General features: G+C 36.9%; 1 protein-coding gene and 1 long non-coding RNA gene across 2 annotated transcripts; both read right to left on the bottom strand.

Moving 5' to 3' along the window:
- Window positions 1-37,001: 37,001 nt before the first annotated feature.
- Window positions 37,002-135,847, bottom strand: LOC123686619 (NADH-ubiquinone oxidoreductase chain 5-like; the record flags this gene model as incomplete). Its single annotated transcript, XM_045626854.1, has 3 exons — window positions 135,730-135,847; window positions 37,347-37,660; window positions 37,002-37,061 (listed from the first exon to the last, which is right to left on the bottom strand). Coding segments are annotated over exons 1-3 (492 nt in total), but the record flags the coding sequence as incomplete, so codon positions are not given.
- A 4,402-nt stretch (window positions 135,848-140,249) lies between these two features.
- On the bottom strand, window positions 140,250-141,117 carry LOC123686169. The gene is made up of 2 exons (XR_006748414.1): window positions 140,750-141,117; window positions 140,250-140,683 (listed from the first exon to the last, which is right to left on the bottom strand). It is a non-coding gene; the product is annotated as an uncharacterized LOC123686169 (long non-coding RNA).
- Between the last annotated feature and the right edge of the window lie 3,062 nt (window positions 141,118-144,179).

Here is a 144,179-nt window from a genome sequence, read left to right as displayed (position 1 = left end):
TTTCTTGAGAAAATTCGTTTCTTCAGAATATATTCATCATACTGCGATAAAATTCTGCACAAACCTAGGGGTCAGTTGAACTTCAGTTTGATCTGATTCAAATTTTTGGAGATATTGGAAAAAAAATATTTCAAATGTCCTGTTTTTCCACGGTATTATTGTTATTTACGAAATATCTCGAAAAATTCATACCCGATCATGATGAAACTTGTTAATTGCATGCAGCATACCAACGCGCAAATGTTCCCGAAATTTTGTTGGTATCGATTCGTTAGTAAATTCATTAAAAAATATCTATAGAAAATTATCCCAAGTTTTGATGCAAAAAATCTAATTCAGATTCCAATAAAATTTTGCACGGATCTCGAAGTCAACATTCTTCCACAGCGTGCAGATTTCAGTTTCGACGAATTGAGAACTTTATTTTTTTGATTCGGTTGAAAAAAACTATAGCTGCGTACAGACCTGCAAGCTGAGCAGATCACGAGCCGCTCAAGTTACACACTTTCGAGAATTCCAGTGTGTCCGATTCAAAAATTTGGTTAATGGTCACATTATAACACGGAAGTATAAAAGATTGTGGGCATATTGTCAATGATATGACAACAAAGAAGCAATTCATATTCTGAATTATCTGAAGGAAAGAAAGATCTGTTATTATTATTATATGAAAAATTTGAAAATAGATGTAAAATAATTGTATGAATATAGAATTACTCGACGTTAGGTGTAATTTAATCCGTTTCACATTTTTTCCCCATTCTACATATAAAAGGAAAAATCTGACAACGCTGTATGAATTTGGTCCAGCTATTCCCGCTAAGACATAAATACGATGTCCAGCAATGAACGGATAGATATCTGAAAGTGTAGGTCCAGCAATGAACGCATCGACATAAATATATATATATATATATATATATATATATATATATATATATATATAAAATTCAATTTAAATTATTATATATTATATATAATTTTATTAAAGAATTAGTATTTTTATTAGATTAAGAAAAATTTTATTTTATGATAGATTAATAGTACTGAAAAGGAAAATTATATAAATTTATAAAAGAAACAATATTGTGTACCTTGTGTATCAGGGTTTATTAAAAATTTAATATTTATATATTTATCTCGAATTTAAAATTATAAAAGTTTAATGAGTCTTCTTGATGAAGGATATTTAATATAAATCAAATAATTTGACAACTTTGTGTCTAATCCTTCACAATAATATATCTGTATGATATATTCAGTTTATTTTTGTCTTGGAATATATTCCAATTCTAAAAATGACAAATTTAATAATCAACCAAAAGAAAAATTCAAAATTTGTCATTTTTAGAATTGGAATATATTCCAAGACAAAAATAAACTGAATATATCATACAGATATATTATTGTGAAGGATTAGACACAAAGTTGTCAAATTATTTGATTTATATCGAATTTAAAAGACCTATATAGTTATAAATATTATTGTTTAATAAATATTTATAATAATTATATAGTAGTGAAACGTTATTCGTTTTTAAATATATCTAGTTTTTCAAGAAAAGAATTTAATTCATTATAAAAATTCTAAAAATTTAATTTTGAATTTTTCGAATTTTTATTTTAATAGTTTTAGGGATAAGCTTAAAATTAAATTATTATGATTAAATATTATAAATTAATAATTTATAGAATTAGAAATTTTCACTATTTGAAGTTTGTTAAAATTTGTTATTTAATTAAAAATATTTATATATTAATTATATTTTTTTATTAAAGTAAATTTAATAATAAAATTATATTGAAATAATGATAAAATTAGTATTAATTATTTTGTAAAAATATAAGTAATTACGAAAGGTATAATTAAGTAATTAGGCAAAAATATCTTTCACCTGTTCAATAAAAACATCTCTTTTTGATTATAATTTAAATATATATATATATATATATATATATATATATATATATATATATATATATATATATATATATATATATATATATATATATATATATATATATATATATATATATATATATATACTTCGAAAATGTGATTACATACTATAAAAAATTTCAATGATTACAAATTCGATCGACTTGAAAATATGCGTGTGAATAGCCATCTTCTCGCGAAGTTTAGTTCAGGTTGCTCATCTAGAACCACAGAAAATGCGAAAGGAATATCGAGAAATAAAATCCTGATATATGTCAATGAGGTATGATGATGCTATTGGCTATTCGTGGATTTTGGCACGTATGTATAAAAAAAAAGCAGTTCCAAACCCCGTGCAAAATTAAGATCTGATAACATAACCAGAAATATAAAATTCCTAAGAATATTGAAAAATAAACGATTTATATTTCGTTGATTAGGAGTGAATCGTGAAGAAAACTTGCGCGAGGATAAAAAATCACCATTTTAAGCTTCCTTCAGAATTTTCCATGGATATCAAATCCAGAACCATAGAAAATTTGAAAAAAATAGGAAACTATAGAAAAACAAAATCTCGATGCTTCAGTTTGGTGTGGATAGCTTCACCATCAGAATAATAAAAATGAAGTTAAATATAAAAAATCGTGATATGTTAGTGACGAAAGATCGGACCAAGTTTTTTCGTGTGCATAATAATAGCAATTCTAAGCTTCGTCCAAAATTTTGAGCTGACAACAACCAGAGATGCAATCGGTTCATGGATAAAGAATAAAAAAGCTCCTGACCGTCAGTGCTTTTCCCAATTTTTTCTCGACATTGGTTCATGGACATCACATGCTATGTAATTTCAACTCAATTCTTATTCTAAATTCCATCAATTTCGGTTTCATTTTTTCATTTGAAATGCAGGATTTCAATTAAACCTCCTTTGAAATGTCATTCCTTCTTTAATTATACTTTCAAAAATTCAGATACCTTCTTCGTATTGATTTCTTGAACTAAACAATCTCTTCTTTATGATTTTTCATATTTGAGTTATAACATGTTTTAATAATATATTGCTTAGTTTCTTCATTACAAATTCAGTTTAGGAAATGATCAGGAGATAAATGAGGGAAATATTCTCAAAAAAAAATGTATGAAGAATATAATTTACAAATCATTTTAGATTGAAAGAAATTAAAAAAAAAAGGAATAAGAACTTGATTTTCAAAAAAAGGGTATAACCATACACAAATACAGGCAAACATTTATCATTTGTTTCGATATGCGTTGAAAACAAACTGAGAAACAAACGCTTTTATTTGTTTCCAAGTTTTATTGTTCATGAATAGATGAACAGATTTTAACTCCTTGATTTTCCCTTCTGTGGCCGTTTTTTTCCTCTAGATATTTCTCTGAAAATATCTCACAGTTAAACATGCGTACAACAGTAGTGAGTAGATTATTATTTGTATTACAATAGATTTTCAAACTGTCGTTCTTCAGCAGCAATGCAAGCTGATGGTCCCAGTTTAGCAGACTTTATACTTTGCTCCATCTAATTTGAGAACATTCTATTGCATTCTTTTGTTGTTTTGTCCATCTTATTTTCGGATGTTTCACTTTTGGTGTTTCTGAGATAAAATAAGAAGTTTCCATATCATTTCCCAATAAAATGCAATTTATAAAATGGCTTTCAATTAAACGAATGAAAACTACAATTATTTGTTGATTAATTACCCTTCTCCTCAGAATCGCTTGAATTATTCGACTCTCTTTTTCTCTTGACCTTTTGCGTGTCTAGTAGCCGTTCTTCCTCTAAAATTAAATCAATGAGGTCATTAAATCAATAAGGTCAATCTATTGCAATTTTTCAAACGGAATCACAAAAAAAATTTGTCTTTTACCTAGAATGAGTTCCCTATCAAATTTCCTTGATATCGAATGACATTTCAGTTATTTTCAGTTGATTTAACATATTATGAGATCTTTGATGCTACTTGATATAGAGGAAATATTCTGGAAACAACAAGTGCAATTCGATGGAATCAAACGGAATGAAAAAAAATTTTGTTTTCCACCTAGAATAAGTTTTCTATAAAATTTTTTGGACAACGAATGATTTTGTTTTTTTTTTTGGTCAATTTCTCGTATGAAATCTTTGATGTCCTTTGAACGCTATTTGAAATAAAGGGAATATTCTGGAAACGACAGGTGCAGTAACAAGTGCATGAATAAAAATATACTTTTTCGTTTAGAATAAATTCCCCATCAAATTTCCCCTATTAACGAATGACTTTTTTTCAATTTTCGGTAAATTTCACATATGAAATCTTTGATGTCCCTCGACCACTACGTGTTTCAAAAGAAATATTCTAGAAACAAGTTGTGCAGTGCAATTTGATGGAAATAATTATAAACGGAATCATAAAACGGAGCATTAACTTATATAGGGTGAGTACTCCTTTGAAATCGAATATAAACGAGTGAAATCTGAATTTATCCGAACGCTTCGTGATTTAAAGTGGAATATTGTAAGAAGCAGACGTGCAGAAGCAAATGCAATTTCATTAAAGTATTCCACAATTTAAATTTAACTTAATCTACCTGCAGTTAGATGCGAAATAATCAGAAAAACGCTTCGCTTGGCTTTTCTTCAGAGACATAGGTAGATTTCATCATACGTCAACTTCAATTCCATATTCAATTTGAAGGTAGCTTCAAAAGCCAGTTAAAAATCAAATTGTTCGGAATTGAAATGTAGTTTATGAAAAAAAAATCAGCTTTCTGTATTGGTTCAAAACAGGCCTGCCGCTAACTCTTTTGGCGCCGAGAGCATTAAGTATCGTATAGTCCAAATACAAGTTTGTTATGTCAATTGTTTAAAAGATTGTTATAGACAAATGCGTTGTTTGCAACTTAATTAAAATGATTCTGAAACATATTAAGATTAAGAAGCATATTTGTTGATAAACAAAAGTTTTATTCGACTTATTTTTATTTTCGAATAACTACCTAACCCTTTCATAGTTTATCCTGCTCTTTCATATGAAAAATATTAATTACATTCAAACTTGAATTGTTCATTCAATAAATAATTCGTTATGAACAATTGGTTTTCTTCCTTATGTTTGTTTTACTTAATGAAGCAGAAACAACCAGAGGCCGTATTTTAAAAAAATAATTAAATTATGTAATGGAGAATTATTGCAACGATATTTTGATGAGTATCCTTTATTTCAATATGTACGCGCGTTGAGTTCTATTTTAAGGATTTCAAATACAGACTTTCCTTATTTTATTAAGATACGAGCGACCAATGTTTATTGACTAAATCCTACATGATGTTAGGTCAGTCAAAAGGAATAGAGTTCATGGTGAACATTTGCCTCCATTATTCAACAGGAACTAATGAACGAATAGTTGTAACTGTATAAGTAAACGAAATAATAATGTGAATTTTTCGAGAAATTTTAATTATTTTTTGATTTCGAACATATGACAGAACCATTACATTGGAGGAAAAAAATTTGAATTGAAAAAAATTTTACAAGAATTTCAAATTCTCAAAAAAAGTTCGACTCAGCAACATAGTTGACTTGAACGTTTTATGTCGAATGGTGTTCACAATTCAGATTATTTTGGAACTATATATTTTATAACAATGTCCTGGAAGCAGAGGTTATATGAGAAAATATTTTGATTGAATCTTCATTATACAGTTGGTGTAAAAAAGGCATGAAAACCTAGTGAACCCGTTTTTTGTAATGATAATATAATAGAGAAGAAATTTCATTTGAATAACTTTCGTTTTCCGAGAAATGATCTGCGGAGACTCAGACATGTGCACAATATTCCAGTACAAATAATGACTAAAAACAAGGAAGAGAGTGGATAGTAGATAGTTTTGATTTCATCAGATGTCAATTATCATTTCTGAATTTTCAAATTTTCATTATGTTCAACTCAAATATCAATCATTATCGCAGTTTATTATTACAACTACAAACCTTATTGTGAAAAATAATGGACACTCTTTAGATGATTTGAATGCACGTGAGTGGCTCGTTAGAAATAGGTATCACCTATATAAACGGGTGAGCTATTATCTGAATTGTAGTTTTGATTATTTTAATAATTTTGGTTTGAATCTAGTTTTAGAATTGAATTTAGGTGAAAATATTTTAAGTTTTCAAAAGGTCATTAAAGATCGAATAGTTTCATTTATTTATAAATTAGAACTAAAAATGTCTTCAAAAACTAGAAGTGGCTCTTCACTAGGCCATATTTGAAACATAATCAAAAACATATCTTTCAGTAACAAAAACATTTATTTTATGGTAATAAAAGAGATAAGAACCTAAAACAGTATCAGTTAGTACTTGAATGAATATATTCAAAATTCCAAAGAAAAATACTGTCAACTTCGTTATGAATTTTTTCCTCAACATTTTAGTCACCGAATCTATTGAATCGTTCTGAATGGTTTTCTATAATTCACACCAAACAGATGGAACGAAAATATATACTTCTCAAAATCTTCGTATAACGTCACGGCGAATTGAGCAAGCTCCTAAAAATTCTCCGAATTAACACTTTCATTGTTTCCCCTAAAAGTTCTTGTGTCGATAGTAGAATGAACATGTTCATTAAATACTTTATCATTTTACGCTTTTCCCTTTACCCATTATTAACACTGTTGATGAATTCGAGTTGAGCACGGTACAATGTATTTACATTATTCTGAACAATTTCGATTTCATAGCCGGATGAATATGTTCTTTGGAAATTTCTGGTTTACCCGTAGCGCGAGAAACTACAAGTTATCTTATCCAGTCGAAACGAAAGGCCTTTTTTGATAGGAATGTAGCAGGCAGTATCAACAGAAAAGTTTGATTAGAATTTTGCTACCGGTTAACCAACTGAATTTTTCGTGAATAGTTTTTGAAAAAGTACGATTCTGACTCATGCGCTGAACCAGTTTTGACATTGAGGGTCCTAGAAAATGGTAACTCTGTCACAAAATTTTTGTCGTCGTATGAAAATTATGGAATTGTATTCTCCATTATGAAAACCTTACAAAGTCACCGTTACTTGACACTTTCCACCATATGTTCATAATTCGATAACCGAAGAAATTCAGAATTCACTTAGATTAACGAAATGAAGCAAAGAAATAAAAGAATATGTGCACCCCTGACTTTCTCGCATTTTATCGCTTAATTCTAATGAGCGATTCGATTCTAGATTGTCCCACCCTCTTGATCGGCTGACCGATGAATCCAAGAATTCCAAATAACCCGCATCGACTTCACTCAACCCAGTGTACAATTTTTGCATATTCTCTCAAGAATGATATTTTCAGAGCTGAGTTTTCATATTAACATATTTTCTCGATAACACAGAAATATTTCTTATGAGATAGATTTCATGGCAGTGATTTCTTATTGCTTTCTTATTCATGTGATGAATGAAAATGTTGTATGAAAATAAGTGTTACCTACCATTAAAAATGATGGTTCGATAATCACCCAATATCTTTGAACGGTACGAATGCATTATTCAGTGAACCTGATATTTTATAATTAACCATTAATTTCATACATTATTGTACATAGGTCCCAGAAGATTTCACTGAAACATCAGAGATTCGATAATATTATTCCTATTATTCAATAATTAAATAATGTCACAACAATACAAAACTGTGAAAACATAATCATTCCCGCGCAAACAAAATGCTTAGGGGGTCTCAAATTGCTTCGGTTGACTGTGTATGTATCAAGAAAAGAACGAATGTCAGGTATTCCTTCTTTCTACACAGTCGCTAACACCGTGAGCCGTAGGTCGTGTATAGTATCATGACTGAAGTTTCCTATCGGCTGGCCGACCAAGTGTTGATAGTGTTAAGTTAAAAAACCGATATGAATGCGTTAAAAGTTATCTTGGTCTGGGCAAATTGGGTTATACCTGCCAACGCTTGAAGTGTCCCCCTGCATATCGGCCTTTCTTCGAGATGTTACGTCACCACTTGAGGCCGATGTGTTAGAATGGAGACACGTCAATATTATTCATAACTCTAACTATTGCTTCTTTTCCTAAAACGTTCATATACAGAGTGTCCATCAATTTTTCAGAATAGGCCGTCAAACGTTTTGTTAATTCTCTGCATGATATTTTCCGGAAAATACGAAAATATTCAAGCGCCATAACTTTCGAGCCACAGAATAATTATTATGGTTTGATATTCTGTTACGTAACCTTCAAGTCCTAATAAATATCCATGACATAATTCAAACGTAGTGTTAATAAACCTTTTTGGTATATACGGAACATATTTCTAAGATAATAATAAAAAAATGTTTTTATCAATTAATCGTGAAGAATAGGAACATGTTTCATTTCGAGTAGAACAAATTCACATGAAACTTGGATTGTTTGAATACACAGGGTGTCCCTAAACAATGGTTCCAAATTGAAATAGAATATTCCCATTGAAAAATAAATAAGACTTTTTTAATGTTTTTTCCTCAAAAACCATTCGTTGCAGAGAATATAATAAATTATAAGTAATTTCATTTGGTTAATTGTGAAATTTCCATAATTTTTCAATCATCTTCTGAACGGTTAGTTTTTCCGGATCCGAACAAATATATATATTTTACCAAAAATTGAATAAAGAAAGCGAAATTGTTCTGATTTTACCAGTGGATTGAAAAATAGAGAAGAAAAGGAACCATGATGTCCTTCTTGTGAGCCACTGGTGGCATCTGAAAATGTGATTATTTGTTCAAAATGAAGCACCTTTTGAACACAAACGTACTTTCAAATTCAATTGAAAAATTTTGAGAATTGTGAAAGTAATGTGTAAAATTAACGTCGTTGACGACCTCCCTGGGTTTCTATGAATGAGTAGGGTCAAAAGATCTGCATGGTCGCAGTTCCCGGAAGGCTCACCGAAGCAAAACGACCCCAGTTCAAATAATAATAATAATGTGTAAAATTACTTTCAATTTTTTATATTCTCTGCAATGATCGATTTCTGGAAAAAAAATTAGGAGTCTCATTTATTTCAAGGAATTTTTTTTTTCTGAATTTGGCACCATAGTTTCCGGACACCCTGTATGTACTGGGTGTCCTAAATTCGATGCTCACTGAAAATATCTCGAGACTCATAAGACTTAAAAAAATCTTCAAGGACCTCCGTCCCTGATTTCTATTTTCGAAATAATCAGATGATATCAGAAAGCTGATCATAGATATCTTGCTTCGTTCTGAAGTTAATGTTACAAATATTTCGCAATATTTTGGTTTCTGTTGGAGATATTAAAAACATTCTAAAATATTTTTTTCAGTAATTTTTATGGTTTATATGATACTGGTAACAAATCATATGATGCTGATAACATATCATTATATATATAATTAATTTTAGAGACACAGAGCAAAGTTGATGTTTCTCAATGGGACACCTTATATTTTTCAACGCAGTTTTTTGTCCGCAGATTTGTCTTGAAGAATCCAGTTATTTTTCAAAAAATGTCATCCGTTTCAAAGATATTGAGTTTTTTGTTTTCACTGTTTTGATAGAACACCCTTCATATGAATAACTTTCACTTATTTCGAGATTTAATTCATTTTGTGTTATTTCAGTGATATTATGGTTTTTTATGCATGAAACATCATAGAAATTAATAACCGTTTCAGAGATATAGAGGATAGTAGGTCTTTTTCAAATGAATACCCTACATAAGACTTGACTAAAACCATACAATGAACAAAATATGAATTAGATCTCGAAATAAATTAAACATATTGAAATATATTCAATCGAAAAAATTAAGTTATCCATTTCAAACATGGGACTCCGTTCTGATGGGACACCTTATTCAAGGTGAGTCCATAGTGCTCGATCGGTCGATAACTCCTGTTAATTTTGGGCTAGGAAAATTATTCAAACTTTGACGGAATCGACAGCACTCATCGCATAAGCTTAAATTATTTTTGACTCTCTAGGCCGGTCTGAAAGTGGTGAAACGCGATACTTCCTTATTTTTCAAATGGGAATGCCAATTTTTATATAATACCCCATTTGCAATCATTCATCCATGGTACTTTTTGACAAAGGTCATTTTCTTCGAAAAATTTCATGGTTTTGATGGTTTCAATTGAATATCATCTTGGGAAGCGTTCGACTTAATTGAAGGATTTATTTTTTATTGAATTCCCAAAAAATATTTAAGTCTTCTGCAAATTTATGGACGCCCCATACATTTGTCATTCATTTGGAGATTTAATTCATTTCGTGTTCATCGTAGAATTGTAATCCAGTCAATAGGGTGTCCAATTTTAAAAATACCAACAAACCTTGATTTATTTAACAATATTTCATTTCTAATTGAATGAGAACACCCTATATATTACATAATAACAATTATATGATGGATACAAAATAAATTGAAACTCGAAATAAATGAAAAATTTTTACAGGGTGAGTCAAAAGTGCTCGATCCGTCGACAACTCAAATCGAAGAAATCATCAAAATATTTAAAACATTCATTCAGAGAAAATGAAATGGAGACTATGTGAACAAACAGAAATATAGGTTATGAAATTTTTGCCTGTCGAATAGCCCAGTGAGTAGTATTCGAATTTTATCTGGACAATTTGTGCCTAAAATGAATTAATTTCAAAATGCTTCGCATTTCGTGTTCTGTACTGATATTCGGACAAAATGAAATGGAGACCACATCAACAAACAGAAATATAGTCAGAATTCTCTTAGGGAGTTTGGAATGACTGCATATTTTCAGCTGAAAAAGTGTCATCAATACTTATCGCTCATATGATCTGCTCAGATGTCTGCAAACTTTTTTAATAATTGCAGTTCAAATTGAAAAAAGATTTAAGACATCTGAGCAGTTCACATAAGCGATAAATAATTTCGATGACACTTTTTCAGCTGAAAATATGAAGTCATTGCGAACTCCCTAAGATAATTGTGTTTGTTTCTGTTAGTTCAAGTGGTCTATTTTGCTGATTTCTTTGATTTGGCTTATCTTCAATTGATATTATTATTTGGTGTGATATAGAGTTAAGTAATCTTATACCTTGAAATTGTATGCGGAAAAAGCATACTGCCAGTCCCAGTACAAAACATGAAATGCGAAGCATTTTGAAATTATTTCATTTTAGGCACAAATTTTCCAGATAAAATTTGAATACTACTCACAAGGCTAAAATTTCATGAACTATATTTCTGTTTGTTCACATGGTCTCCATTTCATTTTGCCTGAATATGTTTTAAATATTTCGATGATTTCTTTGATTTGTTCCAAAATTTACCGGAATTATCGACCGATCGAGCATTTTTGACTCACCCTGTAAATATTTTTCATTTATTTCGAGATTCAATTTACTTTCTACCCATCGTGTTATTGTTATTATGTAATATATAGGGTTTTCCCATTTAATTTAAAATGAAATATTGTTAAATAAATGAAGGAGTGTTGGTATTTTTAAAATAGGACACCCTATATGACTGGATTACAATTTTACGATGAACACGAAATGAATTACATCTCCAAATGAATGACATATATAGGGTGTCCCATGAAAAAATTCAGACGAAAATTTCAATTTCTTCCAAACAGTTGACTTTTTTGGAAAAACGATAACGGAATAATTTTCGACAAATCTGGGGCTAAAGAACTGCGTTTTTGAATGGAAATTTTTAGGAAACACCAACTTTTTCTATGTACTCTACTATGTACAAAACGATAATTAATTTCTATGATTTGTTATGAGTATCATATAATAAATAATAAAAATACGTTTCAGAATTTTTTGAACATCTGGAACAGAAACCAAGATATACCGAAATATTCAAAACAATTATTTTTCAGAAACGCCCTGTAACTCGAGAATCGAGATATCTATGATTCTTGAATATTTTTCTCTGTCTTATAGTTTTCGAGATGCTTTCAGTGAGGATCAAATTTAGGACACCTCGTAGATATATGATAGAACTTAAAGTTATTAGTTCCTTAATAATTTTTTCATATAACTATATTTATAGGTAAGGACAATCCCGTTGCGAATGATATAATTACAAGACATTCTCTTCATACAACGAGAATTTCCGAAGTGTATAGAGTTCCAAGACATTTTGATACAAAGCACAGAGTTCCAAGACATTCTTGTCATATATGTATTAAGCCTACTTTCATCTATCACCATCAAATTTCCTTGATGACGAATGAATTTTATTTGTCCTCCAACCACTACGTGATTTAAAGGAAATATTCTAGAAATAACATATGAGATGGAAAAAACGAAATAATAGAAAAACTATACCTTTGTATAAGGTGGGTACTCAGTTAAACATGCCCGCCGCTAACTATTTTAGCGCCGCGTTCAATAAGTACGAATTAGTAGTCCTAGTACAAATTTTTTATTCGTTGTTTAAAAAATTGTTAAAGACAAATGTGGTCACAACATTATTTGATTGTTTTTGAAAAATAATCTTGATACATAAACTTGGTGATAATCGGATAACAGAATTTTAAGATTTGATTCTTTTGAAATTGGAATTCAAGCAATTCGATGAAGATGTTCTAATAAAAACTAATGTTTTCGATACAATTATTGGGCTCAAATTTGTAGTAACTTGTTAGAAATATTTTCATCTTCAACACCCTGTATATCGGAAGTGAAAAGATTTAGCACCTATATTTGCATTAAATTCATTTTAATTGTCATTCGTCTTCTAGAGAAAAATCAATTCTTCAAAAAAGAAGAGAAGGTTTTTGGGGAACACCAAGTGAGAAGGAATGTTCTTCCCTTACAATTTACTTATTGAAAATTACAACAAAGCAATGGAAATTGAATTCAACAATCCCAAATTTTTCCCAAAAAAACATACACGAATATTGGTTATATATGAGAAATTATATTGAAGCTTTTTAACAATATCTACAATCTGCCTTGTGTTATTCGAAATCGTTTAGTACCTGTCCAAGTTATGATATTTTACGTTCTACCTACATTTATTTTCAGTAGGTACTTCCGTTCGTTGTTGAAAACATAATCCGCTTCAGTAGGCTAATGTAACATTTCAATTTTCATGGAAAATATTTCTTGAGAAAATGTAACACAACTTTTCCTTAAAAAAAAAATCACCGATTTCATTTTTGGTCTCAAACAAATTGGCATGCCATCCGTAATGATGATATCCATTCTTACAATTATAAATTAACAATAACAAAATCCAAGACAAACATCTATTGACTCACACCTACAGGTTTTCAAAGAGTCGTAAACTTTCGGCGAATCGAGTGTGTTTTATTTCATAAAATCAATTCAACATTTAATCTCCTCAATTTGAGCTCTACCAATAATTTTTTTTTTGCGCAAAGTCTACCACAATTTTATGCAGATGTATGAACACTCAATATTTTTCTTTTTTATGGAAAAGAATGGTACGTCTTGAAGGATTTCATTTATATTATTAATTCTGAAAAAAAGTGATATTTCTTCTTATAAAGATGAAGCACTTCAATACATATCTTTCAAAAAGTGTTAGTTTTCGGTTTCTAGATATGAACTTCTCTTTATTAATTTCGGTGAATTTCACTTTTATGATGTATGTGAACATGTACATTCAGAAGTTAGAAATTCCCAATGAAAACCTTCTGGTAGAAACTCATTTCAAATACACTTATCGGAAAAACAGCTCAAACTGCGCTAGTAAGACTATCAAGCGTCGTCGAGAATTCGAATCCCAAGGAGCGAAATATACCTGTGTCTCTTCAAACCCTTCTCGGAAACATTCACGTACGTGAATCAACCCGACATGCATAATAGGTATGTATTTAATTCTTCAAAGTGATAAAAAATTTCGACTTTCCGAGATCCACACAGTGTTGCATTTTACGGATCTCTCAAAGTTCGTATGACACCTCTACCACGATATACATTTTCGATGACAGCGCCAATTCTCTCGAACTTCATTTATACAATTTGCATGTAATTAGTGACCGCTATGAGCTCCATCTCAAACTTCGCCAGAATGATATATACTACCTTAGGATACCGAAAATGAACGAAATACGTTACGAGATCCGGCCATCGGATCTCATGATCTCGTAGCGTTGATAACTTGGTTGTATACGGATCTCGTATTCCTACACCAGACATATATATATATATATATATATATATATATATATATATATATATATATATATATATATATATAAATATATATAATATATATATAATATATATAAATATATATAATATATATATAATATATATAATATATATATATATATATATATATATATATAAAAGTGTTATAATTTCACTCTTCTTTATTTCATTTAGTCGACGTTTCGATCCCGATGGGGACCTTCTTCAGGACTCTACAATAGCAATAGAAAACAGTCAAAAACATGGCAATCACAAAACATGTAAAAATAGTACATACCGAAATACAGAGTTGTAAAGATCTTATTTGAACACAAATCAATAGCTCTCAAGAAAGCAATGAACAAGAACATCAACAAATTTAGCGAAAAAAGATCTGATATTTCGTTAGCACAAGAGTAGAAATCAATTATCATATGTAAATAAGGTAAACAGAATAATCAACAAAATGAGAGGTTGTCAAAAATGTTGTCAACCAGACTTGCCACAGAATACACGCACATGACAAATGAAACATAGAATAGCATTAAATCACACTTGGTCGCAGTAATTCACTCTCACCGAACTCAGAACAAATGCGATTATTGAAAGACTCCATGAACCGAATCCAATCCCCTCTCACAGAAATAGTCCGGAACATAGATTTCACTATTACGTTATCCCGACTGTAGAACTTGTGGAAATATTCATTCCATTTGATCCATCCAATTCACTGCCACCAAACTGGTCATAATGAATCAAATAAGTATAGATGGAGCTAATATTGTTTACATCCCTTCTGTAATTCATAGAACAAGTGTGGCGTTTAATATGGTACATCTCTAAGAAACATCTTTTCTTTCCACTAACTGCACATTCAAGAATTTTGGTGGAATCATAATCCATTGGGTGATCTTTGTCCCGGGTATGGTCTGCTAGGGCACAAATCTTATTTGGATTCTTGATGTCGCTCTTGTGTTGAGCAATCCTTCTCTTCAAAAGCTGAGATGTCTGACCAATATACACCTCACTACATATTGAACATGGAATACAATACACCACACCACTCATATTATCAACAGTCATCCTATCTTTCACTCGACTGTATAGTCTGTCAATTTTAAAATAAGATTTCGGAATCAATTTAATTTGTGTGGTCTTTAGGAGGTTAATTAATGCATTAGTCATACCATTTATTAGGGGAATAGAAGAGTAAAGAATTCTATCTACGTTCTCAGTGTCCACAGTGGTGGATGCGCCCCTCTCTCCATTCGTTGGCTGTCTCGAAGGAGTGGTATTGTATATCAATCTGGACAACAACCTCTTTGGGTATCCATTCTCTAGCATCAATTGTAACAATAACCTCAGATTCTGCTGCCTTAGACTTGGATGGGCAACTTTTCCGATGCGATTCTTCAATCCTAAAATCATGTTTACCTTTTGTCCATGTGGATGATTGGAAAAATAGTGTAAGTATCTCCCTGAACTTGTTGGCTTTCGGTACCAATCCAGAATCAGCCTATTTTCCGGTGTTCGAATCACCCTTGTATCCAGGAATGGGACACCACTCGCTGTTTCTTCCTCCAACGTAAACTGTATACTTTCATGTTCACTGTTAAACCTGTTTAGAACGAAAGCAACCTGGTCTTTAGGTACAGCACATATTAGATCATCAACATATTTCTTGATGAAAGGAATGTGAAAAGGAATGCTAACAAGAATGCAGTCCAGAAGGAAATCCATTACTACTTCAGCAATGGACGGACTGAAGTTGGAACCCATAGGGGAACCGAGCACCTGTTTGAAGAACCTACCATTAAAAAGAAAATAGTTAGAAGAAAACAGGAACTTAATGGCATATATGAATTCTTCTTTTGGTAGACTAGTGTGGTTTTTGATAGTATCCCACTTGTTCTCAACAGCTGAGACTGCCAACTCTACAGGAATGTTGGTGAAAAGAGATACAACGTCCAGGCTGATCAGGACATAATCAACAGGTAACTGGAAACCATTCACACATTGGGCAAAAGCAAAGGAATCTTCAATAAAATATCTACTTCTGGTGGAAGAAAGATATTTAGACAGGATGTCTGAAACAAAAACTGACAGTTTGGAAGTGGGGGTGTTGACAGATGATATTATTGGTCTCAAGGCAAGAATGGGTTTGTGGATTTTTGGTAAACCGTAGAATCTAGCGGGAACTGAATTATAAATGTACAGTAATTTACCTTGTACTTGTGTTATGTGGCCCCCACTGACCCATCGCTTAATCAATGCATTACATTTACCTTGTATTGTAATGGTTGGATCTCTGTTAGGAAGAAGTTGGTAATATTGTTCATTGAGCAAAATTGTGTTGGAGAGCTCTATGTACCGATCCTTATCCATCAATACCGTAACATTGCCTTTATCAGCCCGTAACACAAGCAATTCTTGATGTTGATTTAGGTACCTCTTACAGTGGTAAAATTCTCTCTGGAAAACATTATTAGTCCTTTTTCCAGGTTTGATGTAGTTGGTTATAATATTAGCAGCTTGGGAACGTTTGATGTTCTTCCCCTCATCTGACAGTCTATCATTAAGGTCTATAATGCTCTCTACATCTGCCAACAGTCCCGACATGGAAACCTCCTTCAAAGGAATATCAATGCCGAATCTGGGGCCCAGTGCTAGGAATTTCAATATTCTATCTGGTATAATCACAGAACTAACATTCCTAACCCACCCTTCTTGTGGTTCTACTCTCTTTAGAAGTTCATCCGATAGAGCTCTCACCTTCATCAGATTTCTCTCCTTGATAGCAGCAAATTCTCTTCTGTACCTTCTGGACTGGTAAGATTCAAAACGAATTAGCATCTCTGGTGGAAGCAACCCCTCCAAGATCTGCCACAACCTGGAAGACTCACACTCCATTCTTCCTATCCTGGTCACAGTCACAGTGATCTCAAATTGAAGAACGAGACGCCTTGATTTCTCCAACATAGCTTGAACCTGTCTGGACGAACCTGAATCACTTGCTGAGCTGAACAAATAATTCATATTGCTGGAAATATGTTTGGGAAGTAAACCCTGTCTTTTGCATTCCAAAAGGAACACTCTTCGGTTTCTATAAGATGCCAGTTTCATATTGTACGAAGACCATGACTTCAACGCCTCATATGCTACTCTTCCATAGTTGTTTCTTACTTCTGCATAAAACCCCATGCTTAAATATCAACAATTTTAATTCCCAATATACAACAATAGTTATAAGTATGATAAGGGGTGTGGGAAAATTGATAAGTGTTATAATTTCACTCTTCTTTATTTCATTTAGTCGACGTTTCGATCCCGATGGGGACCTTCTTCAGGACTCTACAATAGCAATAGAAAACAGTCAAAAACATGGCAATCACAAAACATGTAAAAATAGTACATACCGAAATACAGAGTTGTAAAGATCTTATTTGAACACAAATCAATAGCTCTCAAGAAAGCAATGAACAAGAACATCAACAAATTTAGCGAAAAAAGATCTGATATTTCGTTAGCACAAGAGTAGAAATCAATTATCATATGTAAATAAGGTAAACAGAATAATCAACAAAATGAGAGGTTGTCAAAAATGTTGTCAACCAGACTTGCCACAGAATACACGCACATGACAAATGAAACATAGAATAGCATTAAATCACACTTGGTCGCAGTAATTCACTCTCACCGAACTCAGAACAAATGCGATTATTGAAAGACTCCATGAACCGAATCCAATCCCCTCTCACAGAAATAGTCCGGAACATAGATTTCACTATTACGTTATCCCGACTGTAGAACTTGTGGAAATATTCATTCCATTTGATCCATCCAATTCACTGCCACCAAACTGGTCATAATGAATCAAATAAGTATAGATGGAGCTAATATTGTTTACATCCCTTCTGTAATTCATAGAACAAGTGTGGCGTTTAATATGGTACATCTCTAAGAAACATCTTTTCTTTCCACTAACTGCACATTCAAGAATTTTGGTGGAATCATAATCCATTGGGTGATCTTTGTCCCGGGTATGGTCTGCTAGGGCACAAATCTTATTTGGATTCTTGATGTCGCTCTTGTGTTGAGCAATCCTTCTCTTCAAAAGCTGAGATGTCTGACCAATATACACCTCACTACATATTGAACATGGAATACAATACACCACACCACTCATATTATCAACAGTCATCCTATCTTTCACTCGACTGTATAGTCTGTCAATTTTAAAATAAGATTTCGGAATCAATTTAATTTGTGTGGTCTTTAGGAGGTTAATTAATGCATTAGTCATACCATTTATTAGGGGAATAGAAGAGTAAAGAATTCTATCTACGTTCTCAGTGTCCACAGTGGTGGATGCGCCCCTCTCTCCATTCGTTGGCTGTCTCGAAGGAGTGGTATTGTATATCAATCTGGACAACATCCTCTTTGGGTATCCATTCTCTAGCATCAATTGTAACAATAACCTCAGATTCTGCTGCCTTAGACTTGGATGGGCAACTTTTCCGATGCGATTCTTCAATCCTAAAATCATGTTTACCTTTTGTCCATGTGGATGATTGGAAAAATAGTGTAAGTATCTCCCTGAACTTGTTGGCTTTCGGTACCAATCCAGAATCAGCCTATTTTCCGGTGTTCGAATCACCCTTGTATCCAGGAATGGGACACCACTCGCTGTTTCTTCCTCCAACGTAAACTGTATACTTTCATGTTCACTGTTAAACCTGTTTAGAACGAAAGCAACCTGGTCTTTAGGTACAGCACATATTAGATCATCAACATATTTCTTGATGAAAGGAATGTGAAAAGGAATGCTAACAAGAATGCAGTCCAGAAGAAAATCCATTACTACTTCAGCAATGGACGGACTGAAGTTGGAACCCATAGGGGAACCGAGCACCTGTTTGAAGAACCTATCATTAAAAAGAAAATAGTTAGAAGAAAACAGGAACTTAATGGCATATATGAATTCTTCTTTTGGTAGACTAGTGTGGTTTTTGATAGTATCCCACTTGTTCTCAACAGCTGAGACTGCCAACTCTACAGGAATGTTGGTGAAAAGAGATACAACGTCCAGGCTGATCAGGACATAATCAACAGGTAACTGGAAACCATTCACACATTGGGCAAAAGCAAAGGAATCTTCAATAAAATATCTACTTCTGGTGGAAGAAAGATATTTAGACAGGATGTCTGAAACAAAAACTGACAGTTTGGAAGTGGGGGTGTTGACAGATGATATTATTGGTCTCAAGGCAAGAATGGGTTTGTGGATTTTTGGTAAACCGTAGAATCTAGCGGGAACTGAATTATAAATGTACAGTAATTTACCTTGTACTTGTGTTATGTGGCCCCCACTGACCCATCGCTTAATCAATGCATTACATTTACCTTGTATTGTAATGGTTGGATCTCTGTTAGGAAGAAGTTGGTAATATTGTTCATTGAGCAAAATTGTGTTGGAGAGCTCTATGTACCGATCCTTATCCATCAATACCGTAACATTGCCTTTATCAGCCCGTAACACAAGCAATTCTTGATGTTGACTTAGGTACCTCTTACAGTGGTAAAATTCTCTCTGGAAAACATTATTAGTCCTTTTTCCAGGTTTGATGTAGTTGGTTATAATATTAGCAGCTTGGGAACGTTTGATGTTCTTCCCCTCATCTGACAGTCTATCATTAAGGTCTATAATGCTCTCTACATCTGCCAACAGTCCCGACATGGAAACCTCCTTTAAAGGAATATCAATGCCGAATCTGGGGCCCAGTGCTAGGAATTTCAATATTCTATCTGGTATAATCACAGAACTAACATTCCTAACCCACCCTTCTTGTGGTTCTACTCTCTTTAGAAGTTCATCCGATAGAGCTCTCACCTTCATCAGATTTCTCTCCTTGATAGCAGCAAATTCTCTTCTGTACCTTCTGGACTGGTAAGATTCAAAACGAATTAGCATCTCTGGTGGAAGCAACCCCTCCAAGATCTGCCACAACCTGGAAGACTCACACTCCATTCTTCCTATCCTGGTCACAGTCACAGTGATCTCAAATTGAAGAACGAGACGCCTTGATTTCTCCAACATAGCTTGAACCTGTCTGGACGAACCTGAATCACTTGCTGAGCTGAACAAATAATTCATATTGCTGGAAATATGTTTGGGAAGTAAACCCTGTCTTTTGCATTCCAAAAGGAACACTCTTCGGTTTCTATAAGATGCCAGTTTCATATTGTACGAAGACCATGACTTCAACGCATAAAACCCCATGCTTAAATATCAACAATTTTAATTCCCAATATACAACAATAGTAACAATTTTAATTCCCAATATACAACAACAGTTGTTGTCCAGATTGATATACAATACCACTCCTTCGAGACAGCCAACGAATGGAGAGAGGGGCGCATCCACCACTGTGGACACTGAGAACGTAGATAGAATTCTTTACTCTTCTATTCCCCTAATAAATGGTATGACTAATGCATTAATTAACCTCCTAAAGACCACACAAATTAAATTGATTCCGAAATCCTATTTTAAAATTGACAGACTATACAGTCGAGTGAAAGATAGGATGACTGTTGATAATATGAGTGGTGTGGTGTATTGTATTCCATGTTCGATATGTAGTGAGGTGTATATTGGTCAGACATCTCAGCTTTTGAAGAGAAGGATTGCTCAACACAAGAGCGACATCAAGAATCCAAATAAGATTTGTGCCCTAGCAGACCATACCCGGGACAAAGATCACCCAATGGATTATGATTCCACCAAAATTCTTGAATGTGCAGTTAGTGGAAAGAAAAGATGTTTCTTAGAGATGTACCATATTAAACGCCACACTTGTTCTATGAATTACAGAAGGGATGTAAACAATATTAGCTCCATCTATACTTATTTGATTCATTATGACCAGTTTGGTGGCAGTGAATTGGATGGATCAAATGGAATGAATATTTCCACAAGTTCTACAGTCGGGATAACGTAATAGTGAAATCTATGTTCCGGACTATTTCTGTGAGAGGGGATTGGATTCGGTTCATGGAGTCTTTCAATAATCGCATTTGTTCTGAGTTCGGTGAGAGTGAATTACTGCGACCAAGTGTGATTTAATGCTATTCTATGTTTCATTTGTCATGTGCGTGTATTCTGTGGCAAGTCTGGTTGACAACATTTTTGACAACCTCTCATTTTGTTGATTATTCTGTTTACCTTATTTACATATGATAATTGATTTCTACTCTTGTGCTAACGAAATATCAGATCTTTTTTCGCTAAATTTGTTGATGTTCTTGTTCATTGCTTTCTTGAGAGCTATTGATTTGTGTTCAAATAAGATCTTTACAACTCTGTATTTCGGTATGTACTATTTTTACATGTTTTGTGATTGCCATGTTTTTGACTGTTTTCTATTGCTATTGTAGAGTCCTGAAGAAGGTCCCCATCGGGATCGAAACGTCGACTAAATGAAATAAAGAAGAGTGAAATTATAACACTTATCAATTTTCCCACACCCCTTATCATACTTATAACTATTGTTGTATATTGGGAATTAAAATTGTTGATATATATATATATATATATATATATATATATATATATATATATATATATATATATATATATATATATATATATATATATATATATATATATATATATATATATATATATATATATGTATGTTACGCAGGGAGGTTTCGACCTACGGGGAGTGACGACCCCGCGTACCCGAGTCACCAGCCCATCGAGGTTAGCACCCTCGAGTGGGTTTGTGTAGTTGCGCTGGTCCAGTTCTTCGTAGTAGAATTCAGGGCGGGAAGGAGTCTCAGGCCGGCTCCTCTCGGAACCGTCCAGAGGTTCGGCCTGTAGGGGAAAGGTGTGGGGCGAGCGGCGCACCCCCCCGAGATGGCACCGTAAGGCCAAGTCCCGGTACTCCGCAGAGAGTAAGCTCGAGTCGCTTGGGTGTGCAGACAAATGTTCACTCCGCTACTGGTAGCCCACACCGGGACAGGCGAACACGCTGGACGACAAAGGAAAATTGTATGGTTATGCGTGCACACTATATAGCATTGGACTTAGCTGCGGAACCTGGTAGAACCTACAGACAACATCTTGTAGATGTATGGGAAAATATTTGCCCGAGCAGACCAGCATATGCTCAATTACTGTCCAACAGAGTAAGATGGATACTGCAAAACCAGAAATTGTCCCGAGCTGAACTGGAGAACATCAAAGCCAGTTGCTACCCACTCATCCTAACCGAGCAACTCAGCTCTGAATTACAAGAGCGGACCCCACGGAGGTCATCGGCTAGGATACGGAGAAGTGGATTGCAAACACAAGTCGAGGACAACAACGAGTTGGAACAGCGATTTCTGGGGAACGTGTTGAAGTTCTCGGGAGTTGCGCCGGAGAAGAGACCGAAGATTCCCCGCATGCAACATTCCAGGGAATTCCTTGCCACAGTCAAGATGATCAATTCGATTCTTTCGAAATATATGGAGAAAGTCGACAAGTTGGAGGAGATCGTTGATCTTGTATAGGCGGGAGCAGCCACTACGTGTGAGGAACATGGCCGAGGAACGGAACATCACCACGGTCCAAAGTCATCTGAAGTACCTCCTTGGAAGAAACGCCTGGAAAAAAAGATCGTTATTATCAGAAAAAAAATAGGAGTTATACATGCTTACATGGCTTCTGATAATCCGACAGCGAAGGTGGCTAAAGCTGTCAGGAAAATATCATCCGAGTTCCAGGTAAAACGTAGGGATCCTTCTTTCAGGGATAGGTTGTCTGTAGTGCTGGACAATCTGAAACAAAAAATCAGAGCCTTAGGTCATCGCATCCGGCGTTATAATGAAAGATGTAAACGGTACAAGAATAATAGGATCTTCTACCAGAACCAAAAACAGTTCTTCCGGGACCTTGAGGAGACCGAACACGAGGGAGGCTGCCGGGTGGATCCCGGTGTAGCTCACAAATTTTGGAGCGAGATATGGTCCAGCGGTGGAGCCCATGACGAGCAGGCATACTGGATCGATGAGGCCCAGTCTCAGATCCCGGATGTTCGGATGGCCGAGATGCAGATATCTGAGGCGGACATAGGTGAAGCTTTGAAGGGTTCAAACAACTGGTCTGCACCTGGACCAGACAAACTGCACAACTACTGGTGGAAACATCTGACCAGTTCACACAGGACTCTCGCCAGACTTCTTCAGAGGTCCTTGGAGGATCCAACAACAGTCCCTGATTTCTTCACAGTGGGAGTAACTCATCTTTTACCTAAAGACGGAAATCCCCAGGACCCCAAAAACTATCGGCCTATTACCTGCCTATCAACAGTCTATAAGATCCTCACGGCAGTGCTCACCAGGAACATAAGCCAACATTTGAGAAACAACAACCTCATAGCCCGTGAGCAGAATGGCGGGAGAATACGTACCAAAGGGTGTAAAGAACTGTTGGTTATTGATTATATACTTACCAAACAAGCCCGGCGGAAATTGAGGAATATCTCTGTGGCCTGGGTTGATTACCAAAAGGCCTTCGACTCGGTCCCTCATTCATGGCTGATAAAAGTATTAGAGATGCACGGAGTTAATGATAAGGTCACAAAGCTATTGGCATACCTTATGAAATCCTGGAGGACGTCACTGTTGCTGGGGACGGGGGACCGTATGGTAGAATCGGACAGAATCAGGATCGGGCGGGGGATTTTTCAGGGAGATACTTTGAGTCCGATCTGGTTCTGCATGGCGCTGAACCCTATCAGCATGATACTGAACAACACAGCCTATGGATACGTCATCGATAAACAAAGGAGAACTCGGATTAACCATCAGTTATATATGGACGATCTGAAGCTTTACGCTGCTAACGCCGACCAGCTAAAGAGACTCCTAGAGATCGTGTCAGTTTTCAGCGGCTCCATAGGCATGAAGATGGGCATAGATAAATGCGCTATTCTTGAGGTGAAGAGAGGAAAGATTCAGGAGAGCTGCAAGGGAACAACTTTGATGAACCAAATAACGGTTCCCCCCCTAAACACAGATGACACCTACAAGTACCTGGGAATAAGACAGGCATTGGAAATCAAGACCTCGGAGATGAAGGAATTATTCAAACAAAGACTATACAAAAGAGTCAACCTTCTCCTAAAATCCAAACTCAACTCCAGGTCCCTATTTACGGCCATTAACATCTGGGCAATCCCGAGCATAACGTACTCCTTCGGCGTCCTGACTTGGTCTCTGACTGAGCTGCGAGAAATAGACAGAGCAATGAGATCTATGCTCACAAAATACGGAATGCACCATCCCCATGCGTCAAAAATCCGGCTTTACCTCCCACGACATCAGGGAGGCAGAGGCCTCATGAACCTAGAAAATGTTCACGAAGGCAATCTGATCTCACTGAGGAATTACTTCCTCAAAGAAAACTCACCTCTGTTCCTGTCCATTCGTGAGGCTGATGATAAGATCACTGCACTGAACCTGTCCGCGCCGGAACACCATGACACCAGACGGTCGCGGGAAGACATGATAGGAGAATGGAATGCGAAGGCCCTCCACGGAAGATATCCCAGTCACCTGAAAAATAATAATCATGTCAATGAGGTAGAATCACTCACCTACTTACGTGCGGGATACCTTTTTCCCGAGACAGAAGGGCGACTCATCGCCATTCAGGATCAGGTTGTGGCAACAAGAGCGTACATGAAAAACATTGCTCGGATTGACATTCCTACAGATCGATGTCGCAGGTGTGCCCAAGCACTAGAATCCATCCAGCATATTACTTCGGCATGCCCAGTTCTCGCCCCAAGGGATTATCTTGAAAGGCACAACTCTATGGCAAGAATATACCATCAAAAGATTGCACTGAGACTTGGCCTGTTGCAGAATGAAACTCCATCGTACTGGTATCAGCCGAAGTCGCTGCTACAAAGCGAGGAATATAAATTATACTGGGATACCACCTTCGTAACGGACAGAGGTGTTGCCCACAACCGGCCGGATGTCGCTATCTTCGATTTGAAGAGGAAGACCTGTATGCTGCTGGATTTCACCATCCCGGCAGATGACAACATTTCCAGAGCCTACTCTGAAAAGGTCAGTAAGTACTCTGATCTGGCGTTTCAGCTCCGGGAGCTATACGAGCTCCGGACAATAAGTGTACTCCCGATGATTATATCGGTGAACGGTTTGGTTGAGAAGCACCTACCTGAAAACACCAAAAAACTGTGCTTGGACAACGACACAATTTCTTCCTCTCAGAAGCAGGTTATCCTGGGCACTGTCAGAACCGTCAGAAAGTTTCTGCAGGGTCCGTAGCTGCAACACTTGCCTTGGCTGACAGCCCGGCAAGGGTTTCATCCCGTTTTTGAAAACGGTGGTAAAAAAAAAAAAAAAAAAAAAAAAAAAAAAAATATATGTATATATATTAATTAAATAAATTTTAAAATTCAATTTAAATTATTAATTATCTTCTTAATGTAAATAAGATGCTTATTCAAGCTCTAAACTGACATTCTAGAATCACTTTCCAGTAAATCTACTATGTTACGACTTATTCCATATTAGATGAAAGCGACGGGCAATATGTGCATATTTTAGTACTAAATCATTAAAAATGAAAATATTCAATTACAATCAAATCCAATTTCATAAAACTTTTAAAATATATAAATCCATAAATATAATTTAATGTAACCCATTTCTACTTTAATATAAACTTCACCTTGATCTGATTTAAATTTATAAAAAATATCTAAATATTAATTTCTACAAAAATATTTAACAACGACGATATAAAAGTTTCTAATTAAAGTTATTTTAATCGTGGATTATCGTTTATAGAACAGGTTCCTCTGAAAAGTAAAAATACCGCCAAATCATTTAGCTTTAAAGAACTTAACTATTAATCACTTAACTTTATAATTTACTTAATTAATAATAGGGTATCTAATCCTAGTTTATTATAATAATTTCTTAACCTCATAAAAACATAATTAAAAATATTAATAAATTAAAATTTCACCTTAAAACTTAAAATTTCTTTTTTAATTTTTAATTCTATTAATTAAAGCTAATAAATATATATTATATTTTTTGTATAACCGCTGCTGCTGGCACAAAAATTGCAAATACTAAATCTTATCACTAATTCTTAATTTTTTTAATAATTAAAAATATACACTACTAATTTATTAAATTTAAAACAATATTCATATAAATCTTGAATGAATATATATATCTAATACCATAATCAAATATCTAATTAACTAAAACCCAAAAAAGACTACATTTAGTTGAAATTTATTTTAAACAAAAAAAAATTAACTTAATTTAGAAATGATAATAATTAAATCAAATTTAAAAAATTAAATAATTAAAACTATAATTTTAAAATCTTTATGTTAACAAATCTTTGTAACTTCCTCCCGTCAAAAACGTCCCCTTAGATAATAACCAAACCTTAAACTTTTTAACTCTAAATTAAAAAATTTTCCAACAAGGATTTACAAGTTATACCCTCGAATTTAGTGCTACCCTACTCACTAAATCCAATACTAAACAATTTAAATTGTAACAATTCTTATTGCTGACTGTTATAGCTTTATTCAAATTTAATTTTAATAAAATAAATTTTATAATAAACTGAAGCCTACCAAATATCAAAAATATTTTAAATTATCGGATTTAAAAAATTCTTGATAAATACAATAATTTAAAAAAAATAAATTATAATTTTAAAAACTTTATGTTAACAAATCTTTGTAACTTCCTCCCGTCAAAAATGTCTCCTTAGATAATAACCAAACCTCAAACTTTTTAACTCTAAATTAAAAAATTTTCCCCCAAGGATTTACAAGTTATACCCTTAAATTTAGTGCTACCCTACTCACTAAATCCAATACTAAACAATTTAAATTGTAACAATTCTTATTACTGACTGTTATAGCTTTATCCAAATTTAATTTTAATAAAATTAATTTTGTAATAAACTGAAGCCTACCAAATATCAAAAATATTTTAAATTATCGGATTTAAAAAATTCTTGATAAATACAATAATTTTAAAAAAATAAATTATAATTTTGAAAACTTTATGTTAACAAATCTTTGTAACTTCCTCCCGTCAAAAACGTCCCCTTAGATAATAACCAAACCTTAAACTTTTTAACTCTAAATTAAAAAATTTTCCCCCAAGGATTTACAAGTTATACCCTGAAATTTAGTGCTACCCTACTCACTAAATCCAATACTAAACAATTTAAATTGTAACAATTCTTATTACTGACTGTTATAGCTTTATCCAAATTTAATTTTAATAAAATTAATTTTGTAATAAACTGAAGCCTACCAAATATCAAAAATATTTTAAATTATCGGATTTAAAAAATTCTTGATAAATACAATAATTTTAAAAAAATAAATTATAATTTTGAAAACTTTATGTTAACAAATCTTTGTAACTTCCTCCCGTCAAAAACGTCCCCTTAGATAATAACCAAACCTTAAACTTTTTAACTCTAAATTAAAAAATTTTCCCCCAAGGATTTACAAGTTATACCCTGAAATTTAGTGCTACCCTACTCACTAAATCCAATACTAAACAATTTGAATTGTAACAATTCTTATTGCTGACTGTTATAGCTTTATTCAAATTTAATTTTAATAAAATTAATTTTGTAATAAACTGAAGCCTACCAAATATCAAAAATATTTTAAATTATCGGATTTAAAAAATTCTTGATAAATACAATAATTTTAAAAATAATAAATTATAATTTTATTATTAAATAAAATAATCAAATATTAAATTTTTTAAAATTCGAAATGAATTTAATTTTAAATTTATTAATTTTGTTCCCCCCAAAACTAAACATTTACAATTTTTATCAAAATATTTAAATGAATCTATTCTAAAAATTTTCAAAATTATATAAAAATCAAATTTATGAAAAATGAAAAAAAAAATTCCTTTCCTAATCATCAAAATTTTCAAAAATCCATAAATTTTGAAAAATTTTTAACAATTTTTCACAAAATTTTTACACGGAATAACTTTATTATACTAACAAATAATTTTTTCGAAAGAAATTGTTAGATAATTTCCATATCACAATCTTTTAAAATTATTTAAATTAAAATTTCTAACAAAAAAATATAGATTTTTTTTTTATGAGCGATTTCCTCTTAAGCATTTATATAAAATTTTCAAAAATTACTCGAATTTTATGAAAATCCTAAATTTTTATACATAATTTTTTTAACTATGTACTAATTAAACTTAAAATAATTATAATTTTAATCAAAATATTGACATAATAACTTTATTATACTAACAAATCATTTTTTTACCCTTCAAGATCACTTTTTATCCAATAAATTAAAAATTATTCGAGACAACTAAAAAATAGACAAATTTAACCAAATATTAAAAAATTACATTTTTTTGTTAGATATTTTAATTTAATTTTTTTATGAAATCTTTATTAATTTTATTTTTCTAAATCTATTTTTCACGTAATTTTTAATAGATTTAGTTAAAATAAGAATAACTTCATTTTCATGATAAATACCATAATACTTCAGAAATAATATTTCTTAATGATAATTTAATTCATTAATACTTAGGTTTTTTTTTTTTTTTTCATTAATTTTGAATTTTTCATTAAAAATTAACTTTATTAATAACTAATAATTTTTAATATATTATTAATAATTATAGATTAATTATAATTTAATTCTTATATAAGTAAAATATTAATATTTTAATGTTAAATTAATTATTAATAATTTATACTCTTTATATATATATTATAAATATTATTATTATATAAAATATTTATTAATATAGAAATTCTCGAAATTCACCGTCGTTTTTATATACTGATTTACTTTATATATTCTTTCTCTTTTTTTCGGGAGTACTATTATATATCCCTCAAGATACCAATATTAAATCGGTTTTTATATATTTAAAGATGTTTATTTTAACTATTTAATTAAAATTAGCACCTAGAATATTACTAACCCTATTAAAAGACAAAATTTAAATTAATACTGCTAATAAAGTATCGATTTTAGGCCATTTTTTTTGCCCAAATTTTGACCCAAAAAATGCAAAGAATTGCAAAATTTTGCATTTTTTTCGTTTTTTTTTTAAATTTTTCAAAAAATTTGGTCTTTAAAATTGACATTATTGTCTAAAAAACAATTATAACACTTGGAAATAAAAACCAATGTATGAGGAAATTCCTATTAGGGCGCCTGAAGAAAGGATCATTTTGATGAGATGAAACATGTGCAACCCACCCCTAGTTCCAACCCCGAAATTTTTGAAAAAAATGCCAAATTTCGTGAAATTTGATGAAATTTGGAAAAAATCTTCGGATTTCAAAATTTTACAGAGATCGATTATTTTTTATGTGAAAAAAGGATTTATCATAAAATTTCTTTTTCCAAACTATTTTGTTAGAAAAATCAACTTTTAGAAAAAATTCTTCTTCTAGTCTAACAGAAAATTTATTTTATAGAAAATTTAAACCTTTTCTGTGAAAATGAAATTGAAAGAATAATTTTTAATTACAAAATTTTTTGATTTTTAAATATAAATCCATTTATTCAAATTTTCATAAATTGAATTCTATTGATCCCCCCCAATAGAATTCTAATACAAATTTATAAATAAGGTAATATTTAAAAATTTTTAAAATTTAAAAGTCAATTTCTTAGTTAATCAAAATCAAAAACTAATAATTTTGAAAACTTAAACGTTGATTGTTGGACTTAGCCTCAGGATTGGTTTAGAATGTTGAAATTGATCCTGAAGTAGAACGACCAAAATCAATTCAAATTTATCGCGTTTGGTGTTGATTGTTGGACTTAGCCTCAGGATTGGTTTAGAATGTTGAAATTGATCCTGAAGTAGGACCACCAAAATCAATTCAAATTGATCGGGTTTGGTATTGATTGTTGGACTTAGCCTCAAGATTGGTTTAGAATGTTGAAATTGATCCTGAAGTAGGACGACCAAAATCAATTCAAATTTATCGGGTTTGGTGTTGATTGTTGGACTTAGCCTCAGGATTGGTTTAGAATGTTGAAATTGATCCTGAAGTAGGACGACCAAAATCAATTCAAATTTATCGGGTTTGGTGTTGATTGTTGGACTTAGCCTCAGGATTGGTTTAGAATGTTGAAATTGATCCTGAAGTAGGACGACCAAAATCAATTCAAATTTATCGGGTTTGGTGTTGATTGTTGGACTTAGCCTCAGGATTGGTTTAGAATGTTGAAATTGATCCTGAAGTAGGACCACCAAAATCAATTCAAATTGATCGGGTTTGGTATTGATTGTTGGACTTAGCCTCAAGATTGGTTTAGAATGTTGAAATTGATCCTGAAGTAGGACGACCAAAATCAATTCAAATTTATCGGGTTTGGTGTTGATTGTTGGACTTAGCCTCAGGATTGGTTTAGAATGTTGAAATTGATCCTGAAGTAGGACCACCAAAATCAATTCAAATTTATCGGATTAGGTATTGATTATTGGACTAAGCCTCAAGATTGGTTTAGAATGTTGAAATTGATCCTGAAAGTAGGACGACCAAAATCAATTCAAATTTATCGGGTTTGGTATTGATTGTTGGACTTAGCCTCAGGATTGGTTTAGAATGTTGAAATTGATCCTGAAGTAGGACGACCAAAATCAATTCAAATTTATCGGGTTTGGTGTTGATTGTTGGACTTAGCCTCAGGATTGGTTTAGAATATTGAAATTGATCCTGAAGTAGGACGACCAAAATCAATTCAAATTTATTGAATATATTTATATAAATAATCCTATTTTATAGGATTTTTTACTTTGTGAATTAATTTTTGTACACTTAAATTAATGAAAATTTAATAGTTCTTATTAAAATTTAAAATATTAAATTTAAAATTTAACTTAATAAGTTAAATTTTTAATTGTTAATTTTTTTTTGTAATTATATTCAATAAAATTAAATTATTTCATAAAGTTTCAAAAACTCTTGTACATCTTATACTAGAATATAAAGATAAGCTAAAGAAGCTGATGGGTTCATACCCCATTTATGAAGGTATACCCCTTTTCATTATAATTAAAACTATAAAATTAATATTGTTAATTTTAATTATAAGAGGAACTCTTATTTCTATTTCTGCTTATTCATGAATTAATATCTGGATTGGTTTAGAATTAAACCTCTTAGCTTTTATTCCTATTATAAATTTAGATAATTTTAAGTTTTCTTCTGAATCCTCCTTGAAATATTTTTTAGTCCAAGTTCCTGCATCAATTCTAGTTTTATTTTCTTTTTTAAATTCATCTATTTTAATCAATTCTATCGAGCAATTAATACCTACTTCTATATTTTTGTTTAACAGAGCTATCCTTATAAAAATAGGAGCAGCCCCTTTCCACTTTTGATATCCAGAAGTCCTAGAAGGACTAAGATGAACTAATGCATTATTATTAATAACTTGACAAAAAATTGCTCCAATAATTTTAATTATATATAATTTTAAATTAAACCTATTCTTTATTTTGATTATTTTGATGTGTATAACCTTAGGGAGTGTAAAAACATGAAACCAAACCAGATTAAAAAAAATTCTTGCCTTATCTTCCATCAACCATATTGGTTGAATATTAAGAATAATGATATTAAATCAATCCTTATGAATATTATACTTTTTAATTTATACTTTTATTTCTTTAAATATAATCCTAATTTTTAATAAATATAAAATCTTTAACATTAAAGATCTTATAAATAATATGAATTACAATAAAACTTTAAAATTCTATTTTTTTTTAAATTTCTTTTCTCTAGGAGGAATCCCCCCTTTTTTAGGATTTTTTCCTAAGTGACTAATTCTAAAAACTTTAATTGAAAATCACTTTTATTTTCTATCTTTTATGATAATTTTTATTACTTTGATTTGTATATATATTTATATACGCTTAATACTTCAATCTTTAATAATAAAATTAAATGAAAATAAAAAATTTAATTATATTAACTCTTACTATGTAATTTTTTCAAATTGAGTGAAAATTTACGGATTAATCATTTTTACTGTAATTTTTAGAATTTATTAAGGATTTAAGTTAAATAAACTAGTAACCTTCAAAGTTAAAAATAGAATTATTCTAAGCCTTAGAATAATATTCACCTATAAATTTGCAATTTATAATCATAATTGAATATAAGGCTTAATAAAGGAGAAAACTCATAATTAAATTTACAATTTAACGCTTTAATTCAGCCACTTTATCGAATAAATGATTATTTTCTACTAATCATAAAGATATTGGAACATTATACTTTTTATTTGGAATATGGGCAGGAATAGTAGGATCATCGTTAAGTATTTTAATTCGGTTAGAATTAGGGACTAGAGGAAGATTAATTGGAAACGACCAAATTTATAACATAATTGTTACAGCTCATGCTTTCATTATAATTTTCTTTATAGTAATACCTATTATAATTGGAGGTTTTGGAAATTGATTAGTTCCTTTAATAATTGGAGCCCCTGATATAGCATTTCCACGATTAAATAATATAAGATTTTGACTTTTACCCCCTGCTTTAACTCTTTTAATTTTAAGAACAGTCGTAGAAATAGGAGCAGGAACAGGATGAACTGTTTACCCTCCTCTTTCTTCTAATTTAACACATAATGGGCCTTCAGTAGATTTAGTGATTTTTAGTTTACATTTAGCAGGAATTTTCTCAATTTTAGGTGCAGTAAATTTCATTTCAACTATTATAAATATACGTCCATTTGGTATAATACTTGATAAAACTCCTTTATTTGTATGATCTGTTCTTATTACAGCAATTCTTTTATTATTATCACTACCAGTTCTTGCAGGAGCAATTACTATACTATTAACTGACCGAAACTTAAATTCTTCTTTTTTTGATCCAACCGTTGGGGAGACCCAATTTTATACCAACATTTATTTTGATTTTTTGGTCATCCTGAAGTTTATATTTTAATTCTCCCAGGGTTTGGTATAATTTCCCATATTATTACACAAGAAAGAGGAAAAAAAATTGCCTTTGGTTCTTTAGGAATAATTTATGCTATATTAGCTATTGGACTTCTAGGATTTGTAGTATGAGCTCATCACATATTTACAGTGGGAATAGATGTTGATACTCGAGCTTATTTTACTTCAGCTACAATAATTATTGCAGTACCCACTGGAATTAAAATTTTTTCTTGATTAGCAACTTTACATGGAATACAATTTTACTATACACCTTCAATTTTATGAACCCCGGGATTTTTATTTTTATTTACAATTGGTGGATTAACAGGAGTAATTTTCGCTAACTCTTCCATAGATATTATTTTACATGACACCTATTATGTTGTAGCTCATTTTCATTACGTTTTATCTATAGGAGCTGTATTTGCCATTATAGCAGGATTTATCCATTGATTCCCTTTAATTACAGGATTCAATCTTAACAATAAATTATTACAAATCCAATTTTTAATTATATTTATTGGGGTAAACTTAACATTTTTTCCTCAACACTTCTTAGGACTAAGAGGGATACCTCGACGATACTCAGATTATCCTGATGCTTATTACAAATGAAATAAAATTTCTTCTATTGGATCTATAATTTCCTCTCTCAGAATAATCTTTATAATCTTAATTATTTGAGAAAGATTTTATTCAATACGTTTAAGAAAGTTCAATTCTAATGTACCCTCTTTAATTGAATGACTTCAACTTTCTCCTCCTAATGAACATTCTTATTCAGAAGTACCAATCTTAGCTCAAAAATTCTAATATGGCACATTAGTGCATTGGATTTAAACCCCAATTATAAAGATTTACCTTTTTTTAGAAATAGCGACTTGAAAATCATATATATTTTTAGACAGAGCTTCGTATTTACTTGAACAATTAAGATTTTTTCATGATCACGCCCTTTTGATCTTAATAATAATCACTTGTATTGTAACATATACCATAATGAGACTAACATTAAATAATTATAACCATCGTTTTATATTAGAAGGACACAATATTGAAACAATTTGAACTATTATACCAGCATTAACTTTAATTTTTATTGCTCTTCCTTCTTTAAAATTTATTTACTTAATTGATGAAATCCGTAACCCTTTAGTTACTATTAAAACTATTGGTCATCAATGATATTGAACCTATGAATATACAGATTTTAAAAATCTTGAATTTGATTCATATTTAATTAATAATAATCAACTTTTTAATTTTCGATTACTAGAAGTTGATAATCGAACTATTTCACCATATCTTTCTCATATTCGAATTCTAACTTCATCTTCTGACGTAATTCATTCTTGAACAGTTCCTTCAACAGGAGTAAAAGTTGATGCCTCCCCAGGGCGATTAAATCAACTTAGATTTAATTTAAATCGAACTGGAATTTTTTTTGGCCAATGTTCAGAAATTTGTGGAGCAAACCATAGATTTATACCTATTTCTATTGAAAGAATTTCTCCCCAAAATTTCATTAAATGGGTAGAAAATTTTTCATTAGATGACTGAAAGATAAGTATTGGTCTCTTAAACCACTTTATAGTAATTAACGACTACTTCTAATGAAAAATTTAGTTAACCTATAACATTAGTTTGTCAAACTAAAATCATTCTTAGAATAATTTTTAATTCCTCAAACTATACCTATAGATTGGTTTTCCTTGTATATTTTTATAACACTTTTATTTATTATTTTAAACATTAAAATATTTTATTCTCATAGAAAATCTCCTTTAAAAAATTTTAAATTATTAAATAAAAAATTTTCTTGAAAATGATAATAAATCTTTTTTCTTCTTTTGATCCTTCATCTTATTTTATATTACCTTTAAATTGACTAAGAATAATTATTAGTTTTTTATTTATTCCTTCTATATTCTGACTAATCCCTAATCGATTTAACTTTTTAATTCAAAATATATTAATTACTCTACATAAAGAATTCAAAATCATTACAAAAAAAAATAATACTTTAATATTTATTGTATTGTTTTACTTCATTATAATTAATAACTTAATAAGGTTATTTCCTTACATTTTTACAGCCTCAAGTCATATAATTTTTACTCTATCCCTAGCTTTACCTTTATGGTTAAGATTTATATTAAATAGTTGAATTAGCCACACTTATCACTCATTTGCTCATCTAATGCCCCAAGGAACTCCTACTATTTTAATACCTTTTATAGTATGTATTGAAACAATTAGAAATATTATTCGTCCTGGAACTCTCGCTATTCGTTTATCAGCTAATATAATTGCAGGACACCTTTTATTAACTCTTTTAGGAAACACTGGTCCTATAGTAAATTTGCTTATTTCATTAATTATTATAATTCAATTTATACTAATTTTATTGGAATCAGCAGTAGCTTTAATTCAATCTTATGTTTTTGCTATCCTTAGAACTCTTTATTCTAGAGAAAATAATTATGATAAAAAATCACCCATTTCATTTAGTAGATTATAGTCCTTGACCAATTTTAGGAGCTTTTAGAGCTATAACTGCAGTAATAGGAATAATTAAATGATTCCATCTTTTTAACTCAAATTTATTTATTTTAAGAAATTTAATTCTTTTACTAATTATATTTCAATGATGACGAGATGTAATTCGAGAAAGAACCTTTCAAGGAAACCACACTCTTTTAGTATCTTTTGGTTTACGATGAGGAATAATTTTATTTATTACCTCAGAGATTTTTTTCTTTGTTAGTTTTTTTTGAAGATTTTATCATATAAGATTATCTCCTTCTATCGAATTAGGAATAACTTGACCTCCAAAAGGAATTAATACCTTTAATCCTAATGAAATCTCATTATTAAACACTATTATTCTATTAAGATCAGGCCTAAGTGTAACTTGAGCCCACCATAGATTAATAGAAAATAATTTTAATCAAACATTTCAAAGATTAATTATTACTGTTTTACTAGGAATATATTTTTCTTTACTACAAGGAATTGAATATTTAGAAGCCCCATTTTCTATAGCCGATTCAGTTTATGGAAGAACATTCTTTATAGCTACAGGATTCCATGGTTTACATGTAATTATTGGTTCTATTTTTCTTTTAGTATGTTTAACTCGATTAAACTTTAATCATTTTAGAAACAATCACCATTTTGGATTCGAAGCAGCAGCATGATATTGACATTTTGTAGACGTAGTATGACTATTCCTATATATATCTATTTATTGATGAGGTAGATATCTATATAGTATAAATATTACATTTGATTTCCAATCAAAAAATCTTTTAAAAGTATAGATAATATTCTTAATTTCATCTTTAATTTTAATAATTTTTAGAATTATAATAATTTTAATAATTATTGCAAATTATATTTCAATAAAAACATTTAAAGATCGAGAAAAAAGTTCTCCCTTTGAATGCGGATTTGACCCTAAAAATTCTCCTATAAAAATTTAAGCTTCTAACTTAATATATAGCAATTTGTTAATATTTCTATTTATATAGTTTATCTAAAACATTATATTTTCATTATAAAAAAAGATTAATTCTTATAAATACTCAAAAAATATTTTAATTTACCTCAATATCTTCAATATTGCGCTCTATTAAGCTATTTAAGTAGAATATATAAATCAATAACAAAATAATCCAAATTAAAAATATTATTATATAAATCTTTAAACTATTTTTAAAAATATACTGAAATAAAACAGAAATTTTTTAAAAAAATTTAAATGAACCCTGGCTTCCTGAGAACTCTGATCAACCTTGATCTAAAAATTTATAATTTAGTATTCCAAAATTAATAAAAAAATAATTTATTCCAAAAGTTGAAATATAAGGCAAATTCCATATTAATACTAAAAAAATTAAAATTTTTATTAAATTAGAAAAAATTGAATTATAATTTAATTTTAATAAAGAAATCTCAAAACCTATAATTACCCCAATTATTACTATAATTAAAATTAAAATTTTCATAAAAAAAGGTAATACAACTAAATTAATATCCTTAAATATAAATCATATAAGAACCGTTCCTGAAAATAATACAATAATAAATATAAATCCTATTCTATAAACTATTTCATCTCTTAATTCTTCAGTTCTATTTATTCTAAACCCACAATAATCTGTAAATATTAAATAATTCAATAAACGCACTGTATAAGAAACTGTTAATGTTAAAGAAATTAATATAATTAAATAAATTAAAATATTTAATCTTGACATAGAATAAACCTCTATAATTAAATCTTTTGAGTAAAATCCGAAAAAAAAAAGAATCCCACATAATGATAAATTTCTTACATTAAAATATATTACAGTTATAGGAGTTTTATAAACTAAACCCCCTATAAAACGAATATCTTGACATTCTCCCATTAAATGAATAAAATTACCTGCACATATAAATAATAAAGCTTTAAATAAAGCGTCTCCAGACCTCTCAGAATTACCTGTGTTATTGTGAAAGTGTTTCAAGTGTTCGTTTCATGCCCTCGGGCGATTCGCCACATTCCGTAGTCGAAACAGGGCGTAAAACCCCTCCGGCGTTGGCCGCATTCCGAATTGAATGCGCCGAGTCGCATTTGACAATGAACTGCCCTAAACCCATAACAACCTTGGCAAAGTGCATTAATTGCCATGGAAGTCACCCGGCCACAGGGACGAAAGCTTGACACACGTGTCAAAAGAAACCACTTTAGTATAAGGGACTGTTTTTATTCCCTTTTTTTTTTGTTTAATGAACAATTATCTAAGTAGGCCATTTCACATTGTTGATTTTCTTGGACTCGGATGTCACGCAGGTAGCTATGATCTCCCACGTGGTAAGGTCAATTGCTGCTGTAACCACAAATGGACGGCTGACTTCTGTTGTTGATTTCATTTGTTTGTTATTTCCTTCAATGTTTCTCATTCTAACTCTTTTATCGTATTGCACAGGGACGAAAGCTTGAAACACGTGTCTATGGAAACCACAATGGTATGAGGGACTGTTCTTATTCCCATTTTTCTGTTTGATGAACAATTATCCAACTAAGCCATTCCACATTGTTGATTTTCTTGGACTCGGATGTCACGCAGCTAGCTATAATCTCTCACGTGGTAAGATCAATTGCTGCTGTAAACACAAATGGACTGCTGACTTCTGTGTTGATTTCATTTGTTTGTTATTTCCTTCAATGTTTCTCATTCTCACACTTTTCATCGTATTGCACAGGAACGAGAGCTTGACACACGTGTCTAAGGAAACCACATTGGTATAAGGGACTGTTCTTATTCCCTTCTTTCTGTTTGATGAACAATTATCCAACTAAGCCATTCCACATTGTTGATTTTCTTGGACTCGGATGTCACGCAGCTAGCTATAATCTCTCACGTGGTAAGATCAATTGCTGCTGTAAACACAAATGGACTGCTGACTTCTGTGTTGATTTCATTTGTTTGTTATTTCTTTCAATGTTTCTCATTCTAACACTTTTCATCGTATTCCACAGGGACGAAAGCTTGACACACGTGTCAAAGAATACCACATTAGTATGAGGGACTGTTCTTATTCCTTTTTTTTTTGTTTAATGATCAATTATCCAAGTAAGCCATTTCACATTGTTGATTTTCTTGGACTCGGATGTCACGCAGGTAGCTATGATCTCCCACGTGGTAAGGTCAATTGCTGCTGTAACCACAAATGGACGGCTGACTTCTGTTGTTGATTTCATTTGTTTGTTATTTCCTTCAATGTTTCTCATTCTAACTCTTTTATCGTATTGCACAGGGACGAAAGCTTGACACACGTGTCTATGGAAACCACATTGGTATGAGGGACTGTTCTTATTCCCATTTTTCTGTTTGATGAACAATTATCCAAGTGAGACAATCCACATTGTTGTTTTTCTTGAACTCGGATGTCACGCAGGTAGCTATCATCTCCCACGTATTAACGTCAATTGCTGCTGTAACCACAAATGCACGACTGACTTCTGTTGTTGATTACATTTGTTTGTTATTTCTTTCAATGTTTCTCATTCTTACTCTTTTCATCGTATTGCACAGGGACGAAAGCTTGACACACGTGTCTATGGAAACCACATTGGTATGAGGGACTGTTCTTATTCCCATTTTTCTGTTTGATGAACAATTATCCAAGTAAGCCATTTCACATTGTTGTTTTTCTTGGACTCGGATGTCACGCAGGTAGCTTTAATCTCCCATGTGGTAAGGTCAATTGCTGCTGCAACCACAAATGGACGGCTGACTTCTGTTGTTGATTTCCTTCAATGTTTCTCATTCTTACTCTTTCCATCGTATTGCACAGGGACGAAAGCTTGACACACGTGTCTAAGGAAACCACATTGCTATGAGGGACTGTTCTTATTCCCATTTTTCTGTTTGATGAACAATTATCCAAGTGAGACAATCCACATTGTTGTTTTTCTTGAACTCGGATGTCACGCAGGTAGCTATCATCTCCCACGTGTTAAGGCCAATTGCTGCTGTAACCACAAATGCACGACTGACTTCTGTTGTTGATTACATTTGTTTGTTAATTTCTTCAATGTTTCTCATTCTAACACTTTTCATCGTATTGCTGAGGGATGAAAGCTTAACACACGTGTCTAAGGAAACCACTCTGGAATAAGGGACTGTTCTAATTCCCTTCTTTTTGTCACGCAGGAAGCTATAATCTCCCACGTGGTAAGGTCAATTGCTGATGTAACCTCAAATGAACGGCTGACTTCTGTTGTTGATTTCATTTGTTTGATTTTCCATCAATGTTTCTTATTCTAACATTTTTTATCGTATTGCAGATGGACGGAAGGTTGACACACGTGTCTCAGGAAACCACTTCGGTATAAGGGACTGTTCTTTTCCCTTTTTTTGTGTTTAATGAACAATTAGCCAAATAAGCCATTCTACATTGTTGTTTTTCTTGGACACGGAAGTCACGCAGGAAGCTATGATCTCCCACGTGGTAAGGTCGATTGCTGCGGTAACCACAAATGGTCGGTTGACTACTGTTGTTGATTTCATTTGTTTGTAATTTCCTTCAATGTTTCTGATTCCAACACTTTTTATCATATTGCAGAGGGACGAAATCCCAACACACGTGTCTGAAGAATCTTCTTCGCTTTGGGAGCCTGTCCTTATTCTCTTTTTCTTTGTTCAATGAACAATTATTCAAGTAAGCCATTCCACATTGTTGATTTTCTTGGACTCGGATGTCACGCAGGTAGCAATAACTTCCCACGTGTTAAGGTCAATTGCTGCTGTAACCACGAATGGACGGCTGACTTCTGTTGTTGATTTCATTCGTTTGTTATTTCGTTCGATGTTTCTTATTCTAACACTTTTAAACGTATTGCAGAGGGACGAAAGCTTGACACAAGTGTCTAAGAAAACCACTTTTGTATGAAGGACTGTTCTTATGCCCTTTTTCATTGTTTAATGAACAATTATTCAAGTAAGCCATTCTACATTGTTGAATTTCTTGGACTCGGATATCACGCAGGTAGCTATAATCTCCCACATGGTAAGGTCAATTGGTGCTGTAACCACAAATGGACGGCTGACTTCTGTTGTTGATTTATTGTTTGTTATTTCCTCCAATGTTTCTCATTCTAACTCTTTCCATCGTATTGCACAGGGACGAAAGCTTGACACACGTGTCTTAGGAAACCACATTGGTATGAGGGACTGTTCTTATTCCCTTTTTTCTGTTTGATGAACAATTATCCAAGTAAGCCATTTCACATTGTTGTTTTTCTTGGACTCGGATGTCACGCAGGTAGCTATAATCTCCCATGTGGTAAGGTCAATTGCTGCTGCAACCACAAATGGACGGCTGACTTCTGTTGTTGATTTCCTTCAATGTTTCTCATTCTTACTCTTTCCATCGTATTGCACAGGGACGAAAGCTTGACACACGTGTCTAAGGAAACCACATTGCTATGAGGGACTGTTCTTATTTCCTTTGTTCTGTTTGATGAACAATTATCCAAATAAGCCATATCACATTGTTGTTTTTCTTGGACTCGGATGTCACGCAGGTAGCCATAATCTCCCACGAGGTAAGGTCAATTGCTGCTGTAACAACAAATGCACGACTGACTTCTGTTGTTGATTTCATTTGTTTGTTATTTCTTTCAATGTTTCTCATTCTAACACTTTTCATCGTATTACACAGGGACGAAAGCTTGACACACGTGTCAAAGGAAACCACTATGGTATAAGGGACTGTTCTTATTCCTTTTTTTCTGTTTGATGAACAATTATCCAGGTAAGCCATTTCACATTGTTATTTTTCTTAGACTCGGATGTCACGCAGGTAGCTATAATCTCCCACGTGGTAAGGTCAATTGGTATAAGGGACTGTTCTTATTCCCTTCTTTCTGTATAATGAACAATTATCCAAGTAGGCCATTCCACATTGTTGATTTTCTTGAATTCGGATGTCACGCAGGTAGCTATAATCTACCACGTGGTAAGGTCAATTGCTGCTGTAACCACAAATGGACGGCTCACTTCTGTTGTTGACTTCATTTGTTTGTTATTTCCTTCAATGTTTCTCATTCTAACTCTTTTCACCGTATTGCACAGGGACGAAAGCTTGACTTACGTGTCTAAGGACACCACATTGGTATGAGGGACTGTTCCTATTCTCTTTTTTCTTTTTGATGAACAATTATCCAAGTAAGCCATTCCACATTGTTGATTTTCTTGGACTCGGATGTCACGCAGGTAGCTATAATCTCCCAAGTGGTAAGGTCAATTGCTGCTGTAACCACAAATGGACGGCTGACTTCTGTTGTTGATTTCATTCGTTTGTTATTTCCTTCAATGTTTCTCATTCTAACTCTTTCCATCGTATTGCACAGGGACGAAAGCTTGACACACTTGTCTAAGGAAACCACATTAGTATGAGGGACTGTTCTTACTCCCTTCTTTTTGTTTAATGAACAATTATCCAAGTAGGCCATTCCACATTGTTGATTTTCTTGAACTCGGATGTCACGCAGGTAGCTATAATCTCCCACGTGGTAAGGTCAATTGCTGCTGTAACCACAAATGGACGGCTGACTTCTGTTGTTGATTTCATTTGTTTGTTATTTCCTTCAATGTTTCTCATTCTAACTCTTTTCACCGTATTGCACAGGGACGAAAGCTTGACACACGTGTCTAAGGAATCCACATTGGTATAAGGGACTGTTCTTTTTCCCTTCTTTCTGTATAATGAACAATTATCCAAGTAGGCCATTCCAAATTGTTGATTTTCTTGAACTCGGATGTCACGCAGGTAGCTATAATCTCCCACGTGGTAAGGTCAATTGCTGCTGTAACCACAAATGGACGGCTGACTTCTGTTGTTGATTTCATTTGTTTGTTATTTCCTTCAATGTTTCTCATTCTAACTCTTTCCATCGTATTGCACAGGGACGAAAGCTTGACACACGTGTCTAAGGAAACCACATTAGTATGAGGGACTGTTCTTACTCCCTTCTTTTTGTTTAATGAACAATTATCCAAGTAGGCCATTCCACATTGTTGATTTTCTTGAACTCGGATGTCACGCAGGTAGCTATAATCTCCCACGTGGTAAGGTCAATTGCTGCTGTAACCACAAATGGACGGCTGACTTCTGTTGTTGATTTCATTTGTTTGTTATTTCCTTCAATGTTTCTCATTCTAACACTTTTCATCGTATTCCACAGGGACGAAAGCTTGACACACGTGTCGAAAGAAACCACTTTGGTATAAGGGACTGTTCTTATTCCCTTTTTTTTTGTTTAATGAACAATTATCCAAGTAGGCCATTCCACATTGTTGATTCTCTTGAACTCGGATGTCACGCGGGTAGCTATAATCTCCCACGTGGTAAGGTCAATTGCTGCTGTAACCACAAATGGACGGCTGACTTCTGTTGTTGATTTCATTTGTTTGTTATTTCCTTCAATGTTTCCAATTCTAACTCTTTCAATCGTATTGCATAGGGACGAAAGCTTGAAACACGTTTCAGAGGAAACCACATGAGTATGAGGGACTGTTCTTATTCCCTTTTTTCTGTTTGATGTATAATTATCCAAGTGAGCCATTTCACATTGTTGTTTTTCTTGGACTCGGATGTCACGAAGGTAGCTATAATCTACCACGCGGTGAGGTCAATTGCTGCTGTAACCACAAATGGACGGCTGACTTCTGTGTTGATTTCATTTTTTTGTTATTTCTTTCAATGTTTCTCATTCTAACACTTTTCATCGTATTCCACAGGGACGAGAGCTTGACACACGTGTCAAAAGAAACCACTTTGGTATAAGGGACTGTTCTTATTCCCCTTTTTTTTTTTGTTTAATGAACAATTATCCAAGTAGGCCATTTCACATTGTTGATTTTCTTGGACTCGGATGTCACGCAGGTAGCTATGATCTCCCACGTGGTAAGGTCAATTGCTGCTGTAACCACAAATGGACGGCTGACTTCCGTTGTTGATTTCATTTGTTTGTTATTTCCTTCAATGTTTCTCATTCTAACTCTTTTATCGTATTGCACAAGGACGAAAGATTGACACACGTGTCTATGGAAACCACATTGGTATGAGGGACTGTTCTTATTCCCATTTTTCTGTTTGATGAACAATTATCCAAGTGAGACAATCCACATTGTTGTTTCTCTTGAACTCGGATGTCACGCAGGTAGCTATCATCTCCCACGTATTAAGGTCAATTGCTGCTGTAACCCCAAATGCACGACTGACTTCTGTTGTTGATTACATTTGTTTGTTATTTCCTTCAATGTTTCTCATTCTTACACTTTTCATCGTATTGCACAGGGACGAGAGCTTGACACACGTGTCTAAGGAAACCACATTGGTATAAGGGACTGTTATTATTCCCTTCTTTTTGTTTAATGAACAATTATCCAAGTAAGCCATTCCACATTGTTGATTTTTTTGGACTCGGATGACACGCAGGTAGCTATAATCTCTCACGTGGTGAGGTCAATTGCTGCTGTAACCACAAATGGACGGCTGACTTCTGTTGTCGATTTCATTTGTTTGTTATTTCCTTCTAAGTTTCCCATTCTAACTCTTTCAATCGTATTGCACAGGGACGAAAGCTTGACACACGTTTCAAAGGAAACCACATAAGTATGAGGGACTGTTCTTATTCCCTTTTTTCTGTTTGATGTACAATTATCCAAGTAAGCCATTTCACATTGTTGTTTTTCTTGGACTCGGATGTCACGCAGGTAGCTATAATCTACCAAGCGGTGAGGTCAATTGCTGCTGTAACCACAAATGGACGGCTGACTTCTGGGTTGATTTCATTTGTTTGTTATTTCTTTCAATGTTTCTCATTCTAACACTTCTCATCGTAAAAGCTTGACACACGTGTCAAAAGAAACCACTTTGGTATGAGGGACTGTTCTTATTTCCTTTTTTTTTTGTTTAATGAACAATTATCCAAGTAGGCCATTTCACATTGTTGATTTTCTTGGACTCGGATGTCACGCAGGTAGCTATGATCTCCCACGTGGTAAGGACAATTGCTGCTGTAACCACAAATGGACGGCTGAATTCTGTTGTTGATTTCATTTGTTTGTTATTTCCTTCAATGTTTCTCATTCTAACTCTTTTATCGTATTGCACAGGGACGAAAGCTTGACACAGGTGTCTATGGAAACCACATTGGTATGAGGGACTGTTCTTATTCCCATTTTTCTGTTTGATGAACAATTATCCAAGTGAGACAATCCACATTGTTGTTTTTCTTGAACTCGGATGTCACGCAGGTAGCTATCATCTCCCACGTGTTAAGGCCAATTGCTGCTGTAACCACAAATGCACGACTGACTTCTGTTGTTGATAACATTTGTTTGTTATTTCTTTCAATGTTTCTCATTCTTACTCTTTTCATCGTATTGCACAGGGACGAAAGCTTGGCACACGTGTCTAAAGAAACCACATTGGTATAAGGGACTGTTCTTATTCCCTTCTATCTGTTTAATGAACAATTATCCAACTAAGCCATTCCACATTGTTGATTTTATTGGACTCGGATGACACGCAGGTAGCTATAATCTCCCACGTGGTAAGGTCAATTGCTGCTGCAACCACAATTGGACGGCTGACTTCTGTTGTTGATTTCATTTATTTGTTATTTTCTTCAATGTTTCTCATTCTAACACTTTTCATCGTATTGCTGAGGGACGAAAGCTTAACACACGTGTCTAAGGAAACCACTCTGGTATAAGGGACTCTTCTTATTCCCTTCTTTTTGTTTAATGAACAATTATCCAAGTAAGCCATTCCACATTGTTGATTTTCTTGGACTCGGATGTCACGCAGGTAGCTATAATCTCCCACGTGGTAAGGTCAATTGCTGCTGTCACCACAAATGCACGACTGACTTCTTTTGTTGATTTCATTTGTTTGTTATTTCCTTCTATGTTTCACATTCTATTACTTTTCATCGTATTGCACAGGGACGAAAGTTTGACACACGTGTCTAAGGAAACCACATTGGTATAAGGGACTGTTCTCATTCCCTTCTTTTTGTTTGATGAACAATTATCCAAATAAGCCATTCCACATTGTTGATTTTCTTGGACTCGGATGTCACGCAGGTAGCTATAATCTCCGACGTGGTAAGGTCAATTGCTGCTGTAACCACAAATGCACGAGTGACTTCTGTTGTTGATTTCATTTGTTTGTTATTTCCTTCAATGTTTCTCATTCTAACACTTTTCATCGTATTGCTGAGGGGCGAAAGCTCGAGACACGTGTCGAAGGAAACCACTTTGGTATAAGGGACTGTTCTTATTCCCTTTTTTTTTCGTTTAATGAACAATTATTGAAGTGAGCCATTCCTCATTGTTGATTTTCTCGGACTCGGATGTCACGCAGCTAGCTATAATCTCTCACGTGGTAAGATCAATTGCTGCTGTAAACACTAATGGACGGCTGACTTCTGTGTTGATTTCATTTGTTTGTTATTTCTTTCAATGTTTCTCATTCTAACACTTTTCATCGTATTCCACAGGGACGAAAGCTTGACACACGTGTCAAAGGATACCACATCAGTATGAGGGACTGTTCTTATTCTTTTTTTTGTTTAATGATCAATTATCCAAGTAAGTCATTTCACATTGTTGTTTTTCTTGGACACGGATGTCACGCAGGAAGCTATAATCTCCCACGTGGTAAGGTCAATTGCTGCTGTAACCTCAAATGAACGGCTGACTTCTGTTGTTGATTTCATTTGTTTGTAATTTCCATCAATTTTTCTTATTCTAACATTTTTTATCGTATTGCAGATGGACGAAAGGTTGACACACGTGTCTCAGGAAACCACTTTGGTATGAGGGACTGTTCTTTTCCCTTTTTTTGTGTTTAATGAACAATTATCCAAATAAGCCATTTTACATTGTTGTTTTTCTTGGACACGGATGTCACGCAGGAAGCTATAATCTCCCACGTGGTAAGGTCAATTGCTGATGTAACCTCAAATGAACGGCTGACTTCTGTTGTTGATTTCATTTGTTTGTAATTTCCTTCAATGTTTCTGATTCCAACACTTTTTATCATATTGCATAGGGGCGAAATCCTGACACACGTGTCTGAAGAAACTTCTTGTCTTGCCTGTCCTTATTCTCTTTCTCTTTGTTCAATGAACAATTATTCAAGTAAGCCATTCCACATTGTTGAATTTCTTGGACTCGGATATCACGCAGGTAGCTATAATCTCCCACATGGTAAGGTCAATTGGTGCTGTAACCACAAATGCACGACTGACTTCTGTTGTTGATTTCATTCATTTGTTATTTCCTTCAATGTTTCTCATACTAACACTTTTCATCGTATTGCACAGGGACGAAAGCTTGACACACGTGTCTAAGGAAACCACATTGGTATAAGGGACTGTTCTTATTCCCTTCTTTCTTTATAATGAACAATTATCCAAGTAGGCCATTCCACATTGTTGATTTTCTTGAACTCGGATGTCACGCAGGTAGCTATAATCTACCACGTGGTAAGGTCAATTGCTGCTGTAACCACAAATGGACGGCTCACTTCTGTTGTTGATTTCATTTGTTTGTTATTTCCTTCAATGTTTCTCATTCTAACTCTTTCCATCGTATTGCACAGGGACGAAAGCTTGACACACTTGACTAAGGAAACCACATTAGTATGAGGGACTGTTCCTATTCCCTTTTTTCTTTTTGATGAACAATTATCCAAGTAAGCCATTCCACATTGCTGATTTTCTTGGACTCGGATGACATGCAGGTAGCTATAATCTCCCACGTGGTAAGGTCAATTGCTGCTGTAACCACAAATGCACGACTGACTTCTGTTGTTGATTTCATTCGTTTGTTATTTCCTTCAATGTTTCTCATTTTAACACTTTTCATCGTATTGCACAGGGACGAAAGCTTGACACACGTGTCTAAGGAATCCACATTGGTATAAGGGACTGTTCTTATTCCCTTCTTTTTGTTTAATGAACAATTATCCAAGTAGGCCATTCCACATTGTTGTTTTCCTTGGACTCGGATGTCACGCAGGTAGCTATAATCTCCCTCGTGGTAAGGTCAATTGCTGCTGTTACCACAAATGCACGATTGACTTCTGTTGTTGATTTCATTTGTTTGTTATTTCTTTCAATGTTTCTCATTCTAACACTTTTCATCGTATTCCACAGGAACGAAAGCTTGACTTACGTGTCTAAGGAAACCACATTGTTATGAGGGACTGTTCCTATTCCCTTTTTTCTTTTTGATGAACAATTATCCAAGTAAGCCATTCCACATTGCTGATTTTCTTGGACTCGGATGACATGCAGGTAGCTATAATCTACCACGTGGTAAGGTCAATTGCTGCTGTAACCACAAATGGACGGCTGACTTCTGTTGTTGATTTCATTTGTTTGTTATTTCCTTCAATGTTTCTCATTCTGACACTTTTCATCGTATTGCACAGGGACGAAAGCTTGACACACGTGTCTAATGGAACAACATTGGTATAAGGGACTGTTCTTATTCCCTTTTTTTTTTGATGAACAATTATCCAAGTAAGCCATTCCACATTGCTGATTTTCTTGGACTCGGATGACATGCAGGTAGCTATAATCTACCACGTGGTAAGGTCAATTGCTGCTGTAACCACAAATGGACGGCTGACTTCTGTTGTTGATTTCATTTGTTTGTTATTTCCTTTAATGTTTCTCATTCTGACACTTTTCATCGTATTGCACAGGGACGAACGATTGACACACTTGACTAAGGAAACCACATTAGTATGAGGGACTGTTCTCATTCTCTTTTTTCTGTTTGATGGACAATTATCCAAGAAAACCATTTCACATTGTTGTTTTTCTTGGACTCGGATGTCACGCAGGTAGCTATAATCTCCCTCGTGGTAAGGTCAATTGCTGCTGTTACCACAAATGCACGACTGACTTCTGTTGTTGATTTCATTTGTTTGTTATTTCCTTCAATGTTTCTCATTCTGACACTTTTCATCGAATTGCACAGGGACGAAAGCTTGACACACGTGTCTAATGGAACAACATTGGTATAAGGGACTGTTCTTATTCCCTTTTTTTTTTTGATGAACAATTATCCAAGTAAGCCATTCCACATTGTTGATTTTCTTGGACTCGGATGACACGCAGGTAGCTATAATCTCCCACGTGGTAAGGTCAATTGCTGCTGTAACCACAAATGCACGACTGACTTCTGTTGTTGATTTCATTCGTTTGTTATTTCCTTCAATGTTTCTCATTTTAACACTTTTCATCGTATTGCACAGGGACGAAAGCTTGACACACGTGTCTAAGGAATCCACATTGGTATAAGGGACTGTTCTTATTCCCTTCTTTTTGTTTAATCAACAATTATCCAAGTAGGCCATTCCACATTGTTGATTTTCTTGGACTCGGATGTCACGCAGGTTGCTATAATCTCCCATGTGGTAAGGTCAATTGCTGCCGCAACCTCAAATGGACGGCTGATTTCTGTTGTTGATTTCATTTGTTTGTTATTTCCTTCAATGTTTTTCATTCTTACTCTTTCCATCGTATTGCACAGGGACGAAAGCTTGACACACGTGTCAAAGGAAACCACTATGGTATGAGGGACTCTTCTTATTCCTTTTTTTTTTTGATGAACAATTATCCAAGTAAGCCATTCCACATTGTTGATTTTCTTGGACTCGGATGACACGCAGGTAGCTATAATCTCCCACGTGGTAAGGTCAATTGCTGCTGTAACCACAAATGCACGACTGACTTCTGTTGTTGATTTCATTCGTTTGTTATTTCCTTCAATGTTTCTCATTTTAACACTTTTCATCGTATTGCACAGGGACGAAAGCTTGACACACGTGTCTAAGGAATCCACATTGGTATAAGGGACTGTTCTTATTCCCTTCTTTCTGTATAATGAATAATTATCCAAGTAGGCCATTCCACATTGTTGATTTTCTTGGACTCGGATGTCACGCAGGTAGCTATAATCTCCCACGTGGTGAGGTATATTGCTGCTGTAACCACAAATGCACGACTGACTTCTGTTGTTGATTTCATTCGTTTGTTATTTCCTTCAATGTTTCTCATTCTAACACTTTTCATCGTATTGCACAGGGACGAAAGCTTGACACACGAGTATAAGGAAACCACATTAGTATGAGGGACTGTTCTTATTCTTTTTTTTTTTGTTTAATGATCAATTATCCAAGTAAGCCATTTCACATTGTTGTTTTTCTTGGACACGGATGTCACGCAGGAAGCTATAATCTCCCACGTGGTAAGGTCAATTGCTGATGTAACCTCAAATGAACGGCTGACTTCTGTTGTTGATTTCATTTGTTTGTAATTTCCATCAATATTTCTTATTCTAACATTTTTTATCGTATTGCAGATGGACGAAAGGTTGACACACGTGTCTCAGGAAACCACTTTGGTATGAGGGACTGTTCTTTTCCCTTTTTTTGTGTTTAATGAACAATTATCCAAATAAGCCATTTTACATTGTTGTTTTTCTTGGACACGGATGTCACGCAGGAAGCTATAATCTCCCACGTGGTAAGGTCAATTGCTGATGTAACCTCAAATGAACGGCTGACTTCTGTTGTTGATTTCATTTGTTTGTAATTTCCTTCAATGTTTCTGATTCCAACACTTTTTATCATATTGCATAGGGGCGAAATCCTGACACACGTGTCTGAAGAAACTTCTTGTCTTGCCTGTCCTTATTCTCTTTCTCTTTGTTCAATGAACAATTATTCAAGTAAGCCATTCGACATTGTTGAATTTCTTGGACTCGGATATCACGCAGGTAGCTATAATCTCCCACATGGTGAGGTCAATTGGTGCTGTAACCACAAATGGACGGCTGACTTCTGTTGTTTATTTATTGTTTGTTATTTCCTTCAATGTTTCTCATTCTAACTCTTTCCATCGTATTGCACAGGGACGAAAGCTTGACACACGTGTCTTAGGAAACCACATTGGTATGAGGGACTGTTCTTATTCCCTTTTTTCTGTTTGATGAACAATTATCCAAATAAGCCATTCCACATTGTTGTTTTTCTTGGACTCTGATGTCACGCAGGTAGCTATAATCTCCCACGAGGTAAGGTCAATTGCTGCTGTAACCACAAATCCACGACTGACTTCTGTTGTTGATTTCATTTGTTTGTTATTTCTTTCAATGTTTCTCATTCTAACACTTTTCATCGTATTACACAGGGACGAAAGCTTGACACAGGTGTCAAAGGAAACCACTATGGTATAAGGGACTGTTCTTATTTCCTTTTTTCTGTTTGATGAACAATTATCCAGGTAAGCCATTTCACATTGTTATTTTTCTTGGACTCGGATGTCACGCAGGTAGCTATAATCTCCCACGTGGTAAGGTCAATTGCTGCTGTAACCACAAATGCACGACTGACTTCTGTTGTTGATTTCATTCGTTTGTTATTTCCTTCAATGTTTCTCATTCTAACACTCTTCATCGTATTGCACGAGGACGAAAGCTTGACACAGGTGTCTAAGGAAACCACATTGGTATAAGTGACTGTTCTTATTCCCTTTTTCTTGTTTAATCAACAATTATCCAAGTAGGCCATTCCACATTGTTGATTTTCTTGGACACGGATGTCACGCAGGTAGCTATAATCTCCCACGTGGTAAGGTCAAGTGCTGCTGTAACCACAATAGACGGCTGAATTCTGTTGTTGATTTCATTTGTTTGTTATTTCCCAAATGGACGGCTGACTTCTGTTGTTGATTTCATTTGTTTGTTATTTCCTTCAATGTTCCTCATTCTAACTCTTTTCATCGTATTGTACAGGGACGAAAGCTTGACTTACGTGTCTTAGGAAACCACATTAGTATGAGGGACTGTTCTTACTCCCTTCTTTTTGTTTAATGAACAATTATCCAAGTAGGCCATTCCACATTGTTGATTTTCTTGAACTCGGATGTCACGCAGGTAGCTATAATCTCCCACGTGGTAAGGTCAATTGCTGCTGTAACCACAAATGCACGACTGACTTCTGTTGTTGATTTCATTCGTTTGTTATTTCCTTCAATGTTTCTCATTTTAACACTTTTCATCGTATTGCACAGGGACGAAAGCTTGACACACGTGTCTAAGGAATCCACATTGGTATAAGGGACTGTTCTTATTCCCTTCTTTTTGTTTAATCAACAATTATCCAAGTAGGCCATTCCACATTGTTGATTTTCTTGGACTCGGATGTCACGCAGGTTGCTATAATCTCCCATGTGGTAAGGTCAATTGCTGCCGCAACCTCAAATGGACGGCTGATTTCTGTTGTTGATTTCATTTGTTTGTTATTTCCTTCAATGTTTTTCATTCTTACTCTTTCCATCGTATTGCACAGGGACGAAAGCTTGACACACGTGTCAAAGGAAACCACTATGGTATGAGGGACTCTTCTTATTCCCTTTTTTTTTTGATGAACAATTATCCAAGTAAGCCATTCCACATTGTTGATTTTCTTGGACTCGGATGACACGCAGGTAGCTATAATCTCCCACGTGGTAAGGTCAATTGCTGCTGTAACCACAAATGCACGACTGACTTCTGTTGTTGATTTCATTCGTTTGTTATTTCCTTCAATGTTTCTCATTTTAACACTTTTCATCGTATTGCACAGGGACGAAAGCTTGACACACGTGTCTAAGGAATCCACATTGGTATAAGGGACTGTTCTTATTCCCTTCTTTCTGTATAATGAATAATTATCCAAGTAGGCCATTCCACATTGTTGATTTTCTTGGACTCGGATGTCACGCAGGTAGCTATAATCTCCCACGTGGTGAGGTATATTGCTGCTGTAACCACAAATGCACGACTGACTTCTGTTGTTGATTTCATTCGTTTGTTATTTCCTTCAATGTTTCTCATTCTAACACTTTTCATCGTATTGCACAGGGACGAAAGCTTGACACACGAGTATAAGGAAACCACATTAGTATGAGGGACTGTTCTTATTCTTTTTTTTTTTTGTTTAATGATCAATTATCCAAGTAAGCCATTTCACATTGTTGTTTTTCTTGGACACGGATGTCACGCAGGAAGCTATAATCTCCCACGTGGTAAGGTCAATTGCTGATGTAACCTCAAATGAACGGCTGACTTCTGTTGTTGATTTCATTTGTTTGTAATTTCCATCAATATTTCTTATTCTAACATTTTTTATCGTATTGCAGATGGACGAAAGGTTGACACACGTGTCTCAGGAAACCACTTTGGTATGAGGGACTGTTCTTTTCCCTTTTTTTGTGTTTAATGAACAATTATCCAAATAAGCCATTTTACATTGTTGTTTTTCTTGGACACGGATGTCACGCAGGAAGCTATAATCTCCCACGTGGTAAGGTCAATTGCTGATGTAACCTCAAATGAACGGCTGACTTCTGTTGTTGATTTCATTTGTTTGTAATTTCCTTCAATGTTTCTGATTCCAACACTTTTTATCATATTGCATAGGGGCGAAATCCTGACACACGTGTCTGAAGAAACTTCTTGTCTTGCCTGTCCTTATTCTCTTTCTCTTTGTTCAATGAACAATTATTCAAGTAAGCCATTCGACATTGTTGAATTTCTTGGACTCGGATATCACGCAGGTAGCTATAATCTCCCACATGGTGAGGTCAATTGGTGCTGTAACCACAAATGGACGGCTGACTTCTGTTGTTTATTTATTGTTTGTTATTTCCTTCAATGTTTCTCATTCTAACTCTTTCCATCGTATTGCACAGGGACGAAAGCTTGACACACGTGTCTTAGGAAACCACATTGGTATGAGGGACTGTTCTTATTCCCTTTTTTCTGTTTGATGAACAATTATCCAAATAAGCCATTCCACATTGTTGTTTTTCTTGGACTCTGATGTCACGCAGGTAGCTATAATCTCCCACGAGGTAAGGTCAATTGCTGCTGTAACCACAAATCCACGACTGACTTCTGTTGTTGATTTCATTTGTTTGTTATTTCTTTCAATGTTTCTCATTCTAACACTTTTCATCGTATTACACAGGGACGAAAGCTTGACACAGGTGTCAAAGGAAACCACTATGGTATAAGGGACTGTTCTTATTTCCTTTTTTCTGTTTGATGAACAATTATCCAGGTAAGCCATTTCACATTGTTATTTTTCTTGGACTCGGATGTCACGCAGGTAGCTATAATCTCCCACGTGGTAAGGTCAATTGCTGCTGTAACCACAAATGCACGACTGACTTCTGTTGTTGATTTCATTCGTTTGTTATTTCCTTCAATGTTTCTCATTCTAACACTTTTCATCGTATTGCACGAGGACGAAAGCTTGACACACGTGTCTAAGGAAACCACATTGGTATAAGTGACTGTTCTTATTCCCTTTTTCTTGTTTAATCAACAATTATCCAAGTAGGCCATTCCACATTGTTGATTTTCTTGGACACGGATGTCACGCAGGTAGCTATAATCTCCCACGTGGTAAGGTCAAGTGCTGCTGTAACCACAATAGACGGCTGAATTCTGTTGTTGATTTCATTTGTTTGTTATTTCCCAAATGGACGGCTGACTTCTGTTGTTGATTTCATTTGTTTGTTATTTCCTTCAATGTTCCTCATTCTAACTCTTTTCATCGTATTGTACAGGGACGAAAGCTTGACTTACGTGTCTTAGGAAACCACATTAGTATGAGGGACTGTTCTTACTCCCTTCTTTTTGTTTAATGAACAATTATCCAAGTAGGCCATTCCACATTGTTGATTTTCTTGAACTCGGATGTCACGCAGGTAGCTATAATCTCCCACGTGGTAAGGTCAATTGCTGCTGTAACCACAAATGGACGGCTGACTTCTGTTGTTGATTTCATTTGTTTGTTATTTCCTTCAATGTTTCTCATTCTAACTCTTTTCATCTTATTCCACAGGGACGAAAGCTTGACACACGTGTCGAAAGAAACCACTTTGGTATAAGGGACTGTTCTTATTCCCTTTTTTTTTCGTTTAATGAACAATTATTGAAGTGAGCCATTCCTCATTGTTGATTTTCTCGGACTCGGATGTCACGCAGCTAGCTATAATCTCTCACGTGGTAAGATCAATTGCTGCTGTAAACACAAATGGACGGCTGACTTCTGTGTTGATTTCATTTGTTTGTTATTTCTTTCAATGTTTCTCATTCTAACACTTTTCATCGTATTCCACAGGGACGAAAGCTTGACACACGTGTCAAAGGATACCACATCAGTATGAGGGACTGTTCTTATTCCTTTTTTTTTTGTTTAATGATCAATTATCCAAGTAAGCTATTTCACATTGTTGTTTTTCTTGGACACGGATGTCACGCAGGAAGCTATAATCTCCCACGTGGTAAGGTCAATTGCTGATGTAACCTCAAATGAACGGCTGACTTCTGTTGTTGATTTCATTTGTTTGTAATTTCCATCAATGTTTCTTATTCTAACATTTTTTATCGTATTGCAGATGGACGAAAGGTTGACACACGTGTCTCAGGAAACCACTTTGGTATGAGGGACTGTTCTTTTCCCTTTTTTTGTGTTTAATGAACAATTATCCAAATAAGCCATTTTACATTGTTGTTTTTCTTGGACACGGATGTCACGCAGGAAGCTATAATCTCCCACGTGGTAAGGTCAATTGCTGATGTAACCTCAAATGAACGGCTGACTTCTGTTGTTGATTTCATTTGTTTGTAATTTCCATCAATGTTTCTTATTCTAACCTTTTTTATCGTATTGCAGATGGACGAAAGGTTGACACACGTGTCTCAGGAAACCACTTTGGTATGAGGGACTGTTCTTTTCCCTTTTTTTGTGTTTAATGAACAATTAACCAAATAAGCCATTTTACATTGTTGTTTTTCTTGGACACGGATGTCACGCAGGAAGCTATAATCTCCCACGTGGTAAGGTCAATTGCTGCGGTAACCACAAATGGTCGGTTGACTACTGTTGTTGATTTCATTTGTTTGTAATTTCCTTCAATGTTTCTGATTCCAACACTTTTTATCATATTGCATAGGGGCGAAATCCCGACACACGTGTCTGAAGAAACTTCTTCGCTTTGGGAGCCTGTCCTTATTCTCTTTTTCTTTGTTCAATGAACAATTATTCAAGTAAGCCATTCCACATTGTTGAGTTTCTTGGACTCGGATGTCGCGCAGGTAGCTATAACTTCCCACGTGTTAAGGTCAATTGCTGCTGTAACCACGAATAGACGGCTGACTTCTGTTGTTGATTTCATTCGTTTGTTATTTCGTTCAATGTTTCTTATTCTAACACTTTTAAACGTATTGCAGAGGGACGAAAGCTTGACACAAGTGTCTAAGAAAACCACTTTTGTATGAGGGACTGTTCTTATTCCCTTTTTTTTCGTTTAATGAACAATTATTCAAGTAATCCATTCTACATTGTTGAATTTCTTGGACTCGGATATCACGCAGGTAGCTATAATCTCCCACATGGTAAGGTCAATTGGTGCTGTAACCACAAATGGACGGCTGACTTCTGTTGTTTATTTATTGTTTGTTATTTCCTTCAATGTTTCTCATTCTAACTCTTTCCATCGTATTGCACAGGGACGAAAGCTTGACACACGTGTCTTAGGAAACCACATTGGTATGAGGGACTGTTGTTATTCCCTTTTTTCTGTTTGATCAACAATTATCCAAATAAGCCATTTCACATTGTTGTTTTTCTTGGACTCTGATGTCACGCAGGTAGCTATAATCTCCCACGAGGTAAGGTCAATTGCTGCTGTAACCACAAATGCACGGTTGACTTCTGTTGTTGATTTCATTCGTTTGTTATTTCCTTCAATGTTTCTCATTCTAACACTTTTCATCGTATTGCACGAGGACGAAAGCTTGACACACGTGTCTAAGGAAACCACATTGGTATAAGTGACTGTTCTTATTCCCTTTTTCTTGTTTAATCAACAATTATCCAAGTAGGCCATTCCACATTGTTGATTTTCTTGGACACGGATGTCACGCAGGTAGCTATAATCTCCCACGTGGTAAGGTCAATTGCTGCTGTAACCACAAATGGACGGCTGAATTCTGTTGTTGATTTCATTTGTTTGTTATTTCCCAAATGGACGGCTAACTTCTGTTGTTGATTTCATTTGTTTGTTATTTCCTTCAATGTTCCTCATTCTAACTCTTTTCATCGTATTGTACAGGGACGAAAGCTTGACTTACGTGTCTAAGGAAACCACATTGTTATGAGGGACTGTTCCTATTCCCTTTTTTCTTTTTGATGAACAATTATCCAAGTAAGCCATTCCACATTGTTGATTTTCTTGGACTCGGATGTCACGCAGGTTGCTATAATCTCCCACGTGGTAAGGTCAATTGCTGCTGTAACCACAAATGCACGACTGACTTCTGTTGTTGATTTCGTTCGTTTGTTATTTCCTTCAATGTTTCTCATACTAACACTTTTCATCGTATTGCACAGGGACGAAAGCTTGACACACGTGTCTAAGGAAACCAAATTGGTATAAGGGACTGTTCTTATTCCCTTCTTTCTGTATAATGAACAATTATCCAAGTAGGCCATTCCACATTGTTGATTTTCTTGAACTCGGATGTCACGCAGGTAGCTATAATCTACCACGTGGTAAGGTCAATTGCTGCTGTAAGCACAAATGAACGGCTGACTTCTGTTGTTGATTTCATGTGTTTGTTATTTCCTTCAATGTTTCTCATTCTAACTCTTTCCATCGTATTGCACAGGGACGAAAGCTTGACACACTTGTCTAAGGAAACCACATTAGTATGAGGGACTGTTCTTATTCTCTTTTTTCTGTTTGATGAACAATTATCCAAGAAAATAATTTCACATTGTTGTTTTTCTTGGACTCGGATGTCACGCAGGTAGCTATTATCTCCCTCGTGGTAAGGTCAATTGCTGCTGTTACCACAAATGCACTGTTGTTGATTTCATTTGTTTGTTATTTCCTTCAATGTTTCTCATTCTAACACTTTTCATCGTATTCCACAGGGACGAAAGCTTGACTTACGTGTCTAAGGAAACCACATTGGTATGAGGGACTCTTCTTATTCCCTTTTTTTTTTGATGAACAATTATCAAAGTAAGCCATTCCACATTTCTGATTTTCTTGGACTCGGATGACACGCAGGTAGCTATAATCTCCCACGTGGTAAGGTCAATTGCTGCTGTAACCACAAGTGGACGGCTGACTTCTGTTGTTGATTTCATTTGTTTGTTATTTCCTTCAATGTTTCTCATTCTAACTCTTTTCATAGTATTGCACAGGGACGAAAGCTTGCCTTACGTGTCTAAGGAAACCACATTGTTATGAGGGACTGTTCCTATTCCCTTTTTTCTTTTTGATGAACAATTATCCAAGTAAGCCATTCCACATTGTTGATTTTCTTGGACTCGGATATCACACAGGTAGCTATAATCTCCCACGTGGTAAGGTCAATTGCTGCTGTAACCACAAATGCACGACTGACTTCTGTTGTTGATTTCATTCGTTTGTTATTTCCTTCAATGTTTCTCATACTAACACTTTTCATCGTATTGCACAGGGACGAAAGCTTGACACACGTGTCTAAGGAAACCACATTGGTATAAGGGACTGTTCTTATTCCCTTCTTTCTTTATAATGAACAATTATCCAAGTAGGCCATTCCACATTGTTGATTTTCTTGAACTCGGATGTCACGCAGGTAGCTATAATCTACCACGTGGTAAGGTCAATTGCTGCTGTAACCACAAATGGACGGCTGACTTCTGTTGTTGATTTCATTTGTTTGTTATTTCCTTCAATGTTTCTCATTCTAACTCTTTCCATCGTATTGCACAGGGACGAAAGCTTGACACACTTGACTAAGGAAACCACATTAGTATGAGGGACTGTTCCTATTCCCTTTTTTATTTTTGATGAACAATTATCCAAGTAAGCCATTCCACATTGCTGATTTTCTTGGACTCGGATGACATGCAGGTAGCTATAATCTCAGACGTGGTAAGGTCAATTGCTGCTGTAACCACAAATGCACGACTGACTTCTGTTGTTGATTTCATTCGTTTGTTATTTCCTTCAATGTTTCTCATTTTAACACTTTTCATCGTATTGCACAGGGACGAAAGCTTGACACACGTGTCTAAGGAATCCACATTGGTATAAGGGACTGTTCTTATTCCCTTCTTTTTGTTTAATGAACAATTATCCAAGTAGGCCATTCCACATTGTTGTTTTCCTTGGACTCGGATGACATGCAGGTAGCTATAATCTACCACGTGGTAAGGTCAATTGCTGCTGTAACCACAAATGGACGGCTGACTTCTGTTGTTGATTTCATTTGTTTGTTATTTCCTTCAATGTTTCTCATTCTGACACTTTTCATCGTATTGCACAGGGACGAAAGCTTGACACACGTGTCTAATGGAACAACATTGGTATAAGGGACTGTTCTTATTCCTTTTTTTTTTTTGATGAACAATTATCCAAGTAAGCCATTCCACATTGCTGATTTTCTTGGACTCGGATGACATGCAGGTAGCTATAATCTCCCACGTGGTAAGGTCAATTGCTGCTGTAACCACAAATGCACGACTGACTTCTGTTGTTGATTTCATTCGTTTGTTATTTCCTTCAATGTTTCTCATTCTAACACTTTTCATCGTATTGCACAGGGACGAAAGCTTGACACACGAGTCTAAGGAAACCACATTAGTATGAGGGACTGTTCTTATTTGAGAGACATTGAAGGAAATAACAAACGAATGAAATCAACAACAGAAGTCAGTCGTGCATTTGTGGTTACAGCAGCAATTGACCTTACCACGTGGGAGATTATAGCTACCTGCGTGACATCCGAGTCCAAGAAAATCAACAATGTGGAATGGCCTACTTGGATAATTATTCATTATACAGAAAGAAGGGAATAAGAACAGTCCCTCATACCAATGTAGATTCCTTAGACACGTGTGTCAAGCTTTCGTCCCTGTGCAATACGATGAAAAGTGTAAGAATGAGAAACATTGAAGGGAATAACAAACGAATGAAATCAACAACAGAAGTCAGTCGTGCATTTGTGGTTACAGCAGCAATTGACCTTACCACGTGGGAGATTATAGCTACCTGCGTGACATCCGAGTCCAAGAAAATCAACAATGTGGAATGGCTTACTTGGATAATTGTTCATCAAAGAAAAAAAAGGGAATAAGAACAGTCCCTCATACCAATGTGGTTTCCTTAGACACGTAAGTCAAGCTTTCGTTCCTGTGGAATACGATGAAAAGTGTTAGAATGAGAAACATTGAAAGAAATAACAAACAAATGAAATCAACACAGAAGTCAGCCGTCCATTTGTGGTTACAGCAGTAATTGATCTTACCACGAGGGAGATTATAGCTACCTGCGTGACATCCGAGTCCAAGGAAATCAACAATGTGGAATGGCCTACTTGGATAATTGTTCATTAAAAAAAAAAGGGAATAAGAACAGTCCCTTATACCAATGTGGTTCCCTTAGACACGTGTGTCAAGCTTTCGTCCCTGTGCAATACAATGGAAAGAGTTAGAATGAGAAACATTGAAGGAAATAACAAACAAATGAAATCAACAACAGAAGTCAGTCGGGCATTTGTGGTAACAGCAGCAATTGACCTTACCACGTGGGGGATTATAGCTACCTGCGTGACATCCGAGTCCAAGAAAAACAACAATGTGGAATGGCCTACTTGGATAATTGTTCATTAAACAAAAAGAAGGGAATAAGAACAGTCCCTCATACTAATGTGGTTTCCTTAGACTCGTGTGTCAAGCTTTCGTCCCTGTGCAATACGATGGAAAGAGTTAGAATGAGAAACATTGAAGGAAATAACAAACAAATGAAATCAACAACAGAAGTCAGCCGTCCATTTGTGGTTACATCAGCAATTGACCTTACCACGTGAAAGATTATAGCTACCTGCGTGACATCCGAGTTCAAGAAAATCAAAAATGTGGAATGGCCTACTTGGATAATTGTTCATTATACAGAAAGAAGGGAATAAGAACAGTCCCTTATACCAATTTGGATTCCTTAGACACGTGTGTCAAGCTTTCGTCCCTGTGCAATACGATGAAAAGTGTTAGAATGAGAAACATTGAAGGAAATAACAAACGAATGAAATCAACAACAGAAGTCAGTCGTGCATTTGTGGTTACAGCAGCAATATACCTCACCACGTGGGAGATTATAGCTACCTGCGTGACATCCGAGTCCAAGAAAATCAACAATGTGGAATGGCCTACTTGGATAATTATTCATTATACAGAAAGAAGGGACTAAGAACAGTCCCTTTTAGTCCCTTATACCAATGTGGATTCCTTAGACACGTGTGTCAAGCTCTCGTCCCTGTGCAATACGATGAAAAGAGTTAGAATGAGAAACATTGAAGGAAATAACAAACAAATGAAATCAACAACAGAAGTCAGCCATCCATTTGTGGTTACAGCAGTAATTGACCTTACCACGTGGGAGATTATAGCTACCTGCGTGTCATCCGAGTCCAAGAAAATCAACAATGTGGAATGGCTTACTTGGATAATTGTTCATCAAAGAAAAAAAGGGAATAAGAACAGTCCCTCATACCAATGTGGTTTCCTCAGACACGTAAGTCAAGCTTTCGTTCCTGTGGAATACGATGAAAAGTGTTAGAATGAGAAACATTGAAAGAAATAACAAACAAATGAAATCAACACAGAAGTCAGCCGTCCATTTGTGGTTACAGCAGTAATTGATCTTAGCACGTGGGAGATTATAGCTACCTGCGTGACATCCGAGTCCAAAGAAATCAACAATGTGGAATGGCCTACTTGGAAAATTGTTCATTAAACAAAAAAAAGGGAATAAGAACAGTCCCTTATACCAATGTGGTTCCCTTAGACACGTGTGTCAAGCTTTCGTCCCTGTGCAATACGATGGAAAGAGTTAGAATGAGAAATATTGAAGGAAACAACAAACAAATGAAATCAACAACAGAAGTGAGTCGTGCATTTGTGGTAACAGCAGCAATTGACCTTACCACGTGGGGGATTATAGCTACCTGCGTGACATCCGAGTCCAAGAAAAACAACAATGTGCGATGGCCTACTTGGATAATTGTTCATTGAACAAAAAGAAGGGAATAAAAACAGTCCCTCATACTAATGTGGTTTCCTTAGATTCGTGTGTCAAGCTTTCGTCCCTGTGCAATACGATGGAAAGAGTTAGAATGAGAAACATTGAAGGAAATAACAAACAAATGAAATCAACAACAGAAGTCAGCCGTCCATTTGTGGTTACATCAGCAATTGACCTTACCACGTGGGAGATTATAGCTACCTGCGTGACATCCGAGTTCAAGAAAATCAACAATGTGGAATGGCCTACTTGGATAATTGTTCATTATACAGAAAGAAGGGAATAAGAACAGTCCCTTATACCAATGTGGATTCCTTAGACACGTGTGTCAAGCTTTCGTCCCTGTGCAATACAATGAAAAGTGTTAGAATGAGAAACATTGAAGAAAATAACAAACGAATGAAATCAACAACAGAAGTCAGTCGTGCATTTGTGGTTACAGCAGCAATTGACCTTACCACGTGGGAGATTATAGCTACCTGCGTGACATCCTAGTCCAAGAAAATCAACAATGTGGAATGGCCTACTTGGATAATTATTCATTATACAGAAAGAAGGGAATGAGAACAGTCCCTTTTACCAATGTGGATTCCCTAGACACGTGTGTCAAGCTTTCGTCCCTGTGCAATACGATGAAAAGTGTTAGAATGAGAAACATTAAACGAAATGACAAACGAATGAAATCAACAACAGAAGTCAGTCGTGCATTTGTGGTTACAGCAGCAATTGACCTTACCACGTAGGAGATTATAGCTACCTGCGTGACATCCGAGTCCAAGAAAATCAACAATGTGGAATGGCTTACTTTGATAATTGTTCATCAAAAAGAAAAAAGGGAATAGGAACAGTCCCTCATACCAATGTGGTTTCCTCAAACACGTAAGTCAAGCTTTCGTCCCCGTGTAATACGGTGAAAAGAGTTAGAATGAGAAACATTGAAGGAAATAACAAACAAATGAAATCAACAACAGAAGTGAGCCGTCCTTTTGTGGTAACAGCAGCAATTGACCTTACCGCCTGGGAGATTATAGCTACCTGCGTGACATCCGAGTTCAAGAAAATCAACAATGTGGAATGGCCTACTTGGATAATTGATCTTCAAACAGAAGAAAAGGAATAAGAACAGTCCCTTATACCAATGTGGTTTCCTTAGACACGTAAGTCAAGCTTTCATCCCTGTGGAATACGATGAAAAGTGGTAGAATGAGAAACATTGAAAGAAATAACAAAAAAATGGAATCAACAACAGAAGTCAATCGTGCATTTGTGGTAACAGCAGCAATTGACCTTACCACGAGGGAGATTATAGCTACCTGCGTGACATCCGAGTCCAAGGAAAACAACAATGTGGAATGGCCTACTTGGATAATTGTACATTAAACAAAAAGAAGGGAATAAGAACAGTCCCTTATACCAATGTTGTTCCATTAGACACGTGTGTCAAGCTTTCGTCCCTGTGCAATACGATGAAAAGTGTCAGAATGAGAAACATTGAAGGAAATAACAAACAAATGAAATCAACAACAGAAGTCAGTCGTGCATTTGTGGTAACAGCAGCAATTGACCTTACCACGTAGGAGATTATAGCTACCTGCGTCACATCCGAGTCCAAGAAAAATAACAATGTGAAATGGCTCACCTGGATAATTGATCATCAAACAGAAAAAAAGGAATAAGAACAGTCCCTTATAACATAGTGGTTTCCTTTGACACGTGTGTCAAGCTTTCGTCCCTGTGCAATACGATGGAAAGAGTAAGAATGAAAAACATTGAAGGAAATAACAAACAAATGAAATCAACAACAGAAATCAGCCGTCCATTTGTGGTTGCAGCAGCAATTGACCTTTCCTTAGTCAAGTGTGTCAAGCTTTCGTCCCTGTGCAATACGATGGAAAGAGTTAGAATGAGAAACATTGAAGGAAATAACAAACAAATGGAATCAACAACAGAAGTCAGCCGTCCATTTGTGGTTACAGCAGCAATTGACCTTACCACATGGTAGATTATAGCTACCTGCATGTCATCCGAGTCCAAGAAAATCAGCAATGTGGAATGGCTTACTCGGATAATTGTTCATCAAAAAGAAAAAAGGGAATAAGAACAGTCCCTCATACCAATGTGGTTTCCTTAGACACGTAAGTCAAGCTTTCGTTCCTGTGGAATACGATGAAAAGTGTTAGAATGAGAAACATTGAAAGAAATAACAAACAAATGAAATCAACACAGAAGTCAGCCGTCCATTTGTGGTTACAGCAGTAATAGATCTTACCACGTGGGAGATTATAGCTACCTGCGTGACATCCGAGTCCAAGGAAATCAACAATGTGGAATGGCCTACTTAGATAATTGTTCATTAAAAAAAAAAGGGAATAAGAACAGTCCCTTATACCAATGTGGTTCCCTTAGACACGTGTGTCAAGCTTTCGTCCCTGTGCAATACGATGGAAAGAGTTAGAATGAGAAACATTGAAGGAAATAACAAACAAATGAAATCAACAACAGAAGTCAGTCGTGCATTTGTGGTAACAGCAGCAATTGACCTTACCACGTGGGGGATTATAGCTACCTGCGTGACATCCGAGTCCAAGAAAAACAACAATGTGGAATGGCCTACTTGGATAATTGTTCATTAAACAAAAAGAAGGGAATAAGAACAGTCCCTTATACCAATGTGGTTCCCTTAGACACGTGTGTCAAGCTTTCGTCATTGTGCAATACGATGAAAAGTGTTAGAATGAGAAACATTGAAGGAAATAACAAACAAATGAAATCAACAACAGAAGTCAGTCGTGCATTTGTGGTAACAGCAGCAATTGACCTTACCACGAGGGAGATTATAGCTACCTGCGTGACATCCGAGTCCAAGAAAAACAACAATGTGAAATGGTTTTCTTGGATAATTGTTCATCAAACAGAAAAAAGAGAATAAGAACAGTCCCTCATACTAATGTGGTTTCTTTAGACAAGTGTGTCAAGCTTTCGTCCCTGTGCAATACGATGGAAAGAGTTAGAATAAGAAACATTGAAGGAAATAACAAACAATAGTTTGTCATGTATGTATAATGTTTGTCTTATACTCGATTATTGACTATCAATGTCTAAAGATTTCACCTGTTTTGAATGTTAATTTATTGATTTTATTTAATTTATTTCAATGTTAATTTATTTTAAATTTTGACTTTATTTATATTTACATTTGATTATCATAGATTTATTTTCAATTTTGACTTTATTTATATTTACATTTGATTATTATAGATTTGATGAAACTTATTTAACTACTTTGAACTAGAATTTATTGATGTATTGACGCCCCATGGAATATGTTGATGGGTTAAAATTATTCACTTGTATATTATTGTGAATAAATAAATAAAAATAAATAAATGAAATCAACAACAGAAGTCAGCCGTCCATTTGTGCTTACAGCAGCAATTGACCTTACCACGTGGTAGATCTACCTGCGTCACATCCGAGTTCAAGAAAATCAACAATGTGGAATGGCCTACTTGGATAATTGTTCATTATACAGAAAGAAGGGAATAAGAACAGTCTCTTATACCAATTTGGTTTCCTTAGACACGTGTGTCAAGCTTTCATCCCTCAGCAATACGATGAAAAGTGTTAGAATGCGAAACATTGAAGGAAATAACAAACAAATGAAATCAACACAGAAGTCAGCCGTCCATTTGTGTTAACAGCAGCAATTGACCTTACCACGTGGGAGATTATAGCTACCTGCGTGACATCCGATTCCAAGAAAATCAACAATGTGAAATGGCTTACTTGGATAATTGTTCATTAAACAAAAAGAAGGGAATTAGAACAGTCCCTTATTCCAGAGTGGTTTCCTTAGACACGTGTGTTAAGCTTTCATCCCTCAGCAATACGATGAAAAGTGTTAGAATGCGAAACATTGAAGGAAATAACAAACAAATGGAATCAACAACAGAAGTCACTTGTGCATTTGTGGTTACAGCAGCAATTGACCTTACCACGTCGGAGATTATAGCTACCTGCGTGACATCCGAGTCCAAGAAAATTAACAATGTGGAATGGCTTATTTGGATAATTGTTCATCAAACAAAAAGAAGGGAATAAGAACAGTCCCTTATACCAATGTGGTTCCCTTAGACACGTGTGTCAAGCTTTCGTCCCTGTGCAATACGATGGAAAGAGTTAGAATGAGAAACATTGAAGGAAATAACAAACAAATGAAATCAACAACAGAAGTCAGTCGTGCATTTGTGGTAACAGCAGCAATTGACCTTACCACGTGGGGGATTATAGCTACCTGCGTGACATCCGAGTCCAAGAAAAACAACAATGTGGAATGGACTACTTGGATAATTGTTCATTAAACAAAAAGAAGGGAATAAGAGCAGTCCCTCATACTAATGTGGTTTCCTTAGACTCGTGTGTCAAGCTTTCGTCCCTGTGCAATACGATGGAAAGAGTTAGAATGAGAAACATTGAAGGAAATAACAAACAAATGAAATCAACAACAGAAGTCAGCCGTCCATTTGTGGTTACATCAGCAATTGACCTTACCACGTGAAAGATTATAGCTACCTGCGTGACATCCGAGTTCAAGAAAATCAAGAATGTGGAATGGCCTACTTGGATAATAGTTCATTATACAGAAAGAAGGAAATAAGAACAGTCCCTTATACCAATGTGGATTCCTTAGACACGTGTGTCAAGCTTTCGTCCCTGTGCAATACGATGAAAAGTGTTAGAATGAGAAACATTGAAGGAAATAACAAACGAATGAAATCAACAACAGAAGTCAGTCGTGCATTTGTGGTTACAGCAGCAATATACCTCACCACGTGGGAGATTATAGCTACCTGCGTGACATCCGAGTCCAAGAAAATCAACAATGTGGAATGGCCTACTTGGATAATTATTCATTATACAGAAAGAAGGGACTAAGAACAGTCCCTTTTAGTCCCTTATACCAATGTGGATTCCTTAGACTCGTGTGTCAAGCTTTCGTCCCTGTGCAATACGATGAAAAGAGTTAGAATGAGAAACATTGAAGGAAATAACAAACAAATGAAATCAACAACAGAAGTCAGCCGTCCATTTGTGGTTACAGCAGCAATTGACCTTACCACGTGGGAGATTATAGCTACCTGCGTGTCATCCGAGTCCAAGAAAATCAACAATGTGGAATGGCTTACTTGGATAATTGTTCATCAAAGAAAAAAAAGGGAATAAGAACAGTCCCTCATACCAATGTGGTTTCCTCAGACACGTAAGTCAAGCTTTCGTTCCTGTGGAATACGATGAAAAGTGTTAGAATGAGAAACATTGAAAGAAATAACAAACAAATGAAATCAACACAGAAGTCAGCCGTCCATTTGTGGTTACAGCAGTAATTGATCTTACCACGTGGGAGATTATAGCTACCTGCGTGACATCCGAGTCCAAAGAAATCAACAATGTGGAATGGCCTACTTAGATAATTGTTCATTATACAGAAAGAAGGGAATAAGAACAGTCCCTTATACCAATGTGGTTTCCTTAGACACGTGTGTCAAGCTTTCGTCCCTGTGCAATACAATGAAAAGTGTTAGTATGAGAAACATTGAATCAAATAACAAACGAATGAAATCAACAACAGAAGTCAGTCGTGCATTTGTGGTTACAGCAGCAATTGACCTTACCACGTGGGAGATTATAGCTACCTGCGTGACATCCGAGTCCAAGAAAATCAACAATGTGGAATGGCTTACTTGGATAATAGTTCATCAAAAAGAAAAAAGGGAATAGGAACAGTCCCTCATAACAATGTGGTTTCCTTAGACACGTAAGTCAAGCTTTCGTCCCTGTGCAATACTATGAAAAGAGTTAGAATGAGAAACATTGAAGGAAATAACAAACAAATGAAATCAACAACAGAAGTCAGCCGTCCATTTGTGGTTACAGCAGCAATTGACCTTACCACGTGGGAGATAATAGCCACCTGCGTGTCATCCGAGTCCAAGAAAATCAGCAATGTGGAATGGCTTACTTTGATAATTGTTCATCAAAAAAAAAGGGAATAAGAAGAGTCCCTCATACCAATGTGGTTTCCTTATACACGTAAGTCAAGCTTTCGTCCATGTGGAATACGATGAAAAGTGTTAGAATGAGAAACATTGAAAGAAATAACAAACAAATGAAATCAACAACAGAAGTCAATCGTGCATTTGTGGTAACAGCAGCAATTGACCTTACCACGAGGGAGATTATAGCTACCTGCGTGACATCTGAGTCCAAGGAAAACAACAATGTGGAATGGCCTACTTGGATAATTGTTCATTAAACAAAAAGAAGGGAATAAGAACAGTCCCTTATACCAATGTGGTTCCCTTAGACACGTGTGTCAAGCTTTCGTCATTGTGCAATACGATGAAAAGTGTTAGAATGAGAAACATTGAAGGAAATAACAAACAAATGAAATCAACAACAGAAGTCAGTCGTGCATTTGTGGTAACAGCAGCAATTGACCTTACCACGAGGGAGATTATAGCTACCTGCGTGACATCCGAGTCCAAGAAAAACAACAATGTGAAATGGTTTTCTTGGATAATTGTTCATCAAACAGAAAAAAGAGAATAAGAACAGTCCCTCATACTAATGTGGTTTCTTTAGACAAGTGTGTCAAGCTTTCGTCCCTGTGCAATACGATGGAAAGAGTTAGAATAAGAAACATTGAAGGAAATAACAAACAATAGTTTGTCATGTATGTATAATGTTTGTCTTATACTCGATTATTGACTATCAATGTCTAAAGATTTCACCTGTTTTGAATGTTAATTTATTGATTTTATTTAATTTATTTCAATGTTAATTTATTTTAAATTTTGACTTTATTTATATTTACATTTGATTATCATAGATTTATTTTCAATTTTGACTTTATTTATATTTACATTTGATTATTATAGATTTGATGAAACTTATTTAACTACTTTGAACTAGAATTTATTGATGTATTGACGCCCCATGGAATATGTTGATGGGTTAAAATTATTCACTTGTATATTATTGTGAATAAATAAATAAAAATAAATAAATGAAATCAACAACAGAAGTCAGCCGTCCATTTGTGCTTACAGCAGCAATTGACCTAACCACGTGGTAGATCTACCTGCGTCACATCCGAGTTCAAGAAAATCAACAATGTGGAATGGCCTACTTGGATAATTGTTCATTATACAGAAAGAAGGGAATAAGAACAGTCTCTTATACCAATTTGGTTTCCTTAGACACGTGTGTCAAGCTTTCATCCCTCAGCAATACGATGAAAAGTGTTAGAATGCGAAACATTGAAGGAAATAACAAACAAATGAAATCAACACAGAAGTCAGCCGTCCATTTGTGTTAACAGCAGCAATTGACCTTACCACGTGGGAGATTATAGCTACCTGCGTGACATCCGATTCCAAGAAAATCAACAATGTGAAATGGCTTACTTGGATAATTGTTCATTAAACAAAAAGAAGGGAATTAGAACAGTCCCTTATTCCAGAGTGGTTTCCTTAGACACGTGTGTTAAGCTTTCATCCCTCAGCAATACGATGAAAAGTGTTAGAATGCGAAACATTGAAGGAAATAACAAACAAATGGAATCAACAACAGAAGTCACTTGTGCATTTGTGGTTACAGCAGCAATTGACCTAACCACGTGGTAGATCTACCTGCGTCACATCCGAGTTCAAGAAAATCAACAATGTGGAATGGCCTACTTGGATAATTGTTCATTATACAGAAAGAAGGGAATAAGAACAGTCTCTTATACCAATTTGGTTTCCTTAGACACGTGTGTCAAGCTTTCATCCCTCAGCAATACGATGAAAAGTGTTAGAATGCGAAACATTGAAGGAAATAACAAACAAATGAAATCTACACAGAAGTCAGCCGTCCATTTGTGTTAACAGCAGCAATTGACCTTACCACGTCGGAGATTATAGCTACCTGCGTGACATCCGAGTCCAAGAAAATCAACAATGTGGAATGGCTTATTTGGATAATTGTTCATCAAACAAAAAGAAGGGAATAAGAACAGTCCCTTATACCAATGTGGTTTCCTTAGACACGTGTTTCAAGCTTTCGTCCCTGTGCAATACGATGAAAAGTAATAGAATGTGAAACATAGAAGGAAATAACAAACAAATGAAATCAACAACAGAAGTCAGTCGTGCATTTGTGGTTACAGCAGCAATTGACCTTACCACGTGGGAGATTATAGCTACCTGCGTGACATCCGAGTCCAAGAAAATCAACAATGTGGAATGGCTTACTTGGATAATTGTTCATTAAACAAAAAGAAGGGAATTAGAACAGTCCCTTATTCCAGAGTGGTTTCCTTAGACACGTGTGTTAAGCTTTCATCCCTCAGCAATACGATGAAAAGTGTTAGAATGAGAAACATTGAAGAAAATAACAAACAAATGTAATCAACAACAGAAGTCAGTCGTGCATTTGTGGTTACAGCAGCAATTGGCCTTAACACGTGGGAGATGATAGCTACCTGCGTGACATCCGAGTTCAAGAAAAACAACAATGTGGATTGTCTCACTTGGATAATTGTTCATCAAACAGAAAAATGGGAATAAGACCAGTCCCTCATACCAATGTGGTTTCCATAGACACGTGTGTCAAGCTTTCGTCCCTGTGCAATACGATGAAAATGGTTAGAATAAGAAACATTGAAAGAAATAACAAACAAATGTAATCAACAACAGAAGTCAGTCGTGCATTTGTGGTTACAGCAGCAATTGGCCTTAACACGTGGGAGATGATAGCTACCTGCGTGACATCCGAGTTCAAGAAAAACAACAATGTGGATTGTCTCACTTGGATAATTGTTCATCAAACAGAAAAATGGGAATGAGAACAGTCCCTCATACCAATGTGGTTTCCATAGACACGTGTGTCAAGCTTTCGTCCCTGTGCAATAATGTAATGAGTAAGAATGAGAAACATTGAAAGAAATAACAAACAAATGAAATCAACAACAGAAGTCAGTCGTGCATTTGTGGTTACAGCAGTAATTGACCATACCACGTGGGAGATTATAGCTACCTGCGTGTCATCCGAGTCCAATAAAATCAACAATGTGGAATGGCTTAGTTGGATAATTGTTCATTAAACAGAAAGAAGGGAATAAGAACAGTCCCTTATACCAATGTGGTTTCCTTAGACACGTGTGTCAAGCTTTCGTCCCTGTGCAATACGATGAAAAGAGTAAGAATGAGAAACATTGAAAGAAATAACAAACAAATGTAATCAACAACAGAAGTCAGTCGTGCATTTGTGGTTACAGCAGCAATTGGCCTTAACATGTGGGAGATGATAGCTACCTGCGTGACATCCGAGTTCAAGAAAAACAACAAAGTGGATTGTCTCACTTGGATAATTGTTCATCAAACAGAAAAATGGGAATAAGAACAGTCCCTCATACCAATGTGGTTTCCATAGACACGTGTGTCAAGCTTTCGTCCCTGTGCAATACGATAAAAGAGTTAGAATGAGAAACATCGAAGGAAATAACAAACAAATGAAATCAACAACAGAAGTCAGCCGTCCATTTGTGGTTACAGCAGCAATTGACCTTAGCACGTGGGAGATCATAGCTACCTGCGTGACATCCGAGTCCAAGAAAATCAACAATGTGAAATGGCCTACTTGGATAATTGTTCATTAAACAAAAAAAAAAGGAAATAAGAAGAGTCCCTTATACCAAAGTGATTTCTTTTGACACGTGTGTCAAGCTTTCGTCCCTGTGGAATACGATGAAAAGTGTTAGAATGAGAAACATTGAAGGAAATAACAAACATATGAAATCAACACAGAAGTCAGCCGTCCATTTGTGGTTACAGCAGCAATTGACCTCACGGCGTGGTAGATTATAGCTACCTGCGTGACATCCGAGTCCAAGAAAAAGAACAATGTGAAATGGCTTACTTGAGGGCGACGCAATCCCCGGCCTACATGGTGGTGACCGATAACACAGTCACCTTAAAACAGCTACAACACCACATCAAAGTTGTAAGCTACACGAAAATAAGGTGGAATAGGTACACCACCAAAAAAGAAATTATTCAGTGCCACAGATGCCAGTTGTGGGGCCACGCCACCGCCAACTGCCATAGGGCGGAAAAATGTCTCAAATACGCCGAGTCGCATTTGACAATGAACTGCCCTAAACCCATAACAACCTTGGCAAAGTGCATTAATTGCCATGGAAGTCACCCGGCCACAGGGACGAAAGCTTGACACACGTGTCAAAAGAAACCACTTTAGTATAAGGGACTGTTTTTATTCCCTTTTTTTTTGTTTAATGAACAATTATCCAAGTAGGCCATTTCACATTGTTGATTTTCTTGGACTCGGATGTCACGCAGGTAGCTATGATCTCCCACGTGGTAAGGTCAATTGCTGCTGTAACCACAAATGGACGGCTGACTTCTGTTGTTGATTTCATTTGTTTGTTATTTCCTTCAATGTTTCTCATTCTAACTCTTTTATCGTATTGCACAGGGACGAAAGCTTGACACACGTGTCTATGGAAATCACATTGGTATGAGGGACTGTTCTTATTCCCATTTTTCTGTTTGATGAACAATTATCCCAATGAGACAATCCACATTGTTGTTTTTCTTGAACTCGGATGTCACGCAGGTAGCTATCATCTCCCACGTATTAACGTCAATTGCTGCTGTAACCACAAATGCACGCCTGACTTCTGTTGTTGATTACATTTGTTTGTTATTTCCTTCAATGTTTCTCATTCTCACACTTTTCATCGTATTGCACGGGAACGAGAGCTTGACACACGTGTCTAAGGAAACCACATTGGTATAAGGGACTGTTCTTATTCCCTTCTTTTTGTTTAATGAACAATTATCCAAGTAAGCCATTCCACATTGTTGATTTTCTTGGACTCGGATGACACGCAGGTAGCTATAATCTCTCACGTGGTAAGGTCAATTGCTGCTGTAACCACAAATGGACGGCTGACTTCTGTTGTTGATTTCATTTGTTTGTTATTTCTTTCAATGTTTCTCATTCTTACTCTTTTCATCGTATTGCACAGGGACGAAAGCTTGACACACGTGTCTATTGAAACCACATTGGTATGAGGGACTGTTCTTATTCCCATTTTTCTGTTTGATGAACAATTATCCAAGTGAGACAATCCACATTGTTGTTTTTCTTGAACTCGGATGTCACGCAGGTAGCTATCATCTCCCACGTGGTAAGGTCAATTGCTGCTGTAACCACAAATGGACGGCTGACTTCTGTTGTTGATTTCATTTGTTTGTTATTTCCTTCAATGTTTCTCATTCTATTTCTTTTATCGTATTGCACAGGGACGAAAGCTTGACACACGTTTCAAAGGAAACCACATAAGTATGAGGGACTGTTCTTATTCCCTTTTTTCTGTTTGATGTACAATTATCCAAGTAAGCCATTTCACATTGTTGTTTTTCTTGGACTCGGATGTCACGCAGGTAGCTATAATGTACCACGCGGTGAGGTCAATTGCTGCTGTAACCACAAATGGACGGCTGACTTCTGTGTTGATTTCATTTGTTTGTTATTTCTTTCAATGTTTCTCATTCTAACACTTTTCATCGTATTCCACAGGGACGAAAGCTTGACACACGTGTCAAAAGAAATCACTTTGGTATAAGGGACTGTTCTTATTTCCTTTTTTTTTTGTTTAATGAACAATTATCCAAGTAGGCCATTTCACATTGTTGATTTTCTTGGACTCGGATGTCACGCAGGTAGCTATGATCTCCCACGTGGTAAGGTCAATTGCTGCTGTAACCACAAATGGACGGCTGACTTCTGTTGTTGATTTCATTTGTTTGTTATTTCCTTCAATGTTTCTCATTCTATTTCTCTTATCGTATTGCACAGGGACGAAAGCTTGACACACGTGTCTATGGAAACCACATTGGTATGAGGGACTGTTCTTATTCCCATTTTTCTGTTTGATGAACAATTATCCAAGTGAGACAATCCACATTGTTGTTTTTCTTGAACTCGGATGTCACGCAGGTAGCTATCATCTCCCACGTGTTAAGGCTCATTGCTGCTGTAACCACAAATGCACGACTGACTTCTGTTGTTGATTACATTTGTTTGTTATTTCTTTCAATGTTTCTCATTCTTACTCTTTTCATCGTATTGCACAGGGACGAAAGCTTGACACACGTGTCTAAGGAAACCACATTGGTATAAGGGACTGTTCTTATTCCCTTCTTTCTGTTTAATGAACAATTATCCAACTAAGCCATTCCACATTGTTGATTTTATTGGACTCGGATGACACGCAGGTAGCTATAATCTCCCACGTGGTGAGGTCAATTACTGCTGTAACCACAAATGCACGACTGACTTCTGTTGTTGATTTCATTTGTTTGTTATTTCTTTCAATGTTTCTCATTCTTACTCTTTTCATCGTATTGCACAGGGACGAAAGCTTGACACACGTGTCTATTGAAACCACATTGGTATGAGGGACTGTTCTTATTCCCATTTTTCTGTTTGATGAACAATTATCCAAGTGAGACAATCCACATTGTTGTTTTTCTTGAACTCGGATGTCACGCAAGTAGCTATCATCTCCCACGTGTTAAGGCCAATTGCTGCTGTAACCACAAATGCACGACTGACTTCTGTTGTTGATTACATTTGTTTGTTATTTCTTTCAATGTTTCTCATTCTTACTCTTTTCATCGTATTGCACAGGGACGAAAGCTTGACACACGTGTCTATGGAAACCACATTGGTATGAGGGACTGTTCTTATTCCCATTTTTCTGTTTGATGAACAATTTTCCAAGTGAGACAATCCACATTGTTGTTTTTCTTGAACTCGGATATCACGCAGGTAGCTATCATCTCCCACGTGTTAAGGCCAATTGCTGCTGTAACCACAAATGCACGACTGACTTCTGTTGTTGATTACATTTGTTTGTTATTTTCTTCAATGTTTCTCATTCTAACACTTTTCATCGTATTGCTGAGGGATGAAAGCTTAACACACGTGTCTAAGGAAACCACTCTGGAATAAGGGACTGTTCTAATTCCCTTCTTTTTGTTTAATGAACAATTATCCAAGTAAGCCATTCCACATTGTTGATTTTCTTGGACTCGGATGTCACGCAGGTAGCTATAATCTCCCACGTGGTAAGGTCAATTGCTGCTGTAACCACAAATGGACGGCTGACTTCTGTTGTTGATTTCATTTGTTTGTTAATTCCTTCAATGTTTCTCATTCTAACTCTTTTATCGTATTGCACAGGGACGAAAGCTTGACACACGTGTCTATGGAAACCACATTGGTATGAGGGACTGTTCTTATTCCCTTTTTTCTGTTTGATGAACAATTATCCAAGTAAGCCATTTCACATTGTTGTTTTTCTTGGACTCGGATGTCACGCAGGTAGCTATAATCTCCCATGTGGTAAGGTCAATTGCTGCTGCAACCACAAATGGTCGGTTGACTACTGTTGTTGATTTCATTTGTTTGTAATTTCCTTCAATGTTTCTGATTCCAACACTTTTTATCATATTGCAGAGGGGCGAAATCCCGACACACGTGTTTGAAGAATCTTCTTCGCTTTGGGAGCCTGTCCTTATTCTCTTTTTCTTTGTTCAATGAACAATTATTCAAGTAAGCCATTCCACATTGTTGATTTTCTTGGACTCGGATGTCACGCAGGTAGCTATAACTTCCCACGTGTTAAGGTCAATTGCTGCTGTAACCACGAATGGACGGCTGACTTCTGTTGTTGATTTCATTCGTTTGTTATTTCGTTCAATGTTTCTTATTCTAACACTTTTAAACGTATTGCAGAAGGACGAAAGCTTGACACAAGTGTCTTAGAAAACCACTTTTGTATGAAGGACTGTTCTTATGCCCTTTTTTATTGTTTAATGAACAATTATTCAAGTAAGCCATTCTACATTGTTGAATTTTCTGGACTCGGATATCACGCAGGTAGCTATAATCTCCCACATGGTGAGGTCAATTGGTGCTGTAACCACAAATGGACGGCTGACTTCTGTTGTTGATTTATTGTTTGTTATTTCCTCCAATGTTTCTCATTCTAACTCTTTCCATCGTATTGCACAGGGACGAGAGCTTGACACACGTGTCTAAGGAAAACACATTGCTATGAGGGACTGTTCTTATTCCCTTTGTTTTGTTTGATGAACAATTATCCAAATAAGCCATATCACATTGTTGTTTTTCTTGGACTCGGATGTCACGCAGGTAGCCATAATCTCCCACGAGGTAAGGTCAATTGCTGCTGTAACAACAAATGCACGACTGACTTCTGTTGTTGATTTGATTTGTTTGTTATTTCTTTCAATGTTTCTCATTCTAACACTTTTCATCGTATTACACAGGGACGAAAGCTTGACACACGTGTCAAAGGAAACCACTATGGTATAAGGGACTGTTCTTATTCCCTTTTTTCTGTTTAATGAACAATTATCCAGGTAAGCCATTTCACATTGTTATTTTTCTTAGACTCGGATGTCACGCAGGTAGCTATAATCTCCCACGTAAGGTCAATTGGTATAAGGGACTGTTCTTATTCCCTTCTTTCTGTATAATGAACAATTATCCAAGTAGGCCATTCCACATTGTTGATTTTCTTGAACTCGGATGTCACGCAGGTAGCTATAATCTACCACGTGGTAAGGTCAATTGCTGCTGTAACCACAAATGGACGGCTCACTTCTGTTGTTGACTTCATTTGTTTGTTATTTCCTTCAATGTTTCTCATTCTAACTCTTTTCACCGTATTGCACAGGGACGAAAGCTTGACTTACGTGTCTAAGGAAACCACATTGATATGAGGGACTGTTCCTTTTCTCTTTTTTTTTTTTGATGAACAATTATCCAAGTAAGCCATTCCACATTGTTGATTTTCTTGGACTCGGATGTCACGCAGGTAGCTATAATCTCCCACGTGGTAAGGTCAATTGCTGCTGTAACCACAAATGGACGGCTGACTTCTGTTGTTGATTTCATTCGTTTGTTATTTCCTTCAATGTTTCTCATTCTAACTCTTTCCATCGTATTGCACAGGGACGAAAGCTTGACACACGTGTCTAAGGAAACCACATTAGTATGAGGGACTGTTCTTACTCCCTTCTTTTTGTTTAATGAAAAATTATCTAAGTAGGCCATTCCACATTGTTGATTTTCTTGAACTCGGATGTCACGCAGGTAGCTATAATCTCCCACGTGGTAAGGTCAATTGCTGCTGTAACCACAAATGGACGGCTGACTTCTGTTGTTGATTTCATTTGTTTGTTATTTCCTTCAATGTTTCTCATTCTAACTCTTTTCACCGTATTGCACAGGGACGAAAGCTTGACACACGTGTCTAAGGAATCCACATTGGTATAAGGGACTGTTCTTATTCCCTTCTTTTGTTTAATGAACAATTATCCAAGTAGGCCATTCCACATTGTTGATTTTCTTGAACTCGGATGTCACGCAGGTAGCTATAATCTCCCACGTGGTAAGGTCAATTGCTGCTGTAACCACAAATGGACGGCTGACTTCTGTTTTTGATTTCATTTGTTTGTTATTTCCTTCAATGTTTCTCATTCTAACACTTTTCATCGTATTCCACAGGGACGAAAGCTTGACACACGTGTCAAAAGAAACCACTTTGGTATGAGGGACTGTTCTTATTCCCTTTTTTCTGTTTGATGTATAATTATTCAAGTAAGCCATTTCACATTGTTGTTTTTCTTGGACTCGGATGTCACGCAGGTAGCTATAATCTACCACGTGGTAAGGTCAATTGCTGCTGTAACCACAAATGGACGGCTGACTTCCGTTGTTGATTTCATTTGTTTGTTATTTCCTTCAATGTTTCTCATTCTAACTCTTTTATCGTATTGCACAAGGACGAAAGCTTGACACACGTGTCTATGGAAACCACATTGGTATGAGGGACTGTTCTTATTCCCATTTTTCTGTTTGATGAACAATTATCCAGGTGAGACAATCCACATTGTTGTTTTTCTTGAACTCGGATGTCACGCAGGTAGCTATCATCTTCCACGTATTAAGGTCAATTGCTGCTGTAACCACAAATGCACGACTGACTTCTGTTGTTGATTACATTTGTTTGTTATTTCCTTCAATGTTTCTCATTCTTACACTTTTCATCGTATTGCACAGGGACGAGAGCTTGACACACGTGTCTAAGGAAACCACATTGGTATAAGGGACTGTTATTATTCCCTTCTTTTTGTTTAATGAACAATGATCCAAGTAAGCCATTCCACATTGTTGATTTTTATGGACTCGGATGACACGCAGGTAGCTATAATCTCTCACGTGGTAAGGTCAATTGCTGCTGTAACCACAAATGGACGGCTGACTTCTGTTGTTGATTTCATTTGTTTGTTATTTCTTTCAATGTTTCTCATTCTAACACTTTTCATTGTATTCCACAGGGACGAAAGCTTGACACACGTGTCAAAAGAAACCACTTTGGTATAAGGGACTGTTCTTATTCCCTTTTTTTTGTTTAATGAACAATTATCCAAGTAGGCCATTTCACATTGTTGATTTTCTTGGACTCGGATGTCACGCAGGTAGCTATGATCTCCCACGTGGTAAGGTCAATTGCTGCTGTAACCACAAATGGACGGCTGACTTCTGTTGTTGATTTCATTTGTTTGTTATTTCCTTCAATGTTTCCAATTCTAACTCTTTCAATCGTATTGCACAGGGACGAAAGCTTGACACACGTTTCAGAGGAAACCACATAAGTATGAGGGACTGTTCTTATTCCCTTTTTTCTGTTTGATGTACAATTATCCAAGTAAGCCATTTCACATTGTTGTTTTTCTTGGACTCGGATGTCACGCAGGTAGCTATAAACTCCCACGTGGTAAGGTCAATTGCTGCTGCAACCACAATTGGACGACTGACTTCTGTTGTTGATTACATTTGTTTGTTATTTCCTTCAATGTTTCTCATTCTTACACTTTTCATCGTATTGCACAGGGACGAGAGCTTGACACACGTGTCTAAGGAAACCACATTGGTATAAGGGACTGTTATTATTCCCTTCTTTTTGTTTAATGAACAATTATCCAAGTAGGCCATTCCACATTGTTGTTTTTCTTGGACACGGATGTCACGCAGGAAGCTATAATCTCCCATGTGGTAAGGTCAATTGCTGATGTAACCTCAAATGAACGGCTGACTTCTGTTGTTGATTTCATTTGTTTGTAATTTCCATCAATGTTTCTTATTCTAACCTTTTTTATCGTATTGCAGATGGACGAAAGGTTGACACACGTGTCTCAGAAAACCACTTTGGTATAAGGGACTGTTCTTTTCCCTTTTTTTGTGTTCAATGAACAATTATCCAAATAAGCCATTCTACATTGTTGTTTTTCTTGGACACGGAAGTCACGCAGGAAGCTATGATCTCCCACGTGGTAAGGTCGATTGCTGCGGTAACCGCAAATGGTCGGTTGACTACTGTTGTTGATTTCATTTGTTTGTAATTTCCTTCAATGTTTCTGATTCCAACACTTTTTATCATATTGCAGAGGGGCGAAATCCCGACACACGTGTCTGAAGAATCTTCTTCGCTTTGGGAACCTGTCCTTATTCTCTTTTTCTTTGTTCAATGAACAATTATTCAAGTAAGCCATTCCACATTGTTGATTTTCTTGGACTCGGATGTCACGCAGGTAGCTATAACTTCCCACGTGTTAAGGTCAATTGCTGCTGTAACCACGAATGGACTTCTGTTGTTGATTTCATTCGTTTGTTATTTCGTTCAATGTTTCTTATTCTAACACTTTTAAACGTATTGCAGAGGGACGAAAGCTTGACACAAGTGTCTAAGAAAACCACTTTTGTATGAAGGACTGTTCTTATGCCCTTTTTTATTGTTTAATGAACAATTATTCAAGTAAGCCATTCTAAATTGTTGAATTTTTTGGACTCGGATATCACGCAGGTAGCTATAATCTCCCACATGGTGAGGTCAATTGGTGCTGTAACCACAAATGGACGGCTGACTTCTGTTGTTGATTTATTGTTTGTTATTTCCTCCAATGTTTCTCATTCTAACTCTTTCCATCGTATTGCACAGGGACGAAAGCTTGACACACGTGTCTTAGGAAACCACATTGGTATGAGGGACTGTTCTTATTCCCTTTTTTCTGTTTGATGAACAATTATCCAAGTAAGCCATTTCACATTGTTGTTTTTCTTGGACTCGGATGTCACGCAGGTAGCTATAATCTTCCATGTGGTAAGGTCAATTGCTGCTGCAACCACAAATGGACGGCTGACTTCTGTTGTTGATTTCCTTCAATGTTTCTCATTCTTACTCTTTCCATCGTATTGCACAGGGACGAGAGCTTGACACACGTGTCTAAGGAAACCACATTGCTATGAGGGACTGTTCTTATTCCCTTTGTTTTGTTTGATGAACAATTATCCAAATAAGCCATATCACATTGTTGTTTTTCTTGGACACGGATGTCACGCAGGTAGCCATAATCTTCCACGAGGTAAGGTCAATTGCTGCTGTAACAACAAATGCACGACTGACTTCTGTTGTTGATTTGATTTGTTTGTTATTTCTTTCAATGTTTCTCATTCTAACACTTTTCATCGTATTGCACAGGGACGAAAGCTTGACACACGTGTCTAAGGAATCCACATTGGTATAAGGGACTGTTCTTATTTCCTTCTTTCTGTATAATGAACAATTATCCAAGTAGGCCATTCCACATTGTTGATTTTCTTGAACTCGGATGTCACGCAGGTAGCTATAATCTCCCACGTGGTAAGGTCAATTGCTGCTGTAACCACAAATGGACGGGTGACTTCTGTTGTTGATTTCATTTGTTTGTTATTTCCTTCAATGTTTCTCATTCTAACTCTTTCCATCGTATTGCACAGGGACGAAAGCTTGACACACGTGTCTAAGGAAACCACATTAGTATGAGGGACTGTTCTTACTCCCTTCTTTTGTTTAATGAACAATTATCCAAGTAGGCCATTCCACATTGTTGATTTTCTTGAACTCGGATGTCACGCAGGTAGCTATAATCTCCCACGTGGTAAGGTCAATTGCTGCTGTAACCACAAATGGACGGCTGACTTCTGTTGTTGATTTCATTTGTTTGTTATTTCCTTCAATGTTTCTCATTCTAACACTTTTCATCGTATTCCACAGGGACGAAAGCTTGACACACGTGTCAAAAGAAATCACTTTGGTATAAGGGACTGTTCTTATTCCCTTTTTTTTTTGTTTAATGAACAATTATCCAAGTAGGCCATTCCACATTGTTGATTCTCTTGAACTCGGATGTCACGCGGGTAGCTATAATCTCCCACGTGGTAAGGTCAATTGCTGCTGTAACCACAAATGGACGGCTGACTTCTGTTGTTGATTTCATTTGTTTGTTATTTCCTTCAATGTTTCCAATTCTAACTCTTTCAATCGTATTGCACAGGGACGAAAGCTTGACACACGTTTCAGAGGAAACCACATAAGTATGAGGGACTGTTCTTATTCCCTTTTTTCTGTTTGATGTTTAATTCTCCAAGTAAGCCATTTCACATTGTTGTTTTTCTTGGACTCGGATGTCACGCAGGTAGCTATAATCTACCACGCGGTGAGGTCAATTGCTGCTGTAACCACAAATGGACGGCTGACTCCTGTGTTGATTTCATTTGTTTGTTATTTCTTTCAATGTTTCTCATTCTAACACTTTTCATCGTATTCCACAGGGACGAAAGCTTGACACACGTGTCAAAAGAAACCACTTTGGTATAAGGGACTGTTCTTATTCCCTTTTTTTTTTGTTTAATGAACAATTATCCAAGTAGGCCATTTCACATTGTTGATTTTCTTGGACTCGGATGTCACGCAGGTAGCTATGATCTCCCACGTGGTAAGGTCAATTGCTGCTGTAACCACAAATGGACGGCTGACTTCCGTTGTTGATTTCATTTGTTTGTTATTTCCTTCAATGTTTCTCATTCTAACTCTTTTATCGTATTGCACAAGGACGAAAGCTTGACACACGTGTCTATGGAAACCACATTGGTATGAGGGACTGTTCTTATTCCCATTTTTCTGTTTGATGAACAATTATCCAAGTGAGACAATCCACATTGTTGTTTTTCTTGAACTCGGATGTCACGCAGGTAGCTATCATCTCCCACGTGTTAAGGCCAATTGCTGCTGTAACCACAAATGCACGACTGACTTCTGTTGTTGATAACATTTGTTTGTTATTTCTTTCAATGTTTCTCATTCTTACTCTTTTCATCGTATTGCACAGGGACGAAAGCTTGGCACACGTGTCTAAGGAAACCACATTGGTATAAGGGACTGTTCTTATTCCCTTCTTTCTGTTTAATGAACAATTATCCAACTAAGCCATTCCACATTGTTGATTTTATTGGACTCGGATGACACGCAGGTAGCTATAAACTCCCACGTGGTAAGGTCAATTGCTGCTGCAACCACAATTGGACGGCTGACTTCTGTTGTTGATTTCATTTATTTGTTATTTTCTTCAATGTTTCTCATTCTAACAATTTTCATCGTATTGCTGAGGGACGAAAGCTTAACACACGTGTCTAAGGAAACCACTCTGGTATAAGGGACTCTTCTTATTCCCTTCTTTTTGTTTAATGAACAATTATCCAAGTAAGCCATTCCACATTGTTGATTTTCTTGGACTCGGATGTCACGCAGGTAGCTATAATCTCCCACGTGGTAAGGTCAATTGCTGCTGTAACCACAAATGCACGACTGACTTCTGTTGTTGATTTCATTTGTTTGTTATTTCCTTCTATGTTTCACATTCTATTACTTTTCATCGTATTGCACAGGGACGAAAGCTTGACACACGTGTCTAAGGAAACCACTTTGGTATAAGGGACTGTTCTTATTCCCTTTTTTTCTCGTTTAATGAACAATTATCCAAGTAAGCCATTCCTCATTGTTGATTTTCTCGGACTCGGATGTCACGCAGCTAGCTATAATCTCTCACGTGGTAAGATCAATTGCTGCTGTAAACACAAATGGACGGCTGACTTCTGTTGTTGATTTCATTTGTTTGTTATTTCCTTCTATGTTTCACATTCTATTACTTTTCATCGTATTGCACAGGGACGAAAGCTTGACACACGTGTCTAAGGAAACCACTTTGGTATAAGGGACTCTTCTTATTCCCTTCTTTTTGTTTAATGAACAATTATCCAAGTAAGCCATTCCTCATTGTTGATTTTCTCGGACTCGGATGTCACGCAGCTAGCTATAATCTCTCACGTGGTAAGATCAATTGCTGCTGTAAACACAAATGGACGGCTGACTTCTGTGTTGATTTCATTTGTTTGTTATTTCTTTCAATGTTTCTCATTCTAACACTTTTCATCGTATTCCACAGGGACGAAAACTTGACACACGTGTCAAAGGATACCACATCAGTATGAGGGACTGTTCTTATTCCTTTTTTTTTGTTTAATGATCAATTATCCAAGTAAGCCATTCCACATTGTTGTTTTTCTTGAACACGGATGTCACGCAGGAAGCTATAATCTCCCACGTGGTAAGGTCAATTGCTGATGTAACCTCAAATGAACGGCTGACTTCTGTTGTTGATTTCATTTGTTTGTAATTTCCATCAATGTTTCTTATTCTAACCTTTTTTATCGTATTGCAGATGGACGAAAGGTTGACACACGTGTCTCAGGAAACCACTTTGGTATGAGGGACTGTTCTTTTCCCTTTTTTTGTGTTTAATGAACAATTATCCAAATAAGCCATTTTACATTGTTGTTTTTCTTGGACACGGATGTCACGCAGGAAGCTATAATCTCCCACGTGGTAAGGTCAATTGCTGCGGTAACCACAAATGGACGGCTGACTTCTGTTGTTGATTTCATTTGTTTGTTATTTCCCAAATGGACGGCTGACTTCTGTTGTTGATTTCATTTGTTTGTTATTTCCTTCAATGTTCCTCATTCTAACTCTTTTCATCGTATTGTACAGGGACGAAAGCTTCACTTACGTGTCTAAGGAAACCACATTGTTATGAGGGACTGTTCCTATCCCCTTTTTTCTTTTTGATGAACAATTATCCAAGTAAGCCATTCCACATTGGTGATTTTCTTGTACTCGGATGTCACGCAGGTTGCTATAATCTCCCACGTGGTAAGGTCAATTGCTGCTGTAACCACAAATGCACGACTGACTTATGTTGTTGATTTCATTCGTTTGTTATTTCCTTCAATGTTTCTCATACTAACACTTTTCATCGTATTTCACAGGGACGAAAGCTTGACACACGTGTCTAAGGAAACCAAATTGGTATAAGGGACTGTTCTTATTCCCTTCTTTCTGTATAATGAACAATTATCCAAGTAGGCCATTCCACATTGTTGATGTTCTTGAACTCGGTCACGCAGGTAGCTATAATCTACCTCGTGGTAAGGTCAATTGCTGCTGTTAGCACAAATGGACGGCTGACTTCTGTTGTTGATTTCATTTGTTTGTTATTTCCTTCAATGTTTCTCATTCTAACTCTTTCCATCGTATTGCACAGGGACGAAAGCTGGACACACTTGTCTAAGGAAACCACATTAGTATGAGGGACTGTTCTTATTCTCTTTTTTCTGTTTGATGAACAATTATCCAAGAAAACCATTTCACATTTTTGTTTTTCTTGGACTCGGATGTCACGCAGGTAGCTATAATCTCCCTCGTGGTAAGATCAATTGCTGCTGTTACCACAAATGCACGACTGACTTCTGTTGTTGATTTCATTCGTTTGTTATTTCCTTCAATGTTTCTCATACTAACACTTTTCATCGTATTGCACAGGGACGAAAGCTTGACACACTTGTCTAAGGAAACCACATTAGTATGAGGGACTGTTCTTATTTTCTTTTTTCTGTTTGATGAACAATTATCCAAGAAAACCATTTCACATTGTTGTTTTTCTTGGACTCGGATGTCACGCAGGTTGCTATAATCTCCCACGTGGTAAGGTCAATTGCTGCTGTAACCACAAATACACGACTGACTTCTGTTGTTGATTTCATTTGTTTGTTATTTCCTTCAATGTTTCTCATTCTTACACTTTTCATCGTATTGCACAGGGACGAAAGCTTGACACACGTGTCTAAGGGAACCACATTGGTATAAGGGACTGTTCTTATTCCCTTCTTTTTGTTTAATGAACAATTATCCAAGTAGGCCATTCCACATTGTTGATTTTCTTGGACTCGGATGTCACGCAGGTAGCTATAATCTCCCATGTGGTAAGGTCAATTGCTGCTGCAACCACAAATGGACGGCTGATTTCTGTTGTTGATTTCATTTGTTTGTTATTTCCTTCAATGTTTTTCATTCTTACTCTTTCCATCGTATTGCACAGGGACGTAAGCTTGACACACGTGTCAAAGGAAACCACTATGGTATAAGGGACTGTTCTTATTCCTTTTTTTCTGTTTGATGATCAATTATCCAGGTAAGCCATTTCACATTGTTATTTTTGTTGGACTCGGATGTGACGCAGGTAGCTATAATCTCCTACGTGGTAAGGTCAATTGCTGCCGTAACCACATATGCACGACTGACTTCTGTTGTTGATTTCATTCGTTTGTTATTTTCTTCAATGTTTCTCATTCTAACACTTTTCATCGTATTGCACAGGGACGAAAGCTTGACACACGTGTCTAAGGAATCCACATTGGTATAAGGGACTGTTCTTATTCCCTTCTTTCTGTATAATGAACAATTATCCAAGTAGGCCATTCCACATTGTTGATTTTCTTGGACTCGGATGTCACGCAGGTAGCTATAATCTCCCATGTGGTAAGGTCAATTGCTGCTGCAACCACAAATGGACGGCTGATTTCTCTTGTTGATTTCATTCGTTTGTTATTTCCTTCAATGTTTCTCATTCTACCACTTTTCATCGTATTCCACAGGGACGAAAGCTTGACTTACGTGTCTAAGGAAACCACATTGGTATGAGGGACTCTTCTTATTCCCTTTTTTTTTTTGATGAACAATTATCCAAGTAAGCCATTCCACATTGTTGATTTTCTTGGACTCGGATGACACGCAGGTAGCTATAATCTCCCACGTGGTAAGGTCAATTGCTGCTGTAACCACAAATGCACGACTGACTTCTGTTGTTGATTTCATTCGTTTGTTATTTCCTTCAATGTTTCTCATTCTAACACTTTTCATCATATTGCACAGGGACGAAAGCTTGACACACGTGTCTAAGGAATCCACATTGGTATAAGGGACTGTTCTTATTCCCTTCTTTTTGTTTAATCAACAATTATCCAAGTAGGCCATTCCACATTGTTGATTTTCTTGGACTCGGATGTCACGCAGGTAGCTATAATCTCCCATGTGGTAAGGTCAATTGCTGCTGCAACCACAAATGGACGGCTGATTTCTGTTGTTGATTTCATTTGTTTGTTATTTCCTTCAATGTTTTTCATTCTTACTCTTTCCATCGTATTGCACAGGGACGAAAGCTTGACACACGTGTCAAAGGAAACCACTATGGTATAAGGGACTGTTCTTATTCCTTTTTTTCTGTTTGATGATCAATTATCCAGGTAAGCCATTTCACATTGTTATTTTTGTTGGACTCGGATGTGACGCAGGTAGCTATAATCTCCTACGTGGTAGGGTCAATTGCTGCCGTAACCACATATGCACGACTGACTTCTGTTGTTGATTTCATTCTTTTGTTATTTCCATTTAATTTTTCTCATTCTAACACTCTTCATCGTATTGCACAGGGACGAAAGCTTGACACACGTGTCTAAGGAATCCACATTGGTATAAGGGACTGTTCTTATTCCCATCTTTCTGTATAATGAACAATTATCCAAGTAGGCCATTCCACATTGTTGATTTTCTTGAACTCGGATGTCACGCAGGTAGCTATAATCTCCCACGCGGTAAGGTCAATTGCTGCTGTTACCACAAAAGGACGGCTCACTTCTGTTGTTGATTTCATTTGTTTGTTATTTCCTTCAATGTTTCTCATTCTAACTCTTTTCACCGTATTACACGTGGACGAAAGCTTGACTTACGTGTCTAAGGAAACCACATTGGTATGAGGGACTGTTCCTATTCCCTTTTTTCTTTTTGATGAACAATTATCCAAGTAAGCCATTCCACATTGCTGATTTTCTTGGACTCGGATGTCACGCAGGTAGCTATAATCTCCCACGTGGTAAGGTCAATTGCTGCTCTAACCACAAATGCACGACTGACTTCTGTTGTTGATGCTTAAAATAGTCCAAGGAACAACCCCCTGAATTTTTGCCGCATGTTTAGGAAACACCCTGTATAATGAACAATTATCCAAGTAGGCCATTCCCCATTCTTGATTTTCTTGAACTCGGATGTCACGCAGGTAGCTATAATCTCCCACGTGGTAAGGTCAATTGCTGATGTAACCACAAATGGACGGCTGACTTCTGTTGTTGATTTCATTTGTTTGTTATTTCCTTCAATGTTTCTCATTCTAACTCTTTCCATCGTATTGCACAGGGACGAAAGCTTGACACACGAGTCTAAGGAAACCACATTAGTATGAGGGACTGTTCTTATTCCCTTCTTTTTGTTTAATGAACAATTATCCAAGTAGGCCATTCCACATTGTTGTTTTTCTTGGACTCGGATGTCACGCAGGTAGCTATAATCTCCCACGTGGTAAGATCAATTACTGCTGTAACCACAAATGGACGGCTGACTTCTGTGTTGATTTCATTTGTTTGTTATTTCTCTCAATGTTTCTCATTCTAACACTTTTCATCGTATTCCACAGGAACGAAAGCTTGACTTACGTGTCTAAGGAAACCACATTGGTATGAGGGACTGTTCTTATTCCCTTTTTTTTCTTTGATGAACAATTATCCAAGTCAGCCATTCCACATTGTTGATTTTCTTGGACTCGGATGACACGCAGGTAGCTATAATCTCCCACGTGGTAGAGCAATTGCTGCTGTAACCACAATTGGACGGCTGACTTCTGTTGTTGATTCCATTTGTTTGTAATTTCCTTCAATGTTTCTCATTCTAACTCTTTTCATCGTATTGCACAGGGACGAAAGCTTGACTTACGTGTCTAAAGAAACCACATTGGTATGAGGGACTGTTCCTATTCCCTTTTTTCTTTTTGATGAACAATTATCCAAGTAAGCCATTCCACATTGTTGATTTTCTTGGACTCGGATGTCACGCAGGTAGCTATAATCTCCCACGTGGTAAGGTCAATTGCTGCTGTAACCACAAATGCACGACTGACTTCTGTTGTAGATTTCTTTCGTTTGTTATTCCCTTCAATGTTTCTCATTCTAACACTTTTCATCGTATTGCACAGGGACGAAAGCTTGACACACGTGTCTAAGGAATCTACATTGGTATGAGGGACTGTTCTTATTCCCTTCTTTCTGTATAATGAATAATTATCCAAGTAGGCCATTCCACATTGTTGATTTTTTTGAACTCGGATGTCACGCAGGTAGCTATAATCTCCCACGTGGTAAGGTCAATTGCTGATGTAACCACAAATGGACGGCTGACTTCTGTTGTTGATTTCATTTGTTTGTTATTTCCTTCAATGTTTCTCATTCTAACTCTTTCCATCGTATTGCACAGGGACGAAAGCTTGACACACGAGTCTAAGGAAACCACTTTGGTATAAGGGACTGTTCTTATTCCCTTTTTTTTGTTTGATCAACAATTATCCAAGTAGGCCATTCCACATTGTTGATTTTCTTGGACTCGGATGTCACGCAGGTAGCTATAATCTCCCACGTGGTAAGGTCAATTGCTGCTGTAACCACAAATGCAGGACTGACTTCTGTTGTTGATTTCATTTGTTTGTTATTTCCTTCAATGTTTCTCATTCTTACTCTTTTCATGGTATTACACAGGGACGAAAGCTTGACACACGTGTCTAAGGAAACCACTTTGGTATAAGGGACCGTTCTTATTCCCTTCTTTCTGTATAATGAACATTTATCCAAGTAGGCCATTCCACATTGTTGATTTTCTTGGACTCGGATGTCACGCAGGTAGCTATAATCCCCCACGTGGTAAGGTCAATTGCTGCTGTTACCACAAATGCACGACTCACTTCTGTTGTTGATTTCATTTGTTTGTTATTTCCTTCAATGTTTCTCATTCTAACTCTTTTCATCGTATTGCACAGGGACGAAAGCTTGACACACGTGTCTAAGGGAACCACATTGGTATAAGGGACTGTTCTTATTCCCATTGTTTTGTTTAATGAACAATTTTCCAAGTAGGCCATTCCACATTGTTGATTTCTTTGGACTCGGATGTCACGCAGGTAGCTATAATCTCCCACGTGGTAAGATCAATTGCTGCTGTAACCACAAATGGACGGCTGACTTCTGTGTTGATTTCATTTGTTTGTTATTTCTTTCAATGTTTCTCATTCTAACACTTTTCATCGTATTCCACAGGAACGAAAGCTTGACTTACGTGTCTGAGGAAACCACATTGGTATGAGGGACTGTTCTTATTCCCTTTTTTTTCTTTGAGGAACAATTATCCAAGTAAGCCATTCCACATTGTTGATTTTCTTGGACTCGGATGACACGCAGGTAGCTATAATCTCCCACGTGGTAAGGTCAATTGCTGCTGTAACCACAAATGGACGGCTGACTTCTGTTGTTCATTTCATTTGTTTGTTATTTCCTTCAATGTTTCTCATTCTAACTCTTTTCATCGTATTGCACAGGGACGAAAGCTTGACACACGTGTCTAAGGAATCCACATTGGTATGAGGGACTGTTCTTATTCCCTTCTTTCTGTATAATGAATAATTATCCAAGTAGGCCATTACACATTGTTGATTTTCTTGGACTCGGATGTCACGCAGGTAGCTATAATCTCCCACGTGGTAAGGTCAATTGCTGCTGTAACCACAAATGCACGACTGACTTCTGTTGTTGATTTCATTCGTTTGTTATTTCCTTCAATGTTTCTCATTCTAACTCTTTTCATCGTATTACACAGGGACGAAAGCTTGACACACGTGTCTAAGGAAACCACATTGGTATGAGGGACTGTTCTTATTCCCTTTATTTTCTTTGATGAACAATTATTCAAGTAAGCCATTCCACATTGTTGATTTTCTTGGACTCGGATGACACGCAGGTAGCTATAATCTCCCACGTGGTAAGGTCAATTGCTGCTGTAACCACAAATGCACGACTGACTCCTGTTGTTGATTTCATTTGTTTGTTATTTCCTTCAATGTTTCTCATTCTAACCCTTTTCATCGTATTACACAGGGACGAAAGCTTGACACACGTGTCTAAGGAAACCACATTGGTATGAGGGACTGTTCTTATTCCCTTTATTTTCTTTGATCAACAATTATCCAAGTAGGCCATTCCACATTGTTGATTTTCTTGGACTCGGATGTCACGCAGGTAGCTATAATCTCCCACGTGGTAAGGTCAATTGCTGCTGTAACCACAAATGCAGGACTGACTTCTGTTGTTGATTTCATTTGTTTGTTATTTCCTTCAATGTTTCTCATTCTAACTCTTTTCATCGTATTACACAGGGACGAAAGCTTGACACACGTGTCTAAGGAAACCACATTGGTATGAGGGACTGTTCTTATTCCCTTTATTTTTTTTGATGAACAATTATTCAAGTAAGCCATTCCACATTGTTGATTTTCTTGGACTCGGATGACACGCAGGTAGCTATAATCTCCCACGTGGTAAGGTCAATTGCTGCTGTAACCACAAATGCACGACTGACTCCTGTTGTTGATTTCATTTGTTTGTTATTTCCTTCAATGTTTCTCATTCTAACTCTTTTCATCGTATTACACAGGGACGAAAGCTTGACACACGTGTCTAAGGAAACCACATTGGTATGAGGGACTGTTCTTATTCCCTTTATTTTCTTTGATCAACAATTATCCAAGTAGGCCATTCCACATTGTTGTTTTTCTTGGACTCGGATGTCACACAGGTAGCTATAATCCCCCACGTGGTAAGGTCAATTGCTGCTGTTACCACAAATGCACGACTCACTTCTGTTGTTGATTTCATTTGTTTGTTATTTCCTTCAATGTTTCTCATTCTAACTCTTTCCATCGTATTGCACAGGGACGAAAGCTTGACACACGTGTCTAAGGGAACCACATTGGTATAAGGGACTGTTCTTATTCCCATTTTTTTGTTTAATGAACAATTTTCCAAGTTGGCCATTCCACATTGTTGATTTCTTTGGACTCGGATGTCACGCAGGTAGCTATAATCTCCCACGTGGTAAGATCAATTACTGCTGTAACCACAAATGGACGGCTGACTTCTGTGTTGATTTCATTTGTTTGTTATTTCTTTCAATGTTTCTCATTCTAACACTTTTCATCGTATTCCACAGGAACGAAAGCTTGACTTACATGTCTGAGGAAACCACATTGGTATGAGGGACTGTTCTTATTCCCTTTTTTTTCTTTGATGAACAATTATCCAAGTAAGCCATTCCACATTGTTGATTTTCTTGGACTCGGATGACACGCAGGTAGCTATAATCTCCCACGTGGTAAGGTCAATTGCTGCTGTAACCACAAATGGACGGCTGACTTCTGTTGTTGATTTCATTTGTTTGTTATTTCCTTCAATGTTTCTCATTCTAACTCTTTTCATCGTATTGCACAGGGACGAAAGCTTGACACACGTGTCTAAGGAATCCACATTGGTATAAGGGACTGTTCTTATTCCCTTTTTTCTTTTTGATGAACAATTATCCAAGTATGCCATTCCACATTGTTGATTTTCTTGGACTCGGATGTCACACAGGTAGCTATAATCTCCCACGTGGTAAGGTCAATTGCTGCTGTAACCACAAATGCACGACTGATTTCTGTTGTTGATTTCATTTGTTTGTTATTTCCTTCAATGTTTCTCATTCTAACTCTTTTCATCGTATTGCACAGGGACGAAAGCTTGACACACGTGTCTAAAGAAACCACATTGGTATAAGGGACTGTTCTTATTCCCTTTTTTTTTTTTTTGATGAACAATTATCCAAGTAAGCCATTCCACATTGTTGATTTTCTTGGACTCGGATGTCACGCAGGTAGCTATAATCTCCCTAGTGGTAAGGTCAATTGCTGCTGTAACCACAAATGCACGACTGTCTTCTGTTGTTGATTTCATTCGTTTTTTATTTTCTTCAATGTTTCTCACTCTAACACTTTTCATCGTATTGCACTGGGACGAAAGCTTGACACACGTGTCTAAGGAAACCACTTTGGTATAAGGGACTGTTTTTATTCCCTTTTTTTTGTTCAATCCACAATTATCTAAGTAGGCCATTCCACATTGTTGATTTTCTTGGACTCGGATGTCACGCAGGTAGCTATAATCTCCCACGTGGTAAGATCAATTGCTGCTGTAACCACAAATGCACGACTGACTTCTGTTGTTGATTTCATTTGTTTGTTATTTCCTTCTATGTTCCTCATTCTAACACTTTTCATCGTATTACACAGGGACGAAAGCTTGACACACGTGTCTAAGGAAACCACTTTGGTATAAGGGACTTTCTTATTCCCTTCTTTCTGTATAATGAACAATTATCCAAGTAAGCCATCCAAATTTGTTGATTTTCTTGGACTCGGATGTCACACAGGTAGCTATAATCTCCCACGTGGTAAAATCAATTGCTGCTGTAACCACAAATGCACGACTGACTTCTGTTGTTGATTTCATTTGTTTGTTATTTCCTTCAATGTTTCTCATTCTAACACTTTTCATCGTATTGCACAGGGACGAAAGCTTGACACACGTGTCTAAGGAAACCACATTAGTATGAGGGACTGTTCTTATTCCCATCTTTCTGTATAATGAACAATTATCCAAGTAGGCCATTCCACATTGTTGATTTTCTTGAACTCGGACGTCACGCAGGTAGCTATAATCTCCCACGTGGTAAGGTCAATTGCTGCTGTAACCACAAATGGACGGCTGAATTCTGTTGTTGATTTTATTTGTTTGTTATTTCCTTCAATGTTTCTCATTCTAACTCTTTCCATCGTATTGCACAGGGACGAAAACTTGACACACGTGTCTAAGGAAACCACATTAGTATGAGGGACTGTTCTTATTCCCTTTTTTCTGTTTGATGAACAATTATCCAAGTAAACCATTTCACATTGTTGTTTTTCTTGGACTCGGATGTCACGCAGGTTACTATAATCTCCCACGTGGTAAGGTCAATTGCTGCTGTAACCGCAAATGCACGACTGTCTTCTGTTGTGGATTTCATTTGTTTGTTATTTCCTTCGATGTTTCTCATTCTAACACTTTTCATCGTATTGCACAGGGACGAAAGCTTGACACACGTGTCTAAAGAAACCACATTGGTATAAGGGACTGTTCTTATTCCCTTCTTTTTGTTTAATCAACAATTATCCAAGTAGGCCATTCCACATTGTTGATTTTCTTGGACTCGGATGTCACGCAGGTAGCTATGATCTCCCACCTGGTGAGTCCAATTGCTGCTGTAACCACAAATGGACGGCTGACTTCTGTTGTTGATTTCATTTGTTTGTTATTTCCTTCAATGTTTCTCATTCTAACTCTTTCCATCGTATTGCACAGGAACGAAAACTTGACACACGTGTCTAAGGAAACCACATTAGTATGAGGGACTGTTCTTATTCCTTTTTTTCTGTTTGATGAACAATTATCCAAGTAAACCATTTCACATTGTTGTTTTTCTTGGACTCGGATGTCACGCAGGTTACTATAATCTCCCACGTGGTAAGGTCAATTGCTGCTGTAACCACAAATGCACGACTGTCTTCTGTTGTGGATTTCATTTGTTTGTTATTTCCTTCGATGTTTCTCATTCTAACACTTTTCATCGTATTGCACAAGGACGAAAGCTTGACACACGTGTCTAAAGAAACCACATTGGTATAAGGGACTGTTCTTATTCCCTTCTTTTTGTTTAATCAACAATTATCCAAGTAGGCCATTCCACATTGTTGATTTTCTTGGACTCGGATGTCACGCAGGTAGCTATGATCTCCCACCTGGTGAGGTCAATTGCTGCTGTAACCACAAATGGACGGCTGACTTCTGTTGTTGATTTCATTTGTTTGTTATTTCCTTCAATGTTTCTCGTTCTAACACTTTTCATCGTATTGCACAGGGACGAAAACTTGACACACGTGTCTAAGGAAACCACATTAGTATAAGGGACTGTTCTTATTCCCATCTTTCTGTATAATGAACAATTATCCAAGTAGGCCATTCCACATTGTTGATTTTCTTGAACTCGGACGTCACGCAGGTAGCTATAATCTCCCACGTGGTAAGGTCAATTGCTGCTGTAACCACAAATGGACGGCTGAATTCTGTTGTTGATTTTATTTGTTTGTTATTTCCTTCAATGTTTCTCATTCTAACTCTTTCCATCGTATTGCACAGGGACGAAAACTTGACACACGTGTCTAAGGAAACCACATTAGTATGAGGGACTGTTCTTATTCCCTTTTTTCTGTTTGATGAACAATTATCCAAGTAAACCATTTCACATTGTTGTTTTTCTTGAACTCGGATGTCACGCAGGTAGCTATAATCTCCCACGTGGTAAGGTCAATTGCTGCTGTAACCTCAAATGCACGACTGAATTCTGTTGTTGATTTCATTTGTTTGTTATTTCCTTCATTGTTTCTCATTTTAACACTTTTCATCGTATTGCACAGGGACGAGAGCTTGACACACGTGTCTATGGGAACCACATTGGTATAAGGGACTGTTCGTATTCCCATCTTTCTGTATAATGAACAATTATCCAAGTAAGCCATTCCACATTGTTGATTTTCTTGGACTCGGATGACACGCAGGTAGCTATAATCTCCCACGTGGTAAGGTCAATTGCTGCTGTAACCACAATTGGACGGCTGACTTCTGTTGTTGATTTCATTTGTTTGTTATTTCCTTCAATGTTTCTCATTTCCTCTTCCATCGTATTGCACAGGGACGAAAGCTTGACACACGTGTCTAAGGAAACCACATTGGTATGAGGGACTGTTCTTATTCCCTTTTTTTTTGTTTGATGAACAATTATCCGAGTATGCCATTTCACGTTGTTGATTTTCTTTGACTCGGATGTCACACAGGTAGCTATAATCTCCCACGTGGTAAGGTCAATTGCTGCTGTAACCACAAATGGACGGCTGACTTCTGTTGTTGATTCCATTTGTTTGTTATTTTCTTCAATGTTTCTCATTCTAACACTTTTCATCTTATTGCTGAGAGACGAAAGCTTAACACACGTGTCTAAGGAAACCACTTTGGTATAAGGGACTGTTCTTATTCCCTTTTTTCTCTTTGATGAACAATTATCCAAGTAAGCCATTACACATTGTTGTTTTTCTTGGACTTAGATGTCACGCAGGTAGCTATAATCTCCCACGTGGTAAGGTCAATTGCTGCTGTAACCACAAATGGACGGCTGAATTCTGTTGTTGATTTTATTTGTTTGTTATTTCCTTCAAAGTTTCACATTCTAACTCTTTCCATCGTATTGCACAGGGACGAAAGCTTGACACACGTGTCTAAGGAAACCACATTGGTATGAGGGACTGTTCTTATTCCCTTTTTTTTTGTTTAATGAACAATTATTCAAGTATGCCATTTCACGTTGTTGATTTTCTTGGACTCGGAAGTCACGCAGGTAGCTATAATCTCCCACGTGGTAAGGTCAATTGCTGCTGTAACCACAAATGGACGGCTGACTTCTGTTGTTGATTTCATTTGTTTGTTATTTCCTTCAATGTTTCTCATTCTAACTCTTTCCATCGTATTGCACAGGGACGAAAACTTGACACACGTGTCTAAGGAAACCACATTAGTATGAGGGACTGTTCTTATTCCTTTTTTTCTGTTTGATGAACAATTATCCAAGTAAAACATTTCACATTGTTGTTTTTCTTGGACTCGGATGTGTCGCAGGTTACTATAATCTCCCACGTGGTAAAGTCAATTGCTGCTGTAACCACAAATGCACGACTGTCTTCTGTTGTGGATTTCATTTGTTTGTTATTTCCTTCGATGTTTCTCATTCTAACACTTTTCATCGTATTGCACAGGGACGAAAGCTTGACACACGTGTCTATGGGAACCACATTGGTATAAGGGACTGTTCTTATTCCCTTCTTTTTGTTTAATGAACAATTATCCAAGTAAGCCATTCCACATTGTTGATTTTCTTGGACTCGGATGACACGCGGGTAGCTATAATCTCCCACGTGGTAAGGTCAATTGCTGCTGTAACCACAAATCCACGACTGACTTCTGTTATTGATTTCATTCGTTTGTTATTTCCTTCAATGTTTCTCGTTCTAACACTTTTCATCGTATTGCACAGGGACGAAAGCTTGACACACGTGTCTAAGGAAACCACATTAGTATAAGGGACTGTTCTTATTCCCATCTTTCTGTATAATGAACAATTATCCAAGTAGGCCATTCCACATTGTTGATTTTCTTGAACTCGGACGTCACGCAGGTAGCTATAATCTCCCACGTGGTAAGGTCAATTGCTGCTGTAACCACAAATGGACGGCTGAATTCTGTTGTTGATTTTATTTGTTTGTTATTTCCTTCAATGTTTCTCATTCTAACTCTTTCCATCGTATTGCACAGGGACGAGAGCTTGACACACGTGTCTATGGGAACCACATTGGTATAAGGGACTGTTCTTATTCCCTTCTTTTTGTTTAATGAACAATTATCCAAGTAAGCCATTCCACATTGTTGATTTTCTTGGACTCGGATGACACGCGGGTAGCTATAATCTCCCACGTGGTAAGGTCAATTGCTGCTGTAACCACAAATCCACGACTGACTTCTGTTGTTGATTTCATTCGTTTGTTATTTCCTTCAATGTTTCTCGTTCTAACACTTTTCATCGTATTGAACAGGGACGAAAGCTTGACACACGTGTCTAAGGAAACCACATTGGTATGAGGGACTGTTCTTATTCCCTTTTTTTTTGTTTAATGAACAATTATTCAAGTATGCCATTTCACGTTGTTGATTTTCTTGGACTCGGATGTCACGCAGGTAGCTATAATCTCCCACGTGGTAAGGTCAATTGCTGCTGTAACCACAAATGGACGGCTGACTTCTGTTGTTGATTTCATTTGTTTGTTATTTCCTTCAATGTTTCTCATTCTAATTCTTTCCATCGTATTGCACAGGGACGAAAGCTTGACACACGTGTCAGAGGAAACCACATTGGTATGAGGGACTGTTCTTATTCCCTTTTTTCTGTTTGATGAACAATTATCCAAGTAAGCCATTACACATTGTTGTTTTTCTTGGACTTAGATGTCACGCAGGTAGCTATAATCTCCCACGTGGTAAGGTCAATTGCTGCTGTAACCACAAATGGACGGCTGAATTCTGTTGTTGATTTTATTTGATTGTTATTTCCTTCAATGTTTCTCATTCTAACTGTTTCCATCGTATTGCACAGGGACGAAAATTTGACACACATGTCTAAGGAAACCACATTAGTATGAGGGACTGTTCTCATTCCCTTTTTTCTGTTTGATGAACAATTATCCAAGTGAACCATTTCACATTGTTGTTTTTCTTGAACTCGGATGTCACGCAGGTAGCAATAATCTCCCACGTGGTAAGGTCAAATGCACGACTGTCTTCTGTTGTTGATTTCTTTCGTTTGTTATTTCCTTCGATGTTTCTCATTCTAACACTTTTCATCGTATTGCACAGGGAGGAAAACTTGACACACGTGTCTAAGGAAACCACATTGGTATAAGGAACTGTTCTTATTCCCTTCTTTTTGTTTAATCAACAATTTTCCAAGTAGGCCATTCCACATTGTTGATTTTCTTGGACTCCGATGTCACGCAGGTAGCTATGATCTCCCACGTGGTGAGGTCAATACCTGCTGTAACCACAATCGGACGGCTGACTTCTGTTGTTGATTTCATTTGTTTGTTATTTCCTTCAATGTTTCTCATTCTAACTCTTTCCATCGTATTGCACAGGGACGAAAACTTGACACACGTGTCTAAGGAAACCACATTAGTATAAGGGACTGTTCTTATTCCCATCTTTCTGTATAATGAACAATTATCCAAGTAAGCCATTCCACATCGTAAATTTTCTTGGACTCGGATGACACGCGGGTAGCTATAATCTCCCACTTGGTAAGGTCAATTGCTGATGTAACCACAAATGCACGAGTGACTTCTGTTCTTGATTTCATTCGTTTGTTATTTCCTTCAATGTTTCTCGTTCTAACACTTTTCATCGTATTGCACAGGGACGAAAGCTTGACACACGTGTCTAAGGAAACAACATTAGTATAAGGGACTGTTCTTATTCCCATCTTTCTGTATAATGAACAATTATCCAAGTAGGCCATTCCACATTGTTGCTGTAACCACAAATGGACGGCTGACTTCTGTTGTTGATTTCATTTGTTTGTTATTTCCTTCAATGTTTCTCATTCTAACTCTTTCCATCGTATTGCACAGGGACGAAAACTTGACACACGTGTCTAAGGAAACCACATTAGTATAAGGGACTGTTCTTTTTCCCTTCTTTTTGTTTAATGAACAATTATCCAAGTAAGCCATTCCACATCGTAGATTTTCTTGGACTCGGATGACACGCGGGTAGCTATAATCTCCCACTTGGTAAGGTCAATTGCTGATGTAACCACAAATGCACGAGTGACTTCTGTTCTTGATTTCATTCGTTTGTTATTTCCTTCAATGTTTCTCATTCTAACACTTTTCATTGTATTGCACAGGGAAGAAAACTTGACACACGTGTCTAAGGAAACCACATTCTTATAAGGGACTGCTCTTATTCCCTTCTTTTTGTTTAATGAACAATTATCCAAGTAAGCAATTCCACATTGTTGTTTTTCTTGGACTTAGATGTCACGCAGGTAGCTATAATCTCCCACGTGGTAAGGTCAATTGCTGCTGTAACCACAAATGGACGGCTGAATTCTGTTGTTGATTTCTCTCGTTTGTTATTTCCTTCAATGTTTCTCATTCTAACACTTTTCATTGTATTGCACAGGGAAGAAAACTTGACACACGTGTCTAAGGAAACCACATTGTTATAAGGGACTGCTCTTATTCCCTTCTTTTTGTTTAATGAACAATTATCCAAGTAAACCATTTCACATTGTTGTTTTTCTTGGACTCGAATGTCACGCAGGTAACTATAATCTCCCACGTGGTAAGGTCAATTGCTGCTGTAACCACAAATGGACGGCTGACTTCTGTTGTTGATTTCATTTGTTTGTTATTTCCTTCAATGTTTCTCATTCTAACACTTTCCATCGTATTGCACAGGGACGAAAACTTGACACACGTGTCTAAGGAAACCACATTAGTATAAGGGACTGTTCTTTTTCCCTTCTTTTTGTTTAATGAACAATTATCCTAGTAAACCATTCCACATCGTAGATTTTCTTGGACTCGGATGACTTGCGGGTAGCTATAATCTCCCACTTGGTAAGGTCAATTGCTGATGTAACCACAAATGCACGAGTGACTTCTGTTCTTGATTTCATTCGTTTGTTATTTCCTTCAATGTTTCTCATTCTAACACTTTTCATTGTATTGCACAGGGAAGAAAACTTGACACACGTGTCTAAGGAAACCACATTCTTATAAGGGACTGCTCTTATTCCCTTCTTTTTGTTTAATGAACAATTATCCAAGTAAGCCATTCCACATTGTTGTTTTTCTTGGACTTAGATGTCACGCAGGTAGCTATAATCTCCCACGTGGTAAGGTCAATTGCTGCTGTAACCACAAATGGACGGCTGAATTCTGTTGTTGATTACTCTCGTTTGTTATTTCCTTCGATGTTTCTCATTCTAACACTTTTCATCGTATTGCACAGGGACGAAAACTTGACACACGTGTCTAAGGAAACCATATTGGTATAAGGGACTGTTCTTATTCCCTTTTTTCTGTTTGATGAACAATTATCCAAGTAGGCCATTCCACATTGTTGATTTTTTTGAACTCGGACGTCACGCAGGTAGCTATGATCTCCCACGTGGTGAGGTCAATTGCTGCTGTAACCACAAATGGACGGCTGACTTCTGTTGTTGATTTCATTTGTTTGTTATTTCCTTCAATGTTTCTCGTTCTAACTCTTTTCATCGTATTGCACAGGGACGAAAGCTTAACACACGTGTCTAAGGAAACCACTTTGGTATAAGGGACTGTTCTTATTCTTTTTTTTTTGTTTAATGAACAATTATCCAAGTATGCCATTTCACGTTGTTGATTTTCTTGGACTCGGATGTCCCGCAGGTAGCTATAATCTCCCACGTGGTAAGGTCAATTGCTGCTGTAACCACAAATGGACGGCTGACTTCTGTTGTTGATTTCATTTGTTTGTTATTTCCTTCAATGTTTCTCATTCTAACACTTTTCATTGTATTGCACAGGGAAGAAAACTTGACACACGTGTCTAAGGAAACCACATTGTTATAAGGGACTGCTCTTATTCCCTTCTTTTTGTTTAATGAACAATTATCCAAGTAAACCATTTCACATTGTTGTTTTTCTTGGACTCGAATGTCACGCAGGTAACTATAATCTCCCACGTGGTAAGGTCAATTGCTGCTGTAACCACAAATGCACGACTGTCTTCGGTTGTTGATTTCATTTGTTTGTTATTTCCTTCGATGTTTCTCATTCTAACACTTTTCATCGTATTGCACAGGGACGAAAGCTTGACACACGTGTCTAAAGAAACCACATTGGTATAAGGGACTGTTCTTATTCCCTTCTTTTTGTTTAATCAACAATTATCCAAGTAGGCCATTCCACATTGTTGATTTTCGTGAACTCGGACGTCACGCAGGTAGCTATAATCTCCCACGTGGTAAGGTCAATTGCTGCTGTAACCACAAATGGACGGCTGAATTCTGTTGTTGATTTTATTTGTTTGTTATTTCCTTCAATGTTTCTCATTCTAACTCTTTCCATCGTATTGCACAGGGACGAAAACTTGACACACGTGTCTAAGGAAACCACATTAGTATGAGGGACTGTTCCTATTCCCTTTTTTCTGTTTGATGAACAATTATCCAAGTAAACAATTTCACATTGTTGTTTTTCTTGAACTCGGATGTCACGCAGGTAGCTATAATCTCCCACGTGGTAAGGTCAATTGCTGCTGTAACCACAAATGCACGACTGAATTCTGTTGTTGATTTCATTTGTTTGTTATTTCCTTCAATGTTTCTCATTTTAACACTTTTCATCGTTTTGCACAGGGACGAAAGCTTGACACACGTGTCTATGGGAACCACATTGGTATAAGAGACTGTTCGTATTCCCATCTTTCTGTATAATGAACAATTATCCAAGAAAGCCTTTCCACATTGTTGATTTTCTTGGACTCGGATATCACGCAGGTAGCTATATTCTACCACGTGGTAAGGTCAATTGCTGCTGTAACCACAAATTGACGGCTGACTTCTGTTTTTGATTTCATTTGTTTGTTATTTCCTTCAATGTTTCTCATTCTAACTCTTTCCATCGTATTGCACAGGGACGAAAGCTTGACACACGTGTCTAAGGAAACCACATTGCTATGAGAGACTGTTCTTATTCCCTTTTTTTTGTTCAATGAACAATTATACAAGTATGACATTCCACATTGTTGATTTTCTTGGACTCGGATGTCACGCAGGTAGCTATAATCTCCCACGTGGTAAGGTCAATTGCTGCTGTAACCACAAATGGACGGCTGACTTCTGTGTTGATTTCATTTGTTTGTTATTTTCTTCAATGTTTCTCATTCTAACACTTTTCATCGTATTGCACAGGGACGAAAGCTTGACACCTGTGTCTAAGGAAACCACATTGGTATGAGGGACTGTTCTTATTCCCATTTTTCTGTTTGATGAACAATTATCCAAGTAAGCCATTACACATTGTTGTTTTTCTTGTACTTGGATGTCACGCAGGTAGCTATAATCTCCCACGTGGTAAGGTCAATTGCTGCTGTAACCACAAATGCACGACTGTCTTCTGTTGTTGATTTCATTTGTTTGTTATTTCCTTCGATGTTTCTCATTCTAACACTTTTCATCGTATTGCACAGGGACGAAAGCTTGACACACGTGTCTAAGGAAACCACATTGGTATAAGGGACTGTTCTTATTCCCTTCTTTTTGTTCAAACAACAATTATCCAAGTAGGCCATTCCACATTGTTGATTTTCTTGGACTCGGATGTCACGCAGGTAGCTATGATCTCCCACGTGGTGAGGTCAATTGCTGCTGTAACCACAAATGGACGGCTGACTTCTGTTGTTGATTTCATTTGTTTGTTATTTCCTTCAATGTTTCTCATTCTAACACTTTTCATCTTATTACACAGGGACGAAAGCTTGACTTACGTGTCTAAGGAAACCACATTGGTATGAGAGACAGTTCTTATTCCCTTTTTTCTTTTTGATGAACAATTATCCAAGAAAGCCATTCCACATTGTTGATTTTCTTGGACTCGGATGTCACGCAGGTAGCTATAATCTCCCACGTGGTGAGGTCAATTGCTGCTGTAACCACAAAGTGACGGCTGACTTCTGTTGTTGATTTCATTTGTTTGTTATTTCCTTCAATGTTTCTCATTCTAACTCTTTCCATCGTATTGCACAGGGACGAAAACTTGACACACGTGTCTAAGGAAACTATATAAGTATGATGGACTGTTCTTATTCCCTTTTTTCTGTTTGATGAACAATTATCCAAGTGAACCATTTCACATTGTTGTTTTTCTTGGACTCGCATGTCACGCAGGTAGCTATAATCTCCCACGTGGTAAGGTCAATTGCTGCTGTAACCACAAATGCACGACTGTCTCCTGTTGTTGATTTCATTTGTTTGTTATTTCCTTCGATGTTTCTCATTCTAACACTTTTCATCGTATTGCACAGGGACGAAAGCTTGACACACGTGTCTAAGGAAACCACATTGGTATAAGGGACTGTTCTTATTCCCTTCTTTTTGTTCAAACAACAATTATCCAAGTAGGCCATTCCACATTGTTGATTTTCTTGGACTCGGATGTCACGCAGGTAGCTATGATCTCCCACGTGGTGAGGTCAATTGCTGCTGTAACCACAAATGGACGGCTGACTTCTGTTTTTGATTTCATTTGTTTGTTATTTCCTCCAATGTTTCTCATTCTAACACTTTTCATCTTATTACACAGGGACGAAAGCTTGACTTACGTGTCTAAGGAAACCACATTGGTATGGGAGACAGTTCTTATTCCCTTTTTTCTTTTTGATGAACAATTATCCAAGAAAGCCATTCCACATTGTTGATTTTCTTGGAATCGGATATCACGCAGGTAGCTATAATCTCCCACGTGGTGAGGTCAATTGCTGCTGTAACCACAAATTGACGGCTGACTTCTGTTGTTGATTTCATTTGTTTGTTATTTCCTTCAATGTTTCTCATTCTAACTCTTTCCATCGTATTGCACAGGCACGAAAACTTGACACACGTGTCTAAGGAAACCACATTAGTATGAGGGACTGTTCTTATTCCATTTTTTCTGTTTGATGAACAATTATCCAAGTGAACCATTTCACATTGTTGTTTTTCTTGGACTCGGATGTCACGCAGGTAGCTATAATCTCCCACGTGGTGAGGTCAATTGCTGCTGTAACCACAAATTGACGGCTGACTTCTGTTGTTGATTTCATTTTTTTGTTATTTCCTTCAATGTTTCTCATTCTAACTCTTTCCATCGTATTGCACAGGGACGAAAACTTGACACACGTGTCTAAGGAAACCACATTAGTATGAGGGACTGTTCTTATTCCCTTTTTTCTGTTTGATGAACAATTATCCAAGTAAACCATTTCACATTGTTGTTTTTCTTGGACTCGGATGTCACGCAGGTAGCTATAATCTCCCACGTGGTAAGGTCAGTTGCTGCTGTAACCACAAATGCACGACTGAATTCTGTTGTTGATTTCATTTGTTTGTTATTTCCTTCAATGTTTCTCATTCTAACACTTTTCATCGTATTGCACAGGGACGAAAGCTTGACACACGTGTCTATGGGAACCACATTGGTATAAGGGACTGTTCTTATTCCCATCTTTCTGTATAATGAACAATTATCCAAGTAAGCCATTCCACATTGTTGATTTTCTTGGACTCGGATGACACGCAGGTAGCTTTAATCTCCCACGTGTTAAGGTCAATTGCTGCTGTAACCACAATTGGACGGCTGACTTCTGTTGTTGATTTCATTTGTTTGTTATTTCCTTCAATGTTTCTCATTCTAACTCTTTCCATCGTATTGCACTGGGACGAAAGCTTGACAAACGTGTCTCAGGAAACCACATTGGTATAAGGGACTGTTCTTATTCCCTTCTTCTTGTTTAATGAACAATTATCCAAGTATGCCATTTCACGTTGTTTGTTTTCTTGGACTCGGATGTCACGCAGAAAGCTATAATCTCCCACGTGGTAAGGTCAATTGCTGCTGTAACCACAAATGGACGGCTGACTTCTGTTGTTGATTTGATTTGTTTGTTATTTCCTTCAATGTTTCTCATTTCAACCCTTTCCATCGTATTGCACAGGGACGAAAGCTTGACACCCGTGTCTAAGGAAACCACATTGGTGAGAGGGACTGTACTTATTCCCATTTTTCTGTTTGATGAACAATTATCCAAGTAAGCCATTACACATTGTTGTTTTTCTTGGACTTGGATGTCACGCAGGTAGCTATAGTCTCCCACGTGGTAAGGTCAATTGCTGCTGTAACCACAAATGCACGACTGTCTTCTGTTGTTGATTTCATTTGTTTGTTATTTCCTTCGATGTTTCTCATTCTAACACTTTTCATCGTATTGCACAGGGACGAAAGCTTGACACACGTGTCTAAGGAAACCACATTGGTATAAGGGACTGTTCTTATTCCCTTCTTTTTGTTCAATCAACAATTATCCAAGTAGGCCATTGCACATTGTTGATTTTCTTGGACTCGGATGTCACGCAGGTGATCTCCCATGTGGTGAGGTCAATTGCTGCTGTAACCACAAATGGACGGCTGACTTCTGTTGTTGATTTCATTTGTTTGTTATTTCCTTCAATGTTTCTCATTGTAACACTTTTCATCTTATTACACAGGGACGAAAGCTTGACTTACGTGTCTAAGGAAACCACATTGGTATGAGAGACAGTTCTTATTCCCTTTTTTCTTTTTGATGAACAATTATCCAAGAAAGCCATTCCACATTGTTGATTTTCTTGGACTCGGATGTCACGCAGGTAGCTATAATCTCCCACGTGGTGAGGTCAATTGCTGCTGTAACCACAAATTGACGGCTGACTTCTGTTGTTGATTTCATTTGTTTATTATTTCCTTCAATATTTCTCATTCTAACTCTTTCCATCGTATTGCACAGGGACGAAAACTTGACACACGTGTCTAAGGAAACTACATTAGTATGATGGACTGTTCTTATTCCCTTTTTTCTGTTTGATGAACAATTATCCAAGTGAACCGTTTCACATTGTTGTTTTTCTTGGACTCGCATGTCACGCAGGTAGCTATAATCTCCCACGTGGTATATTCAATTGCTGCTGTAACCACAAATGCACGACTGAATTCTGTTGTTGATTTCATTTGTTTGTTATTTCCTTCAATGTTTCTCATTCTAACACTTTTCATCTTATTACACAGGGACGAAAGCTTGACTTACGTGTCTAAGGAAACCACATTGGTATGAGAGACAGTTCTTATTCCCTTTTTTCTTTTTGATGAACAATTATCCAAAAAAGCCATTCCACATTGTTGATTTTCTTGGACACGGATGTCACGCAGGTAGCTATAATCTCCCAAGTGGTAAGGTCAATTGCTGCTGTAACCACAAATGCACGACTGACTTCTGTTGTTGATTTCATTCGTTTGTTATTTCCTTCAATGTTTCTCATTCTAACACTTTTCATCTTATTACACAGGGACGAAAGCTTGACTTACGTGTCTAAGGAAACCACATTGGTATGAGAGACAGTTCTTATTCCCTTTTTTCTTTTTGATGAACAATTATCCAAGAAAGCCATTCCACATTGTTGATTTTCTTGGACACGGATGTCACGCAGGTAGCTATAATCTCCCAAGTGGTAAGGTCAATTGCTGCTGTAACCACAAATGCACGACTGAATTCTGTTGTTGATTTCATTTGTTTGTTATTTCCTTCAATGTTTCTCATTCTAACACTTTTCATCTTATTACACAGGGACGAAAGCTTGACTTACGTGTCTAAGGAAACCACATTGGTATGAGAGACAGTTCTTATTCCCTTTTTTCTTTTTGATGAACAATTATCCAAGAAAGCCATTCCACATTGTTGATTTTCTTGGACTCGGATGTCACGCAGGTAGCTATAATCTCCCACGTGGTGAGGTCAATTGCTGCTGTAACCACAAATTGACGGCTGACTTCTGTTGTTGATTTCATTTGTTTATTATTTCCTTCAATATTTCTCATTCTAACTCTTTCCATCGTATTGCACAGGGACGAAAACTTGACACACGTGTCTAAGGAAACTACATTAGTATGATGGACTGTTCTTATTCCCTTTTTTCTGTTTGATGAACAATTATCCAAGTGAACCGTTTCACATTGTTGTTTTTCTTGGACTCGCATGTCACGCAGGTAGCTATAATCTCCCACGTGGTAAGTTCAATTGCTGCTGTAACCACAAATGCACGACTGAATTCTGTTGTTGATTTCATTTGTTTGTTATTTCCTTCAATGTTTCTCATTCTAACACTTTTCATCTTATTACACAGGGACGAAAGCTTGACTTACGTGTCTAAGGAAACCACATTGGTATGAGAGACAGTTCTTATTCCCTTTTTTCTTTTTGATGAACAATTATCCAAGTAAGCCATTCCACATTGTTGATTTTCTTGGACTCGGATGACACGCAGGTAGCTATAATCTCCCACGTGGTAAGGTCAATTGCTGCTGTAACCACAATTGGACGGCTGACTTCTGTTGTTGATTTCATTTGTTTGTTATTTCCTTCAATGTTTCTCATTCTAACTCTTTCCATCGTATTGCACAGGGACGAAAGCTTGACACACGTGTCTCAGGAAACCACATTGGTATAAGGGACTGTTCTTATCCCCTTCTATTTGTTTAATGAACAATTATCCAAGTATGCCATTTCACGTTGTTGGTTTTCTTGGACTCGGATGTCACGCAGGTAGCTATAATCTCCCACGTGGTAAGGTCAATTGTAACCACAAATGCACGACTGAATTCTGTTGTTGATTTCATTTGTTTGTTATTTCCTTCAATGTTTCTCATTCTAACACTTTTCATCGTATTGCACAGGGACGAAAGCTTGACACACGTGTCTATGGGAACCACATTGCTATAAGGGACTGTTCTTTTTCCCATCTTTCTGTATAATGAACAATTATCCAAGTAAGCCATTCCACATTGTTGATTTTCTTGGACTCGGATGACACGCAGGTAGCTATAATCTCCCACGTGGTAAGGTCAATTGCTGCTGTAACCACAATTGGACGGCTGACTTCTGTTGTTGATTTCATTTGTTTGTTATTTCCTTCAATGTTTCTCATTCTAACTCTCTCCATCGTATTGCACAGGGACGGATGCTTGACACACGTGTCTAAGGAAACCACATTGGTATGAGGGACTGTTCTTATTCCCATTTTTCTGTTTGATGAACAATTATCCAAGTAAGCCATTACACATTGTTGTTTTTCTTGGACTTGGATGTCACGCAGGTAGCTATAATCTCCCACGTGGTAAGGTCAATTGCTGCTGTAACCACAAATGCACGACTGTCTTCTGTTGTTGATTTCATTTGTTTATTATTTCCTTCGATGTTTCTCATTCTAACACTTTTCATCGTATTGCACAGGGACGAAAGCTTGACACACATGTCTAAGGAAACCACATTGGTATAAGGGACTGTTCTTATTCCCTTCTCTTTGTTCAATCAACAATTATCCAAGTAGGCCATTCCACATTGTTGATTTTCTTGGACTCGGATGTCACGCAGGTAGCTATGATCTCCCACGTGGTGAGGTCAATTGCTGCTGTAACCACAAATGGACGGCTGACTTCTGTTGTTGATTTCATTTGTTTGTTATTTCCTTCAATGTTTCTCATTCTAACACTTTTCATCTTATTGCACAGGGACGAAAGCTTGACTTACGTGTCTAAGGAAACCACATTGGTATGAGAGACAGTTCTTATTCCCTTTTTTCTTTTTGATGAACAATTATCCAAGAAAGCCATTCCACATTGTTGATTTTCTTGGACTCGGATGTCACGCAGGTAGCTATAATCTCCCACGTGGTGAGGTCAATTGCTGCTGTAACCACAATTTGACGGCTGACTTCTGTTGTTGATTTCATTTGTTTGTTATTTCCTTCAATGTTTCTCATTCTAACTCTTTCCATCGTATTGCACAGGGACGAAAACTTGACACACGTGTCTAAGGAAACTACATTAGTATGAGGGACTGTTCTCATTCCCTTTTTTCTGTTTGATGAACAATTATCCAAGTAGACCATTTCACATCGTTGTTTTTCTTGGACTCGGATGTCACGCAGGTAGCTATACTCTTTCACGTGGTAAGGTCAATTGCTGCTGAAACCACAAATGCACGACTGAATTCTGTTGTTGATTTCATTTGTTTGTTATTTCCTTCAATGTTTCTCATTCTAACACTTTTCATCGTATTGCACAGGGACGAAAGCTTGACACACGTGTCTATGGGAACCACATTGCTATAAGGGACTGTTCTTTTTCCCATCTTTCTGTATAATGAACAATTATCCAAGTAAGCCATTCCACATTGTTGATTTTCTTGGACTCGGATGACACGCAGGTAGCTATAATCTCCCACGTGGTAAGGTCAATTGCTGCTGCAACCACAATTGGACGGCTGACTTCTGTTGTTGATTTCATTTGTTTGTTATTTCCTTCAATGTTTCTCATTCTAACTCTCTCCATCGTATTGCACAGGGACGGAAGCTTGACACACGTGTCTAAGGAAACCACATTGGTATGAGGGACTGTTCTTATTCCCATTTTTCTGTTTGATGAACAATTATCCAAGTAAGCCATTACACATTGTTGTTTTTCTTGGACTTGGATGTCACGCAGGTAGCTATAATCTCCCACGTGGTAAGGTCAATTGCTGCTGTAACCACAAATGCACGACTGTCTTCTGTTGTTGATTTCATTTGTTTATTATTTCCTTCGATGTTTCTCATTCTAACACTTTTCATCGTATTGCACAGGGACGAAAGCTTGACACACGTGTCTAAGGAAACCACATTGGTATAAGGGACTGTTCTTATTCCCTTCTCTTTGTTCAATCAACAATTATCCAAGTAGGCCATTCCACATTGTTGATTTTCTTGGACTCGGATGTCACGCAGGTAGCTATGATCTCCCACGTGGTGAGGTCAATTGCTGCTGTAACCACAAATGGACGGCTGACTTCTGTTGTTGATTTCATTTGTTTGTTATTTCCTTCAATGTTTCTCATTCTAACACTTTTCATCGTATTGCACAGGGACGAAAGCTTGACACACGTGTCTATGGGAACCACATTGGTATAAGGGACTGTTCTTATTCCCATCTTTGTGTATAATGAACAATTATCCAAGAAAGCCATTCCACATTGTTGATTTTCTTGGACTCGGATGTCACGCAGGTAGCTATAATCTCCCACGTGGTGAGGTCAATTGCTGCTGTAACCACAATTTGACGGCTGACTTCTGTTGTTGATTTCATTTGTTTGTTATTTCCTTCAATGTTTCTCATTCTAACTCTTTCCATCGTATTGCACAGGGACGAAAACTTGACACACGTGTCTAAGGAAACTACATTAGTATGAGGGACTGTTCTTATTCCCTTTTTTCTGTTTGATGAACAATTATCCAAGTAAACCATTTCACATCGTTGTTTTTCTTGGACTCGGATGTCACGCAGGTAGCTATACTCTCTCACGTGGTAAGGTCAATTGCTGCTGAAACCACAAATGCACGACTGAATTCTGTTGTTGATTTCATTTGTTTGTTATTTCTTTCAATGTTTCTCATTCTAACACTTTTCATCGTATTGCACAGGGAAGAAAGCTTGACACACGTGTCTATGGGAACCACATTGGTATAAGGGACTGTTCTTATTCCCATCTTTCTGTATAATGAACAATTATCCAAGTAAGCCATTCCACATTGTTGATTTTTTTGGACTCGGATGACACGCAGGTAGCTATAATCTCTCACGTGGTAAGGTCAATTGCTGCTGTAACCACAAATGGACGGCTGACTTCTGTTGTTGATTGCATTTGTTTGTTATTTCCTTCAATGTTTCTCATTCAAACTCTTTCCATCGTATTGCACAGGGACGAAAGCTTGACACTCGTGTCTAAGGACACCACATTGGTATGAGGGACTGTTCTTATTCCCATTTTTCTCTTTGATGAACAATTATCCAAGTAAGCCATTACACATTGTTGTTTTTCTTGGACTTGGATGTCACGCAGGTAGCTATAATCTCCCACGTGGTAAGGTCAATTGCTGCTGTAACCACAAATGCACGACTGTCTTCTGTTGTTGATTTCATTTGTTTGTTATTTCCTTCAATGTTTCTCATTCTAACACTTTTCATCGTATTGCACAGGGACGAAAGCTTGACTTACGTGTCTAAGGAAACCACATTGGTATGAGAGACAGTTCTTATTCCGTTTTTTCTTTTTGATGAACAATTATCCAAGTAAGCCATTCCACGATTCCACATTGTTGATTTTCTTGGACTCGGATGTCACGCAGGTAGCTATAATCTCCCACGTGGTAAGGTCAATTGCTGCTGTAACCACAAATGCACGACTGAATTCTGTTGTTGATTTCATTTGTTTGTTATTTCCTTCAATGTTTCTCATTCTAACACTTTTCATCGTATTGCACAGGGACGAAAGCTTGACACACGTGTCTATGGGAACCACATTGGTATAAGGGACTGTTCTTATTCCCATCTTTCTGTATAATGAACAATTATCCAAGTATGCCATTTCACGTTGTTGGTTTTCTTGGACTCGGATGTCACGCAGGTAGCTATAATCTCCCACGTGGTAAGGTCAATTGTAACCACAAATGCACGACTGAATTCTGTTGTTGATTTCATTTGTTTGTTATTTCCTTCAATGTTTCTCATTCTAACACTTTTCATCGTATTGCACAGGGACGAAAGCTTGACACACGTGTCTATGGGAACCACATTGGTATAAGGGACTGTTCTTTTTCCCATCTTTCTGTATAATGAACAATTATCCAAGTAAGCCATTCCACATTGTTGATTTTCTTGGACTCGGATGACACGCAGGTAGCTATAATCTCCCACGTGGTAAGGTCAATTGCTGCTGTAACCACAATTGGACGGCTGACTTCTGTTGTTGATTTCATTTGTTTGTTATTTCCTTCAATGTTTCTCATTCTAACTCTCTCCATCGTATTGCACAGGGACGGAAGCTTGACACACGTGTCTAAGGAAACCACATTGGTATGAGGGACTGTTCTTATTCCCATTTTTCTGTTTGATGAACAATTATCCAAGTAAGCCATTACACATTGTTGTTTTTCTTGGACTTGGATGTCACGCAGGTAGCTATAATCTCCCACGTGGTAAGGTCAATTGCTGCTGTAACCACAAATGCACGACTGTCTTCTGTTGTTGATTTCATTTGTTTATTATTTCCTTCGATGTTTCTCATTCTAACACTTTTCATCGTATTGCACAGGGACGAAAGCTTGACACACGTGTCTAAGGAAACCACTTTGGTATAAGGGACTGTTCTTATTCCCTTCTTTTTGTTCAATCAACAATTATCCAAGTAGGCCATTCCACATTGTTGATTTTCTTGGACTCGGATGTCACGCAGGTAGCTATGATCTCCCACGTGGTGAGGTCAATTGCTGCTGTTACCACAAATGGACGGCTGACTTCTGTTGTTGATTTCATTTGTTTCTTATTTCCTTCAATGTTTCTCATTCTAACACTTTTCATCTTATTACACAGGGACGAAAGCTTGACTTACGTGTCTAAGGAAACCACATTGGTATGAGAGACAGTTCTTATTCCCTTTTTTCTTTTTGATGAACAATTATCCAAGAAAGCCATTCCACATTGTTGATTTTCTTGGACTCGGATGTCACGCAGGTAGCTATAATCTTCCACGTGGTGAGGTCAATTGCTGCTGTAACCACAAATTGACGGCTGACTTCTGTTGTTGATTTCATTTGTTTGTTATTTCCTTCAATGTTTCTCATTCTAACGCTTTCCATCGTATTGCACAGGGACGAAAACTTGACACACGTGTCTAAGGAAACTACATTAGTATGAGGGACTGTTCTTATTCCCTTTTTTCTGTTTGATGAACAATTATCCAAGTAAACCATTTCACATTGTTGTTTTTCTTGGACTCGGATGTCACGCAGGTAGCTATAATCTCCCACGTGGTAAGGTCAATTGCTGCTGTAACCACAAATGCACGACTGAATTCTGTTGTTGATTTCATTTGTTTGTCATTTCCTTCAATGTTTCACATTCTAACACTTTTCATCGTATTGCACAGGGACGAAAGCTTGACACACGTGTCTATGGGAACCACATTGGTATAAGGGACTGTTCTTGTTCCCATCTTTCTGTATAATGAACAATTATCCAAGTAAGCCATTCCACATTGTTGATTTTCTTGGACTCGGATGACACGCAGGTAGCTATAATCTCACACGTGGTAAGGTCAATTGCTGCTGCAACCACAATTGGACGGCTGACTTCTGTTGTTGATTTCATTTGTTTGTTATTTCCTTCAATGTTTCTCATTCTAACTCTTTCCATCGTATTGCACAGGGACGGAAGCTTGACACACGTGTCTAAGGAAACCACATTGGTATGAGGGACTGTTCTTATTCCCTTTTTTTTTTTGTTTAATGAACAATTATCCAAGTATGCAATTACACATTGTTGTTTTTCTTGGACTCGGATGACACGCAGGTAGCTATAATCTCCCACGTGGTAAGGTCAATTGCTGCTGTAACCACAAATGGACGGCTGACTTCTGTTGTTGATTTCATTTGTTTGTTATTTCCTTCAATGTTTCTCATTCTAACTCTTTCCATCGTATTGCGCAGGGACGAAAGCTTAACACACGTGTCTAAGGAAACCACTTTGGTATAAGGGACTGTTCTTATTCCCCTTTTTTTTTTAATGAACAATTATCCAAGTATGCCATTTCACGTTCTTGATTTTCTTGGACTCGGATGTCATGCAGGTAGCTATAATCTCCCACGTGGTAAGGTCAATTGCTGCTGTAACCACAAATGGACGGCTGACTTCTGTTATTGATTTCATTTGTTCGTTATTTCCTTCAATGTTTCTCATTCTAACTCTTTTCATCGTATTGCACAGGGACGAAAGCTTGACACCCGTGTCTAAGGAAACCACATTGGTATGAGGGACTGTTCTTATTCCCATTTTTCTGTTTGATGAACAATTATCCAAGTAAGCCATTACACATTGTTGTTTTTTTTGGACTTGGATGTCACGCAGGTAGCTATAATCTCCCACGTGGTAAGGTCAATTGCTGCTGTAACCACAATTGGACGGCTGACTTCTGTTGTTGATTTCATTTGTTTGTTATTTCCTTCAATGTTTCTCATTCTAACTCTTTCCATCGTATTGCACAGGAACGAAAGCTTGATACACGTGTCTAAGGAAACCACATTGGTATAAGGGACTGTTCTTATTCCCTTCTTTTTGTTCAATCAACAATTATCCAAGTAGGCCATTCCACATTGTTGATTTTCTTGGACTCGGATGTCACGCAGGTAGCTATGATCTCCCACGTGGTGAGGTCAATTGCTGCTGTAACCACAAATGGACGGCTGACTTCTGTTGTTGATTTCATTTGTTCGTTATTTCCTTCAATGTTTCTCATTCCAACACTTTTCATCTTATCGCACAGGGACGAAAGCTTGACTTACGTCTCTAAGGAAACCACATTGGTATGAGAGACAGTTCTTATTCCCTCTTTTCTTTTTGATGAACAATTATCCAAGAAAGACATTCCACATTGTTGATTTTCTTGGACTCGGATGTAACGCAGGTAGCTATAATCTCCCACGTGGTGAGGTCAATTGCTGCTGTTACCACAAATTGACGGCTGACTTCTGTTGTTGATTTCATTTGTTTGTTATTTCCTTCAATGTTTCTCATTCTAACACTTTCCATCGTATTGCACAGGGACGAAAACTTGACACACGTGTCCAAGGAAACTACATCAGTATGAGGGACTGTTCTTATTCCCTTTTTTCTGTTTGATGAACAATTATCCAAGTAAACCATTTCACATTGTTGTTTTTCTTGGACTCGGATGTCACGCAGGTAGCTATAATCTCCCACGTGGTAAGGACAATTGCTGCTGTTACCACAAATGCACGACTGAATTCTGTTGTTGATTTCATTTGTTTGTTATTTCCTTCAATGTTTCTCATTTTAACACTTTTCATCGTATTGCACAGGGACGAAAGCTTGACACACGTGTCTATGGGAACCACATTGGTATAAGGGACTGTTCTCATTCCCATCTTTCTGTATAATGAACAATTGTCCAAGTAAGCCATTCCCCATTGTTGATTTTCATGGACTCGGATGACACGCAGGTAGCTATAATCTCCCACGTGGTAAGGTCAATTACTGCTGTAACCACAATTGGACGGCTGACTTCTGTTGTTGATTTCATTTGTTTGTTATTTCCTTCAATGTTTCTCATTCTAACTCTTTCCATCGTATTGCACAGGGACGGAAGCTTGACACACGTGTCTAAGGAAACCACATTGGTATAAGGGACTGTTCTTATTCCCATTTTTCTTTTTGATGAACAATTATCCAAGTAAGCCATTACACATTGTTGTTTTTCTTGGACTTGGATGTCACGCAGGTAGCTATAATCTCCCACGTGGTAAGGTAAATTGCTGCTGTAACCACAAATGCACGACTGTCTTCTGTTGTTGATTTCATTTGTTTGTTATTTCCTTCGATGTTTCTCATTCTAACACTTTTCATCGTATTGCACAGGGACGAAAGCTTGACACACGTGTCTAAGGAAACCACATTGGTATAAGCGACTGTTTTTATTCCCTTCTTTTTGTTCAATCAACAATTATCCAAGTAGGCCATTCCACATTGTTGATTTTCTTGGACTCGCATGTCACGCAGGTAGCTATGATCTCCCACGTGGTGAGGTCAATTGCTGCTGTAACCACAAATGGACGGCTGACTTCTGTTGTTGATTTCATTGGTTTGTTATTTCCTTCAATGTTTCTCATTCTAACACTTTTCATCTTATTACACAGGGACGAAAGCTTGACTTACGTGTCTAAGGAAACCACATTGGTATGAGAGACAGTTCTTATTCCCTTTTTTCTTTTTGATGAACAATTATCCAAGAGAGCCATTCCACATTGTTGATTTTCTTGGACACGGATGTCACGCAGGTAGCTATAATCTCCCACGTGGTAAGGTCAATTGCTGCTGTAACCACAAATTGACGGCTGACTTCTGTTGTTGATTTCATTTGTTTGTTATTTCCTTCAATGTTTCTCATTCTAACTCTTTCCATCGTATTGCACAGGGACGGAAACTTGACACACGTGACTAAGGAAACCACATTAGTATGAGGGACTGTTCTTATTCCCTTTCTTCTGTTTGATGAACAATTATCCAAGTAAACCATTTCACATTGTTGTTTTTCTTGGACTCGGATGTCACGCAGGTAGCTATAATCTCCCACGTGGTAAGGTCAATTGCTGCTGTAACCACAAATGCACGACTGAATTCTGTTGTTGATTTCATTTGTTTGTTATTTCCTTCAATGTTTCTCATTCTAACACTTTTCATTGTATTGCACAGGGACGAAAGCTTGACACACGTGTCTAAGGAAACCACATTGGTATAAGGGACTGTTCTTATTCTCTTCTTTTTGTTTAATGAACAATTATCCAAGTATGCCATTTCACGTTGTTGTTTTTCTTGGACTCGAATGTCACGCAGGTAGCTATAATCTCCCAAGTGGTAAGGTCAATTGCTGCTGTAACCACAATTGGACGGCTGACTTCTGTTGTTGATTTCATTTGTTTGTTATTTCCTTCAATGTTTCTCATTCTAACTCTTTCCATCGTATTGCACAGGGACGAAAGCTTGACACACGTGTCTCAGGAAACCACATTGGTATAAGGGACTGTTCTTATTCCCTTCTTTTTGTTTAATGAACAATTATCCAAGTATGCCATTTCACGTTGTTGGTTTTCTTGGACTCGGATGTCACGCAGGTAGCTATAATCTCCCACGTGGTAAGGTCAATTGTAACCACAAATGCACGACTGAATTCTGTTGTTGATTTCATTTGTTTCTTATTTCCTTCAATGTTTCTCATTCTAACACTTTTCATCGTATTGCACAGGGACGAAAGCTTGACACACGTGTCTATGGGAACCACATTGGTATAAGGGACTGTTCTTTTTCCCATCTTTCTGTATAATGAACAATTATCCAAGTAAGCCATTCCAAATTGTTGATTTTCTTGGACTCGGATGACACGCAGGTAGCTATAATCTCCCACGTGGTAAGGTCAATTGCTGCTGTAACCACAATTGGACGGCTGACTTCTGTTGTTGATTTCATTTGTTTGTTATTTCCTTCAATGTTTCTCATTCTAACTCTCTCCATCGTATTGCACGGGGACGGAAGCTTGACACACGTGTCTAAGGAAACCACATTGGTATGAGGGACTGTTCTTATTCCCATTTTTCTGTTTGATGAACAATTATCCAAAAAAGCCATTACACATTGTTGTTTTTCTTGGACTTGGATGTCACGCAGGTAGCTATAATCTCCCACGTGGTAAGGTCAATTGCTGCTGTAACCACAAATGCACGACTGTCTTCTGTTGTTGATTTCATTTGTTTATTATTTCCTTCGATGTTTCTCATTCTAACACTTTTCATCGTATTGCACAGGGACGAAAGCTTGACACACGTGTCTAAGGAAACCACTTTGGTATAAGGGACTGTTCTTATTCCCCTCTTTTTGTTCAATCAACAATTATCCAAGTAGGCCATTCCACATTGTTGATTTTCTTGGACTCGCATGTCACGCAGGTAGCTATGATCTCCCACGTGGTGAGGTCAATTGCTGCTGTAACCACAAATGGACGGCTGACTTCTGTTGTTGATTTCATTGGTTTGTTATTTCCTTCAATGATTCTCATTCTAACACTTTTCATCTTATTACACAGGGACGAAAGCTTGACTTACGTGTCTAAGGAAACCACATTGGTATGAGAGACAGTTCTTATTCCCTTTTTTCTTTTTGATGAACAATTATCCAAGAAAGCCATTCCACATTGTTGATTTTCTTGGACACGGATGTCACGCAGGTAGCTATAATCTCCCACGTGGTAAGGTCAATTGCTGCTGTAACCACAAATTGACGGCTGACTTCTGTTGTTGATTTCATTTGTTTGTTATTTCCTTCAATGTTTCTCATTCTAACTCTTTCCATCGTATTGCACAGGGACGAAAACTTGACACACGTGACTAAGGAAACCACATTAGTATGAGGGACTGTTCTTATTCCCTTTCTTCTGTTTGATGAACAATTATCCAAGTAAACCATTTCACATTGTTGTTTTTCTTGGACTCGGATGTCACGCAGGTAGCTATAATCTTCCACGTGGTAAGGTCAATTGCTGCTGTAACCACAAATGCACGACTGAATTCTGTTGTTGATTTCATTTGTTTGTTATTTCCTTCAATGTTTCTCATTCTAACACTTTTCATCGTATTGCACAGGGACGAAAGCTTGACACACGTGTCTAAGGAAACCACATTGGTATAAGGGACTGTTCTTATTCTCTTCTTTTTGTTTAATGAACAATTATCCAAGTATGCCATTTCACGTTGTTGTTTTTCTTGGACTCGAATGTCACGCAGGTAGCTATAATCTCCCAAGTGGTAAGGTCAATTGCTGCTGTAACCACAAATGCACGACTGACTTCTGTTGTTGATTTCATTCGTTTGTTATTTCCTTCAATGTTTCTCATTCTAACTCTTTCCATCGTATTGCACAGGGACGAAAGCTTGACACCCGTGTCTAAGGAACCACATTGGTATAAGGGACTGTTCTCATTTCCATCTTTCTGTATAATGAACAATTATCCAAGTAAGCCATTCCACATTGTTGATTTTCTTGGACTCGGATGACACGCAGGTAGCTATAATCTCTCACGTGGTAAGGTCAATTGCTGCTGTAACCACAATTGGACGGCTGACTTCTGTTGTTGATTTCATTTGTTTGTTATTTCCTTCAATGTTTCTCATTCTAACTCTTTCCATCGTATTGCACAGGGACGAAAGCTTGACACACGTGTCTCAGGAAACCACATTGGTATAAGGGACTGTTCTTATTCCCTTCTATTTGTTTAATGAACAATTATCCAAGTATGCCATTTCACGTTGTTGGTTTTCTTGGACTCGGATGTCACGCAGGTAGCTATAATCTCCCACGTGGTAAGGTCAATTGTAACCACAAATGCACGACTGAATTCTGTTGTTGATTTCATTTGTTTGTTATTTCCTTCAATGTTTCTCATTCTAACACTTTTCATCGTATTGCACAGGGACGAAAGCTTGACACACGTGTCTATGGGAACCACATTGGTATAAGGGACTGTTCTTTCTCCCATCTTTCTGTATAATGAACAATTATCCAAGTAAGACATTCCACATTGTTGATTTTCTTGGACTCGGATGACACGCAGGTAGCTATAATCTCCCACGTGGTAAGGTCAATTGCTGCTGTAACCACAATTGGACGGCTGACTTCTGTTGTTGATTCCATTTGTTTGTTATTTCCTTCAATGTTTCTCATTCTAACTCTCTCCATCGTATTGCACAGGGACGGAAGCTTGACACACGTGTCTAAGGAAACACATTGGTATGAGGGACTGTTCTTATTCCCATTTTTCTGTTTGATGAACAATTATCCAAGTAAGCCATTACACATTGTTGTTTTTCTTGGACTTGGATGTCACGCAGGTAGCTATAATCTCCCACGTGGTAAGGTCAATTGCTGCTGTAACCACAAATGCACGACTGTCTTCTGTTGTTGATTTCATTTGTTTATTATTTCCTTCGATGTTTCTCATTCTAACACTTTTCATCGTATTGCACAGGGACGAAAGCTTGACACACGTGTCTAAGGAAACCACTTTGGTATAAGGGACTGTTCTTATTCCCCTCTTTTTGTTCAATCAACAATTATCCAAGTAGGCCATTCCACATTGTTGATTTTCTTGGACTCGGATGTCACGCAGGTAGCTATGATCTCCCACGTGGTGAGGTCAATTGCTGCTGTTACCACAAATGGACGGCTGACTTCTGTTGTTGATTTCATTTGTTTCTTATTTCCTTCAATGTTTCTCATTCTAACACTTTTCATCTTATTACACAGGGACGAAAGCTTGACTTACGTGTCTAAGGAAACCACATTGGTATGAGAGACAGTTCTTATTCCCTTTTTTCTTTTTGATGAACAATTATCCAAGAAAGCCATTCCACATTGTTGATTTTCTTGGACTTGGATGTCACGCAGGTAGCTATAATCTCCCACGTGGTAAGGTCAATTGCTGCTGTAACCACAAATGCACGACTGTCTTCTGTTGTTGATTTCATTTGTTTGTTATTTCCTTCGATGTTTCTCATTCTAACTCTTTCCATCGTATTGCACAGGGACGGAAGCTTGACACACGTGTCTAAGGAAACCACATTGGTATAAGGGACTGTTCTTATTCCCATTTTTCTGTTTGATGAACAATTATCCAAGAAAGCCATTCCACATTGTTGATTTTCTTGGACACGGATGTCACGCAGGTAGCTATAATCTCCCACGTGGTAAGGTCAATTGCTGCTGTAACCACAAATTGACGGCTGACTTCTGTTGTTGATTTCATTTGTTTGTTATTTCCTTCAATGTTTCTCATTCTAACTCTTTCCATCGTATTGCACAGGGACGAAAACTTGACACACGTGACTAAGGAAACCACATTAGTATGAGGGACTGTTCTTATTCCCTTTCTTCTGTTTGATGAACAATTATCCAAGTAAACCATTTCACATTGTTGTTTTTCTTGGACTCGGATGTCACGCAGGTAGCTATAATCTTCCACGTGGTAAGGTCAATTGCTGCTGTAACCACAAATGCACGACTGAATTCTGTTGTTGATTTCATTTGTTTGTTATTTCCTTCAATGTTGCTCATTCTAACACTTTTCATTGTATTGCACAGGGACGAAAGCTTGACACACGTGTCTAAGGAAACCACATTGGTATAAGGGACTGTTCTTATTCTCTTCTTTTTGTTTAATGAACAATTATCCATGTATGCCATTTCACGTTGTTGTTTTTCTTGGACTCGAATGTCACGCAGGTAGCTATAATCTCCCAAGTGGTAAGGTCAATTGCTGCTGTAACCACAAATGCACGACTGACTTCTGTTGTTGATTTCATTCGTTTGTTATTTCCTTCAATGTTTCTCATTCTAACTCTTTCCATCGTATTGCACAGGGACGAAAGCTTGACACCCGTGTCTAAGGAACCACATTGGTATAAGGGACTGTTCTCATTTCCATCTTTCTGTATAATGAACAATTATCCAAGTAAGCCATTCCACATTGTTGATTTTCTTGGACTCGGATGACACGCAGGTAGCTATAATCTCTCACGTGGTAAGGTCAATTGCTGCTGTAACCACAATTGGACGGCTGACTTCTGTTGTTGATTTCATTTGTTTGTTATTTCCTTCAATGTTTCTCATTCTAACTCTTTCCATCGTATTGCACAGGGACGAAAGCTTGACACACGTGTCTCAGGAAACCACATTGGTATAAGGGACTGTTCTTATTCCCTTCTATTTGTTTAATGAACAATTATCCAAGTATGACATTTCACGTTGTTGGTTTTCTTGGACTCGGATGTCACGCAGGTAGCTATAATCTCCCACGTGGTAAGGTCAATTGTAACCACAAATGCACGACTGAATTCTGTTGTTGATTTCATTTGTTTGTTATTTCCTTCAATGTTTCTCATTCTAACACTTTTCATCGTATTGCACAGGGACGAAAGCTTGACACACGTGTCTATGGGAACCACATTGGTATAAGGGACTGTTCTTTCTCCCATCTTTCTGTATAATGAACAATTATCCAAGTAAGACATTCCACATTGTTGATTTTCTTGGACTCGGATGACACGCAGGTAGCTATAATCTCCCACGTGGTAAGGTCAATTGCTGCTGTAACCACAATTGGACGGCTGACTTCTGTTGTTGATTCCATTTGTTTGTTATTTCCTTCAATGTTTCTCATTCTAACTCTCTCCATCGTATTGCACAGGGACGGAAGCTTGACACACGTGTCTAAGGAAACACATTGGTATGAGGGACTGTTCTTATTCCCATTTTTCTGTTTGATGAACAATTATCCAAGTAAGCCATTACACATTGTTGTTTTTCTTGGACTTGGATGTCACGCAGGTAGCTATAATCTCCCACGTGGTAAGGTCAATTGCTGCTGTAACCACAAATGCACGACTGTCTTCTGTTGTTGATTTCATTTGTTTATTATTTCCTTCGATGTTTCTCATTCTAACACTTTTCATCGTATTGCACAGGGACGAAAGCTTGACACACGTGTCTAAGGAAACCACTTTGGTATAAGGGACTGTTCTTATTCCCCTCTTTTTGTTCAATCAACAATTATCCAAGTAGGCCATTCCACATTGTTGATTTTCTTGGACTCGGATGTCACGCAGGTAGCTATGATCTCCCACGTGGTGAGGTCAATTGCTGCTGTTACCACAAATGGACGGCTGACTTCTGTTGTTGATTTCATTTGTTTCTTATTTCCTTCAATGTTTCTCATGCTAACACTTTTCATCTTATTACACAGGGACGAAAGCTTGACTTACGTGTCTAAGGAAACCACATTGGTATGAGAGACAGTTCTTATTCCCTTTTTTCTTTTTGATGAACAATTATCCAAGAAAGCCATTCCACATTGTTGATTTTCTTGGACTCGGATGTCACGCAGGTAGCTATAATCTTCCACGTGGTGAGGTCAATTGCTGCTGTAACCACAAATTGACGGCTGACTTCTGTTGTTGATTTCATTTGTTTGTTATTTCCTTCAATGTTTCTCATTCTAACGCTTTCCATCGTATTGCACAGGGACGAAAACTTGACACACGTGTCTAAGGAAACTACATTAGTATGAGGGACTGTTCTTATTCCCTTTTTTCTGTTTGATGAACAATTATCCAAGTAAAGCATTTCACATTGTTGTTTTTCTTGGACTCGGATGTCACGCAGGTAGCTTTAATCTCCCACGTGGTAAGGTCAATTGCTGCTGTAACCACAAATGCACGACTGAATTCTGTTAATGATTTCATTTGTTTGTCATTTCCTTCAATGTTTCTCATTCTAACACTTTTCATCGTATTGCACAGGGACGAAAGCTTGACACACGTGTCTATGGGAACCACATTGGTATAAGGGACTGTTCTTATTCCCATCTTTCTGTATAATGAACAATTATCCAAGAAAGCCATTCCACATTGTTGATTTTCTTGGACTTGGATGTCACGCAGGTAGCTATAATCTCCCACGTGGTAAGGTCAATTGCTGCTGTAACCACAAATGCACGACTGTCTTCTGTTGTTGATTTCATTTGTTTGTTATTTCCTTCGATGTTTCTCATTCTAACTCTTTCCATCGTATTGCACAGGGACGGAAGCTTGACACACGTGTCTAAGGAAACCACATTGGTATAAGGGACTGTTCTTATTCCCATTTTTCTGTTTGATGAACAATTATCCAAGAAAGCCATTCCACATTGTTGATTTTCTTGGACACGGATGTCACGCAGGTAGCTATAATCTCCCACGTGGTAAGGTCAATTGCTGCTGTAACCACAAATTGACGGCTGACTTCTGTTGTTGATTTCATTTGTTTGTTATTTCCTTCAATGTTTCTCATTCTAACTCTTTCCATCGTATTGCACAGGGACGAAAACTTGACACACGTGACTAAGGAAACCACATTAGTATGAGGGACTGTTCTTATTCCCTTTCTTCTGTTTGATGAACAATTATCCAAGTAAACCATTTCACATTGTTGTTTTTCTTGGACTCGGATGTCACGCAGGTAGCTATAATCTTCCACGTGGTAAGGTCAATTGCTGCTGTAACCACAAATGCACGACTGAATTCTGTTGTTGATTTCATTTGTTTGTTATTTCCTTCAATGTTTCTCATTCTAACACTTTTCATCGTATTGCACAGGGACGAAAGCTTGACACACGTGTCTAAGGAAACCACATTGGTATAAGGGACTGTTCTTATTCTCTTCTTTTTGTTTAATGAACAATTATCCAAGTATGCCATTTCACGTTGTTGTTTTTCTTGGACTCGAATGTCACGCAGGTAGCTATAATCTCCCAAGTGGTAAGGTCAATTGCTGCTGTAACCACAAATGCACGACTGACTTCTGTTGTTGATTTCATTCGTTTGTTATTTCCTTCAATGTTTCTCATTCTAACTCTTTCCATCGTATTGCACAGGGACGAAAGCTTGACACCCGTGTCTAAGGAACCACATTGGTATAAGGGACTGTTCTCATTTCCATCTTTCTGTATAATGAACAATTATCCAAGTAAGCCATTCCACATTGTTGATTTTCTTGGACTCGGATGACACGCAGGTAGCTATAATCTCTCACGTGGTAAGGTCAATTGCTGCTGTAACCACAATTGGACGGCTGACTTCTGTTGTTGATTTCATTTGTTTGTTATTTCCTTCAATGTTTCTCATTCTAACTCTTTCCATCGTATTGCACAGGGACGAAAGCTTGACACACGTGTCTCAGGAAACCACATTGGTATAAGGGACTGTTCTTATTCCCTTCTATTTGTTTAATGAACAATTATCCAAGTATGACATTTCACGTTGTTGGTTTTCTTGGACTCGGATGTCACGCAGGTAGCTATAATCTCCCACGTGGTAAGGTCAATTGTAACCACAAATGCACGACTGAATTCTGTTGTTGATTTCATTTGTTTGTTATTTCCTTCAATGTTTCTCATTCTAACACTTTTCATCGTATTGCACAGGGACGAAAGCTTGACACACGTGTCTATGGGAACCACATTGGTATAAGGGACTGTTCTTTCTCCCATCTTTCTGTATAATGAACAATTATCCAAGTAAGACATTCCACATTGTTGATTTTCTTGGACTCGGATGACACGCAGGTAGCTATAATCTCCCACGTGGTAAGGTCAATTGCTGCTGTAACCACAATTGGACGGCTGACTTCTGTTGTTGATTCCATTTGTTTGTTATTTCCTTCAATGTTTCTCATTCTAACTCTCTCCATCGTATTGCACAGGGACGGAAGCTTGACACACGTGTCTAAGGAAACACATTGGTATGAGGGACTGTTCTTATTCCCATTTTTCTGTTTGATGAACAATTATCCAAGTAAGCCATTACACATTGTTGTTTTTCTTGGACTTGGATGTCACGCAGGTAGCTATAATCTCCCACGTGGTAAGGTCAATTGCTGCTGTAACCACAAATGCACGACTGTCTTCTGTTGTTGATTTCATTTGTTTATTATTTCCTTCGATGTTTCTCATTCTAACACTTTTCATCGTATTGCACAGGGACGAAAGCTTGACACACGTGTCTAAGGAAACCACTTTGGTATAAGGGACTGTTCTTATTCCCCTCTTTTTGTTCAATCAACAATTATCCAAGTAGGCCATTCCACATTGTTGATTTTCTTGGACTCGGATGTCACGCAGGTAGCTATGATCTCCCACGTGGTGAGGTCAATTGCTGCTGTTACCACAAATGGACGGCTGACTTCTGTTGTTGATTTCATTTGTTTCTTATTTCCTTCAATGTTTCTCATGCTAACACTTTTCATCTTATTACACAGGGACGAAAGCTTGACTTACGTGTCTAAGGAAACCACATTGGTATGAGAGACAGTTCTTATTCCCTTTTTTCTTTTTGATGAACAATTATCCAAGAAAGCCATTCCACATTGTTGATTTTCTTGGACTCGGATGTCACGCAGGTAGCTATAATCTTCCACGTGGTGAGGTCAATTGCTGCTGTAACCACAAATTGACGGCTGACTTCTGTTGTTGATTTCATTTGTTTGTTATTTCCTTCAATGTTTCTCATTCTAACGCTTTCCATCGTATTGCACAGGGACGAAAACTTGACACACGTGTCTAAGGAAACTACATTAGTATGAGGGACTGTTCTTATTCCCTTTTTTCTGTTTGATGAACAATTATCCAAGTAAACCATTTCACATTGTTGTTTTTCTTGGACTCGGATGTCACGCAGGTAGCTTTAATCTCCCACTTGGTAAGGTCAATTGCTGCTGTAACCACAAATGCACGACTGAATTCTGTTGTTGATTTCATTTGTTTGTCATTTCCTTCAATGTTTCTCATTCTAACACTTTTCATCGTATTGCACAGGGACGAAAGCTTGACACACGTGTCTATGGGAACCACATTGGTATAAGGGACTGTTCTTATTCCCATCTTTCTGTATAATGAACAATTATCCAAGTAAGCCATTCCACATTGTTGATTTTCTTGGACTCGGATGACACGCAGGTAGCTATAATCTCACACGTGGTAAGGTCAATTGCTGCTGCAACCACAATTGGACGGCTGACTTCTGTTGTTGATTTCATTTGTTTGTTATTTCCTTCAATGTTTCTCATTCTAACTCTTTCCATCGTATTGCACAGGAACGGAAGCTTGACACACGTGTCTAAGGAAACCACATTAGTATGAGGGACTGTTCTTATTCCCTTTTTTCTGTTTGATGAACAATTATCCAAGTAAACCATTTCACATTGTTGTTTTTCTTGGACTCGGATGTCACGCAGGTAGCTATAATCTCCCACGTGGTAAGGTCAATTGCTGCTGTAACCACAAATGCACGACTGACTTCTGTTGTTGATTTCATTCGTTTGTTATTTCCTTCAATGTTTCTCATTCTAACTCTTTCCATCGTATTGCACAGGGACGAAAGCTTGACACCCGTGTCTAAGGAACCACATTGGTATAAGGGACTGTTCTCATTTCCATCTTTCTGTATAATGAAAAATTATCCAAGTAAGCCATTCCACATTGTTGATTTTCTTGGACTCGGATGACACGCAGGTAGCTATAATCTCTCATGTGGTAAGGTCAATTGCTGCTGTAACCACAATTGGACGGCTGACTTCTGTTGTTGATTTCATTCGTTTGTTATTTCCTTAAATGTTTCTCATTCTAACTCTTTCCATCGTATTGCACAGGGACGAAAGCTTGACACACGTGTCTCAGGAAACCACATTGGTATAAGGGACTGTTCTTATTCCCTTCTATTTGTTTAATGAACAATTATCCAAGTATGCCATTTCACGTTGTTGGTTTTCTTGGACTCGGATGTCACGCAGGTAGCTATAATCTCCCACGTGGTAAGGTCAATTTTAACCACAAATGCACGACTGAATTCTGTTGTTGATTTCATTTGTTTGTTATTTCCTTCAATGTTTCTCATTCTAACACTTTTCATCGTATTGCACAGGGACGAAAGCTTGACACACGTGTCTATGGGAACCACATTGGTATAAGGGACTGTTCTTTTTCCCATCTTTCTGTATAATGAACAATTATCCAAGTAAGCCATTCCACATTGTTGATTTTCTTGGACTCGGATGACACGCAGGTAGCTATAATCTCCCACGTGGTAAGGTCAATTGCTGCTGTAACCTCAATTGGACGGCTGACTTCTGTTGTTGATTTCATTTGTTTGTTATTTCCTTCAATGTTTCTCATTCTAACTCTCTCCATCGTATTGCACAGGGACGGAAGCTTGACACACGTGTCTAAGGAAACACATTGGTATGAGGGACTGTTCTTATTCCCATTTTTCTGTTTGATGAACAATTATCCAAGTAAGCCATTACACATTGTTGTTTTTCTTGGACTTGGATGTCACGCAGGTAGCTATAATCTCCCACGTGGTAAGGTCAATTGCTGCTGTAACCACAAATGCACGACTGTCTTCTGTTGTTGATTTCATTTGTTTGTTATTTCCTTCGATGTTTCTCATTCTAACTCTTTCCATCGTATTGCACAGGGACGGAAGCTTGACACACGTGTCTAAGGAAACCACATTGGTATAAGGGACTGTTCTTATTCCCATTTTTCTGTTTGATGAACAATTATCCAAGTAAGCCATTACACATTGTTGATTTTCTTGGACTCGGATGACACGCAGGTAGCTATAATCTCACACGTGGTAAGGTCAATTGCTGCTGCAACCACAATTGGACGGCTGACTTCTGTTGTTGATTTCATTTGTTTGTTATTTCCTTCAATGTCTCTCATTCTAACTCTTTCCATCGTATTGCACAGGGACGGAAGCTTGACACACGTGTCTAAGGAAACCACATTGGTATAAGGGACTGTTCTTATTCCCATTTTTCTGTTTGATGAACAATTATCCAAGTAAGCCATTTCACATTGTTGTTTTTCTTGGACTTGGATGTCACGCAGGTAGCTATAATCTCCCACGTGGTAAGGTCAATTGCTGCTGTAACCACAAATGCACGACTGTCTTCTGTTGTTGATTTCATTTGTTTGTTATTTCCTTCGATGTTTCTCATTCTAACACTTTTCATCGTATTGCACAGGGACGAAAGCTTGACACACGTGTCTAAGGAAACCACATTGGTATAAGGGACTGTTCTTATTCCCTTCTCTTTGTTCAATCAACAATTATCCAAGTAGGCCATTCCACATTGTTGATTTTCTTGGACTCGGATGTCACGCAGGTAGCTATGATCTCCCACGTGGTGAGGTCAATTGCTGCTGTAACCACAAATGGACGGCTGACTTCTGTTGTTGATTTCATTTGTTTGTTATTTCCTTCAATGTTTCTCATTCTAACACTTTTCATCTTATTGCACAGGGACGAAAGCTTGACTCACGTGTCTAAGGAAACCACATTGGTATGAGAGACAGTTCTTATTCCCTTTTTTCTTTTTGATGAACAATTATCCAAGAAAGCCATTCCACATTGTTGATTTTCTTGGACTCGGATGTCACGCAGGTAGCTATGATCTCCCACGTGGTGAGGTCAATTGCTGCTGTAACCACAAATTGACGGCTGACTTCTGTTGTTGATTTCATTTGTTTGTTATTTCCTTCAATGTTTCTCATTCTAACTCTTTCCATCGTATTGCACAGGGACGAAAACTTGACACACGTGTCTAAGGAAACTACATTAGTATGAGGGACTGTTCTTATTCCCTTTTTTCTGTTTGATGAACAATTATCCAAGTAAGCCATTACACATTGTTGTTTTTCTTGGACTTGGATGTCACGCAGGTAGCTATAATCTCCCACGTGGTAAGGTCAATTGCTGCTGTAACCACAAATGCACGACTGTCTTCTGTTGTTGATTTCATTTTTTTGTTATTTCCTTCAATGTTTCTCATTCTAACACATTTCATCGTATTGCACAGGGACGAAAGCTTGACACACGTGTCTATGGGAACCACATTGGTATAAGGGACTGTTCTTATTCCCATCTTTCTGTATAATGAACAATTATCCAAGTAAGCCATTCCACATTGTTGATTTTCATGGACTCGGATGTCACGCAGGTAGCTATGATCTCCCACGTGGTGAGGTCAATTGCTGCTGTAACCACAAATGGACGGCTGACTTCTGTTGTTGATTTCATTGGTTTGTTATTTCCTTCAATGTTTCTCATTCTAACTCTTTCCATCGTATTGCACAGGGACGGAAGCTTGACACACGTGTCTAAGGAAACCACATTGGTATAAAGAACTGTTCTTATTCCCATTTTTCTGTTTGATGAACAATTATCCAAGTAAACCATTTCACATTGTTGTTTTTCTTGGACTCGGATGTCACGCAGGTAGCTATAATCTCCCACGTGGTAAGGTCAATTGCTGCTGTAACCACAAATGCACGACTGAATTCTGTTGTTGATTTCATTTGTTTGTTATTTCCTTCAATGTTTCTCATTCTAACACTTTTCATCGTATTGCACAGGGACGAAAGCTTGACACACGTGTCTATGGGAACCACATTGGTATAAGGGACTGTTCTTATTCCCATCTTTCTGTATAATGAACAATTATCCAAGTAAGCCATTCCACATTGTTGATTTTCATGGACTCGGATGTCACGCAGGTAGCTATGATCTCCCACGTGGTGAGGTCAATTGCTGCTGTAACCACAAATGGACGGCTGACTTCTGTTGTTGATTTCATTTGTTTGTTATTTCCTTCAATGTTTCTCATTCTAACACTTTTCATCTTATTGCACAGGGACGAAAGCTTGACTTACGTGTCTAAGGAAACCACATTGGTATGAGAGACAGTTCTTATTCCCTTTTTTCTTTTTGATGAACAATTATCCAAGAAAGCCATTCCACATTGTTGATTTTCTTGGACTCGGATGTCACGCAGGTAGCTATGATCTCCCACGTGCTGAGGTCAATTGCTGCTGTAACCACAAATGCACGATTGAATTCTGTTGTTGATTTCATTTGTTTGTTATTTCCTTCAATGTTTCTCATTTTAACACTTTTCATCGTATTGCACAGGGACGAAAGCTTGACACACATGTCTATGGGAACCACATTGGTATAAGGGACTGTTCTTATTCCTATCTTTCTGTATAATGAACAATTATCCAAGTAAGCCATTCCACATTGTTGATTTTCTTGGACTCGGATGTCACGCAGGTAGCTATGATCTCCCACGTGGTGAGGTCAATTGCTGCTGTAACCACAAATGGACGGCTGACTTCTGTTGTTGATTTCATTTGTTTGTTATTTCCTTCAATGTTTCTCATTCTAACACTTTTCATCTCATTGCACAGGGACGAAAGCTTGACTTACGTGTCTAAGGAAACCACATTGGTATGAGAGACAGTTCTTATTTCCTCTTTTCTTTTTGATGAACAATTATCCAAGAAAGCCATTCCACATTGTTGATTATCTTGGACTCGGATGTCACGCAGGTAGCTATAATCTCCCACGTGGTAAGGTCAATTGCTGCTGTAACCACAAATGCACGATTGAATTCTGTTTTTGATTTCATTTGTTTGTTATTTCCTTCAATGTTTCTCATTCTAACTCTTTCCATCGTATTGCACAGGGACGGAAGCTTGACACACGTGTCTAAGGAAACCACATTGGTATAAAGAACTGTTCTTATTCCCATTTTTCTGTTTGATGAACAATTATCCAAGTAAACCATTTCACATTGTTGTTTTTCTTGGACTCGGATGTCACGCAGGTAGCTATAATCTCCCACGTGGTAAGGTCAATTGCTGCTGTAACCACAAATGCACGACTGAATTCTGTTGTTGATTTCATTTGTTTGTTATTTCCTTCAATGTTTCTCATTCTAACACTTTTCATCGTATTGCACAGGGACGAAAGCTTGACACACGTGTCTATGGGAACCACATTGGTATAAGGGACTGTTCTTATTCCCATCTTTCTGTATAATGAACAATTATCCAAGTAAGCCATTTCACATTGTTGATTTTCATGGACTCGGATGTCACGCAGGTAGCTATGATCTCCCACGTGGTGAGGTCAATCGCTGCTGTAACCACAAATGGACGGCTGACTTCTGTTGTTGATTTCATTTGTTTGTTATTTCCTTCAATGTTTCTCATTCTAACACTTTTCATCTTATTGCACAGGGACGAAAGCTTGACTTACGTGTCTAAGGAAACCACATTGGTATGAGAGAAAGTTCTTATTCCCTTTTTTCTTTTTGATGAACAATTATCCAAGAAAGCCATTCCACATTGTTGATTTTCTTGGACTCGGATGTCACGCAGGTAGCTATAATCTCCAACGTGGTGAGGTCAATTGCTGCTGTAACCACAAATGCACGACTGAATTCTGTTGTTGATTTCATTTGTTTGTTATTTCCTTCAATGTTTCTCATTCTAACACTTTTCATCGTATTGCACATGGACGAAAGCTTGACACACGTGTCTATGGGAACCACATTGGTATAAGGAACTGTTCTTTTTCCGATCTTTGTGTATAATGAACAATTATCCAAGTAAGCCATTCCATATTGTTGATTTTCTTGGACTCGGATGACACGCAGGTAGCTATAATCTCCCACGTGGTAAGGTCAATTGCTGCTGTAACCACAATTGGACGGCTGACTTCTGTTGTTGATTTCATTTGTTTGTTATTTCCTTCAATGTTTCTCATTCTAACTCTTTCCATCGTATTGCACAGGGACGGAAGCTTGACACACGTGTCTAAGGAAACCACATTGGTATGAGGGACTGTTCTTATTCCTTTTTTTTTTGTTTAATGAACAATTATCCAAGTATGCCATTTCACGTTTTTGATTTTCTTGGACTCGGATGTCACGCAGGTAGCTAAAATCTTCCACGTGGTAAGGTCAATTGCTGCTGTAACCACAATTGGACGGCTGACTTCTTTTGTTGATTCCATTTGTTTGTTATTTTCTTCAATGTTTCTCATTCTAACACTTTTCATCGTATTGCTGAGGGACGAAAACTTGACACACGTGTCTAAGGAAACTACATTAGTATGAGGGACTGTTCTTATTCCCTTTTTTCTGTTTGATGAACCATTTCACATTGTTGTTTTTCTTGGACTCGGATGTCACGCAGGTAGCTATACTCTCTCACGTGGTAAGGTCAATTGCTGCTGAAACCACAAATGCACGACTGAATTCTGTTGTTAATTTCATTTGTTTGTTATTTCCTACAATGTTTCTCATTCTAACACTTTTCATCGTATTGCACAGGGACGAAAGCTTGACACACGTGTCTATGGGAACCACATTGGTATAAGGGACTGTTCTTATTCCCATCTTTCTGTATAATGAACAATTATCCAAGTAAGCCATTCCACATTGTTGATTTTCTTGGACTCGGATGACACGCAGGTAGCTATAATCTCCCACGTGGTAAGGTCAATTGCTGCTGTAACCACAAATGGACGGCTGACTTTTGTTGTTGATTTCATTTGTTTGTTATTTCCTTCAATGTTTCTCATTCCTACTTTTTCCATCGTATTGCACAGGGACGAAAGCTTGACACCCGTGTCTAAGGACACCACATTGGTATGAGGGACTGTTCTTATTTCCATTTTTCTGTTTGATGATTTCATTTGTTTGTTATTTCCTTCAATGTTTCTCATTCTAACTCTTTCCATCGTATTGCACAGGGACGGAAGCTTGACACACGTGTCTAAGGAAACCACATTGGTATAAAGAACTGTTCTTATTCCCATTTTTCTGTTTGATGAACAATTATCCAAGTAAACCATTTCACATTGTTGTTTTTCTTGGACTCGGATGTCACGCAGGTAGCTATAATCTCCCACGTGGTAAGGTCAATTGCTGCTGTAACCACAAATGCACGACTGAATTCTGTTGTTGATTTCATTTGTTTGTTATTTCCTTCAATGTTTCTCATTCTAACACTTTTCATCGTATTGCACAGGGACGAAAGCTTGACACACGTGTCTATGGGAACCACATTGGTATAAGGGACTGTTCTTATTCCCATCTTTCTGTATATTGAACAATTATCCAAGTAAGCCATTCCACATTGTTGATTTTCATGGACTCGGATGTCACGCAGGTAGCTATGATCTCCCACGTGGTGAGGTCAATTGCTGCTGTAACCACAAATGGACGGCTGACTTCTGTTGTTGATTTCATTTGTTTGTTATTTCCTTCAATGTTTCTCATTCTAACACTTTTCATCTTATTGCACAGGGACGAAAGCTTGACTTACGTGTCTAAGGAAACCACATTGGTATGAGAGACAGTTCTTATTCCCTTTTTTCTTCTTGATGAACAATTATCCAAGAAAGCCATTCCACATTGTTGATTTTCTTGGACTCGGATGTCACGCAGGTAGCTATAATCTCCCACGTGGTGAGGTCAATTGCTGCTGTAACCACAAATTGACGGCTGACTTCTGTTGTTGATTTCATTTGTTTGTTATTTCCTTCAATGTTTCTCATTCTAACTCTTTCCATCGTATTGCACAGGGACGAAAACTTGACACACGTGTCTAAGGAAACTACATAAGTATGAGGGACTGTTCTTATTCCCTTTTTTCTGTTTGATGAACAATTATCCAAGTAAGCCATTTCACATTGTTGTTTTTCTTGGACTCGGATGTCACGCAGGTAGCTATAATCTCCCACGTGGTAATTGCTGCTGTAACCACAAATGCACGACTGTCTTCTGTTGTTGATTTCATTTGTTTGTTATTTCCTTCGATGTTTCTCATTCTAACACTTTTCATCGTATTGCACAGGGACGAAAGCTTGACACACGTGTCTAAGGAAACCACATTGGTATGAGGGACTGTTCTTATTCCCTTCTTTTTGTTCAATCAACAATTATCCAAGTAGGCCATTCCACATTGTTGATTTTCTTGGACTTGGATGTCACGCAGGTAGCTATGATCTCCCACGTGGTGAGGTCAATTGCTGCTGTAACCACAAAAGGACGGCTGACTTCTGTTGTTGATTTCATTTGTTTGTTATTTCCTTCAATGTTTCTCATTCTAACACATTTAATCGTATTGCACAGGGACGAAAGCTTGACTTTATAGCGCTCAGAAACCAAGTCCAAGTTTTATCGTTAATGAAACAAAAAAAATTACCGCAATCAAACCAGAACAAGTTGGAAACGCTAGGAACACCTCGGTTTGCTGACAGTGGAGATGGGGTGAGTTCAGTTTGATTGAATAGGGCGCCAACGTATTTATTTTCCTAGCGATCCAACAAAAAAAAAAGAAAATTAGCAAGTTGAAAAAAAAAAATTACTAATTCACTCGAATTATAAATTAATTGAATGATCTGTCTCAGTCAAATACGTAAACTCCGAAACAGAGAAAACAAAATGGAAATAATGATTGAAAAAAAAAGGTAAGTAACTCAATACCCAAAGAAATGCGTCACTGTAAAAAAAAATATCAATAATATCAAAGAAATGTTCCGATGTAAAATTCTATTATCAATTTCCTACAATTCTATTCTGATTGATAATGAACCTTAATTGACAAGTATTTTACCCCCTATGCTTGATCAAGCGTAGTTTTCACAAAATCGCACTAATGAAAAATATTATATTTTAGTATCTGTTTCAAAATCTGTAAATATGTATTATAAATTTATCTAAAATTTCACTTGTAATGTGCAATGATATTTTCATGAAATAAAAATATACAATCTGAGGTATTGAGTTTTGAAATTTTCTCTATGGGACAGTTTATGAACGGAATCATAACAATATATGATGTTTTCTGAATGAATGTGAGAACAAGTCCTTTAACTTTCCACTTCAAAAGGTATAATTGACCAAAACAATACGTATTCCCTTTTCTTGCAAATGGCTTCCTGTGACGTCAACATCAAAAGAAATTCTTTCTACATACCAGGCGTCCTGTATATTCGACGAAATTACCAATTCGAGAATCGCAACCAATTCACAATGTTGAAAATCCTTCCAAGATGCTTTTCCTTTCTTCAGATGGGGAAATAGGTACGAGAATTTTGTTTATGAAGTTCGTTTCAGAATCGAACGAGCCAGAATCCGTAGAAATGTGTTCAGTCCGAAACAGGAATAAAAGGAATACTCATGAAATAAAAACCCTAAAATACAAATTGAAAACAAAACTATTAGGGTCTAGTTTCAAGTGGAAGAAAAATCAAACTCACTCAAGTTGTTGGGTGGCCTTTCAAAGTGAATGCTCTTCGAAACCGAAGTACGTTTTTAATCCCCAAAAAGGGTAATATTGCTATTCCAACAATCAAATCAGCAATAGTTGAATAATAGACGGTTATCTTTATCCCAAAATTTGGATTTTCACAAGAAACAGCAAATAACCTCCATATACGCACAAGCTATTCAGAGTTTCAAAATCGAAATGAAAAATGCCAAGAGTGAACATTCGGGAATAATCTTCAACATATGGTACCTTTACGATAAGGAATGAAATGCGGAAAATCAAAATACGATATTTAGGCAACACATTAAACACAATTAGACAATTTGATGTTGCAGATACTCTGGGGCAATTTTCACACGTTAAATTCTCGTCCCATCTCTGATGGTTATTAGAAGCATATGCTGAAAGGAGAAACTTTAGAGTCCTATTGTATCTTTCAGTTGGATTCGCCTGAGCATGAAAATTTGCATTGAACTTAGGACGAATCTTATATTTTTCCAATAGTTTCAGATACTCATTCTTGTATTGGGGACCATTATCAGAAATTATGACCCGTGGAACACCAAAAATTAAAAATACACCCTCCTCCAATGCCTTACATACCGCCGCAGATGTAGCCCTTCTCATAGGAAAAGTTAAGCAAAATTTACTGAAGTAATCATTAACAAATATATAAGAATTTCCTCTTTTAGACCTAGGAAGAGGTCCTATGAGATCCGAACTAACAACTTCCCATGGTTTTGTTGCGTCAGGATAATGGGATGCCATTAAGCCAGCGGGCTTTCTTGAATCTACCTTATGTCTCAAACAGATTCGACAATTTCCAACATATCGAGCCACGTCTGAGCGAGACTTCGGCCAGAAATATCTCTCACACAAGCGCGAATAAGTCTTAAACACCCCCATATGACCCGATGTACAAGAATCATGCATATCCTGGATAACCCTCATTCGCAGTTGCTTAGGTACAACCAACTTCCAAGAATTTTCACCCAAATCATTCACGGATGACCCTTAATATTTATAAAGAAAACCATCCTGAATTCTCCAGGTGGGAAATTTTCCTGGACGGTTCTTAACGTTACCTAACATTCGTAAATACCACGGGTCGACTATGTTGTTGAAATCATTAACGGTTATCAGATCTAATTTAGGTACAGAGCTTGACAAAAGATCCGGGACGTGATGTTCAGAACCTTTACGATGTGTCACACTGAATTCAAATTGTTGCAGTCGTACAATCCACCTCGCCAGACGACCAGAAACAGCTTTAATGTTTTGTAGCCACACCAGACAGTAATGATCGGTAATTACTTCAACTTTTATTCCTTCAATATACGGACGTAGCTTTTCGAGGGCCCACAAAACTGCCAAACATTCCCTCTCTGTAGTTGAGAAATTCTGTTCTTGTCTCGTCAGAGACCGACTAATGTAGCATATAACCTTCTCACCTCCTTTCGGATCTGGTTGGCTCAATACAGCACCCAATCCATACCCAGATGCGTCCGTTTGGACTTGAAAAGGCAGATCATAGTTAGGGCAGCTCATAATTGGAGCAGATACAAGCTTTTCCTTCAACAAAGTGAAGGATTGCTCGCATTCTGGTGTCCACAAAAATTTACTATTTTTCTTCAATAAGTTTGTTAAGGGCGAGATGAGGTCTGAGAAGTTTGGTATAAATCTACGATACCATGAGAAGGTTCCAACTATGCTACGTACATCCTTCACATTACGAGGTATTGCAATCTCTACCATTGCTTTCACTTTCCCTGGATCAACTTGAAGACCATTACTATTGACTACATATCCCAAATACCGCATTTCACTTCTACAAAATTGACACTTATCTCTAGAAACTGTAAGTCCTGCTTCATGTAGTCTGCGGAATACTTCTTCAAGTATTTCAAGATGTTTCTCGAAGTTTTCTGTAACAATAATTACATCATCAAGATAAAAGAAAACGCACGGTTCAAGGTCGCTGCCAAGTATAACATCCATTAGTCTTTGCCAAGTAGCTAGGCTGTTACTCAATCCAAAAGGCATCCTTCGGAATTGAAAAAGTCCCCTATTTGGAACAGTAAAGGCAGTGTATTGACGGGATTCCTCCTTAACTGGGACTTGCCAGAATGCGCTCTTTATATCTAAGGAACTTATGTACTTTGCATTCCGTAATTTATCTAAAGTATTAGATACATAGGGTAAGGGATAACTATCCTTCTTTGTAACAGCATTTACCTTGCGATAGTCCACACAGAATCTATAAGTGCCGTCCTTTTTTTTAACCATAATAATTGGGGATGACCATGGGCTAGAACTTTTTTCTACAATTCCTTGCTGCAACATATCATTCAATTGTTGGTCAATATGTTTCTGAAGTACAGGAGATACCGGGTAGTATCTCTGCTTAACAGGGGGCCCATCTACTAAAATTTCATGCTCGACCAAGTTGGTACAACCGATCACGTCATCTCCCATTAAACCAAAAGTCTTATCGACTAATTCATTTAATTTTGTTTCTTGATTCTCATCCAAGTGGGTGTCCACAGTGGCTACATGAACTGTTTCAGCTGAGAAAAACCATTCATTATTCCTCAAATTGGGTACTATACCAAGAGCTCTCCAAAAGTCTGCTCCAAGCAATATCATTCGAGGCAACTCCAACATTATTAATACCTCCATCAGCACCACTTTATCCTTCACCTTCATCGGCACCCTGCAGCTACCAATGCTTGAGCAAACCTGCCCATTAGCTACAGTACATGCAACCCTATGGTGTGACTCAAGAGTTACTCCCAATTTTTTAAGAACTGACCAACATTGTCCGTTAATTATGGTCCGGGATGCACCGGAATCAAGAAGACCCAGAAATTCCTTTCCATAAATTGACAACCGCAGATATGGTCTCTCGTCTCCAACCACGCTATCCAATATATAATCAAGTACAGGACAGAGTTTATCAGTTGGACCTTCATGTACAGCAGTCGTCGAAAATGGTCCTGTAATCAACGACTGGGTCCGTTTCCCGACAAATTGCATTTTGGGCAAGTTCTTGTTGTATATCCTACTTGACTACATTTGTAGGAACGCATAGTTTTCGGTGCAGCACACCCTATCGCTCTATGTCCCGGTTGGTTACAGTTATAACACATTCCTGATTTTCCAAATTTAGACTCGGATGGAGACTGACGTTCTACAACTTGCATCTCTTCAATACCTTCTTCGATACTTGTATATGCCAAGTCAGGCTCGAGGCAAGACTGAGACTTTCTTGGAGGTGGAGCGTAAGATTCGACATACTCACGACGTTCCTCCAATTGACGACATAACCTCTTCAATTCTACATAAGAATCTATACTGACCAGAGCCAACTGGGTCTGGAAGAAGGGGAGAATATTTCTCAGAACTGTTCTAATTTGCTGTCGTTCAGTTGGCGGTGATCGTAAACGATTAAATAATGATCTTATTGTAGCCAAATAAATGCCGATAGGTTCGTCCTTACCCTGAGTACGTTTTCGAATTTCTTCCAAGAGCTTCTCATCGTAGTTGAATGGTTCGAACTCGGCTCTCAAGTTCTCAACAAAAGAATTCCAGTCCACGATTGAGTCCTTGACAGCTCTAAACCAAATCAGTGCCTTGCCATCCAACAAATCCACTGTCGATTTCAAAACTTCGGGTTTTGTCACCCCTCTTGCCTCACACAACTCTTCAACTCGCTGCAAGAAAGCATGGACAGACATTCCCTGTTTTTCGCCTGAAAAACGTAAACCCCATTTGTATACTGGAATTGCTTTCACTTGTCCAGAAGTTGTTTCCACAGCACGTGTCGCTCGTACACGTGGAGTCGAAGTTGGCAAATTCTGCTCATCAACTTTCTCGGAACAAGTATCATCTTTCTCCGAACTAGTATTATCTTCCTCAGTCCCAGAGCTCTCCTCGTTGAGTGGTTTCTTTGGTAAACCTGATGCAACATTTGCCTTTTCCTCCAGACAACCTAGCAAATTAAGGACTTTTGCAAAAATTTCTCCTTTATACGCCTCTTCTTCAGCTGATGTTGTAGGTAGATGCTCTAATCTAATCAATGCGTATCTCAAACGTGTATCATTCACCACATAACGATTACTCCCTAGTGTCAAGGACTGCAAATGAGCAATACTCTCCTCTACCTTCGCGATGACTTCGTTAATTGCCACTTTATCCTCCGCAAAAGTGAATGGATACTTAGGATAAGATATTGACGATCCTTCCCTTTCGAGCCTCATCGCTCTAGATAAACTCTTCCTCATATTGCCAACGTTTCCAACTGGCAAACCTCTTATAGTAAACAAATATGTTAACTGCAATTGATTTAATCTGTTAACAACTATTTTTCCCGACATCTTGAAAACCAAATTTCCTCAAAACCAATGAAAACAATATTTTCAAGCAATTAATCAGGCTCAACACAAAATGGCCCCACGTTGGGCGCCAAAATTTATAGCGCTCAGAAACCAAGTTCAAGTTTTATCGTTAATGAAACAAAAAAAATTACCGCAATCAAACCAAAACAAGTTGGAAACGCTAGGAACACCTCGGTTTGCTGACAGTGGAGATGGGGTGAGTTCAGTTTGATTGAATAGGGCGCCAACGTATTTATTTTCCTAGCGATCCAACAAAAAAAAAAGAAAATTAGCAAGTTGAAAAAAAAAAATTACTAATTCACTCGAATTATAAATTAATTGAATGATCTGTCTCAGTCAAATACGTAAACTCAGAAACAGAGAAAACAAAATGAAAATAATGATTGAAAAAAAAAAAGGTAAGTAACTCAATACCCAAAGAAATGCGTCACTGTAAAAAAAAATATCAATAATATCAAAGAAATGTTCCGATGTAAAATTTTATTATCAATTTCCTACAATTCTATTCTGATTGATAATGAACCTTAATTGACAAGTATTTTACCCCCTATGCTTGATCAAGCGTAGTTTTCACAAAATCGCACTAATTATATGGTACACACTATATATTTAATAAATTTAATTTAAGTACTAGAATTTCACTTCATTTTTCGAATTATCGTTTATGGATGAAAAATAATATATTTTAGGATCTGTTTCAAAATCTGTAAATATGTATTATAAATTTATCTAAAATTTCACTTGTAATGTGCAATGATATTTTCATGAAATAAAAATATACAATCTGAGGTATTGAGTTTTGAAATTTTCTCTATGGGACAGTTTATGAACGGAATGATAACAATATCTGATGTTTTCTGAATGAATGTGAGAACAAGTCCTTTAACTTTCCACTTCAAAAGGTATAATTGACCAAAACAATACGTATTCCCTTTTCTTGCAAATGGCTTCCTGTGACGTCAACATCAAAAGAAATTCTTTCTACATACCAGGCGTCCTGTATATTCGACGAAATTACCAATTCGAGAATCCCAACCAATTCACAATGTTGAAAATCCTTCCAAGATGCTTTTCCTTTCTTCAGATGGGGAAATAGGTACGAGAATTTTGTTTATGAAGTTCGTTTCAGAATCGAAGAGCCAGAATCCGTAGAAATGTGTTCAGTCCGAAACAGGAATGAAAGGAATACTCATGAAATAAAAAGGCCCTAAAATACAAATTGAAAACAAAACTATTAGGGTCTAGTTTCAAGTGGAAGAAAAATCAAACTCACTCAAGTTGTTGGGTGGCCTTTCAAAGTGAATGCTCTTCGTAGCCGAAGTACGTTTTTAATCCCCAAAAAGGGTAATATTGCTATTCCAACAATCAAATCAGCAATAGTTGAATTATAGACGGTTATCTTTATCCCAAAATTTGGATTTTCACAAGAAACAGCAAATAACCTCCATATACGCACAAGCTATTCAGAGTTTCAAAATCGAATTGAAAAATGCCAAGAGTGAACATTCGGGAATAATCTTCAACATATGGTACCTTTACGATAAGGAATGAAATGCGGAAAATCAAAATACGATATTTAGGCAACACATTAAACACAATTAGACAATTTGATGTTGCAGATACTCTGGGGCAATTTTCACACGTTACAACTTACGTGTCTAAGGAAACCACATTGGTATGAGAGACAGTTCTTATTCCCTTTTTTCTTTTTGATGAACAATTATCCAAGAAAGCCATTCCACATTGTTGATTCTCTTGGACTCGGATGTCACGCAGGTAGCTATAATCTCCCACGTGGTAAGGTCAATTGCTGCTGTAACCACAATTGGACGGCTGACTTCTGTTGTTGATTTCATTTGTTTGTTATTTCCTTCAATGTTTCTCATTCTAACTCTTTCCATCGTATTGCACAGGGACGAAAGCTTGACACATGTGTCTAAGGAAACCACATTAGTATGAGGGACTGTTCTTATTTCCTTTTTTCTGTTTGATGAACAATTATCCAAATAAACCATTTCACATTGTTGTTTTTCTTGGACTCGGATGTCACGCAGGTAGCTATAATCTCCCACGTGGTAAGGTCAATTGCTGCTGTAACCACAAATGCACGACTGAATTCTGTTGTTGATTTCATTTGTTTGTTATTTCCTTCAATGTTTCTCATTCTTACACATTTCATCGTATTGCACAGGGACGAAAGCTTGACACACGTGTCTATGGGAACCACATTGGTATAAGGGACTGTTCTTATTCCCATCTTTCTGTATAAAGAACAATTATCCAAGTAAGCCATTCCATATTGTTGATTTTCTTGGACTCGGATGACACGCAGGTAGCTATAATCTCCCACGTGGTAAGGTCAATTGCTGCTGTAACCACAATTGGACGGCTGACTTCTGTTGTTGATTTCATTTGTTTGTTATTTCCTGCAATGTTTCTCATTCTAACTCTTTCCATCGTATTGCACAGGGACGAAAGCTTGACACACGTGTCTAAGGAAACCACATTGGTATGAGGGACTGTTCTTATTATTTTTTGTTTTGTTTAATGAACAATTATCCAAGTATGCCATTTCACGTTGTTGATTTCCTTGGACTCGGATGTCACGCAGGTAGCTATAATCTCCCACGTGGTAAGGTCAATTGCTGCTGTAACCACAAATGGACGGCTGACTTCTGTTGTTGATTTCATTTGTTTGTTATTTCCTTCAATGTTTCTCATTCTAACTCTTTCCATCGTATTGCACAGGGACGAAAGCTTGACACACGTGTCTAAGGAAACCACATTGGTATGAGGGACTGTTCATATTCCCATTTTTCTGTTTGATGAACAATTATCCAAGTAAGCAATTACACATTGTTGTTTTTCTTGGACTTATATGTCACGCAGGTAGCTATAATCTCCCACGTGGTAAGGTCAATTGCTGCTGTAACCACAATTGGACGGCTGACTTCTGTTGTTGATTCCATTTGTTTGTTATTTTCTTCAATGTTTCTCATTCTAACACTTTTCATCGTATTGCTGAGAGACGAAAGCTTAACACACGTGTCTGAGAAAACCACTTTGGTATAAGGGACTGTTCTTATTCCCTTTTTTTTTGTTTAATGAACAATGATCCAAGTATGCCATTTCACGTTGTTGATTTTCTTGGACTCGGATGTCACGCAAGTAGCTATAATCTCCCACGTGGTAAGGTCAATTGCTGCTGTAACCACAAATGGACGGCTGACTTCTGTTGTTGATTTCATTTGTTTGTTATTTCCTTCAATGTTTCTCATTCTAACTCTTTCCATCGTATTGCACAGGGACGAAAGCTTGACACACGTGTCTGAGGAAACCACATTGGTATGAGGGACTGTTCTTATTCCCATTTTTCTGTTTGATGAACAATTATCCAAGTAAGCCATTACACATTGTTGATTTTCTTGGACTTATATGTCACGCAGGTAGCTATAATCTCCCACGTGGTAAGGTCAATTGCTGCTGTAACCACAATTGGACGGCTGACCTCTGTAGTTGATTCCATTTGTTTGTTATTTTCTTCAATGTTTCTCATTCTAAAACTTTTCATCGTATTGCTGAGAGACGAAAGCTTAACACACGTGTCTAAGGAAACCACTTTGGTATGAGGGACTGTTCTCATTCCCTTTTTTTTTTGTTTAATGAACAATTATCCAAGTATGCCATCTCACGTTGTTGATTTTCTTGGACTCGGATGTCACGCAGGTAGCTATAATCTCCCACGTGGTAAGGTCAATTGCTGCTGTAACCACAAATGGACAGCTAACTTCTGTTGTTGATTTCATTTGTTTGTTATTTCCTTCAATGTTTCTCATTCTAACTCTTTCTATCGTATTGCACAGGGACGAAAACTTGACACACGTGTCTAAGGACACTACATTAGTATGAGAGACTGTTTTTGTTCCCATTTTTCTCTTTGATGAACAATTATCCAAGTGAGCCATTCCATATTGTTGATTTTCTTGGACTCGGATGACACGCAGGTAGCTATAATCTCCGACGTGGTAAGGTCAATTGCTGCTGTAACCACAATTGGACGGCTGATTTCTCTTGTTGATTTCATTTGGTTGTTATTTCCTTCAATGTTTCTCATTCTAACTCTTTCCATCGTATTGCACAGGGACGAAAGCTTGACACACGTGTCCAAGGAAACCACATTGGTATGAGAGACTGTTCTTATTCCTTTTTTTTTTTGTTTAATGAACAATTATCCAAGTATGCCATTTCACGTTGTTGATTTTCTTGGACTCGGATGTCACGCAGGTAGCTATAATCTCCCACGTGGTAAGGTCAATTGCTGCTGTAACCACAAATGGACGGCTGACTTCTGTTGTTTATTTCATTTGTTTGTTATTTCCTTCAATGTTTCTCATTCTAACTCTTTCCATCGTATTACACAGGGACGAAAGCTTGACACACGTGTCTAAGGAAACCACATTGGTATGAGGGACTGTTCATATTCCCATTTTTCTGTTTGATGAACAATTATCCAAGTAAGCAATTACACATTGTTGTTTTTCTTGGACTTGGATGTCACACAGGTAGCTATAATCTCCCACGTGGTAAGGTCAATTGCTGCTGTAACCACAAATGCACGACTGAATTCTGTTGTTGATTTCATTTGTTTGTTATTTCCTTCAATGTTTCTCATTCTTACACTTTTCATCGTATTGCACAGGGAC

The sequence above is a fragment of the Harmonia axyridis genome, chromosome X (assembly GCF_914767665.1).
Source record: "Harmonia axyridis chromosome X, icHarAxyr1.1, whole genome shotgun sequence".
NCBI classification, from domain to species: Eukaryota; Metazoa; Arthropoda; class Insecta; order Coleoptera; family Coccinellidae; genus Harmonia; species Harmonia axyridis.
The sequence above is the reverse complement of the archived record's forward strand: the minus strand, read 5'-3'. Positions and strand labels throughout refer to the sequence as shown.